Below are 122,167 nucleotides of genomic sequence, written 5' to 3'. Positions count from 1 at the left end.
CCCCAAAAGCATATTGTGAGTCAGAAAATACATTGCTCTTCTTACCTTTTCCCAGACTGCACATTACAGCGAATGCCTTCAACTCAAACCTCTTGCGCAGAGTAGCTCGAAGGGAATGGTTCTTACTGCCTTACCATTGTGGACTACTGCATACCCGGTGATGAACAGTCCTTGATCATTGTCCAAAGCTCTGGAACCATCTATAAAATACTCAGCAGAGGGGTTAGTGAGTGGTACATCAGTGATATTTGTCAAGTCCTCTGTTTCTGCCTCCACCAATGCCTGACAGTCATGTGTCATATCAAACTGAACTTCTTCATCTGCTAGTTTGAAAAACAGGGGCAAGTCTTGTCTCACGGTCTCTCCCACAGGGACATGTCTTGTCTCATGGTCCCTCCCACAGGGACAGGTCTTGTCTCATGGTCCCTCCCACTTCCCCATCCAAATATTCTCCTCCCTTTTCTACAATCCACTGTTAATCATGCAGCTGGATTTAGACCATTACAGTTTGAGAGCATTATGGGGGAATGTAAAGAGGGAAAAGCTTAATATTTGTCCGGCCTTTATACTGAAGGATGGTGGGTCTGAGCCTGTTGGAGTCTTTCAGATACAGCATGAGGAGCTTGGAGTGAGGGGGCAGCTTAACACTATGTCCTCTGTCTGTCTAATAGAGTCCTGAAACAGCTGCCCAGCTCTTACACAAGCAGGGGTCACTGTAATAACTGAATGTAGTATCCCAGAGTAATACTCTGGAGGGTGCTGTCTACCACCGTGTTCTTGGGTGAGGACGCCGGCTATATGTCCAACCTGCTTGTGGCGGTAAAGGGTTAAAGCTTTTTCCCACGTCTATTTTGCTTATGTGAACACAACTGTCTGGATTTATTCTCAAGTCAAACAACTAGCTTTGGGAATTGTCAGTCAGGATTCGGAGATTACACAGAGTGCCTTCTTTTAAGGGGGGGGGGGGGTGGTCACCTTGGGCCCAATTAGGGTAAATTATATGCAGGTCCCAATTTTCTGCAACATGTCTGTCCTTAAATTAATAAGTGAATATGAGAAAACTAAAACCTGGGTCACAAAAAAGAAACAATGAATATAGTCCCCGGGGGATGACAATGGGGTTGTGGGAGACGTCTGAATTGTCAGTTTCCTATGGTGGTGGGGGTCACGATAGTAGTTGTTGCCTTTTTGGGACATTTGTCCCCTCAAAACAAAAAAAAAACAAACCTTTTTTGTCCACAAGCCCAACCTTTTACATTGCTGTAGTCTAAGCCTTTAAAGCCTCTAGGGCTGTGACAACTCCACACCCTGATGAAGGTGACACTAATCACAAAACCACACATTGGTTCTGGACATCACACACCAACAAGATGTCTGTAGCGAGGTACCATCCTCTCACACATTGTGCTATCTTCCTATGCAGCATGGCTGACATACCTTCAGTCTTTTTTTTTTTTTTAGCTGACACATTTACCATTGCTACTGCTTGCACATTTTCTCTTTTTTTTTTTTTTTTTTTAGCACCTTACATTTACACCATTTACGTTTGTATGGTTCTTCATACATTGCTGCTGTAATATACTTCACCATCATTCCATTCTGTTCTATAAGCTCATTGCCTTACACACACACGCAGCATGTTACTTTTTATAACGCATACTGTTTTTTTTTGTATCATTATAGGTCAATACGGGTCTATTCACATTCTAACCTGTTTGTTTTTATCTTTCAAACAGTCTTCACATTTGCAGAAAAAAAACATCTCCCAAAACAAAGAAATTCCAATAACATTTTGCATCAATCCATTGCTTCATTCCCTTTTCGTCTTTCTTCTATACCCTTTGTAGGGACATGGGTGGTACCTCTGAGGCTGATTACATCCTATAGCTGCCAGTCCTCTGACTGCAACTTCAATGCCCGCAGTTAACCGTAGAACTGAAATGGGCCATAGAGTCTTAACCGCAGAAGACTCTACTCTTCTCCCAGCACCAATTTGCTCGCAAGAGAAGGATTTCTACTCCCAGAACCACTGTTCTCGCAAGAGAATTTCTAGGAAGCATCAGGTTACCAGCCCTCTGTACCCGTACAATTTTGATACAGAACCAAACAAATAACAATTCATAAACTCTACTACCAACAGTTATTGGGATTACTTCTACTTCTCAATATAATATATCATGGGAGACTAAGCTAATTTCCTACAAAATCTCCATCTACCTGTGACTCAAACAGATTACATCAAACACAAAAGAGACAGTGTATCCAGACCAGGGCATATCAGATTTCAACTACTCAAACAAGTTCCCTTTCTTGTCCTGTAGAGGGCGCAGCTCCAAAAATAAAATCTTCAATAAGTTTTCCCTCTCTGGCTAATGGCTATATGTTTCTTTGTCTGGATAAACTGGATGATTACAAACTACACCTCCTATTAAGCCAATTCCCATCTTAAATGCAAATGCAAGAGAACATAAACACCAGCACAATGGTTTGTCAGATTTTTACAATACATCCGTCACTCAAAGATCAATCAGTCCCACATTAAAGGATCCTCATAGCTTAAAATATAATTCCAGAGATAACAGTCATATAGAAAACACAGGACAACATATAATCTTTCAACTGCTGAGATGATATACTCTTCATTCAATTTCCTTCAACAATCATTCGCACATTTAAAAACACATTGATACATATAACAGATCACAGATGGCATATCTCTATTATTTCAATCATACACACAAAATCCAAACACTGGCAGAGGTTTGATAAGAATGGTCTTGTTGGACCACTACGTACCCGTCTCGGACCTCCAGAAAGCACTGAAACATTTGTAACACAATGGGTTACTCACCGCGGATTTTGTTCAGTGGTTCCTGGGAAGGTCTTTATAGTCGGGTCACAGAGAGGTCCAGTTAACCATCCTGGGTTTCGGGCACCATGTTCTGTCGTGGAAACCACTTTCTTGGGAGAGCTAATTTAGGGTGAGATACAAAGTGATCTCCAGATCTGCCAGTGTTGGTCCCAATTAATAGCGATGCATCGGAGACAAACACACACGAACACACAGTTAATGTCCGTGTACCAGGCTTTGTCTGAAATCTCAGATGCCCAAGACACTAGTTTTATTACTGTCACAAAGAAAGGGGCATGACCTAATAGATTACCTTAAATGGGTATATAGGTTGACAAAAACAAGATCGTAAATGATGGATCGGCTGCATTCCTAAGTCTAGTTCTGTCCAGTTTTCTGGACATTCATTAACAAAGACCTTTGAGACTAAAAGCATCTTTATAACAAAGAGAGTACACCCTGTGTTATTGCTTTTATGAATAACACTTATGAAGCTAATATAAAAAGTACAAAATTATCAAAGATATATTTATATATAAATTGCTTAAATGATAATCTAACCTAATATAAAATATTAACCATAACAATACAGTGCAGTGATGTGTATATATCAGTATATAGGACATGTGACCGGTATATACAGTGCAGTGATGTGTATATATCAGTATATAGGACATGTGACCGGTATATACAGTGCAGTGATGTGTATATATCAGTATATATGTCAGGGCCAGGTGTACGGGGCAGGCCCAGGAGGTGGATCCACTGGACCGAACTCCTAGATGGTAGCAAAGAGTCCGGCAGCTGGAGCACTAGAAACAGCAGAAGCAGTCCTTGCACACAGGTATAGCGGAGAAGTCCCTGGGGACTACGGAGTTACGGGTGGTAGTCCGGGTGACGCAGCTCAGGTTCGGAAGCCGAGATGATGTCAGGCGGGGTCGGAACCTTGGGAGCAAGAAGAACGGGTCACCGCAGGGATCCGAGGTGGTGCGGACGTGTCAGGATGGCAGATGGACAGCGTTCGGGTTTCAGGATACGGCAGACTGGGTGTGCGAAGCAGGCACGGCTCTACAAAGAGAGATAGGTGAGTACGAGCACAGTAACACCAGGAGACCTGACTCCTAGCTCAGGGAACACGAAGATCAGGCCCCGCCCCCTTGGACAAGAACCCCCTTTATACCCCGTACCTGTCTAACCTCATTTCCTGTTAATGGGCGCTGGCCCTTTAAGAAAGGGGTCAGTGACCGCGCGGTCGCAGCGCGCCCTAATGCGCGCCGCTGCGCGGCCCGGGTGCCAGAAGCCAGGGGAAGGAGGCTGAGAGGAGGAACGCAGGGGAGCCGAGCAGGGCCTGGGAGGCCGTCGGGCGCCGGGGATCGGCGGCCAGGAAGCCCAGGAAGGACGGGCACAAGGGACTGGGACGCGGGGAGCGTGGCAGGTGAGCCGGGGAGCGGGGCAGGGGACCCGGGAAGGGGAGCCGAGGACCCGGGGAGCGTGACAGTACCCCCCCCCCCCCACGCCCCCCTCCCCGCAACCGAGACATGAAGGCACGGATCAGAGGAGTGCCCACATTCTCCCTGGGTTCCCAGGATCTATCCTCAGGACCATAACCCCTCCCAGTCCACCAGGAAGAACTGCCGGCCACGAACAGTCTTCATGGCCCACGATATCTCTTACCAGCGTAGATGTCGTCCTCTCAGCAATAGGAGGGAGGAGCCGGGCTGGCAGCAGCGGAGAAGGGACCAAGGAACACCGGCTTGAGGAGAGAGACGTGGAAGGAGTTGGGGTATTCTCATCGTGGCCGGAAGCTTCAGTTTGTAGGAGACCTCATTGATCTTGCTGAGGACCTTAAACGGCCCGATGTAGCGAGGACCCAGCTTGTAGGAAGGAATCTTCAGTCGGATGTACTGGGAAGCAAGCCAGACCAGGTCCACCAGGAGAGAAACACGGAGGGTCTAGACGCCTTTTGGTCAGCGTGTTTCTTCATCCGCTGGGAAGCGCGCCCAAGGGACGCCTTGACAGAGTCCCAAATGGTAGCGAAGTCACGGGCTACAGTATCAGCAGCAGGGACATTCCGAAGAAGGGGATATAGGCAACGGGACGGAAGGCTGTAGTCCGTAAAGCGACATGGAAGGGAGATTTGGAGGACGACTCACTGACGTGGTGGTTATGGGAGAACTCAGCCCAAGGCAGAAGCGTGGACCAGTCGTCGTGATGGGCGTTGACATAGTGACGTAAGAAGGATGTCAAGATTTGATTGACCCTCTCCACTTGGCCATTAGACTGAGGATGGTAAGCGGAAGAAAAGTCCAGAGTCACTCCCAGATGTTTGCAGAGAGCCCTCCAGAAGCGGGAGGTGAACTGAGTTCCTCTGTCGGACACGATGTGGGAAGGAAAAGCCATGTAAGCGAAAGATGTGTTGTATATAGGCTTCCGCGAGTTCCTGAGCAGAGGGCAGTCCGGGCATAGGGACGAAGTGAGCCATTTTGGAGAACCGATCCACCACGACCCATATGACTGTGTGTCCGGAGGATACTGGCAAGTCCGTAATAAAGTCCATCGCTATGTGTTGCCATGGAACTGAGGGTATCGGCAGAGGCAGAAGACGGCCATAGGGCAGGTGTTTGGGCGTCTTGTTCCTGGCACAAGAGGGGCAGGCAGAGACAAAGGCGGCAATGTCCGTGCGAAGGGATGGCCACCAGTAATGGCGTACAATCGCACCCCATGTTCTCTTCTGGCCTGCATGGCCGGCTGTTTTCGAGGCATGACCCCAGTGTAACACTTTTTTCCTGTCGGTCTCAGAGACATAGGTCTTCCCGGGTGGTATCTGGGCCAGAGTGACAGGAGCCACCGGAACAATCTTGTTAGGAGAGATGATAGGTTGGATAGTCTCTTCCTCCTGCTCCAGGGGCATGAGGAGACCTAGACAAGGCATCAGCGCGTATATTCTTGTCCGCGGGTCGGAAATGAAGCTGGAAGTCAAACCTGGCAAAGAATAAGGACCACCTGGCTTGCGTGGGTTCAGTCGCTGAGCGGGACCGCAGGTATTCCAGGTTCTTGTGGTCCGTGTAGATAATCACGGGGTACACTGCTCCCTTCCAGGAGGTATCGCCACTCCTCCAGAGCCAGTTTGACCGCTAATAGCTCTCGGTCACCGATGGTGTAATTACGTTCAGGTGCTGAGAAGCTTTTAGAGAAGAAACCGCAAGTCACCATCTTCCCGGAGGAGGATTTTTGCATGAGCACTGCTCCGGCTCCTGAGGAGGAAGCATCCACCTCTAAGGTGAACTGGCGGTTTAACTCTGGGTCGGTGGAGTACAGGAGAGGAGGCGAATGCTCGCTTCAGGGAAGCAAAATGCAGGCGTCGGCCGCAGGTGACCAGTCCTTTGGATTAGCCTCCTTTTTTGGTCAGAGCGGAGAGAGGAGCAGTCAGGGCGGAGAAGTGAGGAATAAACTGGCGGTAGTAGTTGGCAAATCCCAGGAACCGTTGGATTGCCTTCAGTCCAGAAGGGGGGAGGGCCAGTTGAGAATGGCGGAGACCTTCTTGGGATCCATCTGCAGCACCAGTCCCCGAGATGATGTATCCCAGGAAAGGAAGAGAAGACTGCTCAAAGACGCACCTTTTACATATTTGGCGTAGAGACGATTCTCTCTCAGTCTTTGTAGAACCAGCTTTACGTTCTCTCTGTGGGTCTGGAGGTCCGGAGAGAAAAACAAGAATGTCATCCAGATAAACTACTACACATACGTAGAGGAGGTCCCGGAAAATGTCGTTCACCAGTTCTTGGAATACTGGCAGGAGCGTTACACACAGACCGAAGGGCATCACACAGTAATTCATAGTGCCCATCGCGAGTATTAAACGCGGTCTTTCCATTCGTCCCCAGAGCGGATACGAACTAGGTTGTAGGCACCCCGAAGATCCAGTTTGGTGAACACACGGGCTCCTCTGAGCCGAGTCGAACAGTTCGGGGAATGAGCGGTAGGGGGTACTTGTTTTTTATAGTAATCTGATTCAAGCCCCCGGTAGTCAATGCATGGGCGAAGGTCACCCTCTTTCTTCTTAACGAAGAAGAAGCCTGCTCCCGCAGGAGAGGAGGATCTCCGGATGAATCCCTTTGCCAGGCTTTCCATGATGTAGGTGGACATGGCCCTGGTTTCGGCTGGAGACAACGGATATATCCGTCCCTCGAGGTGGTGTTGTTCCTGGGAGCAGGTCGATGGCGCAATCGTAGGGACGGTGTGGCGGAAGTACCTCAGACTCCTTCTTGTCAAAAACGTCCGTGAAGGACCCAATAGGCCGAGGGCAGACCCAGGTAGGTTCTCAGGAACCGGAGGTCGTCGGACTGGTTGTATAGACTGTAGACATCTCTCATGACAGGCAGAGCCCCCAACGGGTGATTTCGCCAGTACCCCAGTTGACTGAGGGTTCGTGAGTTCGCAACCAAGGAAGTCCCAGCAGGACTTGGTGGGACATGTGTGGAAGGACGTAGAGAGCGATGTTCTCGGTGTGCAGAGCACCGATACGCAGTTCCACCGGCTTCGTGATCCAGGAGATGGTATCAGAGAGGGGTTCTCCCATCCACCGAGGCAATCAGTAGGGGCTTCTCGAGTAGAGTAACAGGCAGCTGGTATTTGTCCACCGTGGCCTGCTGGATAAAATTGCCTGCTGCTCCGGAGTCGAGGTATGCCTCAGCCGTGAAGCGCGTCCTCCTCCTGTTGATACTTGTACCGTCCACATAACTGGGTCGGAGAGAGTCCCCAGCACCTAGGGTGGCCTCTCCTACCAACCCTAGGCTTTGGAGTTTCCCGGCCTTTCCGGACAGGAGCGTAGGAGATGTGTGTCCACCTCCGCAGTAAAAGCAGAGGCCCTTGGCGAGCCGCTCTGCTCGACGTTGGTCAGACTGTCGTACTCGATCAACCTGCATGGGTTCGTGGACAGGAATCCCAGCTGTAGATGACTGTGGCACAGAGGACTTCTGTGGCGGAGAGGAGTGCCGTACCGCACGTCGCTCACGAACCAGCTCTTTGGAGCGCTCCTGAAAACGAATGTCCACTCGCGTGGCTAGGGCAATCAGGGGCATCTAGGGTGGAGGGCATGTCACGACCCGCCAACTCATCTTTGATGCGACTTGACAGTCCTTCCCAGAAGGCGGCTGTCAGGGCCTCATTATTCCACCCGAGTTCAGAAGCCAAAGTGCGGAAACGGATGGCGTATTGGCCCACCGTCAGTGTTCCTTGACGTAGGCGGAGAAGTGATGAAGCAGACGCAGAGGCGCGTCCCGGCTCGTCAAAGGTACTGCGAAAGGCCTGCAGGAACTCTTGAAGATCCTTGGTCATGGGGTCCTCCTTCTCCCACAAGGGGTTCATCCACGCCAGTGCCTGTCGCCCTCCAGGTGAGACATTATAAAGGCGACCTTGGCTTGGTCGGAGGCGAACAGATGGGGCAGCTGCGTGAAGTGAAGGGAGCATTGGTTTATGAAGCCCCCTGCAGGTCTTGGGATCTCCAGCATAACGAGGAGGTGACGCCAAACGGAGTCGGGAAGCATCCGACGCGGCTGCCACTGGTGCGGGAAGCCGTGGATTGCCTAGTGGGAGACCTGGGTGCTGCAGGCGTCATTGATGCTTGTAATGTGTACAGGCGAGTGTCCACGGAGGTCATAAATTGCAGCATGCGGGTCTGGACTTCACGCTGGCGTTGGAGTTCCTCTTGCAGGGCCAATAGTGCTGCAGCGGGATCCATGGCCCTGATCTTACTGTCAGGGCCAGGTGTACGGGCAGGCCCCAGGAGGTGGATCCACTGGACCGAACTCCTAGATGGTAGCAAAGAGTCCGGCAGCTGGAGCACTAGAAACAGCAGAGCAGTCCCTTGCACACAGGTATAGCGGAGAAGTCCCTGGGACTACGGAGTTACGGGTGGTAGTCCGGGTTGACGCAGCTCAGGTTCGGAAGCCGAGATGATGTCAGGCGGGGTCCGGAACCTTGGGAGCAAGAAGACGGGTTACCGCAGGGATCCGAGGTGGTGCGGACTGTCAGGATGGCAGATGGACAGCGTTCGGGTTTCAGGATACGGCAGACTGGGTGGCGAAGCAGGCACGGCTCTACAAAGAGAGATAGGTGAGTACGAGCACAGTAACACCAGGAGACCTGACTCCTAGCTCAGGGAACACGAAGATCAGGCCCCGCCCCCTTGGACAAGAACCCCCTTTATACCCCGTACCTGTCTAACCTCATTTCCTGTTAATGGGCGCTGGCCCTTTAAGAAAGGGTCAGTGACCGCGCGCGCGCCCTAATGCGCGCGCGCGCGGCCCGGGTGCCAGAAGCCAGGGAAGGAGGCTGAGAGGAGGACGCAGGGGAGCCGAGCAGGGCCTGGGAGGCCGTCGGGCGCCGGGATCGGCGGCCAGGAAGCCCAGGAAGGACGGGCACAAGGGACTGGGACGCGGGGAGCGTGGCAGGTGAGCCGGGGAGCGGGGCAGGGGACCCGGGAAGGGGAGCCGAGGACCCGGGGAGCGTGACAATATAGGACATGTGACCGGTATATACAGTGCAGTGATGTGTATATATCAGTATATAGGACATGTGACGGTATATACAGTGCAGTGATGTGTATATATCAGTATATAGGACATGTAACCGGTATATACAGTGCAGTGATGTGTATATATCAGTGTATAGGACATGTGACAGGTATATACAGTGCAGTGATGTGTATATATCAGTATATAGGACATGTGACAGGTATATACAGTGCAGTGATGTGTATATATCAGTATATAGGACATGTGACCGGTATATACAGTGCAGTGATGTGTATATATCAGTATATAGGACATGTGACCGGTATATACAGTGCAGTGATGTGTATATATCAGTATATAGGACATGTGACGGTATATACAGTGCAGTGATGTGTATATATCAGTATATAGGACATGTGACCGGTATATACAGTGCAGTGATGTGTATATATCAGTGTATAGGACATGTGACGGTATATACAGTGCAGTGATGTGTATATATCAGTATATAGGACATGTGACCGGTATATACAGTGCAGTGATGTGTATATATCAGTATATAGGACATGTGACGGTATATACAGTGCAGTGATGTGTATATATCAGTATATAGGACATGTGACGGTATATACAGTGCAGTGATGTGTATATATCAGTAAATAGGACATGTGACGGTATATACAGTGCAGTGATGTGTATATATCAGTATATAGGACATGTGACCGGTATATACAGTGCAGTGATGTGTATATATCAGTATATAGGACATGTGACCGGTATATACAGTGCAGTGATGTGTATATATCAGTATATAGGACATGTGACCGGTATATACAGTGCAGTGATGTGTATATATCAGTATATAGGACATGTGACGGTATATACAGTGCAGTGATGTGTATATATCAGTATATAGGACATGTGACGGTATATACAGTGCAGTGATGTGTATATATCAGTATATAGGACATGTGACCGGTATATACAGTGCAGTGATGTGTATATATCAGTATATAGGACATGTGACCGGTATATACAGTGCAGTGATGTGTATATATCAGTATATAGGACATGTGACGGTATATACAGTGCAGTGATGTGTATATATCAGTATATAGGACATGTGACCGGTATATACAGTGCAGTGATGTGTATATATCAGTATATAGGACATGTGACCGGTATATACAGTGCAGTGATGTGTATATATCAGTATATAGGACATGTGATCGGTATATACAGTGCAGTGATGTGTATATATCAGTATATAGGACATGTGACCGGTATATACAGTGCAGTGATGTGTATATATCAGTATATAGGACATGTGACGGTATATACAGTGCAGTGATGTGTATATATCAGTATATAGGACATGTGACCGGTATATACAGTGCAGTGATGTGTATATATCAGTGTATAGGACATGTGACGGTATATACAGTGCAGTGATGTGTATATATCAGTATATAGGACATGTGACCGGTATATACAGTGCAGTGATGTGTATATATCAGTATATAGGACATGTGACGGTATATACAGTGCAGTGATGTGTATATATCAGTATATAGGACATGTGACGGTATATACAGTGCAGTGATGTGTATATATCAGTATATAGGACATGTGACCGGTATATACAGTGCAGTGATGTGTATATATCAGTATATAGGACATGTGACCGGTATATTACAGTGCAGTGATGTGTATATATCAGTATATAGGACATGTGACCGGTATATACAGTGCAGTGATGTGTATATATCAGTATATAGGACATGTGACGGTATATACAGTGCAGTGATGTGTATATAATCAGTATATAGGACATGTGACGGTATATACAGTGCAGTGATGTGTATATATCAGTATATAGGACATGTGACCGGTATATACAGTGCAGTGATGTGTATATATCAGTATATAGGACATGTGACCGGTATATACAGTGCAGTGATGTGTATATATCAGTATATAGGACATGTGACGGTATATACAGTGCAGTGATGTGTATATATCAGTATATAGGACATGTGACCGGTATATAACAGTGCAGTGATGTGTATATATCAGTATATAGGACATGTGACCGGTATATACAGTGCAGTGATGTGTATATATCAGTATAATAGGGACATGTGATCGGTATATACAGTGCAGTGATGTGTATATATCAGTATATAGGACATGTGACCGGTATATACAGTGCATGTGATGTGTATATATCAGTATATAGGACATGTGACCGGTATATACAGTGCAGTGATGTGTATATACTCAGTGTATAGGACATGTGACGGTATATACAGTGCAGTGATGTGTATATATCAGTATATAGGACATGTGACGGTATTATACAGTGCCAGTGATGTGTATATATCAGTATATAGGACATGTGACTGGTATATACAGTGCAGTGATGTGTATATATCAGTATATAGGACATGTGACGGTATATACAGTGCAGTGATGGTGTATATATCAGTATATAGGACATGTGACCGGTATATACAGTGCAGTGATGTGTATATATCAGTATATAGGACATGTGACCGGTATATACAGTGCTAGTGATGTGTATATATCAGTATATAGGACATGTGACCGGTATATACAGTGCAGTGATGTGTATATATCAGTATATAGGACATGTGACCGGTATATACAGTGCAGTGATGTGTATATATCAGTATATAGGACATGTGACCGGTATATACAGTGCCAGTGATGTGTATATATCAGTATATAGGACATGTGACCGGTATATACAGTGCAGTGATGTGTATATATCAGTATATAGGACATGTGACCGGTATATACAGTGCAGTGATGTGTATATATCAGTATATAGGACATGTGACGGTATATACAGTGCAGTTGATGTGTATATAATCAAGTATATAGGACATGTGACGGTATATACAGTGCAGTGATGTGTATATATCAGTATATAGGACATGTGACCGGTAATAGTACAGTGCAGTGATGTGTATATATCAGTATATAGGACATGTGACCGGTATATACAGTGCAGTGATGTGTATATATCTAGTATATAGGACATGTGACCGGTATATACAGTGCAGTGATGTGAATATATCAGTATATAGGACATGTGACCGGTATCTACAGTGCAGTGATGTGTCATATATCAGTATATAGGACATGTGACGGTATATACAGTGCAGTGATGTGTATATATCAGTATATAGGACATGTGACGGTATATACAGTGCAGTGATGTGTATATATCAGTATATAGGACATGTGACCGGTATATACAGTGCAGTGATGTGTATATATCAGTATATAGGACATGTGGACCGGTATATACAGTGCAAGTGATGTGTATATATCAGTATATAGGACATGTGACGGTATATACAGTGCAGTGATGTGTATATATCAGTATATAGGACATGTGACCGGTATATACAGTGCAGTGATGTGTATATATCAGTATATAGGACATGTGACCGGTATATACAGTGCAGTGATGTGTATATATCAGTATATAGGACATGTGATCGGTATATTACAAGTGCAGTGATGTGTATATATCAGTATATAGGACATGTGACCGGTATATACAGTGCAGTGATGTGTATATATCAGTATATAGGTACATGTGGACGGTATATACAGTGCAGTGATGTGTATATATCAGTATATAGGACATGTGACCGGTATATACAGTGCAGTGATGTGTATATATCAGTGTATAGGACATGTGACGGTATATACAGTGCAGTGATGTGTTATATATCAGTATATAGGACATGTGACCGTATATACAGTGCAGTGATGTGTATATATCAGTATATAGGACATGGTGACGGTATATACAGTGCAGTGATGTGTATATATCAGTATATAGGACATGTGACGGTATTATACAGTGCAGTGATGTGTATATATCAGTATATAGGACATGTGACCGGTATATACAGTGCAGTGATGTGTATATATATCAGTATATAGGACATGTGACCGGTAATATACAGTGCAGTGATGTGTATATATCAGTATATAGGACATGTGACCGGTATATACAGTGCAGTGATGTGTATATATCAGTATATAGGACATGTGACGGTATATACAGTGCAGTGATGTGTATATATCAGTATATAGGACATGTGACGGTATATACAGTGCAGTGATGTGTATATATCAGTATATAGGACATGTGACCGGTATATACAGTGCAGTGATGTGTATATATCAGTATTATAGGACATGTGACCGGTATATACAGTGCAGTGATGTGTATATATCAGTATATAGGACATGTGACGGTATATACAGTGCAGTGATGTGTATATATCAGTATATAGGACATGTGACCGGTATATACAAGTGCAGTGATGTGTATATATCAGTATATAGGACATGTGACCGGTATATACAGTGCAGTGATGTGTATATATCAGTATATAGGACATGTGATCGGTATATACAGTGCAGTGATGTGTATATATCAGTATATAGGACATGTGACCGGTATATACAGTGCAGTGATGTGTATATATCAGTATATAGGACATGTGACCGGTATATACAGTGCCAGTGATGTGTATATATCAGTGATATAGGACATGTGACGGTATATACAGTGCAGTGATGTGTATATATCAGTATATAGGACATGTGACGGTATATTACAGTGCAGTGATGTGTATATATCAGTATATAGGACATGTGACTGGTATATACAGTGCAGTGATGTGTATATATCAGTATATAGGACATGTGACGGTATATACAGTGCAGTGATGTGTATATATCAGTATATAGGACATGTGACCGGTATATACAGTGCAGTGATGTGTATATATCAGTATATAGGACATGTGACCGGTATATACAGTGCAGTGATGTGTATATATCAGTATATAGGACATGTGACCGGTATATACAGTGCAGTGATGTGTATATATCAGTATATAGGACATGGTGACGGTATATACAGTGCAAGTGATGTGTATATATCAGTATATAGGACATGTGACCGGTATATACAGTGCAGTGATGTGTATATATCAGTATATAGGACATGTGACCGGTATATACAGTGCAGTGATGTGTATATATATCAGTATATAGGGACATGTGTACCGGTATATACAGTGCAGTGATGTGTATATTCAGTATATAGGGACATGTGACCGGTATATAACAGTGCAGTGATTGTGTATATATCAGTATATTAGGACATGTGACCGGTATATACAGTGCAGTGATGTGTATATATCAGTATATAGGACATGTGACCGGTATATACAGTGCAGTGATGTGTATATATCAAGTGATAGTAGGTACCAATAAGTGACGGTATATACAGTGCAGTGATGTGTATACAGGAAGCTGACAGAGGAGGGAAGTTATAGAAAAGCAGAAATTGAGGCGGGGGGAAGGGCCGGGGCTGAGTGAAGAGCAGAGAAGTTGGAGAAGTGCGGGGGAAGCTGCGACCTGTGGATCCATATTGTGAGTGCGGAGATGTCCTGCGGAGGGTTCGGAGCTTTGTGTCTCAGTGATCCACAGCCCGGGATGGCCGCCCCTGACAAGCCCCTAAAGGAGGGTCAGCTGCACATCAAGCAGAACAAGTTTGGGAAGGTGAGTGAAGGCCGCTCCCAGACTGTATATAGGGGCTGTCAGGTCTCCCCCCCTATGTGCCCCGTCACTGACCGTATACATCTACCACATGTGTGAGAGAATGGTATACGTCCGCTCCCCAGACTGTATATAGGGGCTGTCAGGTCTCCCCCCCCTATGTGCCCCGTCACTGACCAATATACATCTACCACATGTGTGAGAGAATGGTATACGTCCGCTCCCAGACTGTATATAGGGGCTGTCATGGTCTCCCCCCTATGTGCCCCGTCACTGACCGTATACATCTACCACATGTGTGAGAGAATGGTATACGTCCGCTCCCAGACTGTATATAGGGGCTGTCAGGTCTCCCCCCTATGTGCCCCGTCACTGACCGTATACATCTACCACATGTGTGAGAGAATGGTATACGTCTGCTCCCAGACTGTATATAGGGGCTGTCAGTGCTCCCCCCTATGTGCCCCGTCACTGACCATATACATCTACCACATGTGTGAGAGAATGGTATACGTCCGCTCCCAGACTGTATATAGGGGCTGTCAGTGCTCCCCCCTATGTGCCCCGTCACTGACCGTATACATCTACCACATGTGTGAGAGAATGGTATACGTCCGCTCCCAGACTGTATATAGGGGCTGTCAGTGCTCCCCCTATGTGCCCCGTCACTGACCGTATACATCTACCACATGTGTGAGAGAATGGTATACGTCCGCTCCCAGACTGTATATAGGGGCTGTCAGGTCTCCCCCCTATGTGCCCCGTCACTGACCATATACATCTACCACATGTGTGAGAGAATGGTATACGTCCGCTCCCAGACTGTATATAGGGGCTGTCAGTGCTCCCCCCTATGTGCCCCGTCACTGACCGTATACATCTACCACATGTGTGAGAGAATGGTATACGTCCGCTCCCAGACTGTATATAGGGGCTGTCAGGTCTCCCCCCTATGTGCCCCGTCACTGACCGTATACATCTACCACATGTGTGAGAGAATGGTATACATCCGCTCCCAGACTGTATATAGGGGCTGTCAGGTCTCCCCCCTATGTGCCCCGTCACTGACCGTATACATCTACCACATGTGTGAGAGAATGGTATACGTCCGCTCCCAGACTGTATATAGGGGCTGTCAGTGCTCCCCCTATGTGCCCCGTCACTGACCGTATACATCTACCACATGTGTGAGAGAATGGTATACGTCCGCTCCCAGACTGTATATAGGGGCTGTCAGGTCTCCCCCCTATGTGCCCCGTCACTGACCATATACATCTACCACATGTGTGAGAGAATGGTATACGTCCGCTCCCAGACTGTATATAGGGGCTGTCAGGTCTCCCCCCTATGTGCCCCGTCACTGACCGTATACATCTACCACATGTGTGAGAGAATGGTATACATCCGCTCCCAGACTGTATATAGGGGCTGTCAGGTCTCCCCCCTATGTGCCCCGTCACTGACCGTATACATCTACCACATGTGTGAGAGAATGGTATACGTCCGCTCCCAGACTGTATATAGGGGCTGTCAGTGCTCCCCCTATGTGCCCCGTCACTGACCGTATACATCTACCACATGTGTGAGAGAATGGTATACGTCCGCTCCCAGACTGTATATAGGGGCTGTCAGGTCTCCCCCCTATGTGCCCCGTCACTGACCATATACATCTACCACATGTGTGAGAGAATGGTATACGTCCGCTCCCAGACTGTATATAGGGGCTGTCAGTGCTCCCCCCTATGTGCCCCGTCACTGACCGTATACATCTACCACATGTGTGAGAGAATGGTATACGTCCGCTCCCAGACTGTATATAGGGGCTGTCAGTGCTCCCCCTATGTGCCCCGTCACTGACCGTATACATCTACCACATGTGTGAGAGAATGGTATACGTCCGCTCCCAGACTGTATATAGGGGCTGTCAGGTCTCCCCCCTATGTGCCCCGTCACTGACCGTATACATCTACCACATGTGTGAGAGAATGGTATACGTCCGCTCCCAGACTGTATATAGGGGCTGTCAGGTCTCCCCCCTATGTGCCCCGTCACTGACCGTATACATCTACCACATGTGTGAGAGAATGGTATACGTCCGCTCCCAGACTGTATATAGGGGCTGTCAGGTCTCCCCCCTATGTGCCCCGTCATTGACCATATACATCTACCACATGTGTGAGAGAATGGTATACGTCCGCTCCCAGACTGTATATAGGGGCTGTCAGGTCTCCCCCCTATGTGCCCCGTCACTGACCGTATACATCTACCACATGTGTGAGAGAATGGTATACGTCCGCTCCCAGACTGTATATAGGGGCTGTCAGGTCTCCCCCCTATGTGCCCCGTCATTGACCATATACATCTACCACATGTGTGAGAGAATGGTATACGTCCGCTCCCAGACTGTATATAGGGGCTGTCAGGTCTCCCCCCTATGTGCCCCGTCACTGACCGTATACATCTACCACATGTGTGAGAGAATGGTATACGTCCGCTCCCAGACTGTATATAGGGGCTGTCAGGACCCCCCCTATGTGCCCCGTCACTGACCATATACATCTACCACATGTGTGAGAGAATGGTATACGTCCGCTCCCAGACTGTATATAGGGACTGTCAGTGCTCCCCCTATGTGCCCCGTCACTGACCGTATACATCTACCACATGTGTGAGAGAATGGTATACGTCCGCTCCCAGACTGTATATAGGGGCTGTCAGGTCTCCCCCTATGTGCCCCGTCACTGACCATATGTATCTACCACATGTGTGAGAGAATGGTATACGGTCCGCTCCCAGACTGTATATAGGGGCTGTCAGGTCTCCCCCCCTATGTGCCCCGTCACTGACCATATACATCTACCACATGTGTGAGAGAATGGTATACGTCCGCTCCTAGACTGTATATAGGGGCTGTCAGGACCCCCCCTATGTGCCCCGTCACTGACCGTATACATCTACCACATGTGTGAGAGAATGGTATACGTCCGCTCCTAGACTGTATATAGGGGCTGTCAGGACCCCCCCTATGTGCCCCGTCACTGACCGTATACATCTACCACATGTGTGAGAGAATGGTATACGTCCGCTCCCAGACTGTATATAGGGGCTGTCAGTGCTCCCCCTATTTGCCCAGTCACTGACCGTATACATCTACCACATGTGTGAGAGAATGGTATACGGCCCGCTCCCAGACTGTATATAGGGGCTGTCAGGTCTCCCTTCTATGTGCCCCATCACTGACCGTATACATCTACCACATGTGTGAGAGAATGGTATACTGCCTCCCACCAGATTGTATATAGGGGCTGTCAGGTCTCCCCCCTATATGCCCCGTCACTGACCGTATACATCTACCACATGTGTGAGAGAATGGTATACATCCGCTCCCAGACTGTATATAGGGGCTGTCAGGTCTCCCCCCTATGTGCTCCGTCACTGACCGTATATATCTACCACATGTGTGAGAGAATGGTATACGTCCGCTCACAGACTGTATATAGGGGCTGTCAGGTCTCCCCCCGATGTGCTCCGTCACTGACCGTATACATCTACCACATGTGTGAGAGAATGGTATACGTCTGCTCACAGACTATATAGGGGCTGTCAGTGCTCCCCCCTATGTGCCCCGTCACTGACCATATACATCTACCACATGTGTGAGAGAATGGTATACGTCCGCTCCCAGACTGTATATAGGGGCTGTCAGTGCTCCCCCCTATGTGCCCCGTCACTGACCGTATACATCTACCACATGTGTGAGAGAATGGTATACGTCCGCTCCCAGACTGTATATAGGGGCTGTCAGGTCTCCCCCCTATGTGCCCCGTCACTGACCATATACATCTACCACATGTGTGAGAGAATGGTATACGTCCGCTCCCAGACTATATAGGGGCTGTCAGGTCTCCCCCCCATGTGCCCCGTCACTGACCATATACTCCTATTACATTGTGTGAGAGAACATTATACGTCCCGCTCCCCCCATATCATATACGGCCCCCTCAAAAAACTGTATAGAGGCTGTCAGGTCTCCCTCCTATGTGCCCCATCACTGACTATTACATAGACGTATACATAGACCACATCAGAGCAAGCTTTGGCCCACAATCACAACAGCCCGTCCTCACAACTACTCAGCCCTCTTCCTCCAAATCCAGCTTCTCCACCATGACAGAAGATCATCTTTCCACTCTACTCTCAAGATCACATCTCACCACCTGTGCACTTGATCCACTCCCATCCCACCTGATCCCCAATCTCCCCACAGTCTTCATACCAGCCCTAACCCATCTCTTCAACCTATCACTAACAACCGGTGTATTCCCTTCATCCTTTAAACATGCCTCAATCACACCCATCCTCAAAAATTCCTCCCTTGACCCAGCCTCTGTGCCAAACTATTGCCCCATATCCCTTCTCCCCTATGCCTCAAAACTACTGGAACAGCATGTCCATCTTGAACTGTCCTTATACCTCTCCTCTTGCTCCCTTATTGACTGGCTACAATCTGGCTTCCGAACGCATCATTCCACTGAGATTGCCCTAACTAAAGTCACCAATGACCTACTAACCGCCAAAGCCAAGCAACACTACTCTTTCCTCCTCCTCCTGGACCTGTCCTCTGCCTTTGACACTGTAGACCATTCCCTTCTGCTACAAATTGTCTCGTCTCTGGGCATCACATACTTGGCCTTATCTTGGATCCCCTCATACCTCACAGACCGGACTTTCAGCGACTCCCATTCTCACACCACCTCCTCATCTAACCCTCTATCTGTCGGTGTCCCCCAAGGTTCAGTTCTTGGACCCCTGCTGTTCTCCATCTACACCTTCGGCCTGGGACAGCTCATAGAGTCCCACGGCTTTCAGTATCATCTCTACGCCGATGATATGCAGATCTACCTTTCTGGACCTGACATCACCTCCCTACTAACTAGAATCCCACAATGTCTGTCTGCTATTTTATCCTTTTTCTCTGCTCGATTTCTAAAACTGAACATGGACAAAACAGAATTCATTATCTTTCCTCCTCCTCACTCAACCTCCCCCCACCTGACCTATCCATCAATGTCAATGGCTGCTCACTTTCCCCAGTCCCACGTGCTCGCTGCCTGGGAGTAACTCTGGAGTCTGATCTCTCTTTCAAGCCACACATCCAAGGTCTCTCCACCTCCTGCCACCTCCAACTCAAAAATATTTCCCGAATTTGTACATTCCTGACCCAAGAACCTGCAAAAACCTATTATCACCCGCCTGGACTATTGCAACCTCTAGGTCTGTGGCATCCCTTCTAACAGTTTCGCACCCCTACAATCTATCCTAGACTCTGCTTACCGTATACTGTAGGTCTATTACATTATGTGAGAGAATGGTATATGGGCCGCTCCCCAGTATATGGGTTGCTCTCAGACTGTATAGGGGCTGTCAGGTCTCCCCCTTATGTGCCCTGTCACTGACCCTACACGTCTACCACATTGTGTGAGAGAATGCTATGCGGCCCACTCCCCCGTTATATGGTACACTCCCTGGTATATGGTCAACTCCCCTGATGTACAGTCCTCTACCCCGGTATATGGTCCACTCCCCAATATAGGTTCCCTATACAGCCAGCCCCTATACAGTCTGGCTGTATAGAGGCTGTCAGGTCTCTCCCCTCTGTTTGATGTCACTGACCCTACACGTCTACCACATTGTGTGAGAGAACGGTATACGGTGCACTCCCCTGGTATACAGTCTACTCCCCCCGATATCGGGCCCGCTCCTGGACTGTATAGAGGCTGTCTACGTGCCCCGTTGCTGCCCATATAAGTCTACCACATTGTGTGAGAGAACAGTGTACGGCCCGCTCCCCCGGTGCACAGCCCACTACCCCAGTATATGGTCAAATCCCAGACTGCTCACCGTGTGCAGAATTATTAGGCAAGTTGTATTTTAGAGGATTTTTTTTTATTGATCAACAACTATGTTCTCAGTCACCCAAAAGACTCATAAATATCAAAGCTTAATATTTTTGGCAGTTGGAGGGGTTTTTCGATTTGGCTTCTTAGGATGATCTGTTTTTGCAGGTAACTGTTACTGTGTAGAATTATTAGGCAACTTCATAAAAACCAAATCTATTCCCATCTCACTTGTTTATTGTCACCAGGTAACCAATATAACTGCACAAAATATAGAAATAAACATTTCTGACATGCAAAAACAAAACCCCAAAAAATGAGTGACCAATATAGCCCCCTTTCTTTCTGATGACACTCAGCAGCCACCATCCATAGATCCTGTCATTGCTTGATCTGTTTACCATCAACATTGCGTGCAGCAGCCACCACAGCCTCCAGACACCGCAGCCTCCAGTCACCACAGCCTCCAGCCACCACAGCCTCCAGCCACCACAGCCTCCAGCCACCACAGCCTCCAGACACCACAGCCTCCAGCCACCACAGCCTCCAGCCACCACATTCTCCAGACACAACAGCCTCCAGACACCGCAGCCTCCAGACACCACAGCCTCCAGACTCCACAGCCTCCAGCCACTGCAGCCTCCAGCCACCGCAGCCTCCAGACACCGCAGCCTCCAGCCACCACAGCCTCCAGACACCGCAGCCACCACAGCCTCCAGACACCACAGCCTCCAGACACCACAGCCTCCAGACACTGCTCCCAGAGATGGACTGTTTTCCATCCCTGCAGATCTTACATTTTATGAGGGACCACAGGTTCTCTATGGGGTTCAGATCAGGTGAACAAGGGGGCCATGTCATTATTTTTTCGACCTTTAGACCTTTTTAGACTTTTACTGGCCAGCTACGCTGTGGAGTAGTTGGATGCATGTGATGGAGCATTGTCCTGCATGAAAATCATGTTTTTCTTGAACGATAGCGACTTCTTCTTGTACCACTGCTTGAAGAAGTTGTCTTTCAGAAACTGGCAGTAGGTCTGGGAGTTGAGCTTCACTCCATCCTCAACCTGAAAAGGTCCCACAAGTTGATCTTTGATGATACCAGTCCATACCAGTCCCCACCTCCACCTTGCTGGTGTCTGAGTCGGAATGGAGCTCTCTGCCCTTTACTGATCCAGCCTCTGGCCCATCCATCTGCCCATCAAGAGTTACTCTCATTTCATCAGTCCATAAAACCTTTGAAAAATCAGTCTTAAGATATGTCTTGGCCCAGTCTTGAGGTTTTATCTGATGTTTCTTGGTCAGAGGTGGTGGTTTTTCAGCCTTCCTTACCTTGGCCATGGCCCTGAGTATGGCACACCTTGTGCTTTTTGATACTCCAGTAACGTTGCAGCTCTGAAATGTGGCCAAACCGGTGACAAATGGCATCTTGGCAGCTTCACGCTTGATTTTCCTCAATTCATGGGCAGTTATTTTGCACCTTTTTTGCCCAGCATGCTTCTTGCGACCTTGTTGGCTATTTGCCATGAAACGTTTGTTTGGTGATCACACTTCAAAAGTTTGTCAATTTCAAGACTGCTGCATCCCTCTGCAAGACATCTCACAATTTTGGACTTTTCAGAGCCCATCAAATCTCTCTTCTAACCCATTTTGCCAAAGGAAAGGAAGTTGCCTAATAATTAAGCACACCTTATATAGGGTGTTGTGTCATTACACCGCACCCCTCCTCATTACAGAGATGCACAGCACCTGATTTACTTAATTGGTAGTTGGCTCTCAGCCTATACAGCTTGGAGTAGGACGACATGTATAAAAAGTATCATGTGATCAAAATACTCGTTTGCCTAATAATTCTGCACACAGTGTATTTAGGGGCTGTCAGGTCTCCCCCCTATGTCACTGACCCTACATGTCTACCACATTGTGTGAGAGAATGGAATATGGCCTGCTCCCCCGGTATATGGTCCACTTCCCCAATATACGGTCCACTTCCCCTCTTCACGGCCTGGTCCCAGACTGTATAGGGGCTGTAAGGTCCTCACCCCTCTGTTCTCTGTCACTGACCCTACACGTCTACCACACTCTGTGAGAGAACGGTATACGTTCCATTCCCCTGGTATACAGTCTACTCCCCCCGATTTCGTGCCTGCTCCCAGACTGTATAGGGGCTGTCAGGTCTCCCCCCTCTGTACCCTGTGACTGACCTTACAGTCTACCCCCGGTATACGGCCTGCTCCCCCGGTATACGGCCCTTGTCCCCGGGATATTGTCTTCTCCCCCGATATACGGCCCACGCCCCGCTATACAGCCCTCACCCCTCAATATACGGCTTGTTTCCCCCAGTATACAGCCCACATCCCCAGTAGACGGCCATCACTCCTGGTATCCTGCCCTCACCCCCTGGTATCTGATTCGCTTTTCCGGTATAGAATACACTCCCCTGGTATATGGCCTGCTCCCCTGGTATATGGCCCACTCCACCGGAATACATTCTGCACCCCCAGTATATGTTACACAACCCCATTATATGGCCTGCACCCCACAGCATCCAGTCCGCATCCGTGGTATACAGCTCGCACCTCCTGGTATACTACCCTCATTGCACGATATACTGCACTCATCCCCAAGTATACTGCCCTAACCCCATGTATACAATCGAAACCCCTGGTAGTAGCCTTCACGTCCCGGTATACTGCTGTTGCCCCCTGGTATACTATCTTCTCCCTGATATATAATCCGCTCCCCGGTATATGGTCCACGTCCCTACTATATAGCCTGCGGCCCCGGTATACGGCCCACGCTCCCTGAATATGGCCCATGTCCCCAGTATACGGCCCACATCCCCGCTATATGGTCCGCACCCCTTGTAAAAGGCCTATATCCCCACTACATGGCCCAGTTTTCTGTCCTCACATTCCAGATGCACAGCAGTGTGTGACTTTTCAGATTCTCTCCCAGAGCCTTGAATGTGAGGTTTCGTAGAAAGGTATTTCTGGCCGAGGCTGGAGGGTTCTCTCCTTCAGTTCCTCCAGGTTTTTTGCTGAGCTCTATCATCTCTTTCTGGCCAAGGCTGGAGGCTTCCTTCATTCAGTTTCTCCTGAGCTCTATCACTTCTTTCTCGTCAAGGCTGGAGACTTCTCTCTTCAGTTCCTCCAGGTTTCTTGCTAAGCTCTATCATCTCTTTCTGGCCGAGGCTTCTCTTCAGTTCCTCTAGGTTTCTTGCTAAGCTCTATGATCTCCTTCTGGCCGAGGCTGGAGGATTCTCTCCTTCACTTCCTCCAGGTATCTTGCTAAGCTCTATCATCTCTTTCTGGCCGAGGCTGGAGGATTCTCTCTTTCAGTTCCTTCAGGTTTCTAAGCCTTATCGATGGAGACGCACTTTCTGACCAATGGCTCTATTTCCATGGCTTTGGCTACTACTGTGCGTGGTGTTGGAGGCTGACCCAAACTGTCTCCAGCGTAACCTCCTGTCACTTGCAGATCTGCATAACTGGAGAGACACCCCCAATAGACGTGCAGCAGAAATTGCAGAAAAAGTTGGTGCTACAAAGTATTGACTCAAGGGGGCTGAATATATATGCAAGTCACAGTGTTCCGAGTTATTTTACTACTGATGATTTGCGTCTGTGGCCTTCTGTTTTGCTATATTTTTAGCACTAAGGTTCAGATACGGCTTTAAAGAAGGCAATTAAGTAATTTTATTATAAAGGTTAATATGAAATACAAACTTAAAGGAAAAGTATGATATTGCGTACACTTTTGTATATTAAACAAACAAAGGTTAAGTACAGTTAAATACTCACATCACCAAGGAGTTTTGAACATCATCTGTCTGGAACATTAAGAATCAGAGAAGCATGACATAGACAGAGGACTCCTGGAAATCCCAACACTGACCGGACATCTCGATACAGGTTCATGAGCTTCTGTCTGTGCTATATTTCATCTGATCTTATAGAGGCTTGAACAATATTACAAGCCTTAAAGTTAATGTGTTGTAGTCTTATTGATCCATGCCCTTTGATGGCCAGTAATTGGGCATAGATGAATCAGAGATACACCACACATCAGACAATGGGGTAATAAACCCACAGCATTCAAATCTCCCAAGAATACACATCAGGTATTTGAGCTAGGTAAATGGATATATTGTCTGTCGGTGTATATAGCAAACACATAAAACATCAGATTGTGGAACTAAAGTAAATCATTTCTCAGGATTCTCTTACAATGGTATATTGTCTGTCTGTATATTCAAGACAAACACACAGAAACCCTAAAGGCCCCGTCACACTAAGCAACATCGCTAGCAACATCGCTGGTAACGAACAACTTTTGTGACGTTGCTAGCGATGTTGCTGTGTGTGACATCCAGCAACAACCTGGCCCCTGCTGTGAGGTCGTTGGTTGTTGCTGAATGTCCTGGGCCATTTTTTAGTTGTTGCTGTCCCGCTGTGAAGCACAGATCGCTGTGTGTGACAGCGAGACAGCAACAACTAAATGTGCAGGCAGCAGGGAGCCAGCTTCTGCTGAGGCTGGTAACCAATGTAAACATCGGGTAACTAAGAAGCCCTGTCCTTGGTTACCCGATATTTACCTTTGATACCAGCCTACTCCGCTCTCACTGTCAGTGCCGGCTCCTGCTCTGTGCACATGTAGCTGCAGCACACATCAGGTAATTAACCCGATGTGTGCTGTAACTAGGAGAGCAAGGAGCCAGCGCTAAGCATTGTGCGCTGCTCCCTGCTCTGTGCACATTTAGCTGCAGCACACATCGGGTTAATTAACCTGATGTGTGCTGTAACTAGGAGACTGGGGGCTGGTCACTGGTTGCTGGTGAGCTCACCAGCAACTCGTGTAGCCACGCTCCAGCGATCCCTGCCAGGTCAGGTTGCTGGTGGGATCGCTGGAGCGTCGCAGTGTGACAGCTCACCAGCAACCTCCTAGCAACTTACCAGCGATCCCTATCGTTGTTGGGATCGCTGGTAAGTTGCTTAGTGTGACTGGACCTTTAAGGATACACAAGATTTTGTAACCATGTACACTTTGTCTGTCTGATTAAACAATATGTTATAGTATAACATAATGTATGTGCTCAAAAATAGCAATTTTTATATTTGCAATACACCTTCCCTTGGAGAGTTATTAATTTCGAGCTGTTTCGCACGTCACACTATTAGTAGAAAATAGGAGTGACGTGCGTCTCGTCGTCATGAAGCCGGAAATATACCTGTCCTATATGTGGGAGTGAAGCGCTCCCTAATATTATAACTCTTACATGGGAGCCTCAAAGTCTAGGGTTCTTGTTTGAGGTTGGTCGTAAAACTTATAGCTGCCCGCATATTTCTCAGCTAAACTACCCTTGACAGCAGGGGCTAGTTCTACTCAGGAACTCTTCCCGAGTCTTAATTAACTTTTGCCACCTAGCATTTGGTGTCTTGTGTCAGAGCAGGATGTGTGATAATGGAATATGAGAGCTGACTGACATGTATGAATGTCATATCCCTCATCATATTCTTCACACCAGGGCTATCTCATAGTTTTATGCTCCAGTCCTTTTCTCCGGTGCTGTCTTAGTTTTATGCTCCAGTCCTTTTCTCCAGTGCTATTCTCTTAAGGTACCGTCACACTAAACAACTTACCAGCGATCCCAACAACGATACAACCTGATAGGGATCGCTGGTAAGTTGCTAGGAGGTTGCTGGTGAGCGGTCACACAGTCAGACGCTCCAGCGATCCCACCAGCAACCTGACCTGGCAGGGATCGCTGGAGCATCGCTGCACGGGTTGCTGGTGAGCTGTCACCAGCAACCAGTGACCAGCCCCCAGCCAGCAGCGACGCACTGAAGCGATGCTGCGCTTGGTAACTAAGGTAAATATCGGGTAACCAACCCGATATTTACCTTGGTTACCAACGCACCCATACACGTGCAGAGAGCAGGGAGCAGCACACACTGCTTAGCGCTGGCTCCTTGCTCTCCTAGCTACAGTACACATTGAGTTAATTAACCGATGTGTACAGCAGCTACATGTGCAGAGAGCAGGGAGCCGCGCACACCGCTTAGCGCTGGCTCCTTGTACTCCTAGCTACAGTACATATCGGGTTAATTACCCGATGTGTACTCTGCTACACGTGCAAGGAGCAGGAGCCGACACTGACAGTGAGAGCGGCGGAGGCTGGTAACGAAGGTAAATATCGGGTAACCAAGGACAAGGCTTCTTGGTTACCCGATGTTTACCGTGGTTACCAGTGTCCGCAGAAGCCGGCTCCTGCTGCCTGCACATTTCGTTGTTGCTGTCACACACAGCGATGTGCGCTTCACAGCGGGAGAGCAACAACTAAAAAATGGCCCAGGCCATTCAGCAACAACCAACGACCTCACAGCAGGGGCCAGGTTGTTGCTGGATGTCACACACAGCAACATCGCTAACAACATCGCTGCTACGTCACAAAAGATGTTCGTTAGCAGCGATGTTGCTAGTGATGTTGCTTAGTGTGACGGGGCCTTTAGTTTTATGCTCCAGTTCTTTTCCCCGGTGCTATCTCTTAGTTTTATTCTCCATTCCTTTTCCCCGGTGCTATCTCTTAGTTTTATTCTCCATTCCTTTTCCCCTGTGCTATCTCTTAGTTTCATGCTCCAGTCCTTTTCCCCGATGCTATCTCTTAGTTTCATGCTCCAGTCTTTTTCCCCGATGCTATCTCTTAGTTTCATGCTCCAGTCCTTTTTCCTATTGCTATCTCTTAGTTTCATGCTCCAGTTCTTTTCCCCGGTGCTATCTCTTAGTTTCATGCTCCAGTCCTTTTCCCTGATGCTATCTCTTAGTTTTATGCTCCAGTCCTTTTCCCCGGTGCTATCTCTTAGTTTTATTCTCCAGTCCTTTTCCCCGGTGCTATCTCTTAGTTTCATGCTCCAGTCCTTTTCCCTGATGCTATCTCTTAGTTTTATGCTCCAGTCTTTTTCCCCGGTGCTATCTCTTAGTTTTATGCTCCGGTCCTTTTCCCCGGTGCTATTGCTTAGTTTTATGCTCCGGTCCTTTTCCCCGATGCTATCACTTCATTTTATGCCCCAGTCCTTTTCCCCGGTGCTATCTCTAAGGCCCCTTTCACACGTCAGTGATTCTGGTACGTTTGTGCTTTTTTTAAAACGTACCAGAATCACTGACATACGCAGACCCATTATAATCAATGGGTCTGCTCACACATCAGTGATTTTTCACTGAACGTGTCTCCGTGCAGCGTGCACCCTTCGCCGTGATTCTGCACGGAGACATGTCAGTTTTTGTCTGGCATCACTGATGACCCACGAACCACACTATGGTGTGATCCGTGTGTGATCAGTGAAACACGTACAAGAAAATCACGGACATATTAAATATTCAAAATTTTCAACTTACCTTGCCTGCGATTCGCTGTGCCTGCTCTGCTCTCGACAGCTCCTGCCTGGCTCATGAATATTCATGAGAGCAGGAACAGCCGACCAGGAAGTAGGTGCTGAAAGCGGTGGGCGGACGCTGCAGAGCCGAGGAGATCAGCACCATGGACAGCAGCAGTGAAGGCAGGTGAGTAATGTCCATATGCAATCACGGATCACGGATTGCACATGGACAACCCACGTGTGCCGTGAATCACGGAACACGGAGGGACATGTGCGTGTTTTACACGTCAGTGAAGAATGTCAGTGTTTTTCACTGACGTGTGAAACGGGCCTTAGTTTTATGCTCCAGTCTTTTTCTCCAGTGCTATCTCTTAGTTTTATGCTCCAGTTCTTTTCCCCGGTGCTATCACTTCGTTTTATGCTCCGGTCCTTTTCCTCGGTGCTATCTGATAGTTTTATGCTCCAGTCCTTTTCTCCAGTGTTATCTCTTAGTTTTATGCTCCGTTTCTTTTCCCCAGTGCTATCTCTTAGTGTTATGCTCCGGTCCTTTTCTCCGGTGCTATCTGATAGTTTTATGCTCCAGTCCTTTTCTCCAGTGCTATCTCTTAGTTTTATGCTCCAGTTCTTTTCTCCAGTGCTATCTCTTAGTTTTATACCCCAGTCATTTTCCCCGATGCTATTAACTCGCCCAGGTCTAGGTTGTACTTGGTCCTGGGCCGTATATTTACGGGGACAGTTCACTGGGTGGCCATTGCCGAGTTGCGTGACCCTGGGGGTCACTTGAAGGGGGTTATGTACAGGGGAATATTTATAAAGTTTGTATCGTGACGCCACTTGTGGGTTGCAGTTATGGAGATGGAAATGCCGCTGCACAGTTTCTCACCGCTGGGGCTGATGTTAGTGGCAGCCTGGGTATTGGGCCCTCCACATGTAGGGCCAGGGCCCCAGGGTGTAGATGATGAGTTAGGCACGGAAAGGTAGGCCACACAAGGGATTGCAGTCTAACTGGGTTCTATACTCACAGCGGTTTGATGGCTGGTACCCGGAGGAAGGCTGGTCCTCACAACTGGTTACCTTAGTCACAGTGCCGGATTGGTGACCTAGTGACTTCTTTCCCCTGCACCCTTCTCTAGTTGGTGAGTCCCCATGTCTTGGAGTGTCTGGGGATCCCCTCCTGGTAGTCTCTCAGTCTTTACGCCGTATGGCAAGCAGTTTGAACCCTGTAGGGTCGGTGTTCCGTTCCAGTCCCTTGTTCTCCCATCACTGCTGGTGCCCCCGGACTTTACAGTCAGTGAGGTCCTAGATGGTCCCCTCACTGTGCAGATTTTATCAAGTCTGTCTGGAGCGTTTGCCTGACCTAGGGCTCTGTACCCCGTCGGTTCTATGATGTCGGGAGTACTCCACCGTACTTCACCGGCAGTCAGAAGCCTGTGCCCTAAGGTCGCCGTTACAGTCTGTCAGTGCGGTTACGTCCGTCTCCTCTCACTTCCACTTACTGACTCCACTGACTGTCTGACCCCTCCCACCTGGTTGTCGTCTAGTGAACTGGATCAGCTCTACCCCTAGGTGGTCATCCATTTGGTCCAACTCTAGTCTGTCACCAGGGGAATGGGGAAAAACATGGATTATAATGTGTTTTGCTGTTACCGGCACTGGTCTTCCAGGTTCTTGGGGGTAGGCCCTGCATCTTTGACAGGATGCAGTACCTTGTAGGTCCTGATAGTGTAGCGCCCCTGAACCTATCGCTTAGTGTTATGCTCCAGTCCGTTTCCCCGATGCTATTACTTAGTTCTGTTCTTCTCATATTACATTGGTCAGGTCTCTTTGCCACATTCCCAGTGTTGATGTATACCGGTCGGCTCACTGGGGATATATACAGCTTTTTCTTCACCGTGTTGGATTGGGTTGAGGTCTGGGGACTGTGGGGACAATTCAGCTCCTCTACTTTATGGTCATTGAACCATTTCTTCTCCAATCTCGGCATATGCTTCGGGTCGTTCTCCTGCTGGAACACTATGTCGTGCTTTTCATACCCATAGTACTCGAGTGTATGAAGTAGCTGTATGATCCTCACATGTAGCTCTGTATTAAGGCTAACATCCATCCGGGTCAAGTATCCAACGCCTTTGGCTGTAAACATCCCCATATCATAAGGCTTCCTCCACGGAACCTGACAGTTTCTTGATCTGTTTGCCCCTTTTCCCCCTGTTTCTTCCCATTTTCCCCATCAGAGCCGTCTATTGACTTTCATGTCTTCACTGCAAATCACTTGTTTCCAATCTTCCACTTTTTGTTCTTCTTTGTAATCTGGAGCTAACGCTTCTTATGATGATATTACAGTTGAGGCTTCTTCACCTTTATTCGGCCAGCATTCCAGACTTGTGTAACACGCGTCGCTCGGCGCTTGTATGGACATCTGTGATCTCACTATTATGAAGCAGATGAGCCGCCTCCACTGCCGGTGTCACCAGACCTGATAGACCTTGTAATGAGCGACTTGGTGACTCCGATATTTGCCTGGATGTTCACCTCTTAGTTTTTGAATGAATGTATGGACTTCATTTTGTATTTCCGCCTCTCATGGCCTCACATTATGCAGTTTAGCAATTTTCTTGGCAGAGACGATGATGATGGATAATGTAACTCCTCATTTCTTGGTAAATCTTCTTCATGGCGGCTCTTCAATTCAAACCAGTGACCTTTCACTCGGAAATCAACCTAATAAGACACTGAGCTATTGGGGAATGTGACAACAGGTTGTAATTTGTAGTATACAGGAAGAAAAAGAGTAAAACAGTAACAATGCAGAGATGAGAATCTGCAGAACTAATCATATGCAGAATAGCTGCAAGTCATTTTTTGTGTGAAATAGCCAAGATGATTGTCTATAAAATGAGGGTCGTCTCAAACCCAGAGCTGTAGAGGACGGTGAGATATGGAGCCAGAAAGTCACAAGGTCAGAACATTGTTACCCTTTTGCTCCTCAGTGTACCAGGGCTGCCGTTGTACCAATGGCTCAGATGATCTGCTGCTTCCTCACTTTCCTTGAATTCTGGTTAATCATTTTTTGGTGACTTCTTCTGGTCTAAACATAAATGCTCACTTCCCCATCGCTGTGTCCATGAGGCCGAGCTGATATGTTACTCCCCTTATGTAAGAAGTATTGCAAAGAGATCTGGTCCAGGACTGGATATCACCATATCAAAACACCCAGAGAGGAGCTGGGACTAAACGTCCTACATACCAGCCACATCCAGAGCTCTTCTGAATTGCCACCATGCCCTGGACATAGTTGGATGGTTTTTTTTAATGTTTGGGGTGCACATATTTTGTCTCCTTCATTCGCTGCTTCTTTTCTGGAGTTATTGTGGTGCTGGATGTTAGTGATCACTATATGGGGCTTCATCCATCATGGCTGCTCCTGTACAGTCACCGCCTTTGAGTGAGCCTCAGCTTCTCTTGGATCATCTTTCTTAAAGGCACGGTCCAACACTTGTAAATAACATGAGCGGAGACCTGCATCACCAGCCACACGTTTCCTGTTGTGTAGGCCCTGCCTGAATCCATGTAAGTCCGTCAGTGAGAGCCATCGCTCTGTGTGCGCGAGAAGTGGGATCGCCCTGGTCAGGCTGTGAAGCCACTACCCATGGCTGGTGTGAGGCTGAGGTGGAGTCTAAGGACAGTTACTGGTGTAAATGGCTACTAAAGTATGATAGAGGCAGTCAGGAAGGGTCAGAATCTTTTGAGGTTTGTATTGCTCACATTTAGAAGAAATCTTGAAAAGTTAATAAGCTGGGGTCTCCCAGACGCCAAAGCAGATGACGTTGGGGCCTTCATTTGTGTCTTCAACTGAGGACATCATATGATGACAAGTGTTGCCCAGTACGGGTGGAGAGCGGTCGCAGTAGTCATAGACCTGAATGGTGGCATATACCCCCACAGGTCAGGCTGGTTCTGCCCATGTTCTCGATGATTCCCTTGGGACTTGTGCTTGTACTGACATTGTGTCTCCCATATATTTTCTGACAGAAGTGGAAGAGATGCTACGTGGTCTTGTATCCAGACTCCCAGTTTGGCGTGGCGCGATTAGAGATCTATGACTGGAAGGATGGCACATTGGTTGGAGAGAAGTTACATGCCCGTCGAGCTACTGACCGTAAGGTTGTGCGTCTGGCAGAGTGTATACATGTGGCTCCTGCTCCCACAGAGAATGGACATAAAGAAAACATGGCGGCTTTCATCATAGAGACCAGTGACAAGACCATGCTGCTCTCTGCCGAGCGCCCGCTGTGCGAGGAATGGGTGCAGAGGTTGAGCGAGATCGCCTTCCCGGTGAGTAGCATCAGAAAGATGTATAAGTGTCAGCTCCTGGGTCAGGAGCAGAAAACAATGGTGGAAGACAATCTTCACCGATCCTGGTGTCCCACATATGTCTGCTCCATAGAGATGACAAACACCATATATCTGCTTTATAGTGATGTCTCTGCTGTCTGCTCCATAACGGCAATGACCCTGTCATGTCTGATCCTTAGAGGCAACGACCACAACTGTGTCTGCTCCATAGAGGCAACGACCCCACCGTGTCTGCTCCATAGAGGCAACGACCACCACTGCGTCTGCTCCATAGAGGCAACAACCCCACTGTGTCTGCTCTATAGAGGCAACGACCACCACTGTGTCTGCTCCTTAGAGGCAACGACCACAACTGTGGCTGCTCCATACAGGCAACAACCCCACCGTGTCTGCTCCATAGAGGCAACGACCACCACTGTGTCTGCTCCATAGAGGCAACAACCCCACTGTGTCTGCTCTATAGAGGCAACGACCACCACTGTGTCTGCTCCTTAGAGGCAACGACCACAACTGTGTCTGCTCCATAGAGGCAACAACCCCACCAAGTCTGCTCCATAGAGGCAACGACCACCACTGTGTCTGCTCCATAGAGGCAACAACCCCACTGTGTCTGCTCTATAGAGGCAACGACCACCACTGTGTCTGCTCCATAGAGGCAACGACCCCACCGTGTCTGCTCTATAGAGGCAACGACCACCACAGTGTCTGCTCCATAGAGGCAACAACCCCACTGTGTCTGCTCTAGAGAGGCAACGACCACCACTGTGTCTGCTCCATAGAGGCAACGACCCCACCGTGTCTGCTCCATAGAGGCAACAACCCCACTGTGTCTGTTCTATAGAGGCAACAACCACCACTGTGTCTGCTCCATAGAGGCAACGACCCCACCGTGTCTGCTCCATAGAGGCGATGATGACCCCCACCATGTCTGCTCCATAGAGGCAACAACCCCACTGTGTTTGCTCCATAGAGGCGATGATACCCCGCTGTGTCCGCTCCATAGACGGGATGACCCCACTGTGCCTGCTCCATAGAGGGGATGACCCCGCTGTGTCCGCTCCATAGAGGGGATGACCCCGCTGTATCCGCTCCATAGAGGCGACAACCCCACCCTGTCCGCTCCATAGAGGGGATGACCCCGCTGTGTCCGCTCCATAGGGAGGATGACCCCACTGTGTCTGCTCTATAGAGGCTACAACCCCACCCTGTTCATTCCATAGAGGAGATGACCCCGCTGTGTCCGCTCCATAGAGGAGATGACCCCACCCTGTCTGCTCCATAGAGGCGACATCTCCACCCTGTCCGCTCCATAGAGGAGATGACCCTGCCGTGTCCGCTCCATAGAGGGGATGACCCAACCCTGTCCGCTCCATAGAGGAGATGACCCCGCCGTGTCCGCTCCATAGAGGGGATGACCCAACCCTGTCCGCTCCATAGTGGAGATGACCCCGCCGTGTCCGCTCCATAGAGGGGATGACTTAACCCCGTCCGCTCCATAGAGGGGATGACCCAACCCTGTCCGCTCCATAGACGAGATGACCCCGCTGTGTCCGCTCCATAGAGGGGATGACCCCTCTGTGTCTGCTCCATAGAGACAACAACCCCACCCTGTCCGCTCCATAGAGTGGATGATCCCACCCTGTCCGCTCCATAGAGGAGATGACCCCGCTGTGTCCGCTCCATAGAAGGGATGACCCCTCTGTGTCTGCTCCATAGAGACGACAACCCCACCCTGTCCGCTCCATAGAGTGGATGACCCCACCCTGTCCGCTCCATAGAGGAGATGACCCCGCCGTGTCCGCTCCATAGAGGGGATGACCCAACCCTGTCCGCTCCATAGAGTGGATGACCCCACCCTGTCCGCTCCATAGAGGAGATGACCCCGCTGTGTCCGCGCCATAGAGGAGATGACCCCGCTGTGTCCGCTCCATAGAGGAGATGACCCCGCTGTGTCCGGTCCATAGAGGGGATGACCCCACTGTGTCTGCTCTATAGAGGGGATGACCCCGCTGTGTCCGCTCCATAGAGGAGATGACCCCGCTGTGTCCGCTCCATAGAGGGGATGACCCCACTGTGTCCGCTCCATAGAGGGGATGACCCCGCTGTGTCCGCTCCATAGAGGAGATGACCCCGCTGTGTCCGCTCCATAGAGGGGATGACCCCACTGTGTCCGCTCTATAGAGGAGATGACCCCGCTGTGTCCGCTCCATACAGGAGATGACCCCGCTGTGTCCGCTCCATAGAAGGGATGACCCCGCTGTGTCCGCTCCATAGAGATGACCCCGCTGTGTCCGCTCCATAGAGGAGATGACCCCGCTGTGTTCGGTCCATAGAGGGGATGACCCCACTGTGTCTGCTCTATAGAGGGGATGACCCCACTGTGTCTGCTCCATAGAGGAGATGACCCCGCTGTGTCTGCTCCATAGAGGGGATGACCCCGCTGTGTCCGGTCCATAGAGGGGATGACCCCACTGTGTCTGCTCTATAGAGGGGATGACCCCGCTATGTCCGCTCCATAGAGGGGATGACCCCGCTGTGTCCGGTCCATAGAGGAGATGACCCCGCTGTGTCCGCTCCATAGAAGGGATGACCCCTCTGTGTCTGCTCCATAGAGACGACAACCCCACCCTGTCCGCTCCATAGAGTGGATGACCCCACCCTGTCCGCTCCATAGAGGAGATGACCCCGCCGTGTCCGCTCCATAGAGGGGATGACCCAACCCTGTCCGCTCCATAGAGTGGATGACCCCACCCTGTCCGCTCCATAGAGGAGATGACCCCGCTGTGTCCGCGCCATAGAGGAGATGACCCCGCTGTGTCCGCTCCATAGAGGAGATGACCCCGCTGTGTCCGGTCCATAGAGGGGATGACCCCACTGTGTCTGCTCTATAGAGGGGATGACCCCGCTGTGTCCGCTCCATAGAGGAGATGACCCCGCTGTGTCCGCTCCATAGAGGGGATGACCCCACTGTGTCCGCTCCATAGAGGGGATGACCCCGCTGTGTCCGCTCCATAGAGGAGATGACCCCGCTGTGTCCGCTCCATAGAGGGGATGACCCCACTGTGTCCGCTCTATAGAGGAGATGACCCCGCTGTGTCCGCTCCATACAGGAGATGACCCCGCTGTGTCCGCTCCATAGAAGGGATGACCCCGCTGTGTCCGCTCCATAGAGATGACCCCGCTGTGTCCGCTCCATAGAGGAGATGACCCCGCTGTGTTCGGTCCATAGAGGGGATGACCCCACTGTGTCTGCTCTATAGAGGGGATGACCCCACTGTGTCTGCTCCATAGAGGAGATGACCCCGCTGTGTCTGCTCCATAGAGGGGATGACCCCGCTGTGTCCGGTCCATAGAGGGGATGACCCCACTGTGTCTGCTCTATAGAGGGGATGACCCCGCTATGTCCGCTCCATAGAGGAGATGACCCCGCTGTGTCCGCTCCATAGAGGGGATGACCCCGCTGTGTCCGCTCCATAGAGGGGATGACCCCGCTGTGTCCGCTCCATAGAGGAGATGACCCCGCTGTGTCCGCTCCATAGAGGGGATGACCCCACTGTGTCCGCTCTATAGAGGAGATGACCCCGCTGTGTCCGCTCCATACAGGAGATGACCCCGCTGTGTCCGCTCCATAGAGGGGATGACCCCGCTGTGTCCGCTCCATAGAGATGACCCCGCTGTGTCCGCTCCATAGAGGAGATGACCCCGCTGTGTCCGGTACATAGAGGGGATGACCCCACTGTGTCTGCTCTATAGAGGGGATGACCCCACTGTGTCTGCTCCATAGAGGAGATGACCCCGCTGTGTCCGCTCCATAGAGGGGATGACCCCGCTGTGTCCGCTCCATAGAGATGACCCCGCTGTGTCCGCTCCATAGAGGGGATGACCCCGCTGTGTCCGGTCCATAGAGGAGATGACCCCGCTGTGTCTGCTCCATAGAGGGGATGACCCCGCTGTGTCCGCTCCATAGAGGAGATGACCCCGCTGTGTCCGCTCCATAGAGGAGATGACCCCTCTGTGTCCGGTCCATAGAGGGGATGACCCCACTGTGTCTGCTCCATAGAGGAGATGACCCCACTGTGTCTCCTCTAGAGGAGATGACCCCACTGTGTCTCCTCTAGAGGAGATGACCCCGCTGTGTCTGCTCCATAAAGGGGATGACCCCGCTGTGTCTGCTCTATAGAAGTGACGACGCCACTATGTCTGCTTCTTAGAGGCGATGATCCCACTGTGTCTGCTCCATAGAGAAGACAACCCCACCCTGTCCACTCCATAGAGGGGATGACCACACTGTGTCCGCTCTATAGAGGTGACGACCCCACTGTGTCTGCTTCTTAGAGGCGATGACCCCGCTGTGTCCGCTTTATAGATATGATAATCCCACTGTCTTCTCTATAGAGACCATGACCCCACCGTGTCCTCTCTATAGAGACGATGACTCTGCCGTGTCCTCTCTATAGAGACGATGACTCTGCCGTGTCCTCTTTATAGAGACCATGACCCCACCGTGTCCTCTCTATAGAGACGATGACTCTGCCGTGTCCTCTCTATAGAGACGATGACTCTGCCGTGTCCTCTCTATAGAGACAATGACCCAACTGTGTCCCCTCTATAGAGATAATGACCCCGTCTATCCACTCTATAGAGGTGACGACCCCGCAGTGTTTGTTCTATAGAGGTGACGACCCCGCCATCTTGTAGTCAGGTGAGATGTTGAATGTTTTTCTCCGCTGTTCTTGACCTGATACTTCTATGTTTCCTCTTAGGGGAAGGTCAATGGCTCCCTGGACAAGGGCTCCGAGGCTGATGCGGCCACATCTCTGGAGATGGCTGTGAACAGCATTTACTTCTCTAGAGAGGAAGGTAAGAGGATGTGAATGGTAGAAGATGAGGTCAGGAAGGGTCAAATCTGTAACTCCCGGCTGCGGGGTTTCAAAGGCTCGACCACCAAAAGCCAACAGTGCAAAGCACTTGCAGGGAGCAGGGTATCAGATAGAACTCAACTTTTATGAAATAGAGTTAAAAAGTATTCACGTGTGTGTATACAGGGCCTTGAAAAAGTATTCATACCCTGTTACACCCACAAGCAAACCTCTGTTACTGGGATTTTATGTGATACCAGCACAAAGTAGTCAAAGTATTTGTGATGTGTAAAGGAAATGATACCCGCTTTTCTAATTATTTTATATACAGTCATGCTTAAAAGTGTTGGCACCCTTCAAATTGTTCTAGAAGTATTTCTCCCAGAAAATTATTGCAGTTACAAGTTTTGTTATACACATGTTTATTTGTTTTGTGTGTTTTGGAACAACACAAGAAAAAAAGGAAAAATGGACATAATTTCACACAAAACCCCAAAATGGGCAAGAGAATGTTATTGGCATCTTTCCAAAATTGTGGGTAAACAGCTTTGTTTCCAGCATGTGATGCTCGTACAAATGCACCTGTGGCAAGAAACAGGCGTGGGCAATATGAAAATCACACCTGAAACCAGATAAAAAGGGGAGAAGTTGCCTCCATCTTTGCATTGTGTCTGTGTGAGCCACACTAAGCATGGAGACCAGAAAGAGCAGAAGAGAACTGTCTGATGAAGCTTAATATTTGGTTGCATGTCCTCTAATCTTTGGAATAAATCCCTTCCATCAGTCGCCTCCTATACCCGTCCACAAGCTTCATCCTCCTCTCACCTTGAATCTCGCACTCTTCTTTATAAACTGCTCCAGGTCTCTCATATTTGAAGGCACCTTCTCTCAATAGGGATTTTCAGATGTCCCCACAGGTGTCAATGGGGTTTAGATCCAGACTCATTGCGGCCACTTCAGAACTGCTCAGCACTTTATTTTTGTGATGCTAGTCACTACTTATGGGTAACACGAACGGTAGAGTAGTCAGATAAGCCGAGGTTAGGTACCAGGAGGACACGTAGTGGATTTCAGGACTATACAGAGCAGTGGCGTAACTAGAGTTTGATGGGCCCTGGTGCAAACTTTGGACCGGGGCCCCCCTCCATGTACACAACACTTAGGGTACGGGATAATGATGCTGACACTTGGCTTTTACCCACAGCACCCAGGTTTCCCATGATCTAAAATCCCTCTATCAGCACCCTGCTTTCCCATGCTCTGTCATACATCTTTCCCTCAGCACCCAGCTTTCCCATATCAGAGCATGGGAAAGCTGGGTGCTGAGAGATGTATAGCAGAGCATGGGAAAGCTGGGTGCTGAGAGATGTATAGCAGAGCATGGGAAAGCTGGGTGCTGAGAGATGTATAGCAGAGCATGGGAAAGCTGGGTGCTGAGAGATGTATAGCAGAGCATGGGAAAGCTGGGTGCTGAGAGATGTATAGCAGAGCATGGGAAAGCTGGGTGCTGAGAGATGTATAGCAGAGCATGGGAAAGAGCCCTTTTCCCTCAGCACAAAACATTCCCATCCCATACTTGTATCTTTTTCCTCCCTCATATATAGTTCTCCAAATACTATAATGGCCCCCACATAGCCTTCCATATAGTATAAAGGGTCCCACATAACCCTTTATATATTAGAATGCACCCCCATAGTCCTCCATGTATTACAATGCATTTCCCATAGTTCTCCATATTTTATACTGCACCACAGTCCCCCATGCTTTATAATGCACCCCCACAGACCATGTGTAAGGTAGCCTCCATAGTCCTCCATATATTATAATGTAGCCCCCATAGTCCTATATGTATTATAATGCAGCCCCATAGACCTCCATGTATAATGCGCTGCTATAGTCTATGTATAAGGTGTCCTTCATGTTTATTATGCAGTCCCATAGACCTCCATGTATCATGCAGCCAGCACCCCCAGGCCTCCATCTATTATGCAGCCAGTCCCACTAGGGCCTCCATGTGTCATGCAGCCAGCCCCACCAGGTGTCATGCAGCCAGCCCCACCAGGGCCTCCATGTGTCATGCAGCCAGCCCCACCAGGTGTCATGCAGCCAGCCCCACCAGGGCCTCCATGTGTAATGCAGCCAGCTTCCCCCGGGCCTATATGTGTCATGCAGCCAGCCCCCCCAGGGCCTCTATGCGTCATGCAGCCAGCTTCCCCAGGGCCTCCATGTGTCATGCAGCCAGATTCCCCAGGACCTCCATGTGTCATGCAGTCGGCCCCCCCAGGGCCTCCATGTGTCATGCAGCCAGCCCCCCCAGGGCCTCCATGTGTCATGTAGCCAGCCCCCCCCAGGTGTCATGCAGCCAGCCCCCCCAGGGCCTCCATGTGTCATGCAGCCATCCCCCCCAGGGCCTCCATGTGTCATGCAGCCAGCCCCCCCCCAGGGCCTCCATGTGTCATGCAGCCATCCCCCCCAGGGCCTCCATGTGTCATGCAGCCAGCCCCCCCCCAGGGCCTCCATGTGTCATGCAGCCAGCCCCCCAGGGCCTCCCTGTGTCATGCAGCCAGCCCCCCCCCCCCCAGGTGTCATGCAGCCAGTTCCCCCAGGGCCTCCATGTGTCATGCAGCCAGCCCCCTCAGGGCCTCCATGTGTCATGCAGCCAGCCCCCCCAGGGCCTCCATGTGTCATGCAGCCAGCCCCCCCAGGGCCTCCATGTGTCATGCAGCCAGCCCCCCCAGGGCCTCCATGTGTCATGCAGCCAGCCCCCTCAGGGCCTCCATGTGTCATGCAGCCAGCCCCCCCAGGGCCTCCATGTGTCATGCAGCCAGCCCCCAGGGCTTCTATGTGTAATGCAGCCAGCCCCCAGGGCTTCTATGTGTAATGCAGCCTGCCAGCCAGCCCCACCAGGGCCTCCATGTATCATGCAGGCAGCTTCCTCAGGCCTATATGTGTCATGCAGCCAGCAAAATAAAAAAAACAAGTACCTCTCAACTCCTTCTGACCCCTGCGACTGCGGTAGTTATGCCCCTGCCCCCATATGTCACACACCCTGCTCCCTATACAGCCTGCACCCCCATATCACACACACACCCTGACCCACATATCTCACCCTGCCCGTACCCCAACTTACCCCTCTCAAACACTCTGCACCCTTCACATGCTTCTGTCACAGTCTGCAGCCCTCATATGCCCCTCACCCTGCAGCCCCTCCCCTCATGTCCCCTCTTTTCTCATTACCACTCATGTGTTCGAAGTATCTTCTCCTGCTTTCTCCCCGGCATCCTGTGTCTCCTTCCACACAGTCACATGGGCGTGACATCATCGCAGGTCCTGGTAGGGATGGTTTCCGTCTGCCGTGCAGGAGCACATCTCCTCTGCAGCAGGTCAGGAACGTCTCTGCCCCCCCTGCAGACACTGGGCCCCCCTGACTCACAGGCCGGCCCCCTAATGGTCGCGCAGTCGGCCACTACATAGTGGCACTACACATAGGGGCCCGGCAGCCGGCTCTGCAGAGCGGCTGCCGGGCCCCTATAACCCTGCGGGCCCGGTCGCAGTGGCGACCTCTGCGACCGCGATCGTTACGCCCCTGATACAGAGGCTAAGTCAGGTCACGATCCAAGGTCAAGTTTCCAGGGAGGCATGTAAAGAATAAAGAGAGGCAACTGGGATGTGGTCAGGTAACAGTCCGAGGTCAAAATATTAGGGGGCCATGTCAGGAACAGGGACCGGGCAGAGGGGAATGATCCAGGAAGTCGAGTAACTGCCAAGAGCTAAGCGTCCAGGGAACAACACGGTATCCACCGTTGGACACTTAGCTCTTGGCTGTTACTGGACTTCCGGGATCATTTTCCTTCAGCTGAATGGCTTACTATTCTCCCGGTCTTGTGCAGAATCTCCTCCTTTGAGGAGGTTGTGAACTTATTTACATATCTTGCACCTCTTCTCTTTGTCTGTATAATCCAGAGAATTTATTGATGTATGGTAGCTACAAATTTGATGATTCATATTTCATATTCAGATTCACTGAAGGCCCTTATCGTGCGTTTTCTTTTTGAATACTTGACATTCACAAATTTCACATCATTTGTGCATTTTCCAGTGACCTAGCCTCTTGATTCTCATCGACCTACTCCTTATCAATTTGCCTGTGATTACTAACAGGCTTCATCAGATAAAGATAATACCATCTTGATCTCTTATATACAGCTGGTTCCTACTGACGAAGGTTGATATTTTTGACCGAAATGTCTATTAATCTAGTTGTGAACTGTTGGCTGTAAAAAATAAATCAACTAATTATATCTACTCTTGGAGTGCCTAGTCTCATTGTCTTGTTACGGAGTTGGATCCTACTAGCGCACCCAATCCTACAGAAGTGCCATGTCCTTATTTACTGTCAATCAACTACTGACAGCTCAGATAAACACAGCAGTGACTCTTATTGCGTGTGAGATGCACTTCATGGAGTAAAAGTGAGAGTACCCTCTCTGCCAGGGGGCCACTGGACCATCAAGTTTCCCAGGGACCCTCCGATGGAATGCTCTGACCAACTGATTGGCCCTCACAGGATGGCTGGAAAGCCAGGATCTCTCTTCAGGTCCATATCCCTTCCAATGAACCAGATACTGAAGGGAATTCCAGATCTTTGGAGAATAAATGATCCTTTGCACTTTGTACTCTAAACCTCCATCAATGGAAACAGGAGGAGGTGGGGTCGAGGGAGACAAAGTTGAGGGAAGAAATTCTTTCAATGGAGATTTGTAAAACACATTAGGGATACGAAAAGACTGAGGCAGTTTCAATCTAAAGGCCACCTCCACAATCTCAAAAATCCACCTTAATCACCTCCAGAACTTCAAAGGGGCAATGCATTTAGGACCCAGCTTCACCAAGGGTACCTTCAGTTTAATATTCTTGACAATAACCAAACCTTATCTCTCACCTTGAATACGTGACCTGTAGAACGTTTCCTATCAGCCTTCCATTTCTGGCGAAATTGGCCCCCCCCAATATTCTTTTGAACCTCCCTCCAGACATCCCCAAGTCTCTGTATGGCCACCTCTACTCCAGGACACCCAGAACTTATACTAGAAAATTCTCCAAAATGGGGGGTAATTACAATAGATTGGCGAGGTTCCAGAGGACTGATTGACTCAACTGTTAAAGGCGAACTCTGCAAGAGGCAGAAATGAGGACCAGTCCTCCTGCTGAGCCGCAACAAAACATCTTAACATTTGTTCCAATAACGGATTTGTCCTCACTGTATGACAGTTGGTTTCAGGGTGATAGGCAGAGGAAAATGACAAATCATTCCCCAATCTTTTACAAGACGCCCTCCAAAACTTAGAAATTAATTGCACTCCCCTGTCGCACACAATATTCAGAATGATTCCATGCAATTTTACCACATGATTGATGAACAACCTGGAAAGTGTTTCGGCATTAGGGAACTCTAATAAGGGGATGAAGTGAGCTTGTTTTCTAAATCTGTCAACCACCAACCAAATAACCGCCTTCCCACCAGACACAGGTAAATCAGTATTGCAAGGACATACTTTAGCGCATGTGCAAATTTCACAAGAAGATACAAATCTTTGACATCATTAAGCAAAGACAACCAGCAGAAGAGCCTAGAAATAGCCTTTTGGGTAGCTGTGACCGCAGGGTGACCAGTCAACACAGAGTTATGACATTCCTGCAACAGATGTAACCACAGGTATAGAGGAACAAATAACTTGGACTCTGGAGTAGTGGATGACGCCAAAGACTGAGCACCATGGATCTCCGCTTCCAACTCTGAGGAAGAATGGAGATGGAGGTTCTGGAGGAAATACGTAATCAAGACTACGTGACAAAACGTCAGTGTTCACGTTCTGAGAACCTGGCCTGAGCGTGATGGAAAAATTCAATCTAGAGGAAAATAAAGACTATCTGGCCTGTGTAGGGGTCAACCGTTTGGCTGATTTCAAACTAAGCTAAATTTTTATGATCAGTCACAACCGTGACTTGACTAACAGGTCCCTCCAAAAAATGTCTCCATTCCTCAAACACTAGTTTGACAGCAAGCAACTAATGATTCCCAACATCATAGTTTTTCTTTGCAGTCGAGAATTTTTTAGAGAAAAAGGCACATGGACGAAGTTGGTTAATGTTTTAGGACCTTGAGACAATACAGCCCCTACCCCAACTTCAAAAGCAGTTACCTCCACGATGAACGGCCTCAGGAGGTTGGGCTATATGAGAACAGGAGCGGACATAAAACATTTTTTCAGCTTATTAAAGGCCCCAACTGCATTTGCTGACCAAACCCTCAGACTCGCTCCCTTACGAGTGAGGTCAGTGAGAGGTTTGACGATCTGAGAAAATCCCTTAATAAATTTTCTGTAGTAATTGGTGAACCCCAGAAATGTTGCAATGCTTTAGGTCGCTTGGTTGAACCCAATCAATTATGGCTCGCACCTTCCCAAGGGTTCATCTTGAAGCCAATAGCCGACACAATGAACCCAGGAAATGAGATTTCTTGAACAGAAAAGGTACATTTCTCTAACTTAGCGAACAAAGAATTCTCTCTAAGCCTTTGTAACACAAAATGGACATGATCATAATGAGAAACCAGATCAGGCGAAAAGATCAGAATATCTCTCCAGATAAACCACAATCAACCTTCCAACCTGTAATCAGAAAAATATAATTCATAAAGTTCTGAAATACAGCGGTGAGTCCAAAAGGATCACCAGATTCTCACACAGACCCTCCGACGTTATAAACACAGTCTTCGGGGTACTTTGCACATTGCGACATCGCGAGCCGATGCTAGCGATGCCGAGCGCGATAGTACCCGCCCCCGTCGCACATGCGATATCTTGTGATTCCTGACGTAGCGAACATTATCGCTATGGCAGCTTCACACGCACTTACCTGCCCTGTGACGTCGCTCTGGCCGGTGAACTGCCTCCTTCCTAAGGGGGCGGGTCGTGCGGCGTCACAGCGACTTCACACGGCAGGCGGCCAATAGAAGCGGAGGGGCGGAGATGAGCGGCCACCTTCTTCCTTCCGCATTGCCGGTGGAGGCAGTTAAGGAGATGTTCCTCGTTCCTGCGGCTTCACACACAGCGATGTTTGGTGCCGCAGGAACGACGAACAACATCGTACCTGCGGATGCACCGACATTATGAAAATGAACGACGTGACACAGATCAGCGATTTTTGACTGTTTCACGCACGTTCATCTTCTCTCCTAGGCGTTACCGGCGCCGGATGTGCGTCACTTTCCATTTGACCCCGACGATATCGCAGTAGCGATGTCGCAACGTGCTTAGTACCCCTTCCACTCATCACCCTCCCAGATGTGTATTAAAATATAAGTCCCTCTAAGATCGAGTTTAGAAAACCATTTGGCCCCAGTTAGCTGATTTATATAGGTTGGGGATAAGTGGAAGCGGATAGGTAATCTTAACCGTTATATTGTTCAATTCAGAGAAATCGAGGCAGGGACGGAGTCAACTGTCCTTCTTTTTAACAAAGAAAAATCCAGCTACTACAGGAGAGAAGGGAGAACAAATATGCTATTTCCGTAAACTTTCGCTTATATATACTTTTATGGCGGCCTACTCAGGGCCAGACAAGTTATACAGGCGAGCTTTAGGCAATTTGACATTAGGGAAACCGTTGGCTTGAATTCATGCTCAAGGTGGGAACTTTCCATACCAAGGTCATCTCCTGTTATGTGTTGGATATTTACCTGCGGGGTTGGTATTGGGAATCCCTTGGCTAACGGTTAATAAACTATAGCTGGAATGAGTAGAAGAATTGAACCAACATAAATAGGAGGAGAGCAGAGGTGATTGGCCTCCCCACAACATGCGATCAAAGAGCAAGCAGACCAACAAGATTAACTCTTGCTAGCCTGCCTACGAATCAGCACACAGTGGGTCAAGGCCCGAATCTGCCTGTGTTCATCCCAGACACCAGAGAAACCATTGAGCAGAGTGTCAGAATCTGCAACAGAGGACAATGCCACCATGACAGTCAGAGAAGTTTGTGCAAAAGGCAGAGTGACAGGATAGCTTGAATTTCTTTGCAACTTGATTGGGGGTTATCCACCATGCACATTATCCTGCGTTTGAATCTTTAATCAATTTCTCTCTGCCATCCATGTCCAGGGAAATTAGCTACAGAGCCATGGGTTGTAAACGTCTTAAATATTTTGCATAAAGGAATATCAAGATCTCTGGACATGGGCTTGTAACATTGAGATTGTTCATATTATTAAACAATTTTGGTTCTCCAGTCCTCAGACAGTTCTCCTCTCCTCTTTATGTTCTCCATGCTTAGTGTGGCACAACCATACACACAATGCACGGGGTTATGCTTGGGGGGAGAGCATGAGTTTAGTGGGTTAACTGGACCGAAGGCACCGTTCACTGGCCTGGAGGAGCAAACTGGACCAACTGCCGAGTCTTCACTAATGGCAACGGAGGTGGCGACTGGCACACTCGCTGGTAATTGCCCAGCATAGGGCAAGCCCAGGGATCTATGGTACTCTGGAAGCTGGCGCTAAAGATACAGCCCGTCTCTAATGATATGAGCCGCAGCAGATGACAAGAATTCGTCTAGGATGGTAGTTGTATGGATGGGAGGATGGAGTAGCAACAACCGACGTGGATGGTTGCAGCAGCAGACAATGTAGGTAACAGCTAGCGAGGATGGTATAGCAGCAGTCTTGTAATACAGGCAGCAGCGGGCTGGTTGTACACTGCAACTGAGCAGCAGAATATAGTACAATAACAGCAGCAACAGCACGGAAGACCTGAGAACTAGCAACGTATAGAAGTCATTGCCCAGGCACTTCTCCTAAGGGCAAGGTACCTTAAATTCCAGCAGCCTCTCAGCAGAGCTGAAAGGTCACTTCCAGGTCAGGGCCTTCTGGCCCTTTAAGAAAAGGGGCATGTCCACACACGCCCCCTACGGGCATTTCCAGGAGGCCTGTACCGCATGTGCAGGCCCAGGGAGACAGCAGCATGGACCAGGGATTGGCAGCCACTGCTCGACGGCCGGGTGGGTGAAAGAATAATGTGTAATTACAATATAAATTTTCTGGGAGAAAGATGTAATTTTCTGGAACAATTTCACGGGTGCCAACACATTTGAACATGACTGTATATAATCTAAAAATCGTGGGGTGCATGATGCTTTTGTACTCAGCCCCTGTAGTCAGCACTTTGTAGGACCACCTTGCTCTATCTTCCATTAGTATTCAGACCCCAGAGTCAGTACTTTATTAGACCACCTTCCTCTGTCTTTTGGAGTTTCTCCAGCTTTCACATCTAGAGGTGACAATTTCCTCCTCTCTCGCTTAGTGAGATTGGATGGAGATGTATGTGATCTCGGTAGATTTGGGTCTGGACTGTGACTGGTCCGGTCACACACAAGAATATGCTCTGATCTGAACCCTCCATTGTAGCTCCGCAAGATGTTGAGGATTGTTGTTCGGCAGCAGGAAGGTGAACCTACGACCCGGTTTTCCTCCAGGATTATCCTGTATTTAGCTCCATTCATCTGCCCATCACCTCTGACCAGCTTCCAAGCCCCTGCTGAAGAAAAGCCTCCCCCCAGTAGGATGCTGCCTCCACCATGTGTGATGGTGGGGATGATGTTTTCAGGGTGATGTGCAGGGTTAGATTTCTGCCACACCTAGAATTTTGCATTTAACCCAAAAAGTTCTCCTTTGGTCTCCAGTGACCAGAGCCTGTTTCTCTACTGCTCATTGAGGCCCCTGCTGCTTTGTCAGGTTTGTGAAGAGCACATCGCGGGCTTGGTGGGTGAGCCTGCATTTCCTTTATTGCCATTTTTCTTATTGCTTGTCCCTTATGTGACCTACTTTAGAGAAATCTGTTTTCCTGCCCCTCCAATCTAAACCAGCCAATGTATTGTGTATGCCAGAGGCGGCACTCCTTTATTCTTCATCCCTATACCTCACGCCATTTCTGAGTGTTTCATTCATTTTACGTCTAAAGGGTTTTTTTTCGGCTCAGCTGTCAACTTCTTCTTGTGCTTGTTCTACTGGATATCTACATATCTATATACACCTGTATACTTTGTACCACTTTTTAGAAAAAGTTGAGCTCTACCTTTTGGCAAAGACTCTGATTCTTGCACCTTGTAATGTTGACTTTTGATTATATTATTAGTAGAGATGATTAAATGGATTCAATGAAAATCAAATTAGAGGGAAATTTGGGGAATTCATTGGATCCATCAAATTAGCGAATCACCAAAAAAGCCCAACAGCCATTCACACATCAGCCAGAGAAGGCTCTCGGGGCTTCAGGTGCGGCCTGGCGGCTTCCTCAGAGTGCCTGGCAGTTAACATGTCACATGGTTTAGCACAGCAAATCAGAAGAGACAATCATGGCCTGTATAAAAGTAAAAGCAGAAAATACAGAGGCCATTTTGGTGACTCTGGAAAGTGAGAGGACATCAGAGCTCACATCAAGCCACAGAGGTGGAGAAAAAAGCAGAAAACACTGAAGAAACTTTACAGATGGTGAGAAGCACAGCAGTGAGATTAGTGTCTGCACCGAAGCGAGAACATAGAGATCTAACTGATCGGGTGAGAGCGCGGTCTGGCGGCAAAGAGTGATTACAATTATACAGCACACCGCTGGCGGCAGAGATTGATTACAATTATACATAGCACCGCTGGTGGCAGAGATTGATTACAATTATACAGCACACCGCTGGAGGCAGAGATTGATTACAATTATACAGCACACCGCTGACGGCAGAGAGTGATTACAATTATACAGCACACAGCTGGAGGCAGAGATTGATTACAATTATACAGCACACCGCTGGAGGCAGAGACTGATTACAATTATACAGCACACCGCTGATGGCAGAGAGTGATTACAATTATACAGCACACTGCTGGAGGCAGAGATTAATTACAATTATAGAGCACACAGCTGGTGACAGAGATTGATTACAATTATACAGCACACCGCTGGCGGCAGAGATTGATTACAATTATACATAGCACCGCTGGTGGCAGAGATTGATTACAATTATACAGCACACCGCTGGTGACAGAGATTGATTACAATTATACAGCACACCGCTGACGGCAGAGAATGATTACAATTATACAGCACACCGCTGGTGGCAGAGATTGATTGCAATTATACAGCACACCGCTGGCGGCAGAGATTGATTACAATTATACATAGCACCGCTGGTGGCAGAGATTGATTACAATTATACAGCACACCGCTGGAGGCAGAGATTGATTACAATTATACAGCACACCGCTGACGGCAGAGAGTGATTACAATTATACAGCACACAGCTGGAGGCAGAGATTGATTACAATTATACAGCACACCGCTGGAGGCAGAGACTGATTACAATTATACAGCACACCGCTGATGGCAGAGAGTGATTACAATTATACATAGCACCGCTGACGGCAGAGATTGATTACAATTATACATAGCACCGCTGGTGGCAGAGATTGATTACAATTATACAGCACACCGCTGGAGGCAGAGATTGATTACAATTATACAGCACACCGCTGACGGCAGAGAGTGATTACAATTATACAGCACACTGCTGGAGGCAGAGATTAATTACAATTATAGAGCACACCGCTGGTGACAGAGATTGATTACAATTATACAGCACACCGCTGGTGACAGAGATTGATTACAATTATACAGCACACCGCTGGAGGCAGAGATTGATTACAATTATACAGCACACCGCTGGTGGCAGAGATTGATTACAATTATACAGCACACCGCTGGAGGCAGAGATTGATTACAATTATACAGCACACCGCTGGCGGCAGAAATTGATTACAATTATACAGCACACCGCTGGCGGCAGAGATTAATTACAATTATACAGCACACCGCTGGTGGCAGAGAGTGATTACAATTATAGAGCACACAGCTGGAGGCAGAGATTGATTACAATTATACAGCACACCGCTGGTGGCAGAGAGTGATTACAATTATACAGCACACCGCTGGCGGCAGAGATTGATTACAATTATACAGCACACCGCTGGCTGCAGAGATTGATTACAATTATACAGCACACCGCTGGCGGCAGAGATTGATTACAATTATACAGCACACTGCTGGAGGCAGAGATTGATTACAATTATACAGCACACCGCTGGCGGCAGAGATTGATTACAATTATACAGCACACCGCTGGCGGCAGAGATTGATTACAATTATACAGCACACCGCTGGCGGCAGAGATTGATTACAATTATACAGCACACTGCTGGAGGCAGAGATTGATTACAATTATACAGCACACTGCTGGAGGCAGAGATTGATTACAAATATACAGCACACCGCTGGCGGCAGAGATTGATTACAATTATACAGCACACCGCTGGCTGCAGAGATTGATTACAATTATACAGCACACCGCTGGCGGCAGAGATTGATTACAATTATACAGCACACCGCTGGCGGCAGAGATTGATTACAATTATACAGCACACTGCTGGAGGCAGAGATTGATTACAATTATACAGCACACCGCTGGTGGCAGAGAGTGATTACAATTATACAGCACACCGCTGGCGGCAGAGATTGATTACAATTATACAGCACACCGCTGGCGGCAGAGATTGATTACAATTATACAGCACACCGCTGGTGACAGAGATTGATTACAATTATACAGCACACCGCTGGTGACAGAGATTGATTACAATTATACAGCGCACCGCTGGCAGCAGAGATTGATTACAATTATACAGCACACCGCTGGCAGCAGAGATTGATTACAATTATACAGGACACCTCTGGTGACAGAGATTGATTACAATTATACAGCACACCGCTGGAGGCAGAGACTGATTACAATTATACAGCACACTGCTGGCGGCAGAGATTGATTACAATTATACAGCACACCGCTGGCTGCAGAGATTGATTACAATTATACAGCACACCGCTGGCGGCAGAGATTGATTACAATTATACAGCACACAGCTGGAGGCAGAGATTGATTACAATTATACAGCACACAGCTGGAGGCAGAGATTGATTACAATTATACAGCACACCGCTGGCAGCAGAGATTGATTACAATTATACAGCACACAGCTGGCGGCAGAGAGTGATTACAATTATACAGCACACCGCTGGCGGCAGAGATTGATTACAATTATACAGCACACCGCTGGCGGCAGAGATTGATTACAATTATACAGCACACCGCTGGCGGCAGAGATTGATTACAATTATACAGCACACCGCTGGTGGCAGAGATTGATTACAATTATACATAGCACCGCTGGCGGAAGGGATTGATTACAATTATACAGCACACCGCTGGTGACAGAGATTGATTACAATTATACAGCACACCGCTGGCGGCAGAGACTAATTACAATTATACAGCACACCGCTGGCAGCAGAGATTGATTACAATTATACAGCACACCGCTGGCGGAAGGGATTGATTACAATTATACAGCACACCGCTGGCGGCAGAGATTGATTACAATTATACAGCACACCGCTGGTGACAGAGATTGATTACAATTATACAGCACACCGCTGGTGGCAGAGATTGATTACAATTATACAGCACACCGCTAGTGGCAGAGATTGATTACAATTATACAGCACACCGCTGGAGGCAGAGATTGATTACAATCATACAGCACACCGCTAGTGGCAGAGATTGATTACAATTATACAGCACACCGCTGGCGGAAGAGATTGATTACAATTATACAGCACACCGCTAGTGGCAGAGATTGATTACAATTATACAGCACACCGCTGGTGACAGAGATTGATTACAATTATACAGCACACCGCTGGCGGCAGAGATTGATTACAATTATACAGCACACCGCTGGTGGCAGAGATTGATTACAATTATACAGCACACCGCTGGCGGAAGAGATTGATTACAATTATACAGCACACCGCTGGTGGCAGAGATTGATTAGAATTATACAGCACACCGCTGGTGACAGAGATTGATTACAATTGTACAGCACACCGCTGGTGGCAGAGATTGATTACAATTATACAGCACACCGCTAGTGGCAGAGATTGATTACAATTATACAGCACACCGCTGGAGGCAGAGATTGATTACAATCATACAGCACACCGCTGGAGGCAGAGATTGATTACAATTATACAGCACACCGCTGGCGGCAGAGATTGATTACAATTATACAGCACACCACTGGTGGCAGAGATTGATTACAATTATACAGCACACCGCTGGCGGCAGAGATTGATTACAATTATACAGCGCACCGCTAGCGGCAGAGATTGATTACAATTATACAGCACACAGCTGGAGGCAGAGATTGATTACAATTATACAGCACACCGCTGGTGACAGAGATTGATTACAATCATACAGCACACCGCTGGCGGCAGAGATTGAGTACAATAATACAGCACTCCGCTGGCAGCAGAGATTGATTACAATTATACAGCACACCGCTGGTGGCAGAGATTGATTACAATTATACAGCACACCGCTGGTGACAGAGATTGATTACAATTATACAGCACACCGCTGGCGGCAGAGATTGATTACAATTTTAGAGCACACAGCTGGTGACAGAGATTGATTACAATTATACAGCACACCGCTGGCGGCAGAGACTGATTACAATTATACAGCACACCGCTGGAGGCAGAGATTGATTACAATTATACAGCACACCGCTGGTGACAGAGATTGATTACAATTATACATAGCACCGCTGGCAGCACAGATTGATTACAATTATACAGCACACCGCTGGTGACAGAGATTGATTACAATTATACAGCACACCGCTGGCGGCAGAGATTGATTACAATTATACAGAACACCGCTGGTGGCAGAGATTGATTACAATTATAGAGCACACAGCTGGTGACAGAGATTGATTACAATTATACAGCACACCGCTGGTGACAGAGATTGATTACAATTATACAGCACACCGCTGGTGGCAGAGATTGATTACAATTATACAGCATACCGCTGGGGCCGGGAATTGATTACAATTATAAAGCACACCGCTGGAGGCAGAGATTGATTACAATTATACAGCACACCGCTGGCGGCAGAGATTGATTACAATTATACAGCACACCGCTGGCGGCAGAGATTGATTACAATTATACAGCACACCGCTGGCGGCAGAGATTGATTACAAATTATACAGCGCACCGCTGGTGGCAGAGATTGATTACAACTATACAGCACACCGCTGGTGACAGAGATTGATTACAATTATAGAGCACACCGCTGGCGGCAGAGATTGATTACAATTATACAGCACACCGCTGGTGACAGAGATTGATTACAATTATACAGCACACCGCTGACGGCAGAGATTGATTACAATTATACAGCACACTGCTGGCAGCAGAGATTGATTACAATTATACAGCATACCGCTGGAGGCAGAGATTGATTACAATTATACAGCACACCGCTAGTGGCAGAGATTGATTACAATTATACAGCACACCGCTAGAGGCAGAGATTGATTACAATTATACAGCACACCGCTGGAGGCAGAGATTGATTACAATTATACAGCACACCGCTGGCGGCAGAGATTGATTGCAATTATACAGCACACCGCTGGCGGCAGAGATTGATTACAATTATAGAGCACACCGCTGGCGGCAGAGACTGATTACAATTATACAGCACACCGCTGGCGGCAGAGATTGATTACAATTATACAGCACACAGCTGGTGACAGAGATTGATTACAATTATACAGCACACCGCTGGCGGCAGAGATTGATTACAATTATACAGCACACCGCTGGCAGCAGAGATTGATTACAATTATACAGCATACCGCTAGAGGCAGAGATTGATTACAATTATACAGCACACCGCTGGCGGCAGAGATTGATTACAATTATACAGCACACCGCTGGCGGCAGAGATTGATTACAATTATACAGCACACCGCTGGCGGCAGAAATTGATTACAATTATACAGCACACCGCTGGCGGCAGAGAATTAATTACAATTATACAGCACACCGCTGGTGGCAGAGAGTGATTACAATTATACAGCACACCGCTGGCTGCAGAGATTGATTACAATTATACTGCACACCGCTGGCGGCAGAGATTGATTACAATTATACAGCACACCGCTAGCAGCAGAGATTGATTACAATTATACAGCAAACCGCTGGAGGCAGAGATTGATTACAATTATACAGCATACCGCTGGCGGAAGAGATTGATTACAATTATACAGCACACCGCTGGCAGCAGAGATTGATTACAATTATACAGCACACCGCTAGTGGCAGAGACTGATTACAATTATACAGCACACCGCTGGAGGCAGAGATTGATTACAATTATACAGCACACCGCTGGTGACAAAGATTGATTACAATTATACATAGCACCGCTGGCAGCACAGATTGATTACAATTATACAGCACACCGCTGGCGGCAGAGATTGATTACAATTATACAGCACACCACTGGCGGCAGAGATTGATTACAATTATACAGCACACCGCTGGAGGCAGAGATTGATTACAATTATACAGCACACCACTGGCGGCAGAGATTGATTACAATTATACAGCACACCGCTGGTGACAGAGATTGATTACAATTATAGAGCACACCGCTGGCGGCAGAGATTGATTACAATTATACAGCACACCGCTGGTGACAGAGATTGATTACAATTATACAGCACATCGCTGGTGGCAGAGATTGATTACAATTATACAGCACACCGCTGGTGGCAGAGATTGATTACAATTATACAGCACACCGCTGGTGGCAGAGATTGATTACAATTATACAGCACACCGCTGGTGGCAGAGATTGATTACAATTATACAGCACACAGCTGGTGGCAGAGATTGATTACAATTATACAGCACACCGCTGGAGGCAGAGATTGATTACAATTATACAGCACACCGCTGGAGGCAGAGATTGATTACAATCATACAGCACACCGCTGGCGGCAGAGATTGATTGCAATTATACAGCACAACGCTGGCGGCAGAGATTGATTACAATTATAGAGCACACAGCTGGTGACAGAGATTGATTACAATTATACAGCACACCGCTGGCGGTAGAGATTGATTACAATTATACAGCACACCGCTGGCAGCAGAGATTGATTACAATTATACAGCATACCGCTGGTGACAGAGATTGATTACAATTATACAGCACACCGCTGGGGGCAGAGATTGATTACAATTATACAGCACACCGCTGGAGGCAGAGATTGATTACAATCATACAGCACACCGCTGGCGGCAGAGATTGATTACAATTATAGAGCACACAGCTGGTGACAGAGATTGATTACAATTATACAGCACACCGCTGGCGGCAGAGATTGATTACAATTATACAGCACACCGCTGGCAGCAGAGATTGATTACAATTATACAGCATACCGCTGGAGGCAGAGATTGATTACAATTATACAGCACACCGCTGGTGGCAGAGATTGATTACAATTATACAGCACACCGCTGGCAGCAGAGATTGATTACAATTATACAGCATACCGCTGGAGGCAGAGACTGATTACAATTATACAGCACACCGCTGGTGGCAGAGATTGATTACAATTATACAGCACACCGCTGGCGGCAGAGATTGATTACAATTATACAGCACACCGCTGGTGGCAGAGAGTGATTACAATTATACAGCACACCGCTGGCTGCAGAGATTGATTACAATTATACAGCACACCGCTGGTGGCAGAGATTGATTACAATTATACAGCACACCGCTGGCAGCAGAGATTGATTACAATTATACAGCACACCACTGGCGGCAGAGATTGATTACAATTATACAGCACACCGCTGGTGGCAGAGAGTGATTACAATTATACAGCACACCGCTGGCTGCAGAGATTGATTACAATTATACTGCACACCGCTGGCGGCAGAGATTGATTACAATTATACAGCACACCGCTGGTGACAGAGATTGATTACAATTATACAGCACACCGCTGGTGGCAGAGATTGATTACAATTATACAGCACACCGCTGGTGGCAGAGATTGATTACAATTATACAGCACACAGCTGGAGGCAGAGATTGATTACAATTATACAGCACACCGCTGGTGGCAGAGATTGATTACAATTATACAGCACACCGCTGGCAGCAGAGATTGATTACAATTATACAGCATACCGCTGGAGGCAGAGACTGATTACAATTATACAGCACACCGCTGGCGGCAGAGATTGATTACAATTATACAGCACACCGCTGGCGGCAGAGATTGATTACAATTATACAGCACACCGCTGGTGGCAGAGAGTGATTACAATTATACAGCACACCGCTGGCTGCAGAGATTGATTACAATTATACAGCACACCGCTGGTGGCAGAGATTGATTACAATTATACAGCACACCGCTGGCAGCAGAGATTGATTACAATTATACAGCACACCACTGGCGGCAGAGATTGATTACAATTATACAGCACACCGCTGGTGGCAGAGAGTGATTACAATTATAGAGCACACCGCTGGCTGCAGAGATTGATTACAATTATACTGCACACCGCTGGCGGCAGAGATTGATTACAATTATACAGCAAACCGCTAGCAGCAGAGATTGATTACAATTATACAGCAAACCGCTGGAGGCAGAGATTGATTACAATTATACAGCATACCGCTGGCGGCAGAGATTGATTACAATTATACAGCACACGGCTGGCAGCAGAAATTGATTACAATTATACAGCACACCGCTGGTGACAGAGATTGATTACAATTATACAGCACACCGCTGGTGGCAGAGATTGATTACAATTATACAGCACACCGCTGGTGGCAGAGATTGATTACAATTATACAGCACACAGCTGGAGGCAGAGATTGATTAGAATTATACAGCACACCGCTGGTGACAGAGATTGATTACAATTATACAGCACACCGCTGGCGGCAGAGATTGATTACAATTATACAGCACACCGCTGGAGGCAGAGACTGATTACAATTATACAGCACACCGCTGGCGGCAGAGATTGATTACAATTATACAGCGCACCGCTGGAGGCAGAGAGTGATTACAATTATACAGCACACCGCTGGTGGCAAAGATTGATTACAATTATACAGCACACCGCTAGCGGCAAAGATTGATTACAATTATACAGCACACCGCTAGCGGCAAAGATTGATTACAATTATACAGCACACTGCTGGAGGCACAGATTGATTACAATTATACAGCACACCGCTGGTGGCAGAGATTGATTACAATTATACAGCACACCGCTGGCTGCAGAGATTGATTACAATTATACAGCACACCGCTGGTGACAGAGACTGATTACAATTATACAACACACCGCTGGCAGCAGAGATTGATTACAATTATACAGCACACCGCTGGTTGCAGAGATTGATTACAATTATACAGTGCACCGCTGGCGGCAGAGACTGATTACAATTATACAACACACCGCTGGCAGCAGAGATTGATTACAATTATACAGCACACCGCTGGCGGCAGAGATTGATTACAATTATACAGCACACCGCTGGTGGCAGAGAGTGATTACAATTATACAGCACACCGCTGGCTGCAGAGATTGATTACAATTATACTGCACACCGCTGGCGGCAGAGATTGATTACAATTATACAGCACACCGCTAGCAGCAGAGATTGATTACAATTATACAGCAAACCGCTGGAGGCAGAGATTGATTACAATTATACAGCATACCGCTGGCGGCAGAGATTGATTACAATTATACAGCACACGGCTGGCAGCAGAAATTGATTACAATTATACAGCACACGGCTGGTGACAGAGATTGATTACAATTATACAGCACACCGCTGGTGGCAGAGATTGATTACAATTATACAGCACACCGCTGGTGGCAGAGATTGATTACAATTATACAGCACACAGCTGGAGGCAGAGATTGATTAGAATTATACAGCACACCGCTGGAGGCAGAGATTGATTACAATTATACAGCACACCGCTGGTGGCAGAGATTGATTACAATTATACAGCACACAGCTGGCAGCAGAGATTGATTACAATTATACAGCACACCGCTAGCGGCAAAGATTGATTACAATTATACAGCACACTGCTGGAGGCAGAGATTGATTACAATTATACAGCACACCGCTGGCGGCAGAGACTGATTACAATTATACAACACACCGCTGGCAGCAGAGATTGATTACAATTATACAGCACACCGCTGGCGGCAGAGACTGATTACAATTATACAACACACCGCTGGCAGCAGAGATTGATTACAATTATACAGCGCACCGTTGGCGGCAGAGACTGATTACAATTATACAACACACCGCTGGTTGCAGAGATTGATTACAATTATACAGCGCACCGCTGGTTGCAGAGATTGATTACAATTATACAGCGCACCGTTGGCGGCAGAGACTGATTACAATTATATAGCACACCGCTGGTGACAGAGATTGATTACAATTATATATAGCATCGCTGGCGGCAGAGATTGATTACAATTATACAGCACACCGCTGGTGGCAGAGAGTGATTACAATTATACAGCACACCGCTGGCGGCAGAGATTGATTACAATTATACAGCACACCGCTGGCGGCAGAGATTGATTACAATTATACAGCGCACCGCTGGCGGCAGACACTGATTACAATTATACAGCACACCGCTGGCAGCAGAGATTGATTACAATTATACAGCACACCGCTGGCGGAAGGGATTGATTAAAATTATACAGCACACCGCTGGTGGCAGAGATTGATTACAATTATACAGCACACCGCTGGCGGCAGAGATTGATTACAATTATACAGCACACCGCTGGTGACAGAGATTGATTACAATTATACAGCACACCGCTGGTGGCAGAGATTGATTACAATTATACAGCACACAGCTGGTGGCAGAGATTGATTACAATTATACAGCACACCGCTGGAGGCAGAGATTGATTACAATTATACAGCACACCGCTGGAGGCAGAGATTGATTACAATCATACAGCACACCGCTGGCGGCAGAGATTGATTACAATTATACAGCACACCGCTGGTGACAGAGACTGATTACAATTATACAGCACACCGCTGGAGGCAGAGATTGATTACAATTATACAGCACACCGCTGGCGGCAGAGATTGATTACAATTATACAGCACACCGCTGGCGGCAGAGATTGATTACAATTATACAGCACACCGCTGGTGGTAGAGATTGATTACAATTATACAGCACACCGCTGGCAGCAGAGATTGATTACAATTATACAGCACACCGCTGGTGGCAGAGATTGATTGCAATTATACAGCACAACGCTGGCGGCAGAGATTGATTACAATTATAGAGCACACAGCTGGTGACAGAGATTGATTACAATTATACAGCACACCGCTGGCGGTAGAGATTGATTACAATTATACAGCACACCGCTGGCAGCAGAGATTGATTACAATTATACAGCATACCGCTGGTGACAGAGATTGATTACAATTATACAGCACACCGCTGGAGGCAGAGATTGATTACAATTATACAGCACACCGCTGGAGGCAGAGATTGATTACAATCATACAGCACACCGCTGGCGGCAGAGATTGATTACAATTATAGAGCACACAGCTGGTGACAGAGATTGATTACAATTATACAGCACACCGCTGGCGGCAGAGATTGATTACAATTATACAGCACACCGCTGGCAGCAGAGATTGATTACAATTATACAGCATACCGCTGGAGGCAGAGATTGATTACAATTATACAGCACACCGCTGGTGGCAGAGATTGATTACAATTATACAGCACACCGCTGGCAGCAGAGATTGATTACAATTATACAGCATACCGCTGGAGGCAGAGACTGATTACAATTATACAGCACACCGCTGGTGGCAGAGATTGATTACAATTATACAGCACACCGCTGGCGGCAGAGATTGATTACAATTATACAGCACACCGCTGGTGGCAGAGAGTGATTACAATTATACAGCACACCGCTGGCTGCAGAGATTTATTACAATTATACAGCACACCGCTGGCAGCAGAGATTGATTACAATTATACAGCACACCGCTGGCGGCAGAGATTGATTACAATTATACAGCACACCGCTGGTGGCAGAGATTGATTACAATTATACAGCACACCGCTGGCAGCAGAGATTGATTACAATTATACAGCACACCACTGGCGGCAGAGATTGATTACAATTATACAGCACACCGCTGGTGGCAGAGAGTGATTACAATTATACAGCACACCGCTGGCTGCAGAGATTGATTACAATTATACTGCACACCGCTGGCGGCAGAGATTGATTACAATTATACAGCACACCGCTGGTGACAGAGATTGATTACAATTATACAGCACACCGCTGGTGGCAGAGATTGATTACAATTATACAGCACACCGCTGGTGACAGAGATTGATTACAATTATACAGCACACAGCTGGAGGCAGAGATTGATTACAATTATACAGCACACCGCTGGTGGCAGAGATTGATTACAATTATACAGCACACCGCTGGCAGCAGAGATTGATTACAATTATACAGCATACCGCTGGAGGCAGAGACTGATTACAATTATACAGCACACCGCTGGCGGCAGAGATTGATTACAATTATACAGCACACCGCTGGCGGCAGAGATTGATTACAATTATACAGCACACCGCTGGTGGCAGAGAGTGATTACAATTATACAGCACACCGCTGGCTGCAGAGATTGATTACAATTATACAGCACACCGCTGGCTGCAGAGATTGATTACAATTATACAGCACACCGCTGGCGGCAGAGATTGATTACAATTATATAGCACACCGCTGGTGGCAGAGATTGATTACAATTATACAGCACACCGCTGGCAGCAGAGATTGATTACAATTATACAGCACACCACTGGCGGCAGAGATTGATTACAATTATACAGCACACCGCTGGTGGCAGAGAGTGATTACAATTATACAGCACACCGCTGGCTGCAGAGATTGATTACAATTATACTGCACACCGCTGGCGGCAGAGATTGATTACAATTATACAGCACACCGCTAGCAGCAGAGATTGATTACAATTATACAGCAAACCGCTGGAGGCAGAGATTGATTACAATTATACAGCATACCGCTGGCGGCAGAGATTGATTACAATTATACAGCACACGGCTGGCAGCAGAAATTGATTACAATTATACAGCACACCGCTGGTGACAGAGATTGATTACAATTATACAGCACACCGCTGGTGTCAGAGATTGATTACAATTATACAGCACACCGCTGGTGGCAGAGATTGATTACAATTATACAGCACACCGCTGGCGGCAGAGACTCATTACAATTATACAGCACACCGCTGGTGGCAGAGATTGATTACAATTATACAGCACACCGCTGGTGACAGAGATTGATTACAATTATACAGCACACCGCTAGCGGCAAAGATTGATTACAATTATACAGCACACTGCTGGAGGCACAGATTGATTACAATTATACAGCACACCGCTGGTGGCAGAGATTGATTACAATTATACAGCACACCGCTGGCAGCAGAGATTGATTACAATTATACAGCACACCGCTGGTTGCAGAGATTGATTACAATTATACAGCGCACCGCTGGCGGCAGAGACTGATTACAATTATACAACACACCGCTGGCAGCAGAGATTGATTACAATTATACAGCACACCGCTGGCGGCAGAGATTGATTACAATTATATATAGCATCGCTGGCGGCAGAGATTGATTACAATTATACAGCACACCGCTGGTGGCAGAGAGTGATTACAATTATACAGCACACCGCTGGCTGCAGAGATTGATTACAATTATACTGCACACCGCTGGCGGCAGAGATTGATTAGAATTATACAGCACACCGCTAGCAGCAGAGATTGATTACAATTATACAGCAAACCGCTGGAGGCAGAGATTGATTACAATTATACAGCATACCGCTGGCAGCAGAGATTGATTACAATTATACAACACACCGCTGGAGGCAGAGATTGATTACAATTATACAGCACACCGCTGGCGGCAGAGAGTGATTACAATTATACAGCACACCGCTGGTGGCAGAGATTGATTACAATTCTACAGCACACCGCTGGCAGCAGAGATTGATTACAATTATACAGCACACCGCTGGCGGGAGAGAGTGATTACAATTATACAGCACACCGCTGGCGGCAGAGAGTGATTACAATTATACAGCGCACCGCTGGCGGCAGAGATTGATTACAGTTATACAGCGCACTGCTGGCGGCAGAGATTGATTACAATTATACAGAACACCACTGGTGGCAGAGATTGATTACAATTATACAGCACACCGCTGGCGGAAGGGATTGATTACCATTATACAGCACACCGCTGGTGACAGCGATTGATTACAATTATACAGCACACCGCTGGTGGCAAAGATTGATTACAATTATACAGCACACCGCTGGCGGCAGAGATTGATTACAATTATACAGCACACCGCTGGCGGCAAAGATTGATTACAATTATACAGCACACCGCTGGCGGCAGAGATTGATTACAATTATACAGCGCACCGCTGGAAGCAGAGATTGATTATAATTATACAGCACACCGCTGGCGGCAGAGATTGATTACAATTATACATCACACCGCTGGTGACAGAGACTGATTACAATTATACAGCACACCGCTGGCAGCAGAGATTGATTACAATTATACAGCACACCGCTGGCGGGAGAGAGTAATTACAATTATACAGCACACTGCTGGCGGCAGAGATTGATAACAATTATACAGCACGCCGCTGGAGGCAGAGATTGATTACAATTATACAGCACACCGCTGGTGGCAGAGATTGATTACAATTATACAGCACACCGCTGGTGACAGAGATTGATTACAATTATACAGCACACCGCTGGTGACAGAGATTGATTACAATTATATTGCACACCGCTGGTGGCAGAGATTGATTACAATTCTACAGCACACCGCTGGAGGCAGAGATTGATTACAATTATACAGCACACCGCTGGCAGCAGAGATTGATTACAATTATACAGCACACCGCTGGTGGCAGAGATTGATTACAATTATACAGCACACCGCTGGTGGCAGAGATTGATTAAAATTATACAGCACACCGCTGGCGGCAAAGATTGATTACAATTATACAGCACACCGCTGGCAGCAGAGATTGATTACAATTATACAACACACCGCTGGCAGCAGAGATTGATTACAATTATACAACACACCGCTGGAGGCAGAGAGTGATTACAATTATACAGCACACCGCTGGCGGCAGAGATTGATTACAATTATACAGCACACCGCTGACGACAGAGATTGATTACAATTATACAACACACCGCTGGCGGCAGAGATTGATTACAATTATACAACACACCGCTGACGGCAGAGAGTGATTTACAATTATACAGCACACCGCTGGTGGTAGAGATTGATTACAATTATACAGCACACCGCTGGCGGCAGAGATTGATTACAATTCTACAGCACACCGCTGGTGGCAGAGATTGATTACAATTATACAGCACACCGCTGGAGGCAGAGATTGATTACAATTATACAGCACACCGCTGGCGGCAGAGAGTGATTACAATTATACAGCACACCGCTGGTGGCAGAGATTGATTACAATTCTACAGCACACCGCTGGTGGCAGAGATTGATTACAATTCTACAGCACACCGCTGGTGGCAGAGATTGATTACAATTATACAGCACACCGCTGGCGGGAGAGAGTGATTACAATTATACAGCACACCGCTGGCGGCAGAGAGTGATTACAATTATACAGCGCACCGCTGGCGGCAGAGATTGATTACAGTTATACAGCGCACTGCTGGCGGCAGAGATTGATTACAATTATACAGCACACCACTGGTGGCAGAGATTGATTACAATTATACAGCACACCGCTGGTGGCAGAGATTGATTACAATTATACAGCACACCGCTGGCGGAAGGGATTGATTACAATTATACAGCACACCGCTGGTGACAGTGATTGATTACAATTATACAGCACACCGCTGGTGGCAAAGATTGATTACAATTATACAGCACACCGCTGGCGGCAGAGATTGATTACAATTATACAGCACACCGCTGGCGGCAGAGATTGATTACAATTATACAGCACACCGCTGGCGGCAGAGATTGATTACAATTATACAGCGCACCGCTGGAAGCAGAGATTGATTATAATTATACAGCACACCGCTGGCGGCAGAGATTGATTACAATTATACATCACACCGCTGGTGACAGAGACTGATTACAATTATACAGCACACCGCTGGCAGCAGAGATTGATTACAATTATACAGCACACCGCTGGCGGCAGAGATTGATTACAATTATACATCACACAGCTGGCGGCAGAGATTGATTACAATTATACAGCACACCGCTGGTGGCAGAGAGTGATTACAATTATACAGCACACCGCTGGTGGCAAAGATTGATTACAATTATACAGCACACCGCTGGCGGCAGAGATTGATTACAATTATACAGCACACCGCTGGCGGCAAAGATTGATTACAATTATACAGCACACCGCTGGCGGCAGAGATTGATTACAATTATACAGCGCACCGCTGGAAGCAGAGATTGATTATAATTATACAGCACACCGCTGGCGGCAGAGATTGATTACAATTATACATCACACCGCTGGTGACAGAGACTGATTACAATTATACAGCACACCGCTGGCAGCAGAGATTGATTACAATTATACAGCACACCGCTGGCGGCAGAGATTGATTACAATTATACATCACACAGCTGGCGGCAGAGATTGATTACAATTATACAGCACACCGCTGGTGACAGAGACTGATTACAATTATACAGCACACCGCTGGCAGCAGAGATTGATTACAATTATACAGCACACCGCTGGTGGCAGAGAGTGATTACAATTATACAGCACACCGCTGGCGGCAGAGATTGATTACAATTATACAGCACACTGCTGGCGGCAGAGATTGATTACAATTATACAGCACACCGCTGGCAGCAGAGATTGATTACAATTATACAGCACACCGCTGGCGGCAGAGATTGATTACAATTATACAACACACCGCTGGCGGCAGAGATTGATTACAATTATACAGCGCACCGCTGGAGGCAGAGATTGATTACAATTATACAGCACACCGCTGGTGGCAGAGATTGATTACAATTATACAGCACACCGCTGGTGGCAGAGATTGATTACAATTATACAGCACACTGCTGACGGCAGAGATTGATTACAATTATACAGCACACCGCTGGAGGCAGAGATTGATTACAATTATACAGCACACCACTGGCGGCAGAGATTGATTATAATTATACATCACACCGCTGGTGACAGAGACTGATTACAATTATACAGCACACCGCTGGCAGCAGAGATTGATTACAATTATACAGCACACCGCTGGCGGCAGAGATTGATTACAATTATACATCACACAGCTGGCGGCAGAGATTGATTACAATTATACAGCACACCGCTGGCGGCAGAGATTGATTTCAATTATACAGCACACCGCTGGCAGCAGAGAGTGATTACAATTATACAGCACACCGCTGGAGGCAGAGATTGATTACAATTATACAGCACACCGCTGGTGGCAGAGATTGATTACAATTATACAGCACACCGCTGGCGGCAGAGAGTGATTACAATTATACAGCACACCGCTGGAGGCAGAGATTGATTACAATTATACAGCACACCGCTGGTGACAGAGATTGATTACAATTATACAGCACACCGCTGGCAGCAGAGATTGATTACAATTATACAGCACACCGCTGGAGGCAGAGATTGATTACAATTATACAACACACCGCTGGCAGCAGAGATTGATTACAATTATACAGGACACCTCTGGTGGCAGAGAGTGATTACAATTATACAGCACACCGCTGGCAGCAGAGAGTGATTACAATTATACAGCACACCGCTGGAGGCAGAGATTGATTACAATTATACAGCACACCGCTGGTGGCAGAGATTGATTACAATTATACAGCACACCGCTGGCGGCAGAGAGTGATTACAATTATACAGCACACCGCTGGAGGCAGAGATTGATTACAATTATACAGCACACCGCTGGTGACAGAGATTGATTACAATTATACAGCACACCGCTGGCAGCAGAGATTGATTACAATTATACAGCACACCGCTGGAGGCAGAGATTGATTACAATTATACAACACACCGCTGGCAGCAGAGATTGATTACAATTATACAGCACACCGCTGGTGGCAGAGAGTGATTACAATTATACAGCTCACCGCTGGCTGCAGAGATTGATTACAATTATACAGCACACCGCTGGCAGCAGAGATTGATTACAATTATACAACACACCGCTGGTGGCAGAGATTGATTACAATTATACAGCACACCGCTGGCAGCAGAGATTGATTACAATTATACATCACACCGCTGGCGGCAGAGATTGATTACAATTATACAGCACACCGCTGGCGGCAGAGATTGATTACAATTATACAGCACACTGCTGGCGGCAGAGATTGATTACAATTATACAGCACATCGCTGGTGGCAGAGATTGATTACAATTATACAGCACACTGCTGGCGGCAGAGATTGATTACAATTATACAGCACACCGCTGGCGGCAGAGATTGATTACAATTATACAGCACACCGCTGGTGGCAGAGAGTGATTACAATTATACAGCACACTGCTGGCGGCAGAGACTGATTACAATTATACAGCACACCGCTGGTGGCAGAGATTGATTACAATTATACAGCACACAGCTGGCGGCAGAGATTGATTACAATTATACAGCACACCGCTGGTGGCAAAGATTGATTACAATTATACAGCACACCGCTGGTGACAGAGATTAATTACAATTATACAGCACACCGCTGCCGGCAGAGACTGATTACAATTATACAGCACACCGCTGGTGACAGAGATTGATTACAATTATACAGCACACCGCTGGCGGCAGAGACTGATTACAATTATACAGCACACCGCTGGTGGCAGAGATTGATTACAATTATACAGCACACAGCTGGCGGCAGAGATTGATTACAATTATACAGCACACCGCTGGTGGCAGAGATTGATTACAATTATACAGCACACCGCTGGTGACAGAGATTGATTACAATTATAAAGCACACCGCTGGAGGCAGAGATTGATTACAATTATACAGCACACCGCTGGAGGCAGAGATTGATTACAATTATACATAGCACCGCTGGTGGCAAAGATTGATTACAATTATACAGCACACCGCTGGCGGCAGAGATTGATTACAATTATACATAGCACCGCTGGTGACAGAGATTGATTACAATTATACAGCACACTGCTGGTGACAGAGATTGATTACAATTATACAGCACACCGCCAGCGGCAGAGACTGATTACAATTATACAGCACACTGCTGGTGGCAGAGATTGATTACAATTATACAGCACACCGCTGGCGGCAGAGACTGATTACAATTATACAGCACACCGCTGGTGGCAGAGATTGATTACAATTATACAGCACACCGCTGGCGGCAGAGATTGATTACAATTATACAGCACACCGCTGGTGGCAGAGATTGATTACAATTATACAGCACACCGCTGGTGGCAGAGACTGATTACAATTATACAGCACACTGCTGGTGGCAGAGATTGATTACAATTATACAGCACACCGCTGGTGGCAGAGATTGATTACAATTATACAGCAGACCGCTGGTGACAGAGATTGATTACAATTATACAGCACACCGCTGGCGGCAGAGATTGATTACAATTATACAGCGCATCGGTGGCGGCAGAGATTGATTACAATTATACAGCACATCGCTGGTGGCAGAGATTGATTACAATTATACAGCACACCGCTGGCGGCAGAGATTGATTACAATTATACAGCACACCGCTGGTGGCAGAGAGTGATTGCAATTATACAGCACACTGCTGGCGGCAGAGACTGATTACAATTATACAGCACACCGCTGGTGGCAGAGATTGATTACAATTATACAGCACACAGCTGGCGGCAGAGATTGATTACAATTATACAGCACACCGCTGGTGGCAGAGAGTGATTACAATTATACAGCACACTGCTGGCGGCAGAGACTGATTACAATTATACAGCACACCGCTGGTGGCAGAGATTGATTACAATTATACAGCACACAGCTGGCGGCAGAGACTGATTACAATTATACAGCACACCGCTGGTGGCAAAGATTGATTACAATTATACAGCACACCGCTGGTGACAGAGATTGATTACAATTATACAGCACACCGCTGCCGGCAGAGACTGATTACAATTATACAGCACACCGCTGGTGACAGAGATTGATTACAATTATACAGCACACCGCTGGCGGCAGAGACTGATTACAATTATACAGCACACCGCTGGTGGCAGAGATTGATTACAATTATACAGCACACCGCTGGTGACAGAGATTGATTACAATTATAAAGCACACCGCTGGAGGCAGAGATTGATTACAATTATACAGCACACCGCTGGTGGCAGAGATTGATTACAATTATACATAGCACCGCTGGTGACAGAGATTGATTACAATTATACAGCACACTGCTGGTGACAGAGATTGATTACAATTATACAGCACACCGCCAGCGGCAGAGACTGATTACAATTATACAGCACACTGCTGGTGGCAGAGATTGATTACAATTATACAGCACACCGCTGGCGGCAGAGACTGATTACAATTATACAGCACACCGCTGGTGGCAGAGATTGATTACAATTATACAGCACACCGCTGGCGGCAGAGATTGATTACAATTATACAGCACACCGCTGGTGGCAGAGATTGATTACAATTATACAGCACACCGCTGGCGGCAGAGACTGATTACAATTATACAGCACACTGCTGGTGGCAGAGATTGATTACAATTATACAGCACACCGCTGGCGGCAGAGACTGATTACAATTATACAGCACAGCGCTGGCTGCAGAGATTGATTACAATTATACAGCAGACCGCTGGTGACAGAGATTGATTACAATTATACAGCACACCGCTGGTGGCAGAGATTGATTACAATTATACAGCAGACCGCTGGTGACAGAGATTGATTACAATTATACAGCACACCGCTGGCGGCAGAGATTGATTACAATTATACAGCGCATCGGTGGCGGCAGAGATTGATTACAATTATACAGCACATCGCTGGTGGCAGAGATTGATTACAATTATACAGCACACCGCTGGCGGCAGAGATTGATTACAATTATACAGCACACCGCTGGTGGCAGAGAGTGATTACAATTATACAGCACACTGCTGGCGGCAGAGACTGATTACAATTATACAGCACACCGCTGGTGGCAGAGATTGATTACAATTATACAGCACACAGCTGGCGGCAGAGATTGATTACAATTATACAGCACACCGCTGGTGGCAAAGATTGATTACAATTATACAGCACACCGCTGGTGACAGAGATTGATTACAATTATACAGCACACCGCTGCCGGCAGAGACTGATTACAATTATACAGCACACCGCTGGAGGCAGAGATTGATTACAATTATACAGCACACCGCTGGCGGCAGAGATTGATTACAATTATACAGCACACCACTGGTGGCAGAGATTGATTACAATTATACAGCACACCGCTGGCGGCAGAGATTGATTACAATTATACAGCGCACCGCTAGCGGCAGAGATTGATTACAATTATACAGCACACAGCTGGAGGCAGAGATTGATTACAATTATACAGCACACCGCTGGTGACAGAGATTGATTACAATCATACAGCACACCGCTGGCGGCAGAGATTGAGTACAATAATATAGCACTCCGCTGGCAGCAGAGATTGATTACAATTATACAGCACACCGCTGGTGGCAGAGATTGATTACAATTATACAGCACACCGCTGGTGACAGAGATTGATTACAATTATACAGCACACCGCTGGCAGCACAGACTGATTACAATTATACAGCACACCGCTGGCGGCAGAGATTGATTACAATTTTAGAGCACACAGCTGGTGACAGAGATTGATTACAATTATACAGCACACCGCTGGCGGCAGAGACTGATTACAATTATACAGCACACCGCTGGAGGCAGAGATTGATTACAATTATACAGCACACCGCTGGTGACAGAGATTGATTACAATTATACATAGCACCGCTGGCAGCACAGATTGATTACAATTATACAGCACACCGCTGGTGACAGAGATTGATTACAATTATACAGCACACCGCTGGCGGCAGAGATTGATTACAATTATACAGAACACCGCTGGTGGCAGAGATTGATTACAATTATAGAGCACACAGCTGGTGACAGAGATTGATTACAATTATACAGCACACCGCTGGTGACAGAGATTGATTACAATTATACAGCACACCGCTGGTGACAGAGATTGATTACAATTATACAGCACACCGCTGGTGGCAGAGATTGATTACAATTATACAGCATACCGCTGGGGCCGGGAATTGATTACAATTATAAAGCACACCGCTGGAGGCAGAGATTGATTACAATTATACAGCACACCGCTGGCGGCAGAGATTGATTACAATTATACAGCACACCGCTGGCGGCAGAGATTGATTACAATTATACAGCACACCGCTGGCGGCAGAGATTGATTACAAATTATACAGCGCACCGCTGGTGGCAGAGATTGATTACAACTATACAGCACACCGCTGGTGACAGAGATTGATTACAATTATAGAGCACACCGCTGGCGGCAGAGATTGATTACAATTATACAGCACACCGCTGGTGACAGAGATTGATTACAATTATACAGCACACCGCTGACGGCAGAGATTGATTACAATTATACAGCACACTGCTGGCAGCAGAGATTGATTACAATTATACAGCATACCGCTGGAGGCAGAGATTGATTACAATTATACAGCACACCGCTAGTGGCAGAGATTGATTACAATTATACAGCACACCGCTAGAGGCAGAGATTGATTACAATTATACAGCACACCGCTGGAGGCAGAGATTGATTACAATCATACAGCACACCGCTGGCGGCAGAGATTGATTGCAATTATACAGCACACCGCTGGCGGCAGAGATTGATTACAATTATAGAGCACACCGCTGGCGGCAGAGACTGATTACAATTATACAGCACACCGCTGGCGGCAGAGATTGATTACAATTATACAGCACACAGCTGGTGACAGAGATTGATTACAATTATACAGCACACCGCTGGCGGCAGAGATTGATTACAATTATACAGCACACCGCTGGCAGCAGAGATTGATTACAATTATACAGCATACCGCTAGAGGCAGAGATTGATTACAATTATACAGCACACCGCTGGCGGCAGAGATTGATTACAATTATACAGCACACCGCTGGCGGCAGAGATTGATTACAATTATACAGCACACCGCTGGCGGCAGAAATTGATTACAATTATACAGCACACCGCTGGCGGCAGAGAATTAATTACAATTATACAGCACACCGCTGGTGGCACAGAGTGATTACAATTATACAGCACACCGCTGGCTGCAGAGATTGATTACAATTATACAGCACACCGCTGGTGGCAGAGATTGATTACAATTATACAGCACACCGCTGGCAGCAGAGATTGATTACAATTATACAGCACACCGCTGGCGGCAGAGATTGATTACAATTATACAGCACACCGCTGGTGGCAGAGAGTGATTACAATTATACAGCACACCGCTGGCTGCAGAGATTGATTACAATTATACTGCACACCGCTGGCGGCAGAGATTGATTACAATTATACAGCACACCGCTAGCAGCAGAGATTGATTACAATTATACAGCAAACCGCTGGAGGCAGAGATTGATTACAATTATACAGCATACCGCTGGCGGAAGAGATTGATTACAATTATACAGCACACCGCTGGCAGCAGAGATTGATTACAATTATACAGCACACCGCTAGTGGCAGAGACTGATTACAATTATACAGCACACCGCTGGAGGCAGAGATTGATTACAATTATACAGCACACCGCTGGTGACAAAGATTGATTACAATTATACAGCACACCGCTGGCAGCAGAGATTGATTACAATTATACAGCACACCGCTAGTGGCAGAGACTGATTACAATTATACAGCACACCGCTGGCGGCAGAGATTGATTACAATTATACAGCACACCACTGGCGGCAGAGATTGATTACAATTATACAGCACACCGCTGGAGGCAGAGATTGATTACAATTATACAGCACACCACTGGCGGCAGAGATTGATTACAATTATACAGCACACCGCTGGAGGCAGAGATTGATTACAATTATACAGCACACCGCTGGTGACAGAGATTGATTACAATTATACAGCACACCGCTGGCGGCAGAGATTGATTACAATTATGCAGCACACCGCTGGCAGCAGAGATTGATTACAATTATACAGCACACCGCTGGTGACAGAGATTGATTACAATTATAGAGCACACCGCTGGCGGCAGAGATTGATTACAATTATACAGCACACCGCTGGTGACAGAGATTGATTACAATTATACAGCACATCGCTGGTGGCAGAGATTGATTACAATTATACAGCACACCGCTGGTGGCAGAGATTGATTACAATTATACAGCACACCGCTGGTGGCAGAGATTGATTACAATTATACAGCACACAGCTGGTGGCAGAGATTGATTACAATTATACAGCACACCGCTGGAGGCAGAGATTGATTACAATTATACAGCACACCGCTGGAGGCAGAGATTGATTACAATCATACAGCACACCGCTGGCGGCAGAGATTGATTGCAATTATACAGCACAACGCTGGCGGCAGAGATTGATTACAATTATAGAGCACACAGCTGGTGACAGAGATTGATTACAATTATACAGCACACCGCTGGCGGTAGAGATTGATTACAATTATACAGCACACCGCTGGCAGCAGAGATTGATTACAATTATACAGCATACCGCTGGTGACAGAGATTGATTACAATTATACAGCACACCGCTGGAGGCAGAGATTGATTACAATTATACAGCACACCGCTGGAGGCAGAGATTGATTACAATCATACAGCACACCGCTGGCGGCAGAGATTGATTACAATTATAGAGCACACAGCTGGTGACAGAGATTGATTACAATTATACAGCACACCGCTGGCGGCAGAGATTGATTACAATTATACAGCACACCGCTGGCAGCAGAGATTGATTACAATTATACAGCATACCGCTGGAGGCAGAGATTGATTACAATTATACAGCACACCGCTGGTGGCAGAGATTGATTACAATTATACAGCACACCGCTGGCAGCAGAGATTGATTACAATTATACAGCATACCGCTGGAGGCAGAGACTGATTACAATTATACAGCACACCGCTGGTGGCAGAGATTGATTACAATTATACAGCACACCGCTGGCGGCAGAGATTGATTACAATTATACAGCACACCGCTGGTGGCAGAGAGTGATTACAATTATACAGCACACCGCTGGCTGCAGAGATTGATTACAATTATACAGCACACCGCTGGTGGCAGAGATTGATTACAATTATACAGCACACCGCTGGCAGCAGAGATTGATTACAATTATACAGCACACCACTGGCGGCAGAGATTGATTACAATTATACAGCACACCGCTGGTGGCAGAGAGTGATTACAATTATAAAGCACACCGCTGGCTGCAGAGATTGATTACAATTATACTGCACACCGCTGGCGGCAGAGATTGATTACAATTATACAGCACACCGCTGGTGACAGAGATTGATTACAATTATACAGCACACCGCTGGTGGCAGAGATTGATTACAATTATACAGCACACCGCTGGTGGCAGAGATTGATTACAATTATACAGCACACAGCTGGAGGCAGAGATTGATTACAATTATACAGCACACCGCTGGTGGCAGAGATTGATTACAATTATACAGCACACCGCTGGCAGCAGAGATTGATTACAATTATACAGCATACCGTTGGAGGCAGAGACTGATTACAATTATACAGCACACCGCTGGCGGCAGAGATTGATTACAATTATACAGCACACCGCTGGCGGCAGAGATTGATTACAATTATACAGCACACCGCTGGTGGCAGAGAGTGATTACAATTATACAGCACACCGCTGGCTGCAGAGATTGATTACAATTATACAGCACACCGCTGGTGGCAGAGATTGATTACAATTATACAGCACACCGCTGGCAGCAGAGATTGATTACAATTATACAGCACACCACTGGCGGCAGAGATTGATTACAATTATACAGCACACCGCTGGTGGCAGAGAGTGATTACAATTATACAGCACACCGCTGGCTGCAGAGATTGATTACAATTATACTGCACACCGCTGGCGGCAGAGATTGATTACAATTATACAGCAAACCGCTAGCAGCAGAGATTGATTACAATTATACAGCAAACCGCTGGAGGCAGAGATTGATTACAATTATACAGCATACCGCTGGCGGCAGAGATTGATTACAATTATACAGCACACGGCTGGCAGCAGAAATTGATTACAATTATACAGCACACCGCTGGTGACAGAGATTGATTACAATTATACAGCACACCGCTGGTGGCAGAGATTGATTACAATTATACAGCACACCGCTGGTGGCAGAGATTGATTACAATTATACAGCACACAGCTGGAGGCAGAGATTGATTAGAATTATACAGCACACCGCTGGTGACAGAGATTGATTACAATTATACAGCACACCGCTGGCGGCAGAGATTGATTACAATTATACAGCACACCGCTGGAGGCAGAGACTGATTACAATTATACAGCACACAGCTGGAGGCAGAGATTGATTACAATTATACAGCACACCGCTGGTGACAGAGATTGATTACAATTATACAGCATACCGCTGGAGGCAGAGATTGATTACAATTATACAGCACACCGCTGGCGGCAGAGATTGATTACAATTATACAGCGCACCGCTGTAGGCAGAGAGTGATTACAATTATACAGCACACCGCTGGTGGCAAAGATTGATTACAATTATACAGCACACCGCTAGCGGCAAAGATTGATTACAATTATACAGCACACCGCTAGCGGCAAAGATTGATTACAATTATACAGCACACTGCTGGAGGCACAGATTGATTACAATTCTACAGCACACCGCTGGTGGCAGAGATTGATTACAATTATACAGCACACCGCTGGTGGCAGAGAGTGATTATAATTATACAGCACACCGCTGGCTGCAGAGATTGATTACAATTATACAGCACACCGCTGGTGACAGAGACTGATTACAATTATACAACACACCGCTGGCAGCAGAGATTGATTACAATTATACAGCACACCGCTGGTTGCAGAGATTGATTACAATTATACAGCGCACCGCTGGCGGCAGAGACTGATTACAATTATACAACACACCGCTGGCAGCAGAGATTGATTACAATTATACAGCACACCGCTGGCGGCAGAGATTGATTACAATTATACAGCACACCGCTGGTGGCAGAGAGTGATTACAATTATACAGCACACCGCTGGCTGCAGAGATTGATTACAATTATACTGCACACCGCTGGCGGCAGAGATTGATTACAATTATACAGCACACCGCTAGCAGCAGAGATTGATTACAATTATACAGCAAACCGCTGGAGGCAGAGATTGATTACAATTATACAGCATACCGCTGGCGGCAGAGATTGATTACAATTATACAGCACACGGCTGGCAGCAGAAATTGATTACAATTATACAGCACACGGCTGGTGACAGAGATTGATTACAATTATACAGCACACCGCTGGTGGCAGAGATTGATTACAATTATACAGCACACCGCTGGTGGCAGAGATTGATTACAATTATACAGCACAGAGCTGGAGGCAGAGATTGATTAGAATTATACAGCACACCGCTGGAGGCAGAGATTGATTACAATTATACAGCACACCGCTGGTGGCAGAGATTGATTACAATTATACAGCACACAGCTGGCAGCAGAGATTGATTACAATTATACAGCACACCGCTAGCGGCAAAGATTGATTACAATTATACAGCACACTGCTGGAGGCACAGATTGATTACAATTATACAGCACACCGCTGGTGGCAGAGATTGATTACAATTATACAGCACACCGCTGGCGGCAGAGACTGATTACAATTATACAACACACCGCTGGCAGCAGAGATTGATTACAATTATACAGCACACCGCTGGTTGCAGAGATTGATTACAATTATACAGCGCACCGTTGGCGGCAGAGACTGATTACAATTATACAACACACCGCTGGCAGCAGAGATTGATTACAATTATATAGCACACCGCTGGTGACAGAGATTGATTACAATTATATATAGCATCGCTGGCGGCAGAGATTGATTACAATTATACAGCACACCGCTGGTGGCAGAGAGTGATTACAATTATACAGCACACCGCTGGCGGCAGAGATTGATTACAATTATACAGCACACCGCTGGCAGCAGAGATTGATTACAATTATACAGCACACCGCTGGCGGCAGAGATTGATTGCAATTATACAGCACACCGCTGGCGGCAGAGATTGATTACAATTATACAGCGCACCGCTGGCGGCAGACACTGATTACAATTATACAGCACACCGCTGGCAGCAGAGATTGATTACAATTATACAGCACACCGCTGGCGGAAGTGATTGATTAAAATTATACAGCACACCGCTGGTGGCAGAGATTGATTACAATTATACAGCACACCGCTGGCGGCAGAGATTGATTACAATTATACAGCACACCGCTGGTGACAGAGATTGATTACAATTATACAGCACACCGCTGGTGGCAGAGATTGATTACAATTATACAGCACACAGCTGGTGGCAGAGATTGATTACAATTATACAGCACACCGCTGGAGGCAGAGATTGATTACAATTATACAGCACACCGCTGGCGGCAGAGATTGATTACAATCATACAGCACACCGCTGGCGGCAGAGATTGATTACAATTATACAGCACACCGCTGGTGACAGAGACTGATTACAATTATACAGCACACCGCTGGAGGCAGAGATTGATTACAATTATACAGCACACCGCTGGCGGCAGAGATTGATTACAATTATACAGCACACCGCTGGTGGCAGAGATTGATTGCAATTATACAGCACAACGCTGGCGGCAGAGATTGATTACAATTATAGAGCACACAGCTGGTGACAGAGATTGATTACAATTATACAGCACACCGCTGGCGGTAGAGATTGATTACAATTATACAGCACACCGCTGGCAGCAGAGATTGATTACAATTATACAGCATACCGCTGGTGACAGAGATTGATTACAATTATACAGCACACCGCTGGAGGCAGAGATTGATTACAATTATACAGCACACCGCTGGAGGCAGAGATTGATTACAATCATACAGCACACCGCTGGCGGCAGAGATTGATTACAATTATAGAGCACACAGCTGGTGACAGAGATTGATTACAATTATACAGCACACCGCTGGCGGCAGAGATTGATTACAATTATACAGCACACCGCTGGCAGCAGAGATTGATTACAATTATACAGCATACCGCTGGAGGCAGAGATTGATTACAATTATACAGCACACCGCTGGTGGCAGAGATTGATTACAATTATACAGCACACCGCTGGCAGCAGAGATTGATTACAATTATACAGCATACCGCTGGAGGCAGAGACTGATTACAATTATACAGCACACCGCTGGTGGCAGAGATTGATTACAATTATACAGCACACCGCTGGCGGCAGAGATTGATTACAATTATACAGCACACCGCTGGTGGCAGAGAGTGATTACAATTATACAGCACACCGCTGGCTGCAGAGATTGATTACAATTATACAGCACACCGCTGGCAGCAGAGATTGATTACAATTATACAGCACACCGCTGGCGGCAGAGATTGATTACAATTATACAGCACACCGCTGGTGGCAGAGATTGATTACAATTATACAGCACACCGCTGGCAGCAGAGATTGATTACAATTATACAGCACACCACTGGCGGCAGAGATTGATTACAATTATACAGCACACCGCTGGTGGCAGAGAGTGATTACAATTATACAGCACACCGCTGGCTGCAGAGATTGATTACAATTATACTGCACACCGCTGGCGGCAGAGATTGATTACAATTATACAGCACACCGCTGGTGACAGAGATTGATTACAATTATACAGCACACCGCTGGTGGCAGAGATTGTTTACAATTATACAGCACACCGCTGGTGACAGAGATTGATTACAATTATACAGCACACAGCTGGAGGCAGAGATTGATTACAATTATACAGCACACCGCTGGTGGCAGAGATTGATTACAATTATACAGCACACCGCTGGCAGCAGAGATTGATTACAATTATACAGCATACCGCTGGAGGCAGAGACTGATTACAATTATACAGCACACCGCTGGCGGCAGAGATTGATTACAATTATACAGCACACCGCTGGCGGCAGAGATTGATTACAATTATACAGCACACCGCTGGTGGCAGAGAGTGATTACAATTATACAGCACACCGCTGGCTGCAGAGATTGATTACAATTATACAGCACACCGCTGGTGGCAGAGATTGATTACAATTATACAGCACACCGCTGGCAGCAGAGATTGATTACAATTATACAGCACACCACTGGCGGCAGAGATTGATTACAATTATACAGCACACCGCTGGTGGCAGAGAGTGATTACAATTATACAGCACACCGCTGGCTGCAGAGATTGATTACAATTATACTGCACACCGCTGGCGGCAGAGATTGATTACAATTATACAGCACACCGCTAGCAGCAGAGATTGATTACAATTATACAGCAAACCGCTGGAGGCAGAGATTGATTACAATTATACAGCATACCGCTGGCGGCAGAGATTGATTACAATTATACAGCACACGGCTGGCAGCAGAAATTGATTACAATTATACAGCACACCGCTGGTGACAGAGATTGATTACAATTATACAGCACACCGCTGGTGGCAGAGATTGATTACAATTATACAGCACACCGCTGGTGGCAGAGATTGATTACAATTATACAGCACACAGCTGGAGGCAGAGATTGATTAGAATTATACAGCACACCGCTGGTGACAGAGATTGATTACAATTATACAGCACACCGCTAGCGGCAAAGATTGATTACAATTATACAGCACACTGCTGGAGGCACAGATTGATTACAATTATACAGCACACCGCTGGTGGCAGAGATTGATTACAATTATACAGCACACCGCTGGCTGCAGAGATTGATTACAATTATACAGCACACCGCTGGTGACAGAGACTGATTACAATTATACAACACACCGCTGGCAGCAGAGATTGATTACAATTATACAGCACACCGCTGGTTGCAGAGATTGATTACAATTATACAGCGCACCGCTGGCGGCAGAGACTGATTACAATTATACAACACACCGCTGGCAGCAGAGATTGATTACAATTATACAGCACACCGCTGGCGGCAGAGATTGATTACAATTATATATAGCATCGCTGGCGGCAGAGATTGATTACAATTATACAGCACACCGCTGGTGGCAGAGAGTGATTACAATTATACAGCACACCGCTGGCTGCAGAGATTGATTACAATTATACTGCACACCGCTGGCGGCAGAGATTGATTACAATTATACAGCACACCGCTAGCAGCAGAGATTGATTACAATTATACAGCAAACCGCTGGAGGCAGAGATTGATTACAATTATACAGCATACCGCTGGCAGCAGAGATTGATTACAATTATACAACACACCGCTGGTGGCAGAGATTGATTACAATTATACATAGCACCGCTGGCGGCAGAGATTGATTACAATTCTACAGCACACCGCTGGTGGCAGAGATTGATTACAATTATACAGCACACCGCTGGAGGCAGAGATTGATTACAATTATACAGCACACCGCTGGCGGCAGAGAGTGATTACAATTATACAGCACACCGCTGGTGGCAGAGATTGATTACAATTCTACAGCACACCGCTGGCAGCAGAGATTGATTACAATTATACAGCACACCGCTGGCGGGAGAGAGTGATTACAATTATACAGCACACCGCTGGCGGCAGAGAGTGATTACAATTATACAGCGCACCGCTGGCGGCAGAGATTGATTACAGTTATACAGCGCACTGCTGGCGGCAGAGATTGATTACAATTATACAGAACACCACTGGTGGCAGAGATTGATTACAATTATACAGCACACCGCTGGCGGAAGGGATTGATTACCATTATACAGCACACCGCTGGTGACAGCGATTGATTACAATTATACAGCACACCGCTGGTGGCAAAGATTGATTACAATTATACAGCACACCGCTGGCGGCAGAGATTGATTACAATTATACAGCACACCGCTGGCGGCAAAGATTGATTACAATTATACAGCACACCGCTGGCGGCAGAGATTGATTACAATTATACAGCGCACCGCTGGAAGCAGAGATTGATTATAATTATACAGCACACCGCTGGCGGCAGAGATTGATTACAATTATACATCACACCGCTGGTGACAGAGACTGATTACAATTATACAGCACACCGCTGGCAGCAGAGATTGATTACAATTATACAGCACACCGCTGGCGGGAGAGAGTAATTACAATTATACAGCACACTGCTGGCGGCAGAGATTGATAACAATTATACAGCACGCCGCTGGAGGCAGAGATTGATTACAATTATACAGCACACCGCTGGTGGCAGAGATTGATTACAATTATACAGCACACCGCTGGTGACAGAGATTGATTACAATTATACAGCACACCGCTGGTGACAGAGATTGATTACAATTATATTGCACACCGCTGGTGGCAGAGATTGATTACAATTCTACAGCACACCGCTGGAGGCAGAGATTGATTACAATTATACAGCACACCGCTGGCAGCAGAGATTGATTACAATTATACAGCACACCGCTGGTGGCAGAGATTGATTACAATTATACAGCACACCGCTGGCAGCAGAGATTGATTACAATTATACAACACACCGCTGGAGGCAGAGAGTGATTACAATTATACAGCACACCGCTGGCGGCAGAGATTGATTACAATTATACAGCACACCGCTGACGACAGAGATTGATTACAATTATACAACACACCGCTGACGGCAGAGAGTGATTTACAATTATACAGCACACCGCTGGTGGCAGAGATTGATTACAATTATACAGCACACCGCTGGCGGCAGAGATTGATTACAATTCTACAGCACACCGCTGGTGGCAGAGATTGATTACAATTATACAGCACACCGCTGGAGGCAGAGATTGATTACAATTATACAGCACACCGCTGGCGGCAGAGAGTGATTACAATTATACAGCACACCGCTGGTGGCAGAGATTGATTACAATTCTACAGCACACCGCTGGTGGCAGAGATTGATTACAATTCTACAGCACACCGCTGGTGGCAGAGATTGATTACAATTATACAGCACACCGCTGGCGGGAGAGAGTGATTACAATTATACAGCACACCGCTGGCGGCAGAGAGTGATTACAATTATACAGCGCACCGCTGGCAGCAGAGATTGATTACAGTTATACAGCGCACTGCTGGCGGCAGAGATTGATTACAATTATACAGCACACCACTGGTGGCAGAGATTGATTACAATTATACAGCACACCGCTGGTGGCAGAGATTGATTACAATTATACAGCACACCGCTGGCGGAAGGGATTGATTACAATTATACAGCACACCGCTGGTGACAGCGATTGATTACAATTATACAGCACACCGCTGGTGGCAAAGATTGATTACAATTATACAGCACACCGCTGGCGGCAGAGATTGATTACAATTATACAGCACACCGCTGGCGGCAGAGATTGATTACAATTATACAGCACACCGCTGGCGGCAAAGATTGATTACAATTATACAGCACACCGCTGGCGGCAGAGATTGATTACAATTATACAGCGCACCGCTGGAAGCAGAGATTGATTATAATTATACAGCACACCGCTGGCGGCAGAGATTGATTACAATTATACATCACACCGCTGGTGACAGAGACTGATTACAATTATACAGCACACCGCTGGCAGCAGAGATTGATTACAATTATACAGCACACCGCTGGCGGCAGAGATTGATTACAATTATACATCACACAGCTGGCGGCAGAGATTGATTACAATTATACAGCACACCGCTGGTGACAGAGACTGATTACAATTATACAGCACACCGCTGGCAGCAGAGATTGATTACAATTATACAGCACACCGCTGGTGGCAGAGAGTGATTACAATTATACAGCACACCGCTGGCGGCAGAGATTGATTACAATTATACAGCACACTGCTGGCGGCAGAGATTGATTACAATTATACAGCACACCGCTGGCAGCAGAGATTGATTACAATTATACAGCACACCGCTGGCGGCAGAGATTGATTACAATTATACAACACACCGCTGGCGGCAGAGATTGATTACAATTATACAGCGCACCGCTGGAGGCAGAGATTGATTACAATTATACAGCACACCGCTGGTGGCAGAGATTGATTACAATTATACAGCACACCGCTGGTGGCAGAGATTGATTACAATTATACAGCACACTGCTGACGGCAGAGATTGATTACAATTATACAGCACACCGCTGGAGGCAGAGATTGATTACAATTATACAGCACACCGCTGGCGGCAGAGATTGATTATAATTATACATCACACCGCTGGTGACAGAGACTGATTACAATTATACAGCACACCGCTGGCAGCAGAGATTGATTACAATTATACAGCACACCGCTGGCGGCAGAGATTGATTACAATTATACATCACACAGCTGGCGGCAGAGATTGATTACAATTATACAGCACACCGCTGGCGGCAGAGATTGATTTCAATTATACAGCACACCGCTGGCAGCAGAGAGTGATTACAATTATACAGCACACCGCTGGAGGCAGAGATTGATTACAATTATACAGCACACCGCTGGTGGCAGAGATTGATTATAATTATACAGCACACCGCTGGCGGCAGAGAGTGATTACAATTATACAGCACACCGCTGGAGGCAGAGATTGATTACAATTATACAGCACACCGCTGGTGACAGAGATTGATTACAATTATACAGCACACCGCTGGCGGCAGAGACTGATTACAATTATACAGCACACCGCTGGTGGCAGAGAGTGATTACAATTATACAGCTCACCGCTGGCTGCAGAGATTGATTACAATTATACAGCACACCGCTGGCAGCAGAGATTGATTACAATTATACAACACACCGCTGGTGGCAGAGATTGATTACAATTATACAGCACACCGCTGGCAGCAGAGATTGATTACAATTATACATCACACCGCTGGCGGCAGAGATTGATTACAATTATACAGCACACCGCTGGCGGCAGAGATTGATTACAATTATACAGCACACTGCTGGCGGCAGAGATTGATTACAATTATACAGCACATCGCTGGTGGCAGAGATTGATTACAATTATACAGCACACTGCTGGCGGCAGAGATTGATTACAATTATACAGCACATCGCTGGTGGCAGAGATTGATTACAATTATACAGCACACTGCTGGCGGCAGAGATTGATTACAATTATACAGCACACCGCTGGCGGCAGAGATTGATTACAATTATACAGCACACCGCTGGTGGCAGAGAGTGATTACAATTATACAGCACACTGCTGGCGGCAGAGACTGATTACAATTATACAGCACACCGCTGGTGGCAGAGATTGATTACAATTATACAGCACACAGCTGGCGGCAGAGATTGATTACAATTATACAGCACACCGCTGGTGGCAAAGATTGATTACAATTATACAGCACACCGCTGGTGACAGAGATTAATTACAATTATACAGCACACCGCTGCCGGCAGAGACTGATTACAATTATACAGCACACCGCTGGTGACAGAGATTGATTACAATTATACAGCACACCGCTGGCGGCAGAGACTGATTACAATTATACAGCACACCGCTGGTGGCAGAGATTGATTACAATTATACAGCACACAGCTGGCGGCAGAGATTGATTACAATTATACAGCACACCGCTGGTGGCAGAGATTGATTACAATTATACAGCACACCGCTGGTGACAGAGATTGATTACAATTATAAAGCACACCGCTGGAGGCAGAGATTGATTACAATTATACAGCACACCGCTGGAGGCAGAGATTGATTACAATTATACATAGCACCGCTGGTGGCAAAGATTGATTACAATTATACAGCACACCGCTGGCGGCAGAGATTGATTACAATTATACATAGCACCGCTGGTGACAGAGATTGATTACAATTATACAGCACACTGCTGGTGACAGAGATTGATTACAATTATACAGCACACCGCCAGCGGCAGAGACTGATTACAATTATACAGCACACTGCTGGTGGCAGAGATTGATTACAATTATACAGCACACCGCTGGCGGCAGAGACTGATTACAATTATACAGCACACCGCTGGTGGCAGAGATTGATTACAATTATACAGCACACCGCTGGCGGCAGAGATTGATTACAATTATACAGCACACCGCTGGTGGCAGAGATTGATTACAATTATACAGCACACCGCTGGCGGCAGAGACTGATTACAATTATACAGCACACTGCTGGTGGCAGAGATTGATTACAATTATACAGCACACCGCTGGTGGCAGAGATTGATTACAATTATACAGCAGACCGCTGGTGACAGAGATTGATTACAATTATACAGCACACCGCTGGCGGCAGAGATTGATTACAATTATACAGCGCATCGGTGGCGGCAGAGATTGATTACAATTATACAGCACATCGCTGGTGGCAGAGATTGATTACAATTATACAGCACACCGCTGGCGGCAGAGATTGATTACAATTATACAGCACACCGCTGGTGGCAGAGAGTGATTACAATTATACAGCACACTGCTGGCGGCAGAGACTGATTACAATTATACAGCACACCGCTGGTGGCAGAGATTGATTACAATTATACAGCACACCGCTGGTGGCAAAGATTGATTACAATTATACAGCACACCGCTGGTGACAGAGATTGATTACAATTATACAGCACACCGCTGCCGGCAGAGACTGATTACAATTATACAGCACACCGCTGGTGACAGAGATTGATTACAATTATACAGCACACCGCTGGCGGCAGAGACTGATTACAATTATACAGCACACCGCTGGTGGCAGAGATTGATTACAATTATACAGCACACCGCTGGTGACAGAGATTGATTACAATTATAAAGCACACCGCTGGAGGCAGAGATTGATTACAATTATACAGCACACCGCTGGAGGCAGAGATTGATTACAATTATACATAGCACCGCTGGTGGCAAAGATTGATTACAATTATACAGCACACCGCTGGTGGCAGAGATTGATTACAATTATACATAGCACCGCTGGTGACAGAGATTGATTACAATTATACAGCACACTGCTGGTGACAGAGATTGATTACAATTATACAGCACACCGCCAGCGGCAGAGACTGATTACAATTATACAGCACACTGCTGGTGGCAGAGATTGATTACAATTATACAGCACACCGCTGGCGGCAGAGACTGATTACAATTATACAGCACACCGCTGGTGGCAGAGATTGATTACAATTATACAGCACACCGCTGGCGGCAGAGATTGATTACAATTATACAGCACACCGCTGGTGGCAGAGATTGATTACAATTATACAGCACACCGCTGGCGGCAGAGACTGATTACAATTATACAGCACACTGCTGGTGGCAGAGATTGATTACAATTATACAGCACACCGCTGGCGGCAGAGACTGATTACAATTATACAGCACACCGCTGGCTGCAGAGATTGATTACAATTATACAGCACACCGCTGGTGGCAGAGATTGATTACAATTATACAGCAGACCGCTGGTGACAGAGATTGATTACAATTATACAGCACACCGCTGGCGGTAGAGATTGATTACAATTATACAGCGCATCGGTGGCGGCAGAGATTGATTACAATTATACAGCACACCGCTGGCGGCAGAGACTGATTACAATTATACAGCACACTGCTGGTGGCAGAGATTGATTACAATTATACAGCACACCGCTGGCGGCAGAGATTCATTACAATTATACAGCACACCGCTGGCGGCAGAGACTGATTACAATTATACAGCACACCGCTGGTGGCAGAGATTGATTACAATTATACAGCACACCGCTGGTGACAGAGATTGATTACAATTATACAGCAAACCGCTGGTGGCAGAGATTGATTACAATTATACAGCACACCGCTGGAGGCAGAGATTGATTACAATTATACAGCACACCGCTGGCGGCAGAGACTGATTACAATTATACAGCACACCGCTGGTGGCAGAGATTGATTACAATTATTTATACAGCACACCGCTGGCGGCAGAGAGTGATTACACTTATACAGCACACCGCTGGCGGCAGACAGTGATTAACCTGCAGCTGCTGCATTTCACTCATTGTATTTCATTCTTCATACAGAAGCAAGAATAATCCAATCTACCTCTGTGTCTGCACGCAGTGTGCGTGTCACAGACGACAGTACTACGTTTTGGCACACGCTGTATAAATTTGCCATTCGTACAGGTGACACCCTGTCATGATGTATTTTACCTTCTCACTGTATTTGCTGTAATACTATGTCTTGGGATGTAAGTAACCATACCTTCCCCCCCATCTCCTGTGTCTCTGGGCCCATAATGCAATTATCTCTTGTCCACACAGCCAGGGGAACTTCTCATTGTTTCGTAAGCAGTGGATAACGCCAACTACACAAACCTGTAGACATCTCGGAGCCAACCTTCTAGAATCTTCTAGTGGGCCCAACCATTGCATAGACCCCTACCCTTGAGGGGCGGGCCCACGAGCTCAGACAATTCACTCCTGTTTCTAAATGCAGTTGGGAGCTGAGTTTTGAAGAGGAAGGGAGCGAGATCTGATTCTGCGGACAGATCTCGCCATCTAGTGGATTGTGTGGGATTTCTGGGACTCTGAAGAGGACTATTTCGTCGTGATCTGGCACTTTGGATTATCGGGAGGTGCCCCCGAATCTGTTTTATTTGGACTTGTAGTGTGCTGTTCCTGTATTCCTGTTAGTAAACCTGTTGCATCATCTTCGGCCTGTTGTCTCTCTTTGCTCTGATGTACACCCCGTCACAAACTGGTGGCAGCAGCGGGATCAGAGCAGAAGAAATGGAGGACAACGGCCAATCAACGTCTGAAACCAGAACCTCAGGATACAGGAACTGGACTGTGGTGAGCCTACAAACAAAGGCCCGTGAATTAGGTGTCGGCTACAAAGGACTCTCTAAGGAGCAACTAATTGAGGCATTGGAAAACGCTTGCCTGCAAGATGGCACCAAGGAACAATTTCCACAGCAAGGGGAGCAAAGACGGGAGCCGGAGGTAAATACCCAAAAAAGTCAATGGGTTGTGTGGTACGAGGAGGAGATGGCCTTGCTGGGAGAGGAGACCACCATAGAATATAAGATGGAGGTCATGCGTGGAGCTAAAGAGAAGGAGCGCAGGATGGAGGAGATGGCACTGCTGGATAAGCAGCTCGCTGTGGAAGCCGCGAGAGGTTCCAGACAGACTGTAACCCCAGCACCCATCATGAGGGAACTTCCCAGGGTGTCCCGCAAAGACTTCAAGCAGTTTAATGAGGCTGCAGGTGACATTGAGGGCTTCTTCCAGGACTTTGAGCATCAGTGTCGATTAATGGAAGTCCCAGAAAGGGAGCGCGTCCGGCATCTGGTTGGGCTCTTAGAGGGTGGAGCTGCTGCAGCCTATAGAGCTATGGACCCTCGGTGGAACTGTGAGTATGCGGATATTAAACAGACTATTCTAGAACATTATGCTGTAACGCCAGACACTTACAGGACTCAGTTCCGTACTTTAGCATGTGATGAGGAAGTGTCCTTCAAGATGTATGCCCACAAACTCAAACATCTGTAGCATCGTTGGCTGGAGGCAGAGGAGGCCTTAACCTTGGAGACCGTCCTCCAGGTCCTCCTAAAAGAGCAGTTTTACTTCAAGTGCCCCGCTGAGATCCGGGAATGGGTGCGTGAAAGGAGACCAGCCACTGTGGAGGAAGCTGCAGCTCTAGCTGATGAGGCTCTCACCATCAAGCCTCAGTGGAAAAAACTACTACCCAGTGAGAAAAAAACCACCAACCCCCCAACGCTGGCGGCCCCTGGTCCTTCTGGCCCCAATGTTCACCATCACCCTAGACCGTCAACTCATGGGGACCTTCGTGTGACTGTGCCTCGCATTACTCAAGCTCCACCTTTGGGAATACGACGTGGAGGAAGAATCCCAGAGCGCAGATGTTATGGGTGTGGGCAGCTTGGGCACATGCAATTCCAATGTCCAGGTGTTCGGAGACAGAACAGCTACAGACTGCCTTTGCCTGTTCATTATCTACAGACACCTTCACCAGGAGAAGAGCTGGATTCTGTGCCTGATGACTTGCCAAGTGACTCAGATATCCTGGCTCCCCTACCCGGAGTCTATGGGGTGCGAGCTCCAGCCACCTGTTCTTCTGATCTTCAGGACAAACATCTACAGGAGGTCGTGCTGGATGGCCAAAAAGTTGTTGGCTTCCGTGACACTGGGGCTTTCCTCACCATAGCCGATCCCCGAGTAATTCAACCACAAGCAATTCAAAAGGGACCAGGAATTGCCATTGAACTGGCAGGAGGTACCCAGAGATATATTCCAAGAGCGAGTGTGACCCTGGATTATGGCTTTGGGGCAAAACAATGTGTGGTCGGTGTGATGAGCGGCCTCCCTGCAGACGTTCTTCTAGGAAATGATGTGGGGAATCTTCATTGCCACTTTGTCGGTGCGGTAACCAGAAGTCAAGCCAAGAGAGCAGCCCATGTGGACGTGTACAACCCATCCATGGAAATGAGGCCACCAGAACTGCCATTACAGCCGGTGAGTGATTCTTCTTGTGGGGATAATATGAATGTTACTTGGGATAAAGTTCAGTTTAGACAAGAAGTAGAGACTGACCCCACCCTTGCTAGTTTTAGAGCCCGAGCTGAAATAGGGCAGCTAGGGGAGAACGGAGAAAGAATTATCAGAGAAAATGGACTTCTGTATCGGGTTGCCAATGCCGACTCCCTAGATAAGCCCTGGACTTATAGCAAACAGCTGATTGTTCCTCAGAAGTACAGAATTCCCCTATTACACCTGGCTCATGACATTCCTACGGCTGGCCATCAAGGCAAAACCCGCACCGAGAGACGATTGACTCAAACTTTTTATTGGCCGGGGATTTCCCAAGCAGTGGCGCATTTCTGCCGAACTTGTGACATATGTTAGCGTAGAGGGCGACCCGGAGATTACCCAAAGGCACCCCTGCAACCGCTCCCTATAATAGAAGAACCCTTTCAAAGAGTAGCTGTTGATATCATTGGACCTCTGGCTAAACCAAGTAAATCTGGAAAGCAGTACATTCTCACTGTTGTGGACTATGCCACCCGATATCCAGAACCCGTGGCCTTGTCAAGTATCTCTGCAGCCAAGGTGGCCGGGGCCTTGGTTATTATTTTTACCAGAGTAGGATTCCCCAGTGAGATCTTGTCGGACCAAGGCTCCCAGTTTATGTCAGAGTTGGTCCAGTGTCTGTGGCGCACCTGTGGAGTACGAGCGATCCGAACGACCCCGTATCATCCCCAAACAAATGGACTTTGTGAACGATTCAACGGCACTCTGAAGAATATGCTGAGGGCCTTCACGGACCGAGATTCAGACTGGGAGAAGTACCTACCCCATCTCTTGTTTGCCTATCGGGAAGTTCCCCAGGAGTCCACTGGGTTCTCCCCCTTTGAACTACTCTATGGAAGAAAGGTCCGAGGACCCTTAACCCTGCTCAAGGAATACTGGGAGGGGCAAGTTGAAGATACAGGAACCCCTGTTGTCCCTTATGTCCTAAAGCTGCGAGAAACCCTGGCCCAACTTGCTAGTTTTGCCCAGAGTCATTTGCGTATGGCTCAAACCAGACAGAAGACATGGTATGACCGTAAAGCACGCTATCGGGAGTTTGTAGAAGGACAACAAGTCTTAATGATTGTTCCCCATCGGCAGAATAAACTGCAGACCACATGGGAGGGTCCCTTCCGGGTTCTCAGAAAACTGAATGATACCAATTACCTTCTTGCTTTAGATGATCAGGGGCTAAGGCAAAAGACTGTCCATGTGAATATGATTAAGGAGTACCATGACCGGAACATTCCAATGATAGCAAGCTGTCGGTTGGCTTCAGAAGATGGTCAAGAGGATGAGGACTCTCTACCTGATCTCGTGGAAGCAGCGAGAGCCCCATCCACTGTGGAACAGGTTCCCCTGGGAGATTACCTGGACTCCTTACAGAAAATCCAGATGCTGGAAGTGCTTCAACAGAGACGGGCTGCTTTCTCATCCCAACCAGGTCGAACCACCGTCACCCAACATCATGTGGACACTCAGGGCATCCGTCCCATACAACTGGCTCCTTACCGGGTACCTGAATCAGTTCGAAACACCATGCAGCACGAACTGGAGGAGATGTTACAGCTTGGGGTAATCCAGGCCTCCCATAGCCCTTGGGCCTCCCCTGTGGTGTTAGTACCCAAGAAGGATGGGAGTACTCGATTTTGTGTGGATTATCGGCGACTAAACGACCATACCGTCAGCGATCCTTACCCAATGCCTCGTATTGACGAACTTCTAGACCGACTGGCTGGGTCCCGATATGTCACTACCTTGAATCTCAGTAAGGGATACTGGCAGATCCCTCTAACGGATGAAGGGAGAGAACGGTCCGCTTTTATAACCCCCTTTGGTCTGTATGAATTTCTAAGCATGCCTTTTGGAATGAAAAATGCCCCGGCCACCTTCCAGAGAATGGTGGATCAGATCCTCCGGGGATGTGGTGACTTTGCTTGTGCCTACTTGGATGATATCACCGTCTTCAGCCACACATGGAAGGAACATCTGAATCAAGTAGCCATTATTTTGGACCTGATTCTTGCAGCCGGCCTAACTATTCGACCCGATAAATGCCAATTGGGGATGGGGGAAGTCCAGTACCTAGGGCATAGAGTGGGAGGAGGGAAGCTCCGTCCTGAGCCTGCCAAAATCCAGGCTATTAGAGACTGGCCTGTACCCCAAACTAAGAAACAAGTTATGGCTTTTCTGGGCACTGCCAGTTATTACCGAAAATTTGTTTCTCATTTCAGTACTGTGGCCAAGCCTCTTACCGACCTGACCAAGAAAACAATGCCCCGGCTGGTGATCTGGACTCCAGCCTGTGATGAGGCTTTTAACCGGCTGAAGGACGCTCTGGTCTGCGATCCTGTCCTGGCTGCTCCAGGCTACAAGCGGAGATTTATTGTGCAAACGGACGCCTCTGCTTATGGACTGGGAGCTGTCCTCAGCCAGGTGAATGCAGCTGGGGACGAACACCCCATTGCCTACCTCAGCAGGAAACTGCTGGACCGAGAAGTGGCCTATGCAACTGTTGAAAAAGAATGTCTGGCTGTAGTGTGGGCCCTTAAGAAACTACGGCCGTATCTGTATGGACGGGAATTCACTGTGGTTAGTGATCACAATCCCCTCACCTGGCTGAACAGAGTCTCTGGGGACAATGGACGATTACTGCGATGGAGCCTGGCTCTGCAGCCCTATAACTTTACCATACAATATAGAAGGGGCAGCCAACACCAAAATGCAGATGGACTGTCCAGGCAAGAGGAGCCTTGAGTCCTGTCAGCCATGCCTGCGTGTACTTAACCAGCGACCTGTAGAGGTCCCTAGTACGTACACAAGTTGGGAGGGGAAGGAATTGTCATGATGTATTTTACCTTCTCACTGTATTTGCTGCAATACTATGTCTTGGGATGTAAGTAACCATACCTTCCCCCCCATCTCCTGTGTCTCTGGGCCCATAATGCAATTATCTCTTGTCCACACAGCCAGGGGAACTTCTCATTGTTTCGTAAGCAGTGGATAACGCCAACTACACAAACCTGTAGACATCTCGGAGCCAACCTTCTAGAATCTTCTAGTGGGCCCAACCATTGCATAGACCCCTACCCTTGAGGGGCGGGCCCACGAGCTCAGACAATTCACTCCTGTTTCTAAATGCAGTTGGGAGCTGAGTTTTGATGAGGAAGGGAGCGAGATCTGATTCTGCGGACAGATCTCGCCGTCCAGTGGATTGTGTGGGATTTCTGGGACTCTGAAGAGGACTATTTCGTCGTGATCTGGCACTTTGGATTATCGGGAGGTGCCCCCGAATCTGTTTTATTTGGACTTGTAGTGTGCTGTTCCTGTATTCCTGTTAGTAAACCTGTTGCATCATCTTCGGCCTGTTGTCTCTCTTTGCTCTGATGTACACCCCGTCACAAACTGGTGGCAGCAGCGGGATCAGAGCAGAAGAAATGGAGGACAACGGCCAATCAACGTCTGAAACCAGAACCTCAGGATACAGGAACTGGACTGTGGTGAGCCTACAAACAAAGGCCCGTGAATTAGGTGTCGGCTACAAAGGACTCTCTATCGGGAGGTGCCCCCGAATCTGTTTTATTTGGACTTGTCGTGTGCTGTTCCTGTATTCCTGTTAGTAAACCTGTTGGATCATCCTCGGCCTGTTGTCTCTCTTTGCTCTGATGTACACCCCGTCACACACCCATAGTGCAGCATGTTGGCGCTGCATTTTTTTGGACATAAGAGTTTCTTGTTCAGTTCCTTCTTGGGAAATCGGAGAAGATTGTGTTTAATACTGCAAAAAAAGAATTAAAAAATCCAGCCTTTAACCTGTGATTGCTGACAAGGCAAGACCTCCACTTTCTGCACCCTTATGTCCTCGCATGCCAGACGAGTTCTGCTGCTTTCTGGGGGAAACTGCGGCTGAAAACAATGAAAAAGTTATTTATAATTTAGAAATTAATGGGATAAGACAAAATGGCAATAAAATAAGGTAAAGTAAAAGAAAATAAATAATCCCACAGTATCTGCTGATAGGAATGTGGAAGCTGCCAGCAGCACCGCCATGACAGCACAATCTTTCTGGGCAGTATTACTACCAGAAGCAGGTAACATTTGGCCTCCTTTGTCTCCAGTACGCTTACTAGTGGGAGGAAGCAGAGGTTACGGTTATCACACCACTCATTTCAGTCACTGCAGGATTATGTTACCTCTGACAGTGACAACATCAGTCCAGTCGCCTTGTTAACGTTTACAATGCCGACCTTCAGTCTGTCTCTCAGTCCTCTAATCCACTGTACTCCGGTGGCTAAGGACGATATTTTGCCACAATTTCTTCAAATTAATATACTGTCTGAGATGAACAGTCAGAATTTGTACTCAGATATGGGTGGAGGAGATGGAGAAAATGCTTCAAACATCTGTATTGATGGCGCGGTCAGCCGGGGTGGTAGGGGCGCTAGCAGACAAGGTGGCGCTGAGTCAGGGAAATCTAGAGGTGGGAATCAGAAGGGAGGAAAGGCCAGCAGCTCAGGACTTTTGCCACACTGAGGCATCTGCCAGGAATAATTATTGTGTGGTGGACAGGACCTGGCAACCAGATGTGGTGGCGAAAAAGTGAAGTCCTAAGGAGAAGAAAGCAGTGAGCAGAGCCCATATTTATCCAAAGAGTGTCCGGGGGCAGATCTGCCTCTGTGCTCAGCTCGGGGACAGGCGATGCCACAACTGCTGGTAATGGAGGAGGTTCAATACTGGCTGAAAGCTCTGCTCATGGTAATGGCTAATCCTACGTGCGCTCTTCTCAGGGTGGGAATTTTTGCTTCATATTTCTGGCTGGCAAATCTTTTGCAGTGTTCAGACTCTGCAGGAGGAAAATAAGCTGCAGATGTCCCGGCTCGTATAGACCAAGGTCTCTGGCTCTCTCACCAGCACATGACACCACATCACCTGCGCATGTGGAATAAGCAAGGTGGCCAGCAATATGAGATCAAGCTGTCCTCCGCCTCACATTCAGCTTTATGGAAGCTAGGCCACAAGTACTACTGGTCATGTCACCTCCGGTTTGTCATACTCCTCATCTGCACTGGCAGATATCCGCATTGGATTGTATGAGGAGACAATAACACGCTCCTCATCATCCTCATGTTTGACGACTCAGTTTTGAACAATTTTACGTTGCAGATGGCATGAGCCGCCTATCAGTGCGATGATGCCCAGAGCGCTCCCCAATCATCGCTACGCTGACATCACGCGGATATCACTGAGGCTGTTAGATAGGCTTCTATTGGAGCTCAGGGTGTTACACGCATCTTTTCAGGGTGGTGGAGGCCTCGCGGAGCTTGTGATCACTGGGCAGAGCTGTGGGGTAGATTTCCTGATCTCCAGCTATTAATGATCCACACTTTATCTTTGTCCTGGACTGATTTTGTCCTCTCGTTACAGTGTCGGAATATATGGTCACAGTTCAGAGGACGGAAGCTGCAGAGCGTTGCTCACTCCGTGGCACATATCTCTTGAGAGTGGAGACAGACTGCTTAATACTAAAGGATCCGAGCACCAAGGATGCGCTGTATTCCTGGCCTTATAAGCTGCTGAGGAGATATGGACGAGACAAGGTAAGGGCTCGGCTGACGGTGGAACATCTACAGACCTGCAGTATTGAGGTGATGGTGTGAAGCCCACTGGTGTCAACACAGCACGGGGCTGACAACCTCTGAAACATAGTATACAGGCTGGTTGTCAGCAGTAATAGATGATGGTGGTGCAGTATATAAAGCATGAAGCAGAACTGTACAGGGGAGTGACCTGGTGCCGCACACAACTCCACAAGCACAACACCACAGTAACAATGGCCGCCACACATCAATACACCAAGTGAATTGATCTAAAAAACTGACCTTCCTTTTGTTCTCAGGCGCTAAACTGAGAGCAAAAAACAGGTGGAGATCCTCTGCAGTCTCCTGCTGGTCCAAGAAAAAAATAAAAAATGGAGGGGACAGCAATGCCAGAACTGTAGAAAAATGAACCACCTTTAAGGTTAGGGACCCACTGAGCGGGTCACTGTGACACTGGGCCTAATACCTTCTGATCAGAATGTTACATTAAGGTCCTACAGTTCTGGTATAAGATGTATGGTCTCATGTCTGATCAAAATGTGATTACAGTCGTGAAGATTATTGGCTCCCCACCTACAGTGACACATGGCGGATGCCTACAGAGAAAAGTACCTCCTGCTTACAGTCCCATACAGTGCAGGAGTCTATAGAAAACATTGCCCCCCACCTACAGTTGCACATGGCGGAAGAGCCTACAGAAAAGTGTGTCCCCTACTTACAGTCCCACATAGTGCAGGAGCCTATAGAAAATACTGCTTCATCTACAGTGACACATGGCAAACGAGCCTACAGAGAAACGTACAGTCCCACACTGTAGGAACCTACAGAGAAAAGTGTCCCCTACTTACAGTCCCACATAATGCAGGAACCTACAGAGAAAAGTGTCCCCTACTTACAATCCCACATAGTGCAAGAGCCTATAAAAAACATTGCCCCCACCCACAGTGTAGGCAGAAGAGCCTACAGAGAAAATTACCTCCTGCTTACAGTCCCACATAGTGCAGGAGCCTATAGAAAATCTTGCCCCCACCTACAGAGACACATTGCAGAGGATCCTTTCAGAGAAAAGTGCCCTCTGCCTAGGGTCACACATAGTGGAGGAGCCTGTAGAAAAAAAGTGCCTCCTACCCAAGGTGACACAATGTGGAGGATCCTATAGGGGCAAGTGCTCCCTACTTACAGTAACACAGTGTGAAGGATCCTATAGGGAAACATGTCTCCACCTAAAAAGGCACAAGGTAGAGGAGCCTATAGAAAAATGTGCCCTCTACGTACAGGGATATATATGGGGAGCCCACAAAATGTTTAAATATTTGGAGAGATGACTTCTGGTATCGGTAAAAGGAGCCAGTGAGAAACTCAGATACTTGCAGCAGAATATTTGTGTTTCATATACTATGACCCACAGATGGCCACGAAAACTGTACGGAGACCATCATTATTACTAATGGCTGTGCCACCGAGTATTAGGGAAAGGAAGGAATAGAAACAAGTAAAGGAAAAAAAGAGAAGAGGGAAAGGAAGAAAAGTGGGTGAGTAGGAATAGAAATAAGTAAAGCTAAAAGAGAAGGAAAGATGGGAGAGAAAGAGCTAGAGAAAAGTAAAGGATGGAAGGGTAAGAAGAGAAACCAAGAAGGGGATGAAAGAGGGAGAGGAAGGAAAGAGGGGAAGTAAGGATGCATTAGTGTATTTGTACTTAATATATTTCTCTGTTTGCTATTCTAGCTTAGTGTATTGACTGTCCTCCCCGCCCCACCTCATCCAATTTCATTACTTATGCCCAGATCACTGTCTTCACTATCTTCCCCTCTTATACAGCAATTGTTCCCCTCCAGTCCCTGGATTAAAAACTCCTCCACCCGTCTAGCCATTTTATTTCCCAAACACAGCGGCTCCCTCCCCATTGAGATGCAGCCTTTTCCTAGCATAGAGCCTGTAGCCAATAGAGAAGTCGGCCTAGTTGTCCAGAAACCCAAAATCCTCCTTCCTCCACAATTCCTGAGCCATTTATTTACCTTCATAACCTCCGGCTTCCTCTCTGGCATGGCACAGGCAGAGTTATAGAGATTGCCACCTCTGAGGTCCTCACTTTAAGCTTAGAGCCTAATCCTCTTTAAGGACCTTCCACCTACCTCTAACTTTGTCATTAGTTCTGATGTGCGCCATGACCATGCAGCAATCAGTCAATCCTATCAGCAATGTGCCGAACTCGAGCGCCTGTAAAACAACACACTATTCGACAGTACCTTTCTTTGTGACAGATTTCCCTATCTGTTCCCCTTATAATGGAGTCACTCACTACCAGCACCTGTCTGGCCTGCCCTGCACTCCTATCTCCCATTACTGGAGCAGACGCTCACTGGCTTTCAGAGGACGTGTCTTACTGCAGCAGCGCTTCCCCTGTACTGACATCCCCCCCATCTGCCAACTTAGCAAACTTGTTTGGGTGTGCCCGATCAGGACTAGATCAGGACGAGCCTCCCTGGCACGCTTCCCTGTTCCCCACCTTCTCTTATCAGCTAGCTGCCTCCCTGTCCTGCAGCTCCATGCTACCATCCCCCTCATCCTCTCCATATTGTCTATGCTTCTCAGTGTTTGTTGGATGTATTTGGACATTCAATTAATATATCTCATGATTGAAAATTGATCCATATCTACTTATTTCTGAAGACGTTTTCTTCATTATAACAATAATTTTCCCCACGACTGTAGGTTATATCAGCGATGTCAGTAACAGGTGGTGAGGCTGTGACCACCTCTCACACATAAGGTAGAGATGGGTTTGCAAGGGGCTACTAGAGACACTTCTCCACAATAAACATAATTTTCTATGTTGTCTTTTAGGTCATGTTTTCTTTTGAAGCCGGCAGAAGATGTCAGTCTGGTCCTGGAAATTTTACATTTGAGACGTCACAAGGTCATGAGATTTTCCAGAAAGTGGAAGGTTCCATCCGGGCTCAGCAAGGTTCAGAAAACCGTCTCAGCTGTCCCACTCTGGACACTGAGACAGATAACACCTCACTGGGATCTGACTCTGGTGGATCTGACATCCAGGCTAGAAAAGATGTGGAGGAGAAGTCACTTAAAGGCAGAGCACTTCCCAATCTCCCCGTGGCTAAACCTACTCAGCCCCAGCACTTGCTTGACCCCACTTTGGGTGTGACTCTTGGGAAGACCAACACTCCCCCACGTTCTCCAGTCACTCAGTCTCTAAGCGGTCATTATGGAGACCCTGAGCACATGATGGTTTATTCAGAACCTAAAGATTTAGTCAAGGGCATAAATCCTCACATTGACCCCCTATATTCAGATCCTGTGGATAGCGTGGCTGGTAAAGATGTGAGATTACACAAAGAGAAAAATGCTGCCTCTCCTCTCTACTCAGACCTCTATGAACATGTTGGATATGAAGTTGTAGGAGGAGGTGTCAGTGCAAATCTTATGGGTCCTCCAAAACTACTGAGAGGATGTGAGGAGCATATCTACGATGAGCCCGAGGGCATAGCACAACCGAGCAGTCCTCTTCAATTATACTCAGAAGTACAAACTGAGGCTGCAGCCTGGAAAAAGCAAGCCAGTTGTGATAAGGTGGGATATGAGTACCCATACAATCCCATCTCTGATGACTACTCCGTGCCAAACTTTACAGGTAAACGCAATCCACCACGTAACAAACCTGGTCCAAAACCAATTCCTGCTCCAAAACCTCAGGGAAAACTTTTAGCAAAACCTCCTGGGAAAGAAGACGACTCTGAAAAGGTCTCTACGTCAGCCCATGTAATCCAGCCCAACAGCAATAACAACAATGGAAACTCAGAACCTATGTATAGTCAAGTGCTAAAACCAGGGACTGTAGAGACCAAGGACACTAAACCAAAATCTACACCTCGTCTGCCGCCAAAACCACAATCCACACCACCAGTGATGGTCAAGGCGCACATTCTACCATCACAGTCTACATCAAATAAGCCTGAACTTGGGGCACCATCAAGTAAATCTCATCCTGCTAAATGTCAAAGTTCTGTGACCCATCAGGATGTGGACAATGTGACGAGCAACTCAGCATCAGTGCCCAAAGTGATGCCACTGCTGCCAGGTTCAGAGAAGGAAGTGTCTGTTGATCTGATCTATGAGGAATTGGGGGTTTTGTGATAAGATATGCTTACTCCTGTGCTCTACAAACATACGGATATAAATTAGTTTGTGGCCTTTTCTCCGATGATCAGGAACAGACTCCACTCACTGTTACTTGAGGTGGCAGCCACAACTAGGCTGGGTGTTGTTATAAAGCTGTTGCTATGGAAACAGTGGTCTAAGATGTCTGTCCTGTGGATGAAGACACTGATCATTGAAGTTCATAGGTTCAGCCTCTGAGCTGATCCACATCCACTGGTAGCTTCTTCTGCATCCCACTTAGCAGAGCTCCTCTTTCTTTTGGGAACTGTTGCCTTGTGTGATTATGAACTTGTTTCTACAGATGTTCCCGTAACTAAACAGCCTTTTGTAATGACTACTCTTTGATTGTAATTACTGTTTTTGGACCTTGGATTGTGATGACTGTTCTTGGACCCATGGATTGTAAGGACTGTTCTCGGACCTTGGATTTTAATGACTGTTGTCGGACCTTTGATTTTAATGACTGTTGTCGGACCTTGGATTTTAATAGTTTCTCATGGACCTTGGATTGTAATGGCTGTTCTTGGACCTTGGATTATAATCATTGTTCTCAGACCTTGGATTGTAATCACTGTTCTCAGACCTTGGATTGTAATCACTGTTCTCAGACCTTGGGTTGTAATCATTGTTCCCAGACCTTGGATTGTAACGATTGCTCTTGGACCTTGGATTTTAATGACTGTTCTTGGACCTTGAATTGTAATCACTGTTCTCAGACCTTGGGTTGTAATCATTGGTCTCGGACCTTGGATTGTAATGACTGGTTTTGAACCTTGAATTTTACGACTGTTCTCGAACCTTGGATTTTACTGACTGCTCTTGAACCTTGGATTTTACTGACTGTTCTTGAACCTTGGGTTGTAATGATTGCTCTCAGACTTTGGATTGTAATGACCGTTCTCGGACCTTGGATTGTAATGTCTGTTTTCGGACTTTGGATTGTAATAACTTCTCAGAATTTGGATTGTAAGGACTGTACACGGACCTTGTATTGCAATGACTTTACTCGGACCTTGAATTCCAATGACTGGACTCAGACCTTTGATTGTAATGACTGTTCTCGGACCTTGGATTGTAATGACTGTTCTCAGACCTGGGATTTTAAGCACCATTTTCTGACCTTGGATTGTATGGACTGTTGTTGGACCTTGGATTGTAACGACTGTTGTCTGACTGTAACATATACTGCACCTATAAACAGATGGCTTCTCCAAAGAGTTGTGCTCCATCCATTTCTTAAAGATATTGTACTTTTGTATAGTTAATAGGACCAGGAGCCTCCATTGACAGTTTTCTGGATGATGTGTACATTTTTATAATACAGTGAATAAATTGTTTTTGTACCGACTTGTGGGAATAGCACAGGACTCGCGTGTGCATCTCCGTTACTGAGTGATGTTTTCCCCAGGATACTCTGATACCTGATATAAGGCAGTAATGAGCCCTGCATGGTAAGGAGAGACTACTCATTGTCTCCTGTTATAAATAGTGTCCCTGAGGTCCAGTGCTGGGCGCTATTGTGTGTCCTAAGTCTCCATACTAGAGTTGATCGAACTCGCCAAAATCCAGGAACGGCAGATCACTGCCGGATTGAGAAAAAAAGTCTGCATCAACTCCGGATTCCGGTGCCCATATAAGTCTATGGGGACCAGAATCCGGAGATTAAAAACATTTGTGGAGGGGACAGGGGGGTAGGATCGCACACGGTGTACTCACCCGAGGCTGTGTCATGGCAGCAAACTCTTTCCGGGTCACGCTTTTCCCTTCCGGAGCCGACGATTCAATATTCATTGTTTTACCCGCCCACTGGCTCGTGTAATTGGTTGCAGCCAAACACGCCCCCACCCTGAGTGTCAGCTGACTGCAACCAATCCCAGGCGACAGGACGGTCGATGGGCGGGGAAAGCAGTGCAAGTGTCTGCGGATCAGTTTGGTGTACGTGCATGTGTTTCAGAAACACAAGCACGCTCCTGTCAGAAGTGTGCGGCTGTGCCGTGATGGGCTGTCGGACTCATACAAGTCTGGCATTATATCAGCTGATACAGCCTGCCACTCTCTGAATATGAGCGTGCATGCACACAGAAATATATGCACGCTCCTGTCAGAAGTGTGCGCGAATGTGCCGGTGATGCGGCTACTTAAATAATTTAAAAAAAAAATGACGTGCGGTTCCCCCCTAATTTTCATCCCCAGCCAAGAAAAAGCTGGCTGGGGGCTGGTATTCTCAGTCTGCACCTGCCCGGTATTGCCGCATCTATTAGATGCTTTAGGCCGGTTTCACACATCCGGCTTTTCTTCAGTTTGTCGGATCCGGCGCGCTCCCGTACAGTGTATACAGTACAATGGCTGGGATGCAACTTCCTAATCACATGCTCCAGTCACATGACAGCACGTGACCGTAGCTTCTCGCGCGGCCATTGTACTGTATACACTGTACGGGAGCGCGCCGGATCCAACAAAGTGAAGAAAAGCCGGATGTGTGAAACCAGCCTTACCGGCTCTTCCCGGTAGCCTGGAGCGCTGCCAATCGAGGTAATAAGGGGTTAATAGCAGCACACAGCTGCCACTAAGCTATAGGTTAGTAATGGCATAGGCATCTATGAGATACCTGCATCACACTAACCTGTAAATGAAAGTAAATAAACAAAGACACAGAGAAAAATCCTTTATTTGGAATAAAGTACAAAACACACACCCTCCTTCACCTCTATATTAACCCCCAACACCCTGCAGGTACGGCGTAATCCACTCGAAGTCCCACGCCGTTTCAGCTCTGCTACATAGCCAGCGGCCATAGAGCACGACCGTTGACTGTGCAGACAATGACAGTCGCGACGACTGCACGGCAGGCAGATACTGTCACAGACTGGGGGCACGTCTGCCTGCAAACAATCACAGATGAGAGGACGGCCGGTGGGCGGGGAAAACACAGTTCGGATCCGCTCAGCCCTACTCCATACCTATCCATGCTCAGGACCACATTTACCGTGGCTGACATTTCTCTCCTTAACAGGAGCTGTCGGAGAAAAGTCAGAGGCTTCTGAACAAATGAGATGCTCAGTCGCTTTCACGTATATGGTGACTCGCCCACCCCAGGGCTGTGGGACACCCGGTGCCGGGCCGGACTAGTCCGGTGGTAGTCAGTGGTGGCTGGGCCCGGCTCCGTGGCCCTGGTGGGTGTCAGTAGTTTATGTGGCTCGCTTGTTAATGGTTGTGTTCGTGACGCCACCTGTGGTATGCGGCTATTAAGCCGCCGCTGCTGTGTGAGGCCTCCGGGATGATGTTATAGCAGCAATGGTAGTACTGCTCCCCACAGGTGGAGCAATGCCCGGGGCACAGTTGGTGCTTGTGAGTGTCTATGCAGATGGAATAACAGAGGCAACTCCAAGGGTGCAGTTCAAGTTCTTTACTCACAGTTCTTGTCAGGGTAGCAGGACCCTCGGACTGCTGGGACCACTGTCAGGGACCTCCGCCTTCTGGGTGATTCAGAGCGTGAAATCCGGTACCCTCCTCTTAGTGTCTCCTTCTCTGCTGTCTTCACTAGCCTTGCCTTAGTTAGGATGGACCTGGCTTGGCCTCCATTACAGCCTCCAGGCTGGGGGGTCACCTGTCGGCTGATTACCCCCTTTCTGAAGGTCTGCTCTGGGTTCTGGCCCTGGGAGCTTGCAACGTCCCTGGGCCTCGGTTTTTACTGTTTGGAGATTGTCTTTTCACTCCTCCAGTCTCTAGGGACCGTCCCCTGTCGCAGCTAATCACTCCACCGATGTCACTGTGGACCAGGCCACCGCAGCCTGCAACTACTCGTAGCGCCTCTGGGCCCTCGGCTTCGGTACCCAACAAGGACTGCTCGTGGTACCTACAGGACTACCCGCGGCCCTGCGACCCTTTCTTTCCTTCTCTGCGTGGTGTCACCTGGACCTCTGGGTCCCAGGTTCTTCACCAGGAAGCGTCTCCTTCAGTTCCTCTGCTCCTGACTGACTTGGAGCCTTTCTTTCCTTCTTTCTTTCTTTCTTTCTTTCTTTCCTCCTTGCCTGCCTCCAGCAGGCCTCCTCCTCCCTCCTTGCTCTCGTTCTTCTTCTCCAACTACATGCTGGCTCCTCACTCTTTCACTCCCTGAGGTAAACTGAAACTAACTGGACCTTCCTTTCTCTATCTGCTCTCTGGTGGCTCCTCCCACCTCCCCAGTTGCTAAGCTACCACCCTATGGGAGCAGGGATGGGTCTTACAGCCCCTCTCAGCATGCAGCATGGGAGGGTTGCCTGCCACTTTCCCTGGTCCTGTGTGTCCCTAGCAATGGGTGTAGTGTGAATTTACCAGGGGACCGGAGTTCACTCTCTTCCTCTCCCAGAATGGGGCATCACACCGCTGATGGGGTGCAATGACCTGTGGCGACGGAAGCCTCAGGGGCGCCACACTCCCCCACAGCAAATCCCAGCACGTCCTCGGGCTGAAAAACAACAAAAACATATGGAGAACTGCAAAACATTTTTGGTATGCAATAACATAAACTGTAAAACATTTCTTCCCTTTATGGGAGGCACATATCATGAACGTTGCAAACTTCTTATAAAGAAACTATGTGTGCACTTCCAGTCCATTGCACGGTTCAGGCAAATCCCCCATAATTCTGGTAGGGGGCACAACGGGTGCAACTAATTACATCTTTGGCTACTACAAGTCCAGTAGCCCGGCAGTTCGTTTCTTTCAATCAAACAATAATGGGACAATCGACCAGCCATTAAGTCCAATGGCCTGGTTACATAAGACACATACACAACATACCAGCCACTAAGTCCAGAGGCCTGGTAGGACATAACACATACACTTCCACCGGGGCCCACATTCCAGTTCAGTGGCCCGGTAGCACATAACATGGGGGTGACGTCTTCAAAAAGCATCAGGGGCAGTACAGCAGGAAAGGGTGTCATCTTCGAAAAGAATAAGGGGCAGACAGGGGCTATATACAGTTCAGCAACTCCTTACTTCTTTACATGTAGGGATTCTTCTCCGGCTCCCCACCCGGCAGCAGGTAGACAGCGGTCAGCACAGTCTGCGTCTCCTGCGTGGCTGTAGCAGGCCTGCTGCAAGATGCTGCGGCCTGGGCCTGCTCTGAGGTAGTGCTGCTGGCTTGCATAGGGTTACTGGCTGGCGCGAGGCTGCTGGCTTGCAGGGGGTTACCAGCCATACGGCGCCACTCTGGCTCTTCCGGGGCTGCCTCCTTGTCTTGGCGGGCCGCGCCTGGCATGGCGGCGGCCTGGGTTGGAGTCGCTGCTGCGGTGTGGATGGGTGTCGCTCCGGCGGTGAGATCTTGGCGGGCCGCACTTGGCGTAGCTGCGGCCCGGATCGGCGTCGCCGTGCCGGGCGTCCCTCCAGGGACCGCGGGCATGGCAGCGGGGGTTGGGGCTCTCGCGCTGGCAGGGGCATTAAATGACTCACCCCTCAGTAGCATCTCCGGTGTTCTGGTGGTCGCTGTCTTGCTGCAGGGTGCTGGTATCGGAGCTGCGGTCGTGGCACGCGCGCCTGCAGGAGGACCGGGCAGGAACCCCACCTGGCAATCCGGGTTCCGCCGGCTGGGGGTGTCACTCTCTTTACCCGGCTCTGCAGCGGCTGCTGGATCTTCTCCGCTCTCCAGGACGCAGGACACAACCCGGTTCTGAGGTGCGTGTCCCGGCTCGGCCACTCCTCCTCTGGCCGCTCGTTGCTCGGCGTCCATCCTTTTAGCTTCTTCACGCGCCATCTTTTCTTCCTCCGCCTTCTATGGCGGGCACCGCTTCGCGCGCTTTTCTTGGACAAGGGGGCGGGGCTTCTCTTCGCGCCCTTTCTTCTTGCACGCCCCCCTTCTTCCCGCTCTCATCAGCGCTAATGGCGGCGGTTTCTCAGTAAAGTACACAGTCTGTCACACGGTTCTTCAGGCGCACAGTACCCGGTGTGACCGGGCACGAAATCCTGTTCGTGACGCCAAGTTTGACTCGCCCACCCCAGGGCTGTGGGACACCCGGTGCCGGGCCGGACTAGTCCGGTGGTAGTCAGTGGTGGCTGGGCCCGGCTCCGTGGCCCTGGTGGGTGTCAGTAGTTTATGTGGCTCGCTTGTTAATGGTTGTGTTCGTGACGCCACCTGTGGTATGCGGCTATTAAGCCGCCGCTGCTGTGTGAGGCCTCCGGGATGATGTTATAGCAGCAATGGTAGTACTGCTCCCCACAGGTGGAGCAATGCCCGGGGCACAGTTGGTGCTTGTGAATGTCTATGCAGATGGAATAACAGAGGCAACTCCAAGGGTGCAGTTCAAGTTCTTTACTCACAGTTCTTGTCAGGGTAGCAGGACCTTCGGACTGCTGGGACCACTGTCAGGGACCTCCGCCTTCTGGGTGATTCAGAGCGTGAAATCCGGTACCCTCCTCTTAGTGTCTCCTTCTCTGCTGTCTTCACTAGCCTTGCCTTAGTTAGGATGGACCTGGCTTGGCCTCCATTACAGCCTCCAGGCTGGGGGGTCACCTGTCGGCTGATTACCCCCTTTCTGAAGGTCTGCTCTGGGTTCTGGCCCTGGGAGCTTGCAACGTCCCTGGGCCTCGGTTTTTACTGTTTGGAGATTGTCTTTTCACTCCTCCAGTCTCTAGGGACCGTCCCCTGCCGCAGCTAATCACTCCACCGATGTCACTGTGGACCAGGCCACCGCAGCCTGCAACTACTCGTAGCGCCTCTGGGCCCTCGGCTTCGGTACCCAACAAGGACTGCTCGTGGTACCTACAGGACTACCCGCGGCCCTGCGACCCTTTCTTTCCTTCTCTGCGTGGTGTCACCTGGACCTCTGGGTCCCAGGTTCTTCACCAGGAAGCGTCTCCTTCAGTTCCTCTGCTCCTGACTGACTTGGAGCCTTTCTTTCCTTCTTTCTTTCTTTCTTTCTTTCCTCCTTGCCTGCCTCCAGCAGGCCTCCTCCTCCCTCCTTGCTCTCGTTCTTCTTCTCCAACTACATGCTGGCTCCTCACTCTTTCACTCCCTGAGGTAAACTGAAACTAACTTGACCTTCCTTTCTCTATCTGCTCTCTGGTGGCTCCTCCCACCTCCCCAGTTGCTAAGCTACCACCCTATGGGAGCAGGGATGGGTCTTACAGCCCCTCTCAGCATGCAGCATGGGAGGGTTGCCTGCCACTTTCCCTGGTCCTGTGTGTCCCTAGCAATGGGTGTAGTGTGAATTTACCAGGGGACCGGAGTTCACTCTCTTCCTCTCCCAGAATGGGGCATCACACCGCTGATGGGGTGCAATGACCTGTGGCGACGGAAGCCTCAGGGGCGCCACAATGGCATAGGGGCATACCATACTCATAAGGAGCAGGAACAGGTCCTGTATTCTTGTGGATAAAAGGAAAGCACAATGCCAGTCAGCTGCTTGTAAGGCTTGTGTTCTGAGAGAGGCACAGAGAATATTTGGTTGACAGCAAGAGACAGAGGAGATTGGGTGCAGAAGGCCTGGACCTGGTACACTGTGATTTATGGATCTCTCCCTATTTCCCAGTAGTGGATTCAATGTTTTGAGAACAGATGACATAGGCCATGTTACTCCATGGTTAGGTATGTTTTACAGCTCAGTAGACAATATCATCAATAATGCCTTGACGAAGCATAGCATGCAATAATGATGATCACTCCTCATGACCGGTCATCAGCAGAGTGTTAACCACTTCCTGTACATGGCATATGACACCACGGTCCTCGGGATATTTATAGCAGAAGTGTAATGCCGTCCGCCCAGGACAGGAATCCACCCATACTGTATGTAAATAATCCCTGACTGGGGTGCCAATGACTGCAGTCCTCTTATAGATCCAGGCACCATCCACATCAATGTCCACACATAGGTGCAGAGCGGGTCAGATGTGGATGGGTGGCTGCAGACATCACACAAAGGATATAGACCAGTATGAAGTCAGAATGAAGGCATGGCTTCCACCAAACAGGGCATTACCTCTCTGAGGCTATTCAGTGTTCTCAGTGAGAGGAACAAAAGTATAATCTTGTGATACCTTTTAATGGCAACTAAAATAAAGTGATGTTACAGAGCAGCTTCCAGACATCTCAGGTCCCTTCATCGGGCATGGTATCCAAGCTTTCCAGACATCTCAGGTCCCTTCATCGGGCATGGTATCCAAGCTTTCCAGACATCTCAGGTCCCTTCATCGGGCATGGTATCCAAGCTTTCCAGACATCTCAGGTCCCTTCATCGGGCATGGTATCCAAGCTTTCCAGACATCTCAGGTCCCTTCATCGGGCATGGTATCCAAGCTTTCCAGACATCTCAGGTCCCTTCATCGGGCATGGTATCCAAGCTTTCCAGACATCTCAGGTCCCTTCATCGGGCATGGTATCCAAGCTTTCCAGACATCTCAGGTCCCTTCATCGGGCATGGTAGGACAAAGTATCTGAAGAAACACAAATATATGCACAAACAGAGCGGAGGGACGACAGAATAACTGACATTTAAACAAACACTGAGCTTAGAGAGGGAATCCTTAATTAGCTTTGATTCGTGGTGAGAGTTTTATTGTTTATTTTAGTATTTATTATTACTCTCTGATGCTTTCATGTCCTGACAGGGAACAACCTGCAAGTAATTACATTGGAAGAGAAACAATTATTTTAAGAAGGAATTCCAGGGCACTGCTCAACATCAAATTTATCTTGTTAGAGCAACTGTTCACATGAGCCGTGTGTCTGCGGCTGTCTTCAGTTATGCCAGTAATTTGGCAGAATCTTACTGCTGCATACCGTGGTGTTCATTCAAAGATGCAGAACAATCCAAAATTAGTATATAGGAGAAACTAAGGCACTCACGGGTGGAAGCACTGAGACAGAGTGCGAAACGGCCGTCGTCTGACGCCTTGTTCTGCCTTACCCCCCTCCCCGCTGCCACAGTATGTAACCTCCACCCGTGAATACAAGTTTTTCTGCACAGCAAGAACCGGTGAGTGCCTTCATTTCTCCCATCTACTAATTTTATATTGTAAGAGATGCCTAGAGGGACGTGCACAGAGCGTCTACTCTCATGCATGAACCAAGAGGACTGAGCACCGAGCAGCGTGCGTCAGGGTCTTATATAGACTCTGTGCCTCATCCAAGATGGAGGACACCAGAGCCAATCCGCTGCCAGAACGACAGTAATGACGTCACGCTGGCCTATCACCGAGCAAGGCGTCACAAGCACATGACCAGCGACCAATCGGCTTAGAAGGTGTCAGAGACATGTGACCTCGTGTCACAAGCACATGACCAGCGGCCAATCAGCTTAGAAGGTGTCAGAGACATGTGACCTCATGTCAGTGATGATGTCACTCGCACATGTGCAATGGCTCCAAGATAGGACTTAAGCCCGCTTTACACGCTTCAATATATCTCACAATCCGTCGTTGGGGTCAAGTTGTCAATACGCACATCCGGCATCGTTTGTGAGGTATCTGCGTGTGACATCTACGTGCGATCAGGATTGAACGCAAAACCGTTGATCGAAAACACATCGTATCTTTGTCTAGAATTGAGCGTTTTGTTGCACGAACCTAGTGAATTGTAACGTGTGACATCCCTCATACGATTTTGGTGTCTGAGGCTATGTGCGCAGGTGTGCGCTCTGCACCGCAGCTTATAAAAGGTCAGCTTCAGAGCGCAGCTGAAAAGCGCCTCACAATGTCTGTCATTCACTAATCTCTGTCAGTCGGTCACTATCTCTGTCCCTCACTCTCTGTCCATGTCAGTCTATCCCCCTCTCTCATATACTCACCGATCCACGGCGCTGCACGGCATTCACACTGCTCCGGCGGCTTTTACTGTTTTGAAAAAGCCGGCTGCCCATTAAACAATCTCGTATTCCCTGCTTTCCCCGCCCACTGGCGCCTATGATTGGTTACAGTGAGACACGCCCCCACGCTGAGTGACAGGTGTTACACTGCACCCAATCACAGCAGCCGGTGGGCGTGTCTATACTGTGTAGTGAAATAAATAATTAAATAATTTAAAAAAACGGCGTGCGGTCCCCCCCCAATTTTAAAACCAGCCAGATAAAGCCATACGGCTGAAGGCTGGTATTCTCAGGATGGGGAGCTCCACGTTATGGGGAGCCCCCCAGCCTAACAATATCAGCCAGCAGCCGCCCAGAATTGCCGCATACATTAGATGCGACAGTTCTGGGACTGTGACTGTACCCGGCTCTTCCCGATTTGCCCTGGTGCGTTGGCAAATCGGGGTAATAAGGAGTTATTGGCAGCCCATAGCTGCCAATAAGTCCTAGATTAATCATGTCAGGCGTCTATGAGACACATTCCATGATTAATCTGTAAATTACAGTAAATAAACACACACACCCGGAAAAATCCTTTATTAGAAATAAAAAACACAAACATATACCCTGGTTAACCACTTTAATCAGCCCAAAAAAGCCCTCCATGTCCGGCGTAATCCAGGATGCTCCAGCGTCGCTTCCAGCGCAGCTGCATGGAGGTGACCGGAGCTGCAGAATACACCGCCGCTCCTGTCACCTCCACGCAGCTAATGAAGGCAATAGCGCGATCAGCTGAGCTGTCACTGAGGTTACCCGCTGTCACTGGATCCAGCGGTGGCCGCGGGTAACCTCAGTGACTGCTCAGCTGATCGCGCTACTCACCTCAGTTGCTGCGTGGAGGTGAGAGGAGCAGCGGTGAGTAGCGCGATCAGCTGAGCAGTCACTGAGGTTACCCGCAGCCACCGCTGCATCCACCGCTGGATCCAGTGACAGCGGGTAACCTCAGTGACACAGCTCAGCCGATCGCGCGGCTGTCTTCATTAGCTGCGTGGAGGTGACAGGAGCGGATGTGTCTTCTGCTGCTCCAGTCACCTCCATGCAGCTGCGCTGGAAGCGACGCTGGAGCATCCTGGATTACGCCGGACATGGAGGGCTTTTTGGGCTGATTAAAGTGGTGAACCAGGGTATATGTTTGTGTTTTTTATTTCTAATAAAGGATTTTTCCGGGTGTGTGTGTTTATTTACTGTAATTTACAGATTAATCATGGAAGGTGTCTCATAGACGCCTGACATGATTAATCTAGGACTTATTGGCAGCTATGGGCTGCCATTAACTCCTTATTACCCCGATTTGCCAAAGCACCAGGGCAAATCGGGAAGAGCCGGGTACAGTCCCAGAACTGTCGCATATAATGTGTGCGGCAATTCTGAGCGGCTGTTGGCTGATATTGTTAGGCTTATTGTTATATTCCTGAGAATACCAGCCTTCAGCCGTATGGCTTTATCTGGCTTGTTTTAAAATTGGGGGCGACCGCACGCCGTTTTTTTTAATTATTTATTTCACTACACAGTATAGACACGCCCACCGGCTGCTGTGATTGGGTGCAGTGTGACACCTGTCACTCAGCGTGGGGGCGTGTCTCACTGTAACCAATCATAGGCGCCGGTGGGCGGGGAAAGCAGGGAATACAAGATTGTTTAATGGGCGGCCGGCTTTTTCAAAACAGTAAAAGCCGCCGGAGCAGTGTGAATGCCGTGCAGCGCCGGAGATCGGGGATCGGTGAGTATATGAGAGAGGGCTGCTAAACTCAGGAGTTTAGCGGTCACCGGTGAGTCTTCACTGGTGACCGCTAATCAGGACGCGACACAGACAGAGCCGCAGCATGACCATGAAGTCGGGTGAGGTTCACCCGAGTTCATTCTGACAGTGCGGCTCTTTCTGTGTCTGCTGTTAGCGGCCATGTAGCAGAGCTGAATGGCAGATGACATAGTAAAAACGCATCCCTACACATTACACACGCTTGTCAAGTCAATAAATAAAAAAAAAAAAAAGGTGCCCAATGCATACGTCACAGAACACATGATCTAAAGGATCGCACATAAAATTGATCAATTTAACATAGATTATTAACGCACGTGTGACAGCAAATGAACGACCTACGTGCAATCTCATAAGATCCCGTATTCAACCTGGGCGTGTCACATCGCAAATGCGATTGTACAACTAATTGCAACGTGTAAAGCGGGCTTTAGTCTCCAGTGCTCGCAGCAAGAAATCCGAACATAGTCTCCAGTCTCCAGTGCCACAGCAAAGAGAAAGGAGACACGCAGATACCCAGAAACGGGAACCGTAACACGGAGTCTCGCCCTGACGGAGCAGAAACGCCCCATCACATGCAGCTCTAATGCAACCGTTAACATTTGAAATAGGACAAATAACAGAATTCTTTATCCGAAATAACCCGACTTGTGTCCCACAACCCTCCTGATCAGACTTAGATTCCCACTAAAATAACCAACAATTTATTATTGTCTCTCCAGTAAAGGAGACAAACTCTAGCACAGCGCCACCTATTGGAAGTAGCGATCCTAAAAGTCACAAGTGGATTTTCGACAATCCTTTGCAATATGACTCAGGATATATAAGCCAGATCAGAATCCCAATTTGCAGACACGGTGTTTCGGGGTGCTTGCCCCTCGTCAGTGCAAAGTATGGGGGTGTCTGATCTGGCTCATGAGAAAGCTATGTGGGGACCACGGGGGAACACTATTCTCCTTAAGGAGACTTTGCAAGCCAGTCTGGCTGCCAGGTAAGGGGACTTATAGCTGCAATGCCCCTCTGGGAAATATTCAAATTGTCTCTCCAGTAAAGGAGACAAACTCTAGCACAGCGCCACCTATTGGAAGTAGCGATCCTAAAAGTCACAAGTGGATTTTCGACAATCCTTTGCAATATGACTCAGGATATATAAGCCAGATCAGAATCCCAATTTGCAGACACGGTGTTTCGGGGTGCTTGCCCCTCGTCAGTGCAAAGTATGGGGGTGTCTGATCTGGCTCATGAGAAAGCTATGTGGGGACCACGGGGGAACACTATTCTCCTTAAGGAGACTTTGCAAGCCAGTCTGGCTGCCAGGTAAGGGGACTTATAGCTGCAATGCCCCTCTGGGAAATATTCAAATTGTCTCTCCAGTAAAGGAGACAAACTCTAGCACAGCGCCACCTATTGGAAGTAGCGATCCTAAAAGTCACAAGTGGATTTTCGACAATCCTTTGCAATATGACTCAGGATATATAAGCCAGATCAGAATCCCAATTTGCAGACACGGTGTTTCGGGGTGCTTGCCCCTCGTCAGTGCAAAGTATGGGGGTGTCTGATCTGGCTCATGAGAAAGCTATGTGGGGACCACGGGGGAACACTATTCTCCTTAAGGAGACTTTGCAAGCCAGTCTGGCTGCCAGGTAAGGGGACTTATAGCTGCAATGCCCCTCTGGGAAATATTCAAATTGTCTCTCCAGTAAAGGAGACAAACTCTAGCACAGCGCCACCTATTGGAAGTAGCGATCCTAAAAGTCACAAGTGGATTTTCGACAATCCTTTGCAATATGACTCAGGATATATAAGCCAGATCAGAATCCCAATTTGCAGACACGGTGTTTCGGGGTGCTTGCCCCTCGTCAGTGCAAAGTATGGGGGTGTCTGATCTGGCTCATGAGAAAGCTATGTGGGGACCACGGGGGAACACTATTCTCCTTAAGGAGACTTTGCAAGCCAGTCTGGCTGCCAGGTAAGGTAATTTATTAGTAACAAAATCGTTCGAATACAGTACTCCTGACAACTTAGTCCTACTCACCGAAACCAACTCACTAATCCTGAAAGCTCCGAAGTACGCCAAAACGAACGTCACAATAAAGACTGTTGATTCAAAAATATTAAAACAGACGACAACATATTCCACAATAACACCAACAAGCCAACTGACATCGGCCCACGACTATCTGGCATCCACGTATGCCTCCTAAGACCATTCAATGCATGTTGCACCGGGAAAAAACTTTTCAATGACCACGGATCCTGTAGTTTCAAGAAAAACGATACCCCTGAAAAAATATTAGAAATCCACCCTACAGGTAAAAATTCCAAGAAACAGAGCGCCAATCTCACATTACTTTGACAACAATCAACTTTGCATAGAGCACAAAGAGTCTGCCATTCTAACCATGCGGCTGAATACCTGGCCATGTTGAATCAGACGCAGACCTCCTAATGACTGAAGGAACTAGTCCATCTCTACGCTCCATAAACTCTATGGGCAAGGACGTCCAAGAGGAATTGCCTCTGGTGCAATATGCAGGAGTTCTTCATGTTCCTGCCGAGAAAGAGCATTGCCCAATTAGTTAATCCTACCTGTCTCAAACTGCGCTTTTACCCAAATATTATGCTTAAGACACCTCAAGACTAAATGTCTCAAAATTGTAACTCCCCAACAACATTGGGCAGACATTGTATTAATGGAAAATACCAGATTCATACTATCAGATAACAATAAAATTCTCTGATTTGCCAACCTGTCACTCCATACTTCAAGTAAAACTAAAACTTGGAATAAAGTCATAGCGGTGGCACTACCCATAACACCATTAACCTTCCAAAAATCATGCCAAGAGTCCAATAAAAATTCTCCCTGGCAAAAAACACCAAAAATTATCATGACCAAAAAACAACTGCAAATCGTCAGAATTCCTAAACCATTGCTGCCACACTGCTCTACCATTAAAATTCCTGCAAAAATAGAGCCACATAAAGAAATCTTCCTTAAGCTGCTGACTCAGCCCAATATGTGAACCTATATAATCCTTTAGTGGCCTCATACAACCTTCTAGAAGAGACCCTACCCATAGGAAAAATCCGCAAACTAAAATTCAACATCCCTAACAATCACTGCAAGTTCTTCAAAGTTGTCTTTTTCCTGCCAATCATATTCAAAAGATCCATTTCCAAATTAGAGACCTTCTCCTGAGGCGACCTTCTCCTGAGGCGACCTTCTCCTGAGGCGGCCTTCTCCTGAGGCGACCTTCTCCTGAGGCGACCTTCTCCTGAGGTGACCTTCTCCTGAGGTGACCTTCTCCTGAGGTGACCTTCTCCTGAGGCGACCTTCTCCTGAGGCGACCTTCTCCTGAGGTGACCTTCTCCTGAGGTGACCTTTTCCTGAGGTGACCTTCTCCTGAGGCGACCTTTTCCTGAGGTGACCTTCTCCTGAGGCGACCTTCTCCTGAGGCGACCTTCTCCTGAGGTGACCTTCTCCTGAGGTGACCTTTTCCTGAGGTGACCTTCTCCTGAGGCGACCTTTTCCTGAGGTGACCTTCTCCTGAGGTGACCTTCTCCTGAGGTGACCTTCTCCTGAGGTGACCTTCTCCTGAGGCGACCTTCTCCTGAGGCGACCTTCTCCTGAGGTGACCTTCTCCTGAGGCGACCTTCTCCTGAGGTGACCTTCTCCTGAGGCGACCTTTTCCTGAGGTGACCTTCTCCTGAGGCGACCTTCTCCTGAGGTGACCTTCTCCTGAGGCGACCTACATTCCATCCTGATAAAGTCAATGGTAATGCCCTAAAATTCCAAACACTGACCGGGCAAAGTTATCTTCTCCTCAGCTATAGGAACCCCAAACAAACTCATTAATTCCCGGAATTTAACTAACAACTCTAAGCAATCCTCAGAGTCAGCCTTGTCGACAAAAAAAAAAGATCCAAGTAATGGAAAACCTTCCCTCTACCACATTCAACTTCAACTACCCAATACAAAAACGATGAAAAACATTAAAAATAAAAGCAAAACAGAGAAAAACCCATCTGGAGGCATCTATCAAAAAATAATGCCCTCTAAACTAAAAACACAAGGAATTGAAACCCATAGGCTTTACTGGCCGCAATCTGAGCGCTGATTGTATGTCAGATTTAGCCATGAAAGCCCCTCTACCTGCCTCCCTTACCAAATCCACAGCTAGATCAAATGATGAGTATTTATCTGAAACTACATTAGGGTCGATCTCATCATTAAAAGAACCCTGTCTCAGAAAAGATAAATGGTGAATCAGCCAAAAACTGCGTCTCTCCTTCTAGGCCGGAGTCACACTTGCGTATGAAAAATCGGTCCAATTTTCATGCTGGAGAGTAGGACAATTTTTTCTCACTTTTCATCCGTGTGCTGTCAGTGTGCTGTCAGTGTGATGTCCGTTTTTTTCCTCAGCGGCTGTTACTCATTTACAGTCATGTACAGCAGCATTTAGTGTTCTATGCAACATGATAGAATTGTATTTAGAAAAACGGATGTCACTAGGATGGTCCGTGTGCCGTCCGTGTTACATCCGTGTTTTTTATCGCACCCATAGACTTGCAGTGGAGAGACTCGCACGAGAAACTCTACAAAACGCAGCATGCTGCAATTTTTTTCCTCAGTCCGATTTGAGCTGAGAAAAAAAAAGCATATGGGAGCTGCCTCATTGATTAACATGGGTCCGAGTGCAATGCGAGATTTTCTCACATTGCACTCGTGCGAGTCAATTGCAAGTGTGACTACGGCCTTAGGAACTAAGGGGTACTCTGCACACTACGACATCGCAGGTGCGATGTCGGTGGGGTCAAATCGAAAGTGACGCACATCCGGCATCGCTGTCAACATCGGAGTATGTGAATCCTTTTTACTACGATTAACGAGCGCAAAAGCGTCGAAATCGTATGATCGGTGTAATGTCGGTCATTTCCATAATTTCGGAAGGACCGATGTTACGATGTAGTTCCTCGTTCCTTCGGCAGCACACATCGCTGTGTATGAAGCCGCAGGAGCATCTCCTTACCTGCGTCCCGGCTGCAATGAGGAAGGAAGGAGGTGGGCGGGATGTTTACGTCCTGTTCATCTCCGCCCCCTGCTTCTATTGGCCGCCTGCCGTGACGTCGCTGTGATGCCGCACGACCCGCCCCCTTAGGAAGGCCAGAGTGACTTTGCAGGGCAGGTAAGTGCATGTGAAGCTGCCATAGCGATAATGTTCGCTACAGCAGCTATCACAAGATATCGCAGCTGCGACGGGGGCGGGGACTATCGCACTCGGCATTGCTTTAATCGGCTTGCGATGTCGTAGTGTGCAAAGTACCCCTAACCCGAGTGGAGAAAGCTTGAAGTTCAGGAACGGGGGATTAATAAAAACGCTGGCCACCCCACCTAACTGAATCTCCATCATTACTTTGGAAGCCACCACCGATTCAGAATCTCTCACTGAAGGTTCTCAACCCAAACACACCCCGACCCCTTAAATTCTGGAACAAAAAATCCATTCACAAAACCTTCTAAGATTAACTCCGCTTTCTGTCTGGGCAGTGTCCTAACCAGCCCAACATGTTTTCTAACATCACTGGCATTGCTGCTTTTAAAACTGGACTCCTTACTGTTAAGGGTACTTTACACACAACGACATCGCTAATGATATATCGTCAGGGTCACGTCGTTAGTGACGCACATCCGGCGCTGTTAGCGATATCGTTGTGTGTGACTAAAAGGAGCGACGATCAACGATCGCAAAAACGTCAAAAATCGTTGATCGTTGACACGTCGCTCCTTTTCATAAAGTCGGTGGTGCATGCTGCTGGTTGTTCGTCGTTCCTGCGGCAGCACACATCGCTATGTGTGACACCGCAGAAACGACGAACATCATCCTACCTGCATCCACCGGAAAGGAGGAAGGAAGGAGGTGCGCGGCATGTTCCGGCCACTCATCTCCTCCCCTCCTCTTCTATTGGGCGGCTGTTTTGTGACGCCGCTGTGATGTCGCTGTGACGCTGAACGCACCTCCCCCTTGAAGGAGGGATTGTTCGGCAACAATAGCGACGTCGCTGAACAGGTGTGTGCGTGCGACGCTGCCGTAGCGATATTGTTCGCTACGGCAGCGATCACCACATATCGCACAAACGACGGGGGCGGGTGCTATCGCTCGCAACATCGCTTGCAATCGCTAGCGATGTCGCAGCGTGTAAAGCACCCTTTAGTTTGCTGTTGTGTACTTTGGTTCTGCTTCATGAAACCTTTGAAGCCGGCATGATTGCCCCCACAGAAGGAGCGCTCATGCCAAAATCTGCACTTAGATGCAAGTTTACACGTCGACTCACTGAATGCGAAACAGAAACCTCTTTTCACATTAGAATTATTAGGAGTCAATCTAATAAGATTACTCCTCTGAGGAGCAGGAGGGTCAGCCACAGGCCAGTGTCTTTTTTGCCCCAATGCATATTGCAGTGAGTGGCTAATTTTTGACAAAATCTGGCCATAATTCAGCCACGCAAGTCCACCGAAACTGCAATAAGCTTCCAATATGCCATCCAGGTGTTGGAATCAGCCCGAACAAACCGCCGGGTCCTTTCACCTAATACTGAGGAAAACATACAGAACGCCTGCAGCCGGTTATGAGAAGATTTAGTGGGACCCTTCTTCTTATCATGTAAATCCGTCTTCTCGTTTGTTTTTTTTTTAACAATTTCTCTATTAGACGGAAGCAAAGAAAACAAATCAATAAAATCCCCTTTATAAATCTTTTCTTTAATTGGCTGCGGCAAATGAAACCTCAGAGAGACAAGTCACATGTCAGAGCCTCTGTATTCAGTGAGCCAGGCAATGACTCCTGCCTGCCACTAATGCATGTACCACGCTCCCTAGCCACTGCCCACCGCTAACACATCTCCTAGCACTTTGCTTACTAGTGACTATGCTAACAGACAGAGGGCCGGCATACGAGACAGACAAGGGGACATTGAGCATCTCACCCTCTCCTCTGCGATCCTCGGCCCTATTCTGCATGTCCAGCCTCCTCAGCAGAGCTGTGCCTGCCTCCGGGTCTTCTCCCTGGTTTCAGCTGGCACATCCTCTTCTTCAGACGGGGACTTGGGCCAGGGGGCCCCTATCACGCTCCCGACCTCCGGAACGATCATCCTCGCCGGCGAGACTCTGCTCCTGCTGGGCTTTTCAAATCCCTGGGTTGGTGCCACGCTGGCGCTGACTTTATGACTCACTCTTCCTGGTCGCGTCACTGGGCGGAGAATGATGACGCGCCTCAGCCATTAGGATAGCCAGGGACTCTCCAGCACCGGCACTTACTCTGTCCTCTCACAATGAAGCTGGAGGGAAGCTGCATCACTGGGACCGCCTTCTTTACGGAATCTCTGCTGTCAGCGCTACCAATTCTTCCGGAGTGTTAAGTTGGATCACAGCAGCATCGCATTCCATCGCTTTCTCCGCTTCTGCTAGGCACCGCCAGTCACTGCCTAAGCAAGGCTTCGCCGCCGTCCTCCTCCGCCCTCTTCATGAACTCCCGCAGCAGGTTCTCCATCAGCTGTTCTTCATCTTCAAAGATGTTGACAGCCAGCTGACCGAGAGATGCTACTTTTATACTTGAAATTCCCGCAAGTTTTTCTATCAGCTGATTGGCTCAGCTGTTAGAAAAAACAGGCTTGCAAAGCTGGAAAAAAACAGTCCTAACCAGAACTCCACATATTCACCAACTCATTTATTAACCCTTAGCATACCTTAACATTGAAAAAACAGCCACCATTTTAAAACCACAAAATTGAGGCCTCTGCCATAATGTATTTGCTACTGTATACTAGATACCATGCTCTGAACACACCTGTCACTCCTGTATAGCCATTAGACCGTCCACAGGTCGAAGGAATCACCACCTAGTGTTCACATGGCCCATGTGTTAGTAACAGGGGAGAACACGTTAAACTATATTCATCCTCCATGGGGACAATGGTGAGGCCACCAAAAAAAAAATAAAAAGATGCGACTCATTAAGAGGATATAGACTACTGCGCTGACTGATCCATGAGTAAGACGGGGAGTCCAAACCAGCTGCACATGGCCTACAGCCGGGTCACGTGGTCCAAGACTTGTCCTCACAAGACTTGTCCTCACAAGACTTGTCCTCGGGCCTGAAGGGAAGATGCCAGATCAGCCCTATTAACCCACAGTGTGCTGTCAGCATGCACATATGTATCAGTGATTACAAAGAGACCACCATGGAGCATACAGGACCCCCACTCATCACTCATTAAGGGGACAAGAACTGCTGAACTGACTGACTGATCCATGAGTAACACGGGGAGTCTAAAGCAGCTGCACGTGGCCTACAGCCGGCTCACGTGGTCCAAGACTTGTCCTCAGAAGACTTGTCCTCGGGGATGATGGGAAGATGCCAGAGCAGTCCTATTAACCCATAGCGTTAAATATAATTATCATAATTATCAGTGAGTATAAATGTAACCATATTATGCAATGTAGAAAAGGTAAGACAATATCTTCAGAGAGACCACCATGGAGCATACAGGACCCCCACATCACTCATTAAGAGCCTCCCACACATCTCTGTAGACTCACGTATGTCCCACCATTTTCTGGTGTAGCAATCCAAACCTAAAAACGACAGTGGATTTACATCTCTGATTTACGAGCCGCATACCTTTTTCCAGTTTTTCGAGAGCTGAGATGTTCCATAAATCTTAACTCACGTGGACTTATAATGACACCAACAAAAACTACTCCACAAGAAAGCAATTCCTGATCCGGAGTGATGGCTGATAAAGGCACGGCTTGTTTTATACAATGATTAAAATGCAATTTTTCCATAAATTTTAGCATAAAAACAAGACCTAGAATTGGTAGTGCAGTAATTGCGACAGCCCAGAGAATAAAGGCATGATCGTATGTATAATATCTGATAAACAAAGATATAAAGACATGATAAAAAGCTGTTGTCCACCCCCCCACCCGAAAAAAACAAAACGTAATCAGGTAAATTCTTCTGGATCTCCCCATACCTCACTAACCGCACATTCAGTGTCTCCCGCCCCCTCCTCGTCCCACCCTCTCTCTGTTGGTGTCCCTCAAGGCTCTGTCTTGATACCTCTCCTCCATCTATACCTTTGTCCTGGGACAACTCAAAGTCTCATGGCTTCCAGTACCAGCTATACGGTAATGACACACACATCTACCTCTGTGGACCAGACGTCCCCGCCCTGCGGTCCAGAATCCCAGAGTGTCTATCAGCCTTAGCTTCCTTCTCTCACTTCCTAAAGCTCAATGTGGAGAAAAAAACGAAATCATCTTTCCGACCTTTTCTCCTATTGGTAACATAGCATCCCTACACTGTACTGCCACCCTCCCCTGACAGGGACGCAAGCACACTAACCCTATGAAGCTGCTCAGCGGTGGCTGCTCCGTCTTTGGTTCCTGCCACCAGGTCCCAGGGAACTGCGATGACTCTTGGGGCTCACACATCTATTCTTAAATGGCCAGCGAGCCCTAACTCGGAAGTGTCTCTTGGCCTATGGCTGAGAGGCATTAGGTATTTAAGGCACCCTCCCATTATGCAAGGTGTCTGGGCAATCTGCTCTATTCTTTAGAGACACATTGTTAGTTGTCAGGTCCCCGGTGCCGATGCTGTATCATTAATATAGGAACCCGCTGTTGCACCAATGTGTACCAGCTGTATCTGCTGTAGCCGCTGCTGCACTAATTCTTACCAGCTGTGTCCGCTGTAGCTGCTGCTGAACTAATCTGTACCAGCTGTATCTGCCGTACCCACTGCTGCACCATATAAAACCAGCTATATCTGCCATATCGGCTGCTGCACTCATCCGCCGTCCCTGCTGAATCCATCACATCAGTGGCTGTCAGTGTTTGTACCCCTGGGGTCAGCTGTTGCAGCACAAAGTCTCCCTGAGTGGTACCCAGTGACTACCAGCAGCCAAGTCCACCCTCATCATCAGAGGCTCTAGTGAATACCCGATGTGTGTCAAGTAATGCCCCTCAGGTAGACTGTGTGTTGTGGCCCAGAGAATCCACTCCCCACTCGACCGGCGAGCATCACACTTTGCCGAGGCCATGGATCATTCTGGCTCCAGTGCTGTCCTGCTTACCAGCCTGCAGCAAGCGGTGGTTTGGCAGCAAAAACAACAGGACCAGATTATGACTCATCTGTGGTATCACTAATAGCAGTCTGTGTTCCAGTACCTGACGTATCCGCTCTTGCACCATTCCATACCAGTTGTATCTATGGAACCCACTGCTGCAACAATCTATACCGGCTGTAGCTTCTGTACCAGCTGTATCTGCCAAACCCGCTCCTGCACCATTCCATACCAGTTGTATCTATGGAACCCACTGCTGCAACAATCTATGCCGGCTGTATCTTCTGTACCAATCTGTACCAGCTGTATCTGCCAAACCCGCTGCTGCACCATTCCATACCAGCTGTATCTGTGGCGCCCCTGAGGCTTCCGTCGCCACAGGTCATTGCACCCCACCAGCGGTGTGATGCCCCATTCTGGGAGAGGAAGAGAGTGAACTCCGGTCCCCTGGTAAATCCACACTACACCCATTGCTAGGGACACACAGGACCAGGGAAAGTGGCAGGCAACCCTCCCATGCTGCATGCTGAGAGGGGCTGTAAGACCCATCCCTGCTCCCATAGGGTGGTAGCTTAGCAACTGGGGAGGTGGGAGGAGCCACCAGAGAGCAGATAGAGAAAGGAAGGTCAAGTTAGTTTCAGTTTACCTCAGGGAGTGAGAGAGTGAGCATGTAGTTGGAGGAGAAGAACGAGAGAAAGGAGGGAGGAGGAGGCCTGCTGGAGGCAGGCAAGGAGGAGGACAGAAAAGAAAGAAAGAAGGAAAGAAAGCTCCAAGTCAGCCAGGAGCAGAGGAACTGAAAGAGACGCTTCCTGGTGAAGACCCTGGGACCCAGAGGTCCAGGTGACACCACGTAGGAGACAGAAGGAGTCGCAGGGCCGCGGGTAGTCCTGTAGGTACCACGAGCAGTCCTTGTTGGGTACCGAAGCCGAGGGCCTAGAGGCGCTACGAGTAGTTGCAGGCTGCGGTGGCCTGGTCCAAATTGACATCGGTGGAGTGATTAAGCTGCGACAGGGGACGGTCCCTAGAGACTGGAGGAGTGCAAAGACAATCTCCAAACAGTAAAAACCGAGGCCCAGGGACGTTGTAAGCTCCCAGGGCCAGAACCCATAGCAGACCTTCAGAAAAGGGGTAATCAGCCGACAGGTGACCCCCCAGCCTGGAGGCTGTAGTGGAGGCCAAGCCAGGTCCATCTTAACTAAGGCAAGGCTAGCGAAGACAGCAGAGAAGGAGACACTAAGAGAAGGGTACCGGATTTCACGCTCTGAATCACCCAGAAGACGGAGGTCCCTGACAGAGGTTCCAGCAGTCCAAGGGTCCTTCTGCCCTGACGAGAACTGTGAGTAAAGAACTGGAACTGCACCTTTGAAGTCGCCTCAGTTATTTCCTCTGCATAGACATTCACAAGCACCAACTGTGCCCCGGGCATTGCTCCACCTGTGGGGAGCAGTACCACCATAGCTGCCATAACATCATCCCGGTGGCCTCACACAGCAGCGGCGGCTTATTAGCCGCATACCACAGGTGGCGTCACGAACACAACCATTAACAAGCAAGCCACATATTCAACTGACACCCACCAGGGCCACGGAGCCGGGCCCAGCCACCACTTACTACCACCGGACTAGTCCGGCCCGGCACCGGGTGTCCCATAGCCCTGGGGTGGGCGAGTCATATCTATGGAACCCACTGCTGCAACAATCTATACCGGCTGTAGCTGCTGTATCTGCCAAACCCGCTGCTGCACCATTCCATACCAGCTGTATCTATGGAACCCACTGCTGCAACAATCTATGCCGGCTGTATCTTCTGTACCAATCTGTACCAGCTGTATCTGCCAAACCCGCTCCTGCACCATTCCATACCAGCTGTATCTATGGAACCCACTGC

General features: G+C 47.8%; 1 protein-coding gene across 2 annotated transcripts; it reads left to right on the top strand.

The window, feature by feature from the left end:
- The first annotated feature begins 14,784 nt into the window (after window positions 1-14,784).
- Window positions 14,785-99,913, top strand: DOK1 (docking protein 1). 2 transcript variants are annotated; one of them, XM_075345408.1, is made up of 5 exons: window positions 14,785-14,985; window positions 32,284-32,586; window positions 37,371-37,467; window positions 94,218-94,390; window positions 97,235-99,913. In XM_075345408.1, the coding sequence occupies exons 1-5, from the start codon at window positions 14,869-14,871 to the stop codon at window positions 98,540-98,542; spliced, it is 1,998 nt and encodes a 665-aa protein (XP_075201523.1). In that variant the 5' UTR covers window positions 14,785-14,868; the 3' UTR covers window positions 98,543-99,913. The 2 variants fall into 2 exon arrangements, with proteins under 2 accessions (XP_075201523.1, XP_075201532.1); XM_075345417.1 differs by lacking the exon at window positions 32,284-32,586.
- Window positions 99,914-122,167: the final 22,254 nt, after the last annotated feature.

The sequence above is a fragment of the Anomaloglossus baeobatrachus genome, chromosome 1, assembly GCF_048569485.1.
Source record: "Anomaloglossus baeobatrachus isolate aAnoBae1 chromosome 1, aAnoBae1.hap1, whole genome shotgun sequence".
Taxonomy (NCBI): domain Eukaryota; kingdom Metazoa; phylum Chordata; class Amphibia; order Anura; family Aromobatidae; genus Anomaloglossus; species Anomaloglossus baeobatrachus.
This window is presented reverse-complemented; position numbering and strand designations above follow the sequence as displayed.

Excerpts from the sequence above, each read along its gene's own strand:
- DOK1 (XM_075345408.1), top strand. The coding sequence starts at position 14,869 with ATGTCCTGCGGAGGGTTCGGAGCTTTGTGTCTCAGTGATCCACAGCCC. Across the intron at positions 14,986-32,283 it reads AGCAGAACAAGTTTGGGAAG|AAGTGGAAGAGATGCTACGT; the intron begins GTGAGTGAAGGC and ends ATTTTCTGACAG. Across the intron at positions 32,587-37,370 it reads TGAGCGAGATCGCCTTCCCG|GGGAAGGTCAATGGCTCCCT; the intron begins GTGAGTAGCATC and ends GTTTCCTCTTAG.